Genomic DNA, 144179 nt, shown 5'->3' with positions numbered 1-144179 from the left:
GCTCAACCACTGTTTCCAGAACACAACCCTTATCCCAATGCCAGGTTGCCTGAGTGAGAAGTAAATTCAGGTCTTAAAACAACCATCCACCAAGACCTGACTATTGAGCTCTTATTGACATCCAGATTCCCTGCAGTACACACTGAGACTGCAACACAGATCTCCCTTCAGAGAAAGACAGGTGGCCCAGCTGCAGGGAATATGGTCAGCAGACGGCCTCCAGATCTAAGCACTTTTATGGTCTGCCTCAGCTGCAAAGAGCTGCCTGACTCAAGATTCCCCACTTCTTAGGGCAGCCCACATCTAGTCACTGAGTGAGCCAGAGGCATAAAACCCTAGCCATTTGGTCTGACATGGCATACTCTGATGGGCAATATTCATTCCAGAACTTCCTGCAGGATGGGCTGAGACTTTGCTGGGCTGCTTTGCAGTTTGGCTTTTTCCTCTTCCCAGTACCACATCTTCTCCCTCCTTTTTACAAGTGTTGATCCTTAATGAGAATCTTGCTTCTCAGACTCCATCTTAGTATCTCAGGAGTGATGGTTGTTCTCAGGAGTGGTATGAGAAAGCAGGAAATAAGACCATTTTGAAGCTGGATCACTTATGCCCAGTTGGCAATGAATGCCCCATCACTGGTGGAGGTGAAGCACCAACAGCCCCTAGTACAAAGTGATAGTCCAGTTGTTAAAACTTCCACTGGAGGTGATTTGGTGGGTGTACCAGTGAAAATGAGTGCACTGGGTGCAGTCTATCAGATATTTGAAACATATGGAAAAAATAGTAGCTATAAAGATAATAGGATTCGATGACTGTTTCTAAGTACCATTGATGCTCTACAGAAAGGTATTATACAACAAAAGGTGGGTGACAGCCAGCTGAAATCCAGGTATGAAAGCCAGTGAACCGCTTTGGTTACATACATACAAAGGAGTTCTCATTATTCACAGGAGAGGGCAGAGAAAGTTGAGGACAAAGCCCAGTACCTAATAGTATGAATGACTTTATTTCAAAGAAGCTTAAACACAAAATCAAGGCAGGTATATTATGTGTAGTTCAGAGAAGTGTGCAGGTCTGTTGGAAAAACCCTCCAAATGCTATAAGATGTAGCCAATCTTAACTGTCAGGAGTCAGAGGAATAAGCACGGAAGTGGATTCTGGGGTTATATGATGAGGGGGACAAGAACATTAAACTGGACAGGGAAGAATCTACTGACTTTGGAGCTCTCTATCCAGCCCAGGAGACACTACTATTTACCAAGGGCCCAGGAATGCAGCGGTAACAGGGGCAACAGTATCACCAAAAAGTTTGGTCGTCTCTCTCCTCGTCAAGTCAAGGGTGACAATAGGAAAAGTTGTTACATAAATTCACTTGTTGATAGCAAAAGAGATAATAGGATCCTAAAACCATAGCTAAATAACAGCACTTAACCTAGAAGTCAAGGAGCTGCAATCACTGCAATGACTAAGCAACTCAGAGTTGCAGCCAAGGAATCTGAACTGCAAGGAGTTATAGAGATAGTTAACAGAACACAACATCCTAAGGGTCACAGAGATGTGCAGCCAACAAGGGTGTGTCTCAATTTGTAACAGCAGAAGAAATCAAGCATGAATTACCAGAGGGCTGAGGACTGTTGTCCCAATAAAAAGTCACTACCCATTGTCCATTTTTCAGACCTGAGCTATTTCCCAGACCCATAACACAAAGACTGAAGAGGTGGTTGGATCCTTAGAAGGGAGGACGCTGCATACTACATCAAGTTTACACAGTAATAATTCCTCCATTCCTTCCCCAAAGGGGTCTATGGCCATTTACTCAGACAAGTGCACATTGTAGAAAGGAGGATACCCAGACATTTTAAGGACAGTTGCACACAAGGTCAGGGTTGACATTGATATCTGGATACCTGAAATGTCAAGGTATCCGGGAAGAGTAGGGGTGTGTGTCGGTTTAAGTCCTCTAAAAAGCAGATGCTATATTGGGATTAGAAGTGGAAGAGATTTAACAGGAGAAACTTTTGTGAAAGATAAAGGAAGAGGAAATAAGAGAAGGCAAGGAGAGTCTTCAGTTTTGCCTCAGGACTATATTAATTCTCTGGCCCTCTTTCCTGTGTGCAGGTTCATCTGGACATCATGCAAAATACCACTTGATCTTTTACACTGGTGACCGTTTTTGGTTGGGTCTGATGAGCAAGAGGTGGCTAGCCTGTGGAGGTCTTAGTAAGTCACATGCACTCCAAAGGAAAGGAAATAAACTTTATTAAGATTTAGGGGATTGCCACAGCCATAAATTTTTAGGAGTCCAATGTTCAGGGTATGCCAAGACATCCCCTTCAAAGTAAAGAATGAATTATCACATCTTGCATATCTTACCATGGATAAAGATGCACCATAATGGTGCAGCCTCTTCCATCTCTGGAATCAGTGCATTCCACATCCATATCCAGGATGATAAGACTGTCAGTTTTAGGTGAGTCGCAGAGCAGGAAAGAGCTCTGCTGCAGGTCTTGGCTGCAGTGCAAGCAGCCCTCACACTAGGACCATATGATCTGGCCCACCCTGTGGTGTGGGAGGTATTGGTGGTGGGAAGAGACGCCATATGGCAAGTCCCAATGGTAGAATCATAAAGTGGGTCCCCTGAAGTTTTGGAGGAAGGTCTTGCCATCTGTAGTATAGAATTATACATCTTTTGAAAAATAACTCCTGGCATGCTACTGGGCTGTAGTAAAAATGGAATGCCTGACCATGACTCACCAAGTGAACATATGGCCAGAACTGTCCACCATGAGTTGAGTCCTGTGAGACCCACCAAAGAGTGAGGTACCGTGGACCCTGGAGCAATCCATCATAGGTGAAAATGGTACATTTGCGACTGAGCACAAACAGGATTGAAATCAAACATTGAAATCAACCATACCCCTCCCTCAGCTCATTCTTACAATTGTATGAGGAATCTTGTATGACAAGCTAAAAGAGGAGGAAAATCCTCTTGATGGACAGATTAGGTGCAATGTACTTTGTCATTCAGTTTGGATAAACTTAGTGAGGTTATAATACATTCAGACTTGTGGGCAATGATGAAAGGCCTGATCAACTCTTTAGGAATATGGAAAGGAAAAGATTAGAAGTTTGGGAATAAGGAGGTTGGATTTGACATGTGAAATATTTATGAGATGAACATACGTGAATGGGCATGGTATGAAGATCTGTGTATCATAAGTCAATGCCCGCTAAAGAATATCCACCACAGAAGACTCAGTAATCAACCAAGTAGACAAAATGACTTAGCCCGTTTATGCCAGGCAGCCTCTGTCATCAGCCACCTCAGTGTTGGCTTGAGGAATAGATCAATAAAGTGCTCACAGTGGCAGAAAAGGAGATCATGAATGTGCCAACATCAACTCCCCCTTATCAAGGCCAGTTTAGCTACTGAATTTGCACCCTGCCAACAACAGATACCAGTGTGGAGCTCCTGATATGGCACCATTGTTCAAGGACTCCATCTAGCCACATGAGCCACTTCATCCTGGAAGGACCATTAGTTTATGTTCAGAGGACTAGACATAACATTTATTCCAGGCATGGCTTTGCTTTTTTTTGCCCAAAGGCCTCAGGAAGCACTCTTTCTGAGGGATTATGAAATGCTTGACCCACCAGTACAGAATCCAACATAACACTTCCTCAGACCAACAGACCACTTTACAGCATAGGAAGTGCCACTGTGGGCCCATGACCATGACATTCACTTGTTATATCACAAACCACACTATCCAGACACTGCTGGCCTAGTAGAGCTTTGGAATGTTCTTTTGAATGAACAGCTGAAACCACAGATCAGAGGCAAAACTCTGTGAGGATGAGGGGCTATCCTCCAGGATGGAGGATTCACATTGACTCAAAGAACGTTATAAAGTACTGTGTCTCTCACAGGAAGAATTCAGGGGCCCAGAAACCAAGAGGTAGAAGCAAGAGTTGTCCCATTTACCATTGTAACCAAAGATCCATGGGAAACTTTGGGCTCCCTGTCCCCACAACTCTGTGCTCTGCAGGGTTAAAGGTCCTAATCTACAAAAGGGTGATAGTTGTACCAGAGGTGAAAGTCTATAAGCTATAACTGCTCTCTGGGGACTGGGGGCAAGAAGAAGAGTCATCATCTTGGCAGAAATAGCTGAATTAGATCACCAGGAAGAGTGAGGACTTCTATTACACAATGGAGGCTAGGAGAAATACATACAGGACCCAGCTGACCCACTTGCAGGCCTCGTGGTACTCCCTTGCCCAACTGCAAATGTAAATAGACAATTACAGCAATACAGGCATGAGAAGAGCATGGGGACCAAGAGATTGGACCCCTCAGGGATGATAGTCTGGGTAATGCCAACAGATAAGCCACCAAGGCCAGCAGAGGTGGGGCTGAGGGTGCAAGTAATCTAAAAGGAATACTACAGGGGAAAGAAAGTAGGAACCGTGGCCCTGAGATCAACTGCAGCAGTGGGGATGGAGTTGATTCTGCTAAACTCCCTCTTTTAAATTTTCCCTCCAGAGACCCACCAGAATCATGGAGGAGCTGTTCCCCAAATATACACAGAGAAGTGGATACAAGTGACAAAAAGGGGGAACTATGATAGATATGACGTGTGACCCAGATCCTCTTTTGGGGAGAACTTGCTGCCTTCAGGGTTTGCCATAGCTGAATGAGTTATCTATTGCCACCAACAAACTACCCACCAAATTTAGCAGCTTAAAACAAGAGTTTTATAAACTATTTCTGGGGGTCATCAATCAGCATATGGCTTAGCTGGGTGCCTCTGGCTCAAGGTCACTCATGAGGTTGTAGTCAATCTGTCACCTGGTGCTGCAGTCTCATCTGAAGGGTCTACTGTGTTTGGGGGGTTTTCAAGGTCCATTTCCAAGCTTACTGACATGGTCCCTAAGTCCCTCACCAAGTGAGCCTCTCTGGAGGACAGTCTCACAACATGACAGCTGACTTCTGCAGAGTGAGTGTTCCAAGAGAAAGTGGGAGAAGAACCCTCACCCGAGGTCATATCCTTTCCAGGACAGCCCACATACGCTGACTGAACAATGCACAGATAGAAAGGCCCAGACATTTCACTCTGACATGATCACTCTGACAGGTAACACTCACCTCATGGTTCCCTGCCAGGTGGGCCTGGGCACTGTCAGGCCTGCATCACAGTTCAGCTCTTTCCTCTTGCCAATCCTGCTTCCTCTTCCTTCCTCTCATAAGAGTCGACGCCTAATAAACATCTTGTACTCCAAACCCCATCTTCCTTGCAGGGTCAGGGGAGGTACTTTATTTCCTTTCCTATCACTGCTGAGCGTTTTCCTGCCAGGAGACTCCCAGTCCCCTTTCCTAATTCATACTTTCTCCCCACTGCCCAGATCTACAGGCCAACAGACGGGAAGGGCCAGTCTCCCCTAAGCCATAAATGGTCTTATTATACTTTTCCCAAGCTAGCAGCTACCTCCTAGCCTTATATTTAAGATGGTTTTCGGTTTGGAGATGATAGAGGAGTTGGGGAGAAGTTCTCAGACACTTCTCTTGAATTAAGAGAAAATTACACTTACTAATTTAACCTAAATAGAGACACAACTAACTTTCAAATGGCAGTTTTCTTAAAATTTCACCAAACCTACCTAATGAGAGGTTGTCCCATAGAGGTGCGTGGAAAGTGTAGGAGGCACAGCAAATGAAGCAAAGAACTCATTTTGTTTTTATTTTTGTTAATAATCTAGTGATTTAAAAAAATTTAATTCTGGAATGCACATAATAAAATCCACCTTAAGATATAAATGTTTTGATGAAATAAGAATTCTCCAATTCTCTAGAGAGTACACAAATGATCAAACATAATATATACAACTTAGAAGCAGAGTTATAATGAAAATGAAAATTAATGCAAAGGTCCATCGCGAGATCATTTGGCCATATGGTCACTAATGAAGTTCTTAATTGTTGCAACATCAACACTGCAGTCAGAAGGCAAAATGGAAAAACTCTACTGTATTTTGATTTCCTTAGAATATTTTTAAATTTTAATTGAATTTTAAGAAATAGTTTCCATCTCTGAAACATTTTTTTTTACACCAAGGAGCATTGCAAACCTTGTCACTACAAAGCTTTAAAAAATATATATTTGAATAATAATTTCCCATGTTATATAATGAATAAAAAAATCAAAATACTACATTCATAATTTAGCATACAAAATATATGCCAACAGGGATTCTAGAATGAATAAAATTAATTTATTCATTCATCCAAGACATGTTTATTAGCCTCTATAATGTGTCAGGAATTGTTCTAGGCATTGGAGAGAGATAGCAGTAACTAAACAAACAAGAATCCCTGTCTTCATGGAGTCTGCATTCCACTCAGGGAGACAGAAAACAAAACAATAAATGAGGAAAATATACAGTATATTAAATAGTAGAAAGTTCTAGAAATAAAAATAAAAGCAGAGAAGAGCGATATGAAATGTGGGTGAGGCACGAGGAGTGAGAGTTTAGACTCTGTGTTGAGGAAAAACCTCACTGAGGAAGTGACTTGAGTAAAGACCTGAAGGAAGTGAGGAGATGAGCCAGGCTTCCTCCCAGGGAAGAGCACCCACAAGTGGAGACAGCATTTGCAAAGTCCCTGAGGCAGGATTGGATCTTACAAGTGTAAGAAACAGCAAGGTGGGCAGTGCTGCCATTAAGGAGGGAAGGAGGGCAAAATACCAGAGATGAGGTCTGAGAGGTAAGGGGAAGTGGGGAGATGGCATGTGCCTTGAGGGTCACAAGAGGACTCTGGCTTTACTTTCAGGGAGAAGAGAAGTCTTTGGGAGTTTTGAGTACAGGCGACCTAGCAGGATCTCACTGAGGTTTTAACAGAACCACCCAAGCTGTCCTGATGAGTAGTATAATGCGGCAAAATTAGAAGTAAGGACACAAGTTCAGAGCTAAATCGAGGTGAGAGTGACGGGGACTTGTCCAGGTTGATGGCAGCAGGCCTGGTGAGAAAGGGTCAGATTCTGTAGTACATAGGATTTCCCGAAGGTCCAGATTGAGGAATGTGGCTTCCGCTGGTAAAAACCGAGATTCTAAAATGTCTTTACCTCCATTTTATAAAGCATGTTATGTAAGAATCATGGTGCTAAATCTGTCTACAATCTTTGTCTGTTTGTTTATTTTACTTCTTTTTAAACAAAGAGACATATTTCTGAAGTTTAGCACTTAACATTGACCTGTAGATAATGTTTCATTGAGGAAACTTCTAATGATAACCCAGTTTAGTACTGAATAACAATAGGAAAATGTGCAAGAATCTATAAACTTTCGACGTATTATCATGCTAAAGAGGATCTTTGGAGGAAAGCCCTTTTGTATAAGTTCTTTACTTTAGTCAATTCTAGCTAAGCAAAAGCTAACCATCGGCTGCCTGGAGAGGGAAGAAGTGGAGCAGGGCAGGAGCCTGCCTGTGCTTACAAAGATGTTCACAAACTCCATTACCAGCATAACCACCCCCCAAAAAAGGGGAAGTTCTTGATTCAATGACTCTTCAAACACTCAGAGCAGTTTTACTTTATACTGCAATCTTCGTCAAGCTTAGAGAGCCATAATTTTGTTTTTTCTGATTCAAAAGAACCAATATGTGTAAGAACCTAGGACAATCTTTGCAAAGTAACCTAAGTACGCTTAAATATCCAGCCATTTTCTCCAAGCTGCTTCTGCTAATCTCTTAGTCTGGCATATGCTTACCTTCCTTCTTCCTCTCACTCTATCCTACCCTTCAACTCTGTTTAGGATGGTGAATTTTACGTGCTCACTTGACTGAGTCCCAGGGCACCCAGATATTTGGTTCAGCATTATTTCTGGGGTGTGTGTGTGAGGGTGTTTCTGGAAGAGATTAGCACTTGCATTGGTAGACTGAGTAAAGTAGATTGGCCTCCCCTGTGTAAGTGGTGCCATTCAACCCACTGAGGGTCCACACAGAATTAAAAAAGTGGAGGAAGTTGAATTCTTTCTCTGCCTGACTGCTGAGCTGAGACGTCAGTCTTCTCCTGCTCTTGGACTCAGCCTTGCACTATGGGTGCTCCTGGTTCTCAGCGCTTTGGACTCAAACTGACAGTTATATCACTGGCTTTCCTCCAGCTCCAGCTCACAAACGGCAAATCGTGGGATTTCTCACCCTCAGTAGTTGCATGAGCCAATTCCTTATGATAAATTTCATTATTTATATCTATATCTATATCACCTATTGGTTCCATTTCTCTGTAGAACTCTGAATACTAGACTATTCAACCATAGGCATCAAGATTCAATGTTGAAGCGATACTTGTTATATTAAAGCTTTCCCATTTTTTACAACTAAAAAGGAATTAATTCCTCTCGGTTCCAACTGCAGTGTTTTCTCTTTCTCTCATTTCTCCCTTTGGGCTTGTACCATGGTACAATCCTTACCACAGGCATTAGAATACAATCTTTGTACCCTCCAGTTTCCAGAAAAGTGCTATGAATATTTCTTGAATTTATTTCATATCCAACAGACCTTTGTATATAATTAGATGTAGCCAAAAATGAATACCAGTTCTTCAAATTCTGCCACTTAGTGTGGCAGTTGTTAGGGATATTGGTATCAATTACATTTAGTTCAGTGATTTGTTACTGAAGGAGAGCCTAGTAAAGAAAGTCAAATTATTAGCATCTTAAAATGGCAGGAAAAGATAAAATTAAAGAGAGAAGACTAAAATGATGTAGTCATTGGACACCAATGAGGAAAAAGAGTAGGGCCTCCAGATAAGAGCAGAGAGCAAGATCCTGATTAGACTTAGACACCTGGAAGCAAAAAAAGGGAAAGGGCCTTGTGTATGGGACTTAATATCAGGAAAATCACATCAAATTAAAAAATCAGGGTGGGAAAATGAAAAACATTAAAATGATTCTAAAGATTTAAGAAGATGACACAAGCCTGCAAAAAATAATGGATAAAGTATACAGTCCATTAGGAGCAGTGCATTCTTTGTACAAATAACATCCATGGGTATAATAAACCAAGTACCTGTTAAAAACATTTATAATCAGTTAATTGCAAAATGGCACCTACAGATGTCTTTCCCAAAATAGAAATATAATCCTGGTCATGAATAAATTGAAGTCAAGGCCAAGAATACATCAGTGTGACATATTTTGGAAGTAGGCACAAAATTCCTGGAAAGAGCTCATTGTTCTTAAAACAGAGCAATCTAAGATGAACCTCTCAAATAGAAGTTAAGAAATGAGTTAGCACACAGGATCGATTGTCAAATCAGATTCACATGACTCAGACATTTTACTCAATTTCAAACTTTACTAAATAATTGCAAGAGGCATTCAGGAGGCTTGAAATGAATCAAACAAGGTCTAGGATGTCAACAGTGGCTCCCCAGGTCCTCTCTTTCCACATGGGACGTGCACCTCTAGCCCAGGATAATAGAAAAGGTCTGAAAGGGAGGCTGTTGAGTTCCTCACATAGTGGGGCATGTTTAAATTAGGAAGTATCTCAGTTTTACACCCAACAGAGTTTTGTAGCGTATGTGACATTCTCCAATGAGCCTTGCATTTATCCTGGGTTCCATTTATTATAGGTAATACCTAGTCAGGACATCTTGATAAGGACATTTTAGGGATAAGGTCTCTTCCTTCTAGCAAATAATATAAGTTTCTTTACCCAGAGGTCTATTCAACAAGGAGGTCAAACTGGGTCATCTGCCTTCTTTTCTTTCCCTAGGGGACCTCCCTCTGGTGAAGGCAGAGAATGGACCCCATGGATCCCACCCAGTTGCTTTAATGTCTTCCTCCTAGGAGGTTTAAGACATTGTTTCTTATGACAAAGTACTGCTTTTTTGATAAGAAAATGTAAGGTACTTTAGGAAAGCGGGGGAAAAAAGTTTTAAAAGAACTAAGGTAAAGTTTTTATAAAATCCCTGAGTCTAAAATTTGAAGACAAGGAAGTGAGAATTGATATTTGGAGGAAGGGCAAAATAAATGATAACTCTATTGATAGTTTTGGTAGCCTGGGGGGAAACACAGGCTAACATGTAAAGTGAAAAGAAATTTGAATGTTCTCACACGCTTGGAAGCAACTGATTCCCAAGCTGGTGCTTCCCCATTAGCCATGAACTAGATCACCTCCCTTCACAGACCACTTACATATGCTTAGAAAATATAAACCAAGTGTAATAGAATATTAAAATGAGACCGCTTGCTGCAGCTGACCAAGAAGATAGTAGATGCTTTATGCCTAAGTGAGTTGTAAGATAGCACATCAAGACCTAGACCGTGTTAGAGGATGTGAGCTGTTGGAACCCAAACAGCAGACTTTGAGGAGTGGACTGTCAAAAAGCCGAGGGCTATGGGGGAAGCTGCAGCCTGAGGGAAATGCAGCTCTTTATTCACAGGAAGTTGCAGGGAGATGTTCCTGGTGAGACCATCTGAGGAACCACAAATGTGCTCCCCAGAAAGGGGCAGCTTTAAAATCTGCCTGGCTCACAGAGCACCGAGTGTCCCAGAAAAGAACCAATCAAGCAACAACTTTCCTGGCCGCTGGCCCCCTTCTCTCTCCCCTTCTGCTTTGAAATTTCTCCTATTAGCAACTTGAAGGAAAAGTAGAAACATCACGACAGTGAGGAGAGAGAGAGGAAAGGTCAGTTTTCCTGTATTCATGTTCTGCCTGTTATGAGTCTCAAAAGTTTGATTATTATCTGGGATTGGACCTTTTTAATTACTGAACTGAGATTTTTTTTTTTTTGGCGGGGGGTGATTTCTATTACCTAAGAGTAATCAGAAAAATCTTCATCTGGTTATCAAAGTGGGGACAATACTCACTGATTAAATTTAAAGAGTCTGTGAGAGACAAAATAAAATTGTTTTTGAAATTATACCTTGTGAAAACGGCTTGTTCAATGTATTGGTCATATTTATTTACTAACTTTAATCTTAACATCTCTGCAGAAAACATAATTAGCATAGCTGAAAGTACTCTAATTGGGGAGAAAAAAAAGAAAGAGCTCAAACTGACTCTAAAGGAAAAGCACATGATTTAAACTATTGTTTCTATTCATTAAAATAATGAGCCAATAATTGGCATGTAATCAAAAAGTGTATATTTGTTATTTTACAAACTGAGGAAATGCATACAGGCAAAAGAAAAAGAAAGAAAAATAATTGTGTTCTATCTTGCAGATAATAATCACTTTGGATTGTATCTTCAAGTATTTCATAGATGAGATGCTCTGTAAATTTTTTTCCACTGAAAATGTATCAAATTTCCATTACAATAAATATAAATCTTTTTAATTTTAAGGGTGGTAGTATAGCCTATTGCAGTTAACCATCTGCTAATATTAGATATTCTTTACAATTTTACATTTTTTATAAACACCACCCTTTATACCCATTATATATTTTTCCCCACTTTTCCACTCATTTTTAGGATGAACTCCTAGAACTGGAGGTTCAATATATATAGACTATATTTACGCCAAATTGCTCCAGATAAATACTAGACTAATTTCCACTTCATCCTTAGCAATATATGAAAGTAATTTTAATCATTACCTATATGAGAGTTGAAAATGGTGCCTTTTTTCTGCTGGTATTAGGTTCCTGGGGCTGTCATAAAAAAGTACCACAAACTGAGTGGCTTAAAGAAACAGAAATGTATTGCCTCACAGTTCTGGAAGCTGGAAGTCTATGTGTCCACAGGGTTATGCTCTCTCTGAAATTTGTAAGAGAGAATCCTCCCTTGCCTCTTCCGACCTTCCATCAGTGGTCGGCAATCTTGAGCGATTCCTTGGTGCATAACTGCATCGCTCAAATCTCTGCCTCTGTTGTGACAAGTCTCCTCGGGTGTCTTTGCCTGTGTCCAAATTTCCCTCTAATAAGGACACCAGTCACAATGGATTAGGGCCCACCCTAAATACCTCATCTTAACTTGATTACATCTGTAAAAGCCCTGTTTCCAAATAAAGCCACATTCACAGATACTAGGAGTTAGAACTTCAACATATCTTTCAAGGAAACACAATTCAACCCGTTTACACTGTTTTAATTTACATTTCTTTGATTACTAGTAAAGTTGAGAATCTTCCATATTTTATTTAAAACATCTTCATGCTTGATCCTTTGTCTATTTTTCTAGTAGAGATATGGATTTAAACAAATTTATGGGTAAAGTCTTTTAATATAGTAGACATTTAGTTCTTCTACAGCATATATGTTACAAATGTTTTTTAATTTGCCATTTGCCTTTAATTTTCCTTATTCTGTTTTTTTTTTAACTACATAACAGTTTTAAATGTTTATTTAATCAAATCTAGCAACTTTTTCCTTTGGGGGTTCTGACATTAATGATTTTAAGAAATTGAGATTAAATTTCTAATTTAGGTTAAAAAAATCCATTTGAACAAAATATTACATTGATAATCATGTATATTTTCTTCTTGCTCATTTATGATTTCAGTAATCTGGAATTTATCTTAAAAACGTTTATATATATATAGCAGCTGACCCAGTGGCATAGTAGTTAAGTTTGCACCCTCTACTTCTGTGGCCAGGGATTCACAGGTCCGGATCCCAGGAGTGGACCTAGCACCACTCATCAAGGCATGCTGTGGAGGTGTCCCACATAAAATAGTGCAAGACTGGCATAGATGTTAGCTCAGTGACAATCTTTCTCAGGCAAAAGGAGGAGGACTGGCAACAGATGTTAGCTCAGGGCCAATCTCCCTCATTAAAAAAAAATGTTTACATATATGTATATATACACACACACACATATATATAGATGCAATTTTATATCTGCCATTTTTATAACATTATCTTCATGGGCTTTTTTTGTTGTTTTTTTTTTGAGGAAGATTAGCCCTGAGCTAACTACTGCCAGTCCTCCTCTTTTTGCTGAGGAAGACTGACCCTGAGCTAACATACATGCCCATCTTCCTCTACTTTATATGTGGGACGCCTACCGCATGGCTTGATGAGCAGTGCCATGTCCGCACCCGGGATCCAAACCGGCGAACCCTGGGCTGCCGAATTGAAACATGTGCACTTAACTGCTGTGCCACCGGGCCGGCTCCTCTCTTTCTTATTTTAATGCCTTGATTGATGCTTATTTTCATGTTTTTTTATTTTGAATTACAAGTTTTATATTAATATTGCAAAATGTGCTTATCAGCTGGGAGTAGCTTTAACTATGAGTATGAGAAAGCCCAAATAACTGTTGTCTAGGTATTGTAAAAGGTTAGTGGTCTAGGACAGATAGGGTGCTCCCCTATTTCAGGAAGCAGGCCCCTCCTGTTTCTGTTACTCATTGTGCATAGCCTTCACTTCACGGTCCTGGATAGCAGCAATCATGTTCCTAGCTGCAGGATGGGGAAAGAAATGAAGATTGAGGTAGGGATCAAGATGAAGAAGAAAGCAAAGAGCACATATACACTGTTTCTTAAGGAAGGCTTTGAGAAGCTGCTATATAGGACACTGCTGCTTACATCTCATTGGCCAGAGATGTCACACAGCTATACCTACTTGCATGGGAGGCTTATAGACATAGTCTATATTCTGGGCTACTTTGAGATCAGCTAAAAATTCCCTTACTACAGAAGAGAAGAGCAGACATATGGGAGCAACTAGCAGTGCCTGATGTATCCAGTGTCTCTTCACCAATTCTTTGACAATATTTACTTTTTCCTTTCACTGTTATCAAAGTTATCCTTGTTTATGTTTCTTATAGAAGAATGCATCAACAATAATTCTCTTATGTAAAAAAACTGTCTGAAGAATTCCCCCTACACCCATAGTTTTTCTCCACAGAAGCAACCACTATCAAATCTTTGAGCATTTTATTTTTTAAACCATTTTTCAAAACAGTAAGTTTATATCGCCATTCAAAAAATGTTTCTGTTTACTATGGATGATAAAGACCTAACTTTTGCACCACTTCTCTCCCTCACCCACATATTTCCCATCCATCCAGGATCCAATTTGCTATCATTCTTGGTTAGATCAGCATTCCATTTTTAACATAATTATGACTAAGTAAATGTTAAAATCTGAGCCATGTAGCCTAAAATGATTTCATTTTCTCTCTTTTACAATCTCTCCCAATTAATAATTATCTTTTTTCTTTTGCTTAGTTTTCTAATTCATCCCTATGTCATCTATGATTAGCCACTCTCTCAATTTCATCTTCCTAGACTTCTATATCGCTCAGCTCCAATCTGTGCTGATGCATCATTAATACACACATAGTATTTCCCTCCACTACCATCATGTGGATTCTCTTTGCCTCCTTCCTGTGTAAGATTCTCTGATTCCTGATTCCATGTTCCTCTTCCTTGGTTCAATCCCACTTTTTGATGCAGTTACTATTCCAATAATTAACTGAGATTGTTGTCTGAAAGGGAAGTTTTGCAAAATTTTCCCTTTTGAAAGTATGGTCAAACCATTCTTAATCTTAATTTTATATTTGAAAATATATGCTGAAATTTTTGATGTCTAAAGGATAGAAACAATTTCTGGACTTGTTATACGCTATGGATCGCTTATAAATGTCTTAATTTGATGCAAACATCTCCAAGAATAAATGAAAGGCTTTGCCATATCTAAAGCCTTGAAAGACAGATTTTTAAATATCTTGACCTAAATTTACTTTCTAAACTACATATATAAACACTTCCAGTATTTTTGTGTGATTAAATCTGGCCTCTTTTTGGCACTTTAATGTCTAAAGAAGAGAAGACCCCGTCTCTCTTGAGAGGTCTCCTTTGGGTTCAGGAAAGCACTTACCCGCATTCAGGTGAAACCATCAGTCAAAAAATATTATCTCAGAGAAAAGCTCACCACTGATCGGCTTTCTATTTGGATTAGCCATGAACTTGGTCTTTTGCTGCTGCAACAGCTGAGTCCTAGTGTGGATCCACGGAAGGAGAAGAGGCTACTCTGGAGGGCTCCTGTTCCTCCCATGGGCTGTCTGAGCCTTCCCATGTGCTGGCTTTGCTTAGAATTCTCTCTCTTACACGTAACAACAGCACGCTGCTTTATTTGGAAGAAGAGCTGGAGTTAAGCTGGTTCTACCTGTATTCTACCTAGCAAAATTTACTTACAAAGTTTATGATCTATTAGTATTTTTTGCTTGCTTCAGCAACGTCCTTCAACTAATTTTGTTTACTCCCTCCATCCTTTGATAGTTGTAGGGATTTATTGGATGAAATTTTTAGAAATTTGCTCTCCTTGGACTTCCCCTTATCTTTTCAATATCTCTTTACTGTCCCAGACAGACTAATATCTATAAATAAACTAGGATTTCCTCATTTTGATTTGAAATTTTGGAGAGAAAGCACAGCACTATTTTAGAAATTAACAGAATGGTGATAAGTTTTTTCCTATTTCACCAGAACTGGTTACTAGAATCCAGAGTTCAGGACAAAAATTTCTTAAGTATCTGATATCCTAAAGAGAGCAAAATTAGAGAGGAAGGAAGAAAGCCAGTTCAGAATTTATTACAAGACAGACAAAACGGCTGTGCCACCTTCAGCTGACATTCCAGAGCTTCCCAACCCGTCTACATACATTGAAAACTAAATAGGAAGTAAGGAGACAGATGTGAGGGGTGGGGAAGCATAGGAGTCCTGACACATCGGCTGTGTTCAGGGCAGGAGTCAGTAGAGAGTCAAGGGGGAGGAGGCCCAAAAGAATCGCTGAGGGAGGTTGGGGATGCCAGTGAGGGAGGGAGACGGCATTTCATTCCCCAGCAGAATATTTTTGCAGCAGCAAATTTTCTGATCTTTACCTTGCATTTCTCTGAGCTGGAGAGAAAAGCATCGGAAAGAGACAGCAGGGCAGAGAAGAGTTCAACCACGGAGCAGGCTGCACTTTTCATCATTTGGCATGGCAAGTTTGTGGCTCAAGTAGATACAACAAACGTTAGCCTGACTTGTGCACATCCTATATGACCATCTGCTGGAAAAGTAACCTCAGTAACAAGCAGCTATGCATACCCTGCTGAGGTATATATGAAAAAGGGGAAGTGGAAAAATATTAGCAGTAATGAGGATGTCCCCACAGGGCACCTGAAGTACTCTACCATGACTTTTAAGAAAGTGTTAGCATTCATGTGTCTGCTGGCAAAAGAACACCCACCAATGGCAAATGGTTGTCTAGGGGAGCAGCAATAGCCAAAAGAAGAGCACAACACCAACTAAGAAAGAGACATCTGTCCCTTTACATCTTTCTTATCCCCTTCTCCCAGGATCCATCCCCCAAAGAGATATTGATCGAGAAGCCAGAGAGGGAAGACGAATGGAAAAGAAGACTGTGCTTTGTCCCCACTTCAAGATGAACTCCAGGTATTCCTGGGAAGAGATGGTAATCAGATTGGATATGAGGTAGACGTTTTGAACTAAGCTCAGCTAAAAATAACTTTTTAATAATTGAAAATGATCAAAGAGTTATGGGATCTGTCTGAGATAGCCTTAGGGGACAATAAAGGGAAAGAGTGCATAGCCCAGTTGGGACAGCAACTGGAGGAAAATGTTAAACAAGCATTGTTATGTTCATATCCTATTGGGTTTAGCCTATTAATAGAAATTAATATAGAAAAAATGAATGTGAAATAAGATAACTATAATTAAGTCCTAAGAGAAAAGTATATAGATAAATTTGGTTTTTATTTGGAATAATGCAGAGGAATGAGGATTTCAAAAGAGATACTGAAGGATTTTAAGAATTTAAAGTTGCCCATGAACAATTTTATGTCATGTGATTTTTAGAAATCAGCTTTTTTTGGACACAAAGTGAAAAAAACTCAAACATTTTCATGCTTTCTTTTCTTCAACTGATTGAGCACCTCTATGTGCCAAACACTGAGTGATTCCCTGGGAAACAACAGGCCTGCTCCTGCTCTCCTGAAACATATGTTCTTTTTCTCTAGATGCTCAGAAGAGTGAGCTTTTTAGGACCAATGAGAAAAGTCACAGAAATCCCAATGACCCATGGTCTTACGCATAAGAGAAAGAGACAGCATGGTCTATGCACTTGCTATGTGCTAGGTGTTTTTATAATCATCATATAATTTAATCCTCGGCATAAATATAATTTATCCCTATGTGGATAATGAACAAATTGAGGCTCAGAATCATTAAGTAACTTGCCCAACCTCACTCAGTCACATAAAGGCCAAAGCAGTAATAAGACACCAGTTTTATCTGGTACCAAACCCTGCATTTATTCCACTGCAATATGCAGCCTCTCAGTGAAATGGCCACACAGAAGTAAATTGAACATGTGGAAGAGATACCTATAATTGACAATTTGGAGGTCAGAGCAATATGGGATTATCTTAATTGTGAGCATTATTGAGCAAATTCCATACAATGTGGAGTCACTTTGTATTTTATCCTTAGGGTAAAATTCCTTACTGAAGACCCATATAACACATATAACATAAGACCCATATAACACAAGTGCATGTATAAGGTGACCCAGCTAAAAAGATAGCTTACATGAAAGCATTTGGATTATTTGGGGGAAAAGTACTTGGTTATTCTAATAAGAACTTCCTTTTGTTGTAGAATTCCCTAATATAACTGTTGTGACTCCATGATTTTCAGATATTTACAGAAATTAATTTCCTTCACACTGCCTAGAAAGTTTACAGCTGTTCTCCAAACATGAAAAAAAGAAAGAAGCAACAAGAATCTTCCCTGAGTAGATATTACTGTCACCCCCATCATGGACTAAACTATGCAGTCCTTATGTATCGTCAGAGAAGTATCACAGTGAGAAGCAGTTGGAAAGGCTACATTCTGACCTCTGGTATATACTGATGTTCCCAATTATTAAATGATGCCAAAGGAAAAGATTTATGCAAGTAATTGTTATTCTTATCTATACGAATCCTGGCATTTATCATTTTAATTAGGATATACTCATTTTCAAGCATTCATTTATCTGGCAATCATTTTTATAAGGAAGCAACTCTCACCTGGGTTCTATGAGAGATGAGAAATAAACACAACAGAATCTCTACCATTTGGCAATGATAGCTAAGGAAAGCAGATGGAGTATATACACAATTATTTATAATATAAGATATAGCATGCAAAATTTCATAGCAAGAGATAAGTGATATTTGTGAGTGATATGAGAGTTCAAAGTAGCGATTGCTTTCAGCCAAAGGAATCAAGGAAGGCTTTTTGAAGGCGGCAGCCTTTGAGCTAGGCTTAAAATGGACTTTGAAATTTACCAAACGCTTTTAGTATTTTAATTGAAGTTAAAATAATGCTTTTCCTCTTTTGATCAATTTATGTAATTTATATGAATAATTTCTTAGTAGTAAGTCATCCTTATATTACCATAAGAAAATGCATTTTTAAAAAAATATTATGTTGGACTCAGTCTACTTGTACTGTATTGTGGACACTTGCATACCTATTCGTGTATATTCCAGAAGACTGGAGGGTAGTTTTCTTTCTGTGTACCATCTTTATCAAGTCTTATTATCAGGTTAACGTAAAATGAATCGTGTAGCATTCCATCCTTTTCTATACGTTGGTAGAATTACTAAGGGGATCTTTCAGTCCCTTGGAAAATATGAAAGGATTCCCTGGTGAAACTACCCTGCTTTAGATCCATTTTTTCAGGTAACTGGAAATTCGGACGGCCTTTTCAGATTCCTCCATGGCCTTGAACACCCCAGTAGCTCTGTTCACGCTTATTACTTCCTCCTAAATTAATTGCAGTGATTAAAATTTTCTAGAAAATTGTTCATTTCATTTCACTGAGATTTAAAAACTTATTTGCATAGAGCTTTATATAGTTTTCTCTCCCCTTACAGTCTTTTAATAGACTTTTATCCCTATCTCATTGTTCTTCCTCTAATTTTGTTTATTTATATATTTTTTTATTGGGTAGATCTTTTTAAAATTTCTTGGTTTATTTATTTCTTTATTTTCACCAGGAGGGCTGGCCCTCAAGATGACGGAGACTGGGAGACACAAAGGCAGGCAGGAAAGGATATACTAATTGGCTGGAATAAAGATATTAGAGGTAGAAAAAAAAGGAAGCAGATTTTTCTTGAAAGAAATACCTCTTTAATAGCAGTGAACAGAGAAAGAAAAGCAAGATTGGGTCCTCCGTAAGATAAGAAATACTGTTTGTCTTGATAACATAATAGTGCTTTTGAAAGTACTATTTTATTATCTCTACTTAAATAAGTATTTTATCTTAATAGGCAAGCACATTTATCAAACTAAGTGTCTTCAGATGTAGGTGGTGTGGGCTAAGTCTTATACCTATCCAGGGGAAATACACTGAAAATCAAGAAATGTGTGTGCTAACCATGGTATAAGGCTGGGAAAGCTGGTTTTAACTATTTTAACTTCCTCTTGCTCATCCTGTATCAACTGGGGATGATATTTGTTCCATCTTTATCCAACAAGGGTATTTTGATAATAAAAGAGCAAATACTCAAAGTATTTGGAATCTTTAGAAATGAGTGGTTAATAAGAAAACGGCAAGATTTCTTTAAAAAAAATATTTAAAGACGTATCTTTCCTGACTAATATTAATAAATTTGCATCTTCACCAGAATATTTATCACATGCTTTAATTTCATTGTTTGTGACCAAACTGACTGAAATTAAGGTTATGAAAGAATTGGAGCCTCACTCTGAAACACCGCAAAGCAGCATTCTTATTCCTCTTTCAGGTATGGCAACTGGTAATGTTAAACATCGGACTGTCTCCATATTGAAATAAGTGGAGCCATTTCACCAGGAAGCTTCCGTTATTTATATTGTTGGCTTTCTCCTCTTCTATCAGCAAGCACAAGTACAATGAGATCCTGGAACAAATGAGCTTATTAAGATCATGGTTAGACATATCGTTTTTCAAATCACACTCTACAAGACAGATATGCTGGCAAAGCTGTAATAAATGTCAAGGCTCAAGGCATCCACCATTCTTTTCAGCAGCCTGATGGCTTGGCTAGAAAAGCTTTTCATAAATTTCAGTGCACACCTGTCAAGTGGCAGGTGTGATAGTCTGCTATCGCGGAGCCTGAGCTGTGATTTCTGGGCTGGCAGCACTGTCATCGTCTTCAATGCAATCATGTGCTTTTCTCTGTTTGTGACCAATGAAATCTATGTGATCACACTGAGAATTGGTGCATCTTGGCAGATCTGCCAGTGGAACTCATCACATAGAGATTATTTTAGATTGGCTGCCATGAGGTGTTATTTCCCATTTGTTACAGAATGGGGTTTCATAACTATGACAACTGAAATACATTCATTTGTATATGGGTTTTGTCCTTGTTGTGGATACAATAACCCATTCCATCTTTCCTACACTCCTTTAACCTTTCACAATCAATCCTGTACCTGAAACAACTGTGATGCTAATTATGTCACATTTTCCTTAGAGGGGAAAAAACGTTTTTTTAAAAAGATTTTATTTTTCCTTTTTCTCCCCAAAGCCCCATGATACATAGTTGCATATTTTTACTTGTGGGTCCTTCCTTCCAGTTGTGGCATGTGGGATGCCACCTCAACATGGCCTGATGAGCGGTACCATGTCCACGCCCAGGATTCAAACCAGTGAAACCCTGGGCTGCCGAAGGGAAGCGCGTGAACTAAACCACTCGGCCACGGGGCTGGCCCTGAGAAGGGAAAAAAACTTTTTGTTTTAATAAGCTGAATTTGTGAGTTAGAAACACACTTTTGATCCAGATTGTATGACATAAAATTATATTTCGTATACATACAAACATATAAGCTTAGAAAATTTCTGAAAAGAGATTCAAACTGTTGATAGTGATACCACTAAAGAGAAAGGAAGATTTGGAGATGGATGAGTCAAGGGTCTTCCATTTTCTTCTCCATATATTATGGTAATGCTTGGGTTTCTATGATGATAATATATTCCTATGTTCCTTGTGTAGTAAAAGAAGTAAATTTTAAAATAGGGAAACTTCAATATTGATATCAAGACGAGAACATAACCACAAAAGACCATATTTTGATGAAAAATGCTATATATTTATGGAGTGCTTTCATATATACTTATATATCTCACTAAATCTTCACAGACTCTCAGTGGGGTAATTGAATCAGGTTTTAGCATTCTCACTTACACAGGTAAAATCTGAAACTCAATGAGGTTCAGGGACATGATTAAGTCTCTAAGTTGGGACTGAGGATCTGGGTCTTCTGATGTCTAGTTGAAGCTTCCATCCCCCCAAACCCCTACCTCCACTACCTCATTATTTTCTGTTTTCAAAAGCAACATCAACAACAAATAAATTCTTACTGTCTATTTTCTATAAAACATACTATTTTTTCCATTTTTTAATATTTCTGACATATATATATACAGTATATATAGTTCAAGTTACCAATAGAGTCACAGTTTTATATTAAAAGATCAATTACTTAGCAGAGTTGTGCAGACATAAACAGAAATTTAGATTCTGGAACATAAACAGAAACTTCAATACTAAGCTTTCCACTGAAGAAAAAATAACGTTAACTATGTTCAGCTGAATAACTTTATTTTGCAAAATTATGGCAAATGCAAGGCCTCTGGTTCCTCGACTAAAGGATATCTGCCATAAATACCATTTAAAAAAATAACTGTGAAGTGGAAATAGTTTCTATTGATGGCACAGTCTAGTTTACCAAAATTAATAGCAATTCACCAGTTGAGCACAGGCACATTTTCAAAACTTTTACTCTGCTAACCACTAGTTACTTAGAGCAAAAAGTTAATATGAGAATTTTAGGAACTGCTTACCTTCCCATCTCTTCTTTTTTCCCAAATCTCTGCCCTTTTATGGTAATACAATAGTTTATAATTATTTTCCTTTCCTCAATCCCTTTTGTAAATGGTTTAGAGGAGAGAATAAATACTGGAAAAAGCTTCTTAGTTCATGTTTATTGTTTTAGCACTTAAAACATAAGATATTCCAATCTGTAGGCAGAAAGACTACGCTCATACCAAAGATTCCTTGGTGACCCGGAAACCTCTCTGAAATCCTTGACACTCAGTCTAGTGATCCCCAGTTCCATTTCTGGCACTTTCAGGAATTAGAATTGGGGTGGGGATGGGAGAGAAATGCTTGAAGAGGTTAAAAATCTCCAAACAACATCAGGGAAGTGGGCAATGACAACCAATCATAACTACCAGAGAGCAGGGTCTTATGTGCCTCACAAAAGCACTAGGCTGCCTTTTAGCCCGGTCACCATTTGAATCCGTCTCCTCACAAGGCAAAGTGCACACAAGTCCTTGCCTTCTCTCTGAGGCTGCTAGCTGTGCCTCTGAACTGGAAACAGTGGCTCGCATTTGCAGCCAACTCATAGGGTTTGCTCAGTTCAACATTTACTCTGACAGCCATTGACCAAATCTATTATTGACTGAAGAAAAAACATTATGCTTTGTAATATTGGAAGCGCACCTGTGAAGGGGGGACAGTAAGTGACTGCCACAGAACACAGGATACGAACTACCACTCCCTTCCTTTCCCTAGTAAGCCCATGGCTGCTGCTGGCACAATGACTCTGGGGAGTGGCCAAACATTTTCCAGGAGTGCCTGTTGAACTAGAACATCCATCCCTGGTGATGGCTGTGATTTTCTCATCCTGTACCTTCTTTTAAAGTCCCTAAATCTGCACCAGCAGTTACCCATCTAGGGCCTTCCTGACTCGCTAGATTGAAGAGCTACAAGAGTCTTCTCTGTCCAGGAAGCTAGGGACAAGACAAACTGATAGCATTTAATAAGCAATTGCCATATTGATATTTGTCTTTATTTCCAACATTTATCTCTATCTTCCAATAATTGCTAAGATTTATTTATTTAATATGTGTCAGATATATTTCTAAGAGCTTTACATTAATTAACTAATTGAATTCTAAAAACAACTCTAAGAGAAGAAACTATTATTATCCACATTTTGTAAATGAGGGAAATCAAGGCACCAAGAGGCTAAGGAACTTCTCTAAGAACAGATGTAGAGTGTCATCTTGCTCTTGAGTCTGTGGTCTTAATTGCCATGTGATGCCATTTCATTCACTGATTTGTCTGTCCACTGCTTCTTCCTCTGCCTGCATTTCCATCTGGACCACAGCACTCAAAATTTCTAGGTTCCCCAGACATCTCATATGGCTTCATGTATTGAAAAATAAACTAATTGATCTGTTTATTTTGAATTTAAAAGCTTTGAGATTTCATTGTACTCAAAAATCTTTTAAAAATGACTAAAAGCTGGCCTTAATTATCACAGTATTTTCCCCTAGAATGCTTAGTTGGTATACTCCCAAAGTCAAACACTATGGAAAAGTGATGTGTTTTATAAACCATCTTTTGCGTCCGAGTACCAAGAAAAGGGGAGTGGCACGTCTGACCTGGAAATCCCTACTGACCTTCTTCGCTCCCTGTAAGAAATGCTCTAGCCCTCTGTGAGCATGTGCCTTTCCTTTCAATAGCTATTGAAACTGTCACTTGAAGAGGGATTGAGAAGGATTGTGAATAAAACAAAAAGGACGCTTGTGTTAATTCTATCCCCAGACACTGACATTCTATCTTAGGTGAAATAAACCATCATGTGTGTGTTGATTTTAGAAAAGGTTTAATGGAGGCTCTGGCACTTAAAGGAATCTATAGCTTGTTTCCAGCATGAAATGAATGTTTTAATTAACGACTTATTCTGTTACATTTTGGCTGGCGGTTTCCTCTTCCCTTTCCTCCCCTGGGGCTAGGAGTCAGGCGCTGCTCTAGGTACTGGAAGTACAGAGACAGTGCCTATGGTCTGGTCCCTGCTTTCCAGGATTTCAATTGGTTTCTACAGCAATTTCAGCACCTTGAGACACACGGCTTCCAGGGGACATCTTTATGTTCTTATTTTAGCTTGCCAACTTTCCACGTTCAAATTTTAAGTTGCATTAATTGTTCCATTGTCCTCTCCAGCTGTCATCCCAATGGCCTTGGAAATAAATGCCCACATCTTACCTAAACTGGTGATCAAAAAATGTAAGTAAACAAACAAAGCAATGAAGACTATCAATCGGGAGGAAAAGCTCATTACATGCTGACAGGGAAACTATTAATACTTGAATAGGTTCAGGGAGTGTAATCAAAACCTGATTAATTCAAAACCGTGTTCCGCTGGCAGCCTACACAATCCTGAACAAAATGGGGCTTTTCCTGATCTAGCTAGATCCCTATGAGGTAAGGATTTAAGGGAGACACAGGACCTATAAATAGTTCCTTCACCGCAATGCTCAATAGTTGAGAAATTTAAGCAGATGATAAGTAGCTCAGCTGGCTCATTTCTCTGATGTTCTTGCAATAAAGACTCGGCTGACTGCCTTTTAAGATTTTTTTAGGGGGTTGTTGCGTTCAGTTTGACACGAAACTGTAGTTTTTGCTTAAGGAAGATAAGAGATGATTATTTTTCATTTGTAAAATATAACCGCTGTTTCAGTTGGCGAATTGTAAACATGCCAACGCTCCCCTAGCTAGGTGCACTGCTTAGAATTTTCCTCAGGCGTTAAGCCATCTGCTGGCTGCAGTTCTAAGACCCTTCTCTGAGGGTAAGCAACACTAACAAGGTGAATACTGCTTCACTGTCACCCCAAGGCCTGGTTCAATCGCTATTTGATTGGGCTTGTGTAGAGGAATCGTATGAAAATCTGAGATACCATCATTTCTTCCAGGCAGCTAAGTGAGCAATCTACTATTAAAGAAAGACAAGAGAAAAAAGCAGCTACCACATATTGAGTCCAATTACATAGTAAATGCTCAGTAAGTGTTCAATTTTATCATCAACGCCATCATTGACTCTATGACAGAACTGTGCTGGTAGGCCATATACTTTCTGAAAGTTACCTTTCACAAATATGTGAGGTAGGTACCATTGTTATTTCCATTTTTACACATAAGGAAACTGAGTCTAAGAAAGACAAAATGACTTGTTCAAGTTCACTCAGCTAGGCAGCTATCGAATCAAGATGGGAACTCTGGTCTGTCTGATTCCAAAGCTAAACTCTAGCCTGGACAAGGCTGCTGTTGAGATTGAGATGTTAACTGTGTAAGCTATCAGCTTCTCACCCAGCATGAAAAGAAAGTCAATTTGTACTCACTTTTGGATTAAATAACACATTCAAACTTTACTTGCATATCGTGATAGGTAACAATAAGATAACTGCATATATATATATATATATATATATATACACACACACACACATATGTACATATATACATATATATATGGTTTATTCTTTTCTAAAAATAAGAATGGAGTCACTTTTTATACTTGTAATTTTTCTTTCTTTCTTTCTTTTTTTTGGTGAGGAAGATTGTCCCTGAGCTAACATCTGTGCCAATGTTCCTCTATTTTTTATGTGGGATGCTGCCACAGCACAGCCTGATGAGTGGTGTGTACGTCCATGCCCAGGATCTGAACCCATGAATCCCTGGTTGCTGAAGTGGAACACACAAACTTAACCACTATGCACCAGGCCAGCCCCCAATTTTTCTCTTTTTACTTAATATCTCATGGCATCCTTTCAAGTTAGCACATACGGATCCAACATATTATTCCTCATAACTGTATCCCACTTCATGGTATGGATAAACCATCTGTGACTAACCATTCCTCTATCAGGTTGTTTCCAGATTTTGCTCCAACAAAAGATGCTACTATAAACAGTCTCTATATATGTACATGTACACACACATACACACATATATACTAACAGACATACCTCCACGTGTATGTGTGTCTCTCCCTGCATCAGTGTGTATCTTCCTCTACGTCTATATGTATATGCGTGTGTATATATAGAGAGAGAGACACACACACACATACCCACTGGGGACTTCATTCGCATTGATAGATTCCAAAAGTAGAATGGTTGGCCAAATAGGTAAAGACAAATACAACTTTTAAAAACTGTTTAATTACTTTTCACATCCACCAGCAACACATGAGAGAATCTGTTTCTCCATCTACTCTCTATATCTGACTCATTGCTATTTTTAGCTTTTGACAATCTGAAGGTAAAAATGATCTCAATATTATTTTATTTTATATTTCTTGATGCATCAAGATGTAAAGATATTAAAGTATAGTTATATTTTACTTTCTATTGAATATCACTTATATTAGTTATCTGTTTTTGTATTTGGCTGTGTTACTATTTATCAAATTGTATAAGCTCACGGTCTAATACTGTTAAGGACTGTGAAGATCTAAGACAACCTATTTGCAAGCTAATAATTAGTTAGCTATAGTTTTGTGGATGCTGACAGAAGACACAAGATGCCTGGGTCAGTGACAAAGGGCATCATTCTCGCACCACAGGAAGCATGATGAGCATCAGCATGTTTGTGTCAGTTCTCCCCTCTCAGTCCCACCAAGGGTCCGCATGATGCCAGAACATGCAGTGGGTTGTGCTACAAGAAAGAAACCCAGACTTAAGCATGCCTGCCCTTTGCTCTGCGGGGAGACACCATCTGTATCTTCCAAGGCTGCTTGCTACACATCTTTAAAAAGACAGTCCCCAAAAAAGGGCAGCTAATGCATCCCTCGTAAGATGTGTGTAAATGCAGAAGAGCCACTGAGAATTGTCTCCCAGCTATTAGAGAAATCAGCCTTTTATCAAATATATTGCATATGTTTTCCCCCAATCACTACTTACTAGTGTTTATATTTTCTCCTTGTCTGTCCTTCTTATGGTCCTTGGTCTGATATGTATACTATTCTCACGGTAAATTTAGTATAATAACATGGAAATCATTTCCCTAATTTTGGATACAAATTATTGCTTTGCTCTTGGTCAATATAAAAACAGATATTGTCTATTGCTGTTTTATGAAAATATATGTCCTTCATTATTTCTGTTCTGTTTTTGCCCTGACAAATGAGGAATGGAAGGCATAGAAAGGGAAGTCCATAGAAACTTTCACCCAATCAAAATAAAGACAAGGTTTATAACTCCTTTCTATGAATGTAATTGTTGTAGATTCAGAGGATTAGCAACATCAGGACCTGCACGGAGGAAGGCATGGAGGCTGGGCAGATCTGCGTTCTGTGGGGCTTGAAGCTTCCATAACTCGGAAGGAGGATGTACCCGAAAGAGTAAGAATACAAAATTCCAAACACAGCATCGCTCTGGCCTGGACAAATTTGAGGCCCTGAAATGTCAGCTAAGCTTCCTTAGCTTCACAGTAAGTCTGCTCTATCTGGTAAAGGATGTGAAAGAGGAGGTTGAAGCCAATCACAACATGAAGTTTTCGCTTTTCTAGGCCACAGGGCTGCTTTATTAGCTGAAATAAATATGCAGCATTGGTCCCTCACAGAAAACATCCCATAGCCTCTGCCCTTCCTGACCTTGGATTATGCTGAGCTGCAGTTCAAGATGAATGACGTTTTGTGGCTTATATCCACATCAGATCCAGCAAGATTACCTCAGTTCTGGGAGGGGAGTGGGTGGATACTATAGCATTTCATCTTGTCAGGTGCCTTTCTGTGACCTCTCAAGTATTTATAAGGGTGAAATCTGTGCTAAATGGATTTGGAAGGTGAAGAAGGCAAGAAAAGACCTGTAGAAGTATCAGAATATAAGGAGCGACATTTAGGAATATGCACGAAATGAACTGGGATAAAGTATTTTCAGGCAGACTTAATTCCTCTTTCTGATTGTTTATATGTGTCATATGTTTTAAAAAATAACAGCAATTGGTAGAGATACCTTTTTTCTCTCAGTTGCCCCAGTCACTTGGTTCACGTTTCACAATTAGCTTTAAAAAAATAAATAATATTATCCGAGTGCCTAATATTTGCATGGTATTCTATAAACGACTGACATAAAGATTGTAACACTCCCTACCCTTACAGAGTTTACAGTCTTCTTATAGAAATAAAACCAATACACAAACATCTCCAAGGCTAGATAGAATACGTCTGGTAGCATGAGAGAGCAACAGATGGTTATTTGAGTTTAAAAGAGAAATGTTTCTTAGAGGGAGTAGCATTTAAGATGATACCTGAATGATGAGGTTGTCTATAATGTAGACAAAGAGAAAGTGTTCCAGGAAGATGAGGGGGCAAAGCGCTGTGGGGGTAGGGGAGCAGAAAATTTTTAGGAATGGAAATAGTCTGGTTTTAGTTGGATGATACAGTAAAATGAAAGAGATAAAGCAAGAAACGCAGTGGGACTACATCGCTGAGATCTTTGCACTCCTGGCAAGTGTAAACACTAATGAGGTAGTCAATGGCGAGTCATTTTCTGCAGGGGAATAGACCAAAAGGAAGTAACTGGGGAAAATTAACCTGAAAGGAGTATGTAGAGTAGAGAAAAGAAAGAACTGGGAGGCCAGGTTAAGGGTTAACAGAGTACACAAGGCGTTGTAGTAGGTATGGAGGCTGGAAGGCCATTTGTAGATCTCCTTGCAAAGATTGAATCTCATGATGGGAATGCGAGGCTCAGGGAGAAAGAGGATGACAGCTTTCTGGGAATCTTGCAATTTGGGGATGCTGAGGGCAACTTATTTTATTTATAGTACACTATCACACTGACTTATACATTCTCTTGCTTTTCTTTACCATTTTATGTATCTCGCTGCCTTAATGGCCTTTTTCTCTCACCTCTTCTGTGCCTTCACCTATCAGGAGCATCAGCCATCATATCTTTGTTGAGGCACGGTACATTAAAGCCTCCCTAAGATTTTAGACACTGTGCAATGTTACCAAAGAAAAAGAAAGCTCAATTATTCTTAAGGGGTATGTGACGTTCCTGAGATTTCAAGACAAGCAAGTACAAGTGACAAAAACATGCAAACATAAATACCACCAACTACCTCCACAAGTACAAAAAAGAGTACCAAGAGATAGCTCCCCAGGGAAGAGGGAAAAAACACAGAAACGTGGGGAGAATGATGAGGTGGTTAATATCAGGTGGTGATGCTGTGCAAAATCTTCATGACCAAGGAGAGTCAAAGAATTACTATGTGGTTTGAGAAGGGAGCAGGATATTAAAGATGGAAGCCTTGGTAGGGGGCGTTGTTTAATAGGGAGTTTCACATCAACCATGAATTGTCTGTCCCTCTATTTTACCTCTTTACCTCCGTCTTGTTTTTATCATCACAGCCATACCCATATGCAAGTGATGGATTCAACAGGAAAGATGATCTAAGGTTATAAAATACTATGCAGCCCCACCTTATTCCTATGAAGTACTTCTTTCCATGTATTTTCCTACCTCTTGGTTCTTTAAGGCAGAATCATACAATCTTGATTTTGCCTACAAAATGTTAACAGATTCCTGCCAGTTATGATTAGAGGCGGAATGTGAGTCAAAGGTTCACAGTAATTGATTTCCGTGCCTGGAAAGTGGATCACACTCTATCTGAGAAGTAGGTCTACTTGGTATCATCTGGAAAGGACTTAACGTTTTGCCACTAAAAATGGCAGATTTGCTCAAAATTTCAGTATGCCCTTTGCTGCGTATTGTGGTGGGAATAACCACTTTAGGTTAGGAACCAGGATTCTAGAAGTGCTCCGTACCTTACTGAATTGGTGATATTTTGCAGGGTTGTTTTCAATATCTAGTGAAGCAAAGTAAATATACTATAAAGCCTTATATATGTGAGAGCTCTTACTCAATTATTACGGCAGATTCCACAATTTCCTGTGGCACTCAAATCTCGGTGTTGGTGGAAATTTGGAGAAGGCTGTTAGAAATGCTTGTTTCTAGAAAATTCCTGAGGCATCCAGATCTTCTCTATGACCAGGTCACTATTTACCAACAGCACAACCACCATTCAGGAGCAAGGAGTTTTCACTTCACAAGAAACAAAGTCAGAAAATTGTTAAAAAATATAACCAAAGAACATATCCAGATTTTGTTGGACCTAAAGCTCAGAAACCTCTATTAGAAAAACCTCTTTTAGAAAAAGAACACAAATACATAATTTGGTATAAAATGAACATGTATGTAGAATGAGGAAAAGAATCACAATGAATTACAAATTTAAAAAGGCTGACCAATAGGACAAACATACAAATTCCAGGAAAACAAAAAATTTAATAAATGCTTGACACACAATCTAAAGCCTTTTCTCCTAAAATTTTGGGCTTCCTACTCTTTTTTAGCTTTTCATATGCTCATAATTTTGTGATACCATTCTCCATAGAGAAAGTATAATGACAATTTAATCTTTCCTCTAGCATAGTTAATTGAAATATGTTTTTCATTATTGATCATTGAAATGTATAAAACATGGTTCTTCTCACCTAGATGTATTCTGTTTGCTGCTTTAGGTTTGTGCTCTCATACTAGAAGTTTTAACGAATCCTGTGATCTCTTTAAAATATTATACACATAGTACATTTGTAATTCTGTGCATTCATTATTGAGAATATTCCTGACAGGAGAGAACTTCTGTTTAGACTTGATGTCAGTTGAGAACTGAATTCTCTGCTTACAGTTTTACACATCTGCTGTTTGGAAGAATTTACCACAGACTATTTCTGGCTCTGTACATTTCCAACCTTGTTTCTCCTCACCTGTTCACACAGATCCCGTGATGGGTGCTGTGGGACCTGTTCATATTCAGATATAACCTCTAGCCCTGCACCTCACTGACATGATGCCAGGTGAATTGACACAGTGGGCAACTTCTAGAAGCAAGTCCTACCTTGAGTCACAGATGTGACTACATACCTCATAAATATATCTCCTAATCAACAAGCAACAAAAATATGTCTACCCAATTTACCCAAAGAATTTGAAATCAACAACTCAAAGAGATTTATGCACCCCTATGTTCATTTCAGCATTATTCACAATAGCCAAGACATGGAAGCCACTCAAGTGCCCATCAACTGATGAATGGATAAAGAAGATGTGGTATATGTACACAATGGATTACTACTTAGCCATAAAAAAGGACAACGTTGTCCCATGTGCAACAACATGGATGGAACTCGAGGGTATTATGTTAAACAAAATAAGCCAGACAGAGAAAAACAAACACAATACAATTTCGCTCATAAATGTGGAGGATAAACAAATACACGGACAAAGAGAACAGATTAGTGGTTACCAGAGGTGAAGGGGCTTGGGAGCTGGCATAAGGGGTAAAGGGCACATATGTATGGTAACTGACAAATAATAATGTACAACTGAAATTTCACAATGTTGTAAACTATCATGACCTCAATAACATAAAATAAAAAGCCAGAAAAAAAATACCCAAACTAAACATATCTCTGACTCTACTTCCCTTCACCTACATCCCCCAATTCCCATAGCTGCACAGACATCATCATACAAGAGGGTCTAGCATTAGGATTCCAGTGGAAGGAGACAGCAGTCTTAAAGGGGCGAGGTCAACATAGTTTCCTTTGAAAATATTATAAAGCTGTATGGTCATAGGAATGCACTGCTAAGGCCATCTCTGGTCCTTGGAAGGGGCCCAAGCAAATGAGGGCACTGAAGCATAAGCCTCATGGTAAGTCTACCTCTAAATCAATGATATATGAAACCAAGTGACAAACAATGACTTCATTGGCCTTTTCCACGTGTATCACAGGATAATATCAAGTATAGATTACTGATAGTTATAATTCAAATTTGATCAAGGATAGGGTGTGAAGTCAAGTAGATACAACAAAAAGATGTTTAACCAGGAAAATAGGATGACATAGCTGGAATTCTAACGGAGATGTAGGGAGCATCAGACGCAAGAAATGGGAGTAAGAAGACAACGATCAGAGTCCAGGATCACTGGGTGAAACCACAGAAGTAGCTATCTCTAGACACGCCTTCTCCACTGAACACTGGTTTCCTGATAACACTTGGGTATTATAAACTCACACAATCAAAGACATTCAATATAAGAACCTGTCCATTCCAGGAGTATTAAAGATGTGCTAGTGTTAGTCTAAACTGTTAAACAATGACATAAACCTCTAATTACTTTGGTTTGGTTGACACTCCAATAGATTTACCAGTAATTCTTCCAAATGAGTTATTTCATCAATGTGTAATCCAGCTGAGGAGATGCTGTGTCATTAGTGCTTGAATGGGGCTTCACCTAATGGCACTGACTTAAGTATTTCTAAACAGACTTTTCTGAGCTTGGAAGTTTACAGTCACTTGGGAGGGAAGGAGAATAAGAGACAATATTTTTATTAACAAAAAATGAACAATTTACCTTCCCCCACCCTCGCCCACCCCCCTCCCCCAAAAAACAACACTTCACATTTCCAGAAAACTATTACTGTACCCCTTTTGGTTCCACCTCAACTCTGGGAAAGATGTACCAGTACTAAAGGTTAGATTAGAGGTCCAATACTTAGCATAGGTAATCTAAATGCTATTCTCATTGAAATCTCTCTTTCCTGGGAAAACTACAAAATTCATAGAGCTCGGGTAGGAGTCACATAGCAAACTGAACTACACCTTCCAAAATAACATTGCCCAAAGGGCCATCTGCATTGGAATTCTCAAGGGTGCCTATTTAAAATGCAGAATCATGGGTTCACAAAGAGACTTAAGGAACTGGAATCTCTGTATGGGGTTCCCACAAACATGTGTGGCTGACCAGCAACCCAGGGGATTCTTATGACCATTGTGCTAACTCCTGAAAGTGACAGAAGCTCTTATTAAGGAGCAGGAATGGATTTAAGGCAGGGTTCTTAGGTACCATGAAGACAGCACAAGGAATTGCCTCAAGTCGCAGTCTAGAGTCCCCAGGAATTGCAAATTTTGCAAATTGAGGATGCCTGCACATTTTAATTCTCCCTTTCCTCCTCTCTGAGTTATCCTTCCTGAAGACGAATGCCTTACTTATTAGAACACCACTTCAACTTTGCTGCTTCCTATAACTGCTCCCTCGCCTTCTCTTCTCTAGTTGTTTTGGCTGATGCAAATTCACTTTTGGTGTTTCCATGGCTTTTCTGTTCATTGTGGACTCACAGAACTGAATGAGATCTCAAACTCAACCAACGCTTTAATTTCCTCTGCAATATTCCTGAAGCGTTCCATCTAACTTTAGCTTGATCAACTCCATTGAAAGGGAGCTCTGGGGCTGCCTGTTCCATTTTTAGATACCACTAATCATTAGAACCATCTTCCTTATCACAAATCAAAATATGTCTCTCTATAATTAGCAACATTGGTCATAGTTCTGCCTTCTGGAAATATACTTCTGGCAATTGCATTCCCCTTCCACGTGACAGCTTTGGCTACATTCTTACTGATGAGTATTTAGCTTTGAATGTTTTGTAATGTATCTAGGATGAAGTTATTCTATGAATGTGAAATGGGAATTAACAGTTTCAGTGCCATTCCTAGGATAATACCTTCATAGTCACACACTATTAGATAAAAACTCCCAAATTGTTCTCAGAAAAATAACCCGTATCTAGAATAAATCAGCCAGAAGCCTGTGGAAACTTGTCTTTTTGTTTATGTGTTGGTTTCACTACTGGTTCTCAAATCCTCCCCCATCTCCCACTCCCCTGCCATGACTGCAGGGAACACTTGGCAATGTCTAGAGACACTGAGACTTGTCACACTTGGGAGAGGGGTGCTACTGCCATTTAGGGGATAGATGGCAAAGACACCACTAAACATCCTACAATGCCCAGCACAATCCCCACCCTCACTCCTCCATCCCCACAAGAAAGGATCATCCAGACCAAAAGGTCGGGTATTGATGTTTAGAAACTTTTGTTAGGGAAACTTCAAAGAAGTCAACATAGAAAAATATATGCAATGATTACTTGCTACTCATTCTTTCTTGGGATTCTTTTCAAAAGAGCTGAAATTTTCATAGTCTGTGTCATCTTGCACATGGAAAATTGTTAAATGTGTTTTTTACAAGTTAGGATCATCACCGACAATGTTATCAGTCACTTAGAAATTTATCTTGGTGGAAAAGGGAAAAATGTTGACTATTTGGACATATTTCTTTGAGTGTTTTGCCTACATATAGTCTCTAACTGGCCTGAGAGAATCAATCCCCTCCTCTTCAAAAATAAAACAAATGTCAGCACATGAGAGCTTGGCTTTGAGATGAGATATTCCAAACCAGCCATCTATAAACACTTTATCCTTAATTCCAGTCCAATAAAAAAATTAATGTAAACATGTTCAAATTACATTCATATTAACTAAAGGTGAAGCCAAAGGTATTTTAAAAAATTATTATTCTTTTGCATTTTATAATTGTTACTGAGCCAGGTTCGTTTTTGCCTGCCCCCTGGAAAGCCAAACACCAAGACCATAAGATTGCAGCAGAGAGAGGATTTAATCACAAGGCAGCCATGTGAGGAAACAAGAGCATGAGTCTCAAATCTGCTGCCCTGAAAATAGGGACTTAGGGATATTTATGGGATAGGGGACAAGGTGGACTGAAATATGAAGATGGGTGATTGGAGGTGAGGAGAGGTGAGGTAATTGATGATATGTGCAAGCATAGTCAGACTCCATCCCTCTTCATAGGATGCATGCTCACAAAGTAGCAGTGTGAGCATCATCTGAGGGTGGAGTTTTTAGCCTATTGACAACAAAAGGTCACCTTTGGGACATTTGCATAGGCCCAGATGATGAGTTAGTGGTCTCAACCAGCCTGGAGTGGAGAAAGGGGTTCTAATTCCTGAAATACAGCTCAAAAACCCATTACCATGGTGACCCAGGCTCCAGGGAGATGTTATCTATAGGAAGCTAGTGGGAGTCAGATAGCACATTGCCTAAACAGCACAGTTAACAATGGGTGGGTTAAACATCTAAAAGCTATAATCAGTCATTGCAAAAACGGACAAAACCTTTAGTTCCTAGCTACTTAATCATCAATGGCTAACTCTGCCAGTTTCAATCCCTCCTATTCTCCGGTATTCTTCATTCTTGAGGTATTTGGAGCAATGACCAATCTAGCTACTTCCTGCTAAATTGGGACATAGATCTGGGTTTGAGGAATGAAACTGTTTAGCATTCATTTGGAAATATTCTCTTATTCCCAGCTTCACGTTGACATTTTTGTATTAGAATTCTGTATCTTGTCAACTGTTTGGGAACATCTAAAAGAATATTTTATAATCAAGTGTCCAACCAGAAGGATAAGAAGTACAGACAATCCAAATGTTAACAGTCCCTGAAAAATAGACCTAATCCCAGTGGGGCCTCCATCTGATCTCCAGTTGGGGGCAGACATTTGAGTCTCAGTTCCTGATAGTCTTTTGTTTTACTGGATATGAGGAGAGCAAAGCAATGCCTTATACCCTGATCTTTCAGTTGTCATTAATGATGGCTATCAGCACAGACTCTCTACCTCGGGGTCATCACATTCCTAAGGCACTCAGAAGAACAAAGTTTTCAACTTACACCAGCTGAGAGGGTCCATAAAATCTACAGAGCATGTCTGGTTTAGTTAATCACAGGTCATTCAAACTTACAATATGGTTTCTTTTCTACAATATGGCTTCCTGTATGTCAACCTTGTGTTGAGCCAGTATCACAATCACTGATGAAGTATTTAATGTCTGCTAGGCACTGGGTCAGATGCTGGTGATATGAAGATAGAGAAGACATGATCTCTCACTTTGACAAAAAGTCTGATGAGGAAGACAAAAATACAAACCATTTACTCAGAGCTGATGGCATTCCTTCTGATTCCGCTAAAAAAATGAAAGAATCAGAAGAGTCCTTTTTCATTTTCCTGCCATTGCATCTTCCAACCCACTAGCATCTGTAACTATGTATGTTCTGCCTCCACACTGACTCAGTGAATTACCTGCCCATGTTCTGTATGGGCCAACTTCTCTCACATACTGGGTCCCATCTCTGCCTACTCAAGGACTTTTCTCATGCAATTATCTCTTTTCTCTTCTCCCTTATCACATCGTCATTTCCCCCTCTCTTCTGTATAATTAATATCATCATAAAAGCATATAATATCTCTCCCAGCCTGCCCCCAACCTCATCTCTATCCCTATCCCTTTCCTCTCTCCTTTCACTCTCTTATCTCAAATTCTCAGCATCATTTGATACATTTCATCACTCCTTCCTTTCCTAAATCTTTTTTTTAAGCTTGGAATTTGGTACACCATGATCTGATTTTTTTCTTATCCATAGGGCTGCTACTTCTTAGTCACCTTTGCTGGATCCTCTTCATCTCCCCAACCTTAAAATGCTATAGCATCCCTTTCTCTTAGGTGATTCCATCCATCCCAATGGCCTTCAACACATTCTATATACTGATGATTCCCAAATTTATCTCTCCAGAATGAACCTCTCCTCTGAATCTTCATACTTGTTCTAGGATGTCTAATGAGTATTTCAATCTTAACACATCCAAAACTGAGCCCTTGATTCTCTCCCCTACCCTTTGCCAAACATTCCTCCTACAGAGATCCCTATCACAGCAGTTATTGCCATAAAGCATCCAATTTCTCAGGTAAAAAACTGGGCATCACCCTTGATTCCTTCTTATTCCTCATAATTTTTCTTCCAATCCATCAAACAAATCCTGTTAGAACTACATTCCAATAATATCCATATCTTGCTCCAACCTAATCTCCATCTTTCTCCCAGATTCATCACCTGGTGCCCCAAGAAATCTTCTGCTTCTGCTCTGGTAAATCAACAGTCAGTTCTCCTCATGGTGGCCAGAGTCAATCTTTTGAAAATGGAAATTATGTCATATCACTCAGCTCCTGGACACCCTGCAATAGTTTTCCAATTCAGAATAACATCCTAAATCCTTACTGAAGCCTATTAGAGCCCACCTTATCTGGCTCTGGGTATCTTCTTACTCCCATTTCCTGACATTTTTCTCCTTGCTCATGACACTTTATTGGCCTCTTTGCAAGTTTCAAACACTCTCTTACCTCAGCATCTTCATACTCACTATTAACTACTTCCTGAAACAATTTTCCCCAGGTAATCACATGGCTTATTTCCCTACTTTATTAGACCCTGCTCAAATGTCACTTCCTAAGAGACAATCCTCTCTAATAATAACACCCCTTCTCTAGCCCCATACTCTGCTATAATCTTCCCACCATTTGTCACTACTGATATATTATAACTCACATGTGTATTTCCTGTTTATCCCACTATTATACAAATTCCATAACCACAGGGTTTTTGTTTTGTTCTCAGCTCTATTCCTAGTGTCAAGAATTGTGCTTGGAAGATCATAGGCCCTCAATAAATATTTACTTGACTGAATGAACTAGTCTCCATATTCAGCCTGATATTGCCTAGAACATATAATCTTAACTTTTGCAAACTTTTCTAATTTCATTTACCAACCTTATAATTTTGAAAGCAGTATACCTATGTTGTTTATCATTAACTGAAAGCCTTCATTTATACCTCTTAAATTTGGGCACATCTTACTCTGAACTGGGATCAGACAACATGATGCAGTAAATACAATACCACAGCACAATTAAGTACAAATAATCAATTAAAATAAATATCAATACATTTAAAATAATCTAATTTTTATTATTTTAAATAGTAAGGAAGAACATATTTACAAGAGTTTGCATGCTTTTTGGATAAAATAGAATGACCTCTAGATGTCGTCTTAGAGATGGAAGAAATTTGAGCTCTTCAAAGAGAATTACAGTATATCTAAGGGCTTTGAGCAACATTTGATACAAGAAGCAATACCTGTGTCTTTCCTGAATTAGGTTTTGATGCATTCCCTGACATCTAGGATTTGAAGTTATACAACTTGACAACACTGGAACTTCACTTTGTCAATAGCAAGTGGAAACATATATTTGAGAATCATCCTAATAATTGTGCAACCTAAAAAAATGTCTGAATAATGTTAGTGAGTCATAACATGCAGAGATAAATAGACTGATGTTCCCACTCTTCCTATGTAGACTTAGATTAACCATTAAACTTCCAGAAGCACTAAAAATGAGGAGTAAAGAGCAGCTTGCCTCAATCATGTTGAGAATAAAGATTCTGACTCTTCTTATTTGGCATTAGAAAGGTAACTAAATGTCTGCTAATATGATATTTAAGCACTGGATTGGGAGGGAAGAGGCCTGGCTCCTAGTCTTTGCTCATCCACTGAGTAGTTGTGTGGCCTTGAGCCTCAATTTCTTCATTTTTCTCATTAATTAATAAAAAGGGGGGTGAGATAAAATAATTCTACTTTTTATCTTCTACTTGGGGCCAATTTTCAATATAAGCCACAAAGCCACTTATTGGAAGAGCTGAGATTTGAACTGGTATCAGTCAGGATAGACAAGATTATGCTGGGATAACAAACAACCTCCAAGTCACAATGGGTTAAGACAATAAAGTCTATTTCTAACTCATGCTACATATCAGCAGGCATGCAGTGCTCCTGCTGATCAATCAGGGACCAAGTTAATGGAGTTACCATCTTGACATGTTTTCACAATCACTGAGGCAGGCAGAAGGGAAGATGACACTGGAAGCTTCTGACCAGAAGTAACACATATCACTTCTCCTGACATTTCATTGGTCAAAGTCACACTGAGGTACTTAGCTGCAAATGGACTGAGGAAGAAGAACCAGAGTATTTTTTAGTAGCTCTAATGACTACCACAGAAACCAACTTGGTCAAGAGACCCTACTGTTTACTTGTGTTTTAGAGGTGAGCTTGTTAGTAGTTCATGGTGTGCATCAGATCAGTAAGTGTCTATCCGTTTCTCTAGAAAGTTTACTGGAGAAAAGAGAGGAAAGATAGATATACATAAACAGATTATATTGAATGTAAGGACATTTTTTTGTGCCTTCTACTTGGACACATGATATAAAATATATTCATGGCATAATAATGTATATATTATACATGATCTTATAATGGATTTTTAATTGAGCAGATTTATTGTAACAGGAAATTTAAACTTGTAAATAATCATGTCATGTGAAACATTTTTTAATCTTTCTATCATAGATAATAACCATTAATCAAAACAAAAAGTAAACAGCAAAATGATAATGTAGCATTTTAATTTTTAAAAAGTAGATGATAGTACATTCTGTACTAATAATCAAAAGCACAGAAATATCTACAGTGAAAAGCACATCATTCTCATCTTTTGTCCCCCAGTCATCCAGTTCTTATTCTACAAAACAACCACTGTTTTTAGTATGTGGTCTTCAGAATTTATTGTTTTTTATTTCACAGATTTGTGTGTGGGGGGCTGCATTTACCAATCTTTTATGGGTTCTGTTTTTTGTTGTGTCATTCCTAAACAGGTATTCTGATTACCCAAAATATCCCCCAAAATATTCCATGTTTTTTCTAGTACTTTCATAGTTTTATCTTCATTCTTACATATATAAAGCACATCTAGAATTTATTTATTTATTTATTTTCCAAATAGAGGATTTTTTCTTTTTGGGGGGCGAGGGGGGTGAAGAAGATTGGCCCTGAGCTAACATCTGTTACCAAACTTCCTCTTTCTTTTTTCTCCCAAAGCCCCAGTCCATAGTTGTATACCCTAGTTGTAAGTCCTTCTACTTCCTCTATGTGGGATGCCACCACAGCATGGCTTGATGAACAGTGTGTAGGTCTGCGCGCCCAGGATCCAAACTGGTGAACTCCAGGTTGCTGAAGCAGAACACGTGAACTTAACCACTACGCCACTGGGCTGGCCCCCAGAATTTACTTTTGAGTAAGGATGTGAGATCAGAATACAAACTTGTTTTCTTGGAGTTAGGTACCCAATCGTCCCAGTATTAATTATTGCAAAATTCATTACCCTCCACAGATTAGAAATGACATTTTCATTATATACTAGATTCCTGTGTGTATTTAGGTCTTCTTTTGTTTTCAAATCTGTCTCATGAGCAATATTTTAAATTCAGCATTTATTACATTGTGATACAATTTCAAAGGAACAATATTTTTTACTTAAAAAATCTATGAGGGAAAGCACTTCTCAGAATGGTGGAGAAAGGATCTCCAAAAACCTACTTTTCCATAAAATCAATTAGAACAATAGAGAAAAACCTCAAAATCAATTCTTTCAAAACCATGAAAATTAACCAAGAGTTGGCAACAATCCAGGGAGAATACACTCAAGAAAGTTGGCTGAATCTTGATAAAAACAGTGAGATTTGTGGTATTTTAACATGCCCTATTCTCATCCATTCTTACCACCTCTGTGATATCCTTGAAAAATGAAAAGATTTATAATGTACTACCAGCCGAGTAGCCACTTGGTGGGGCAGAATGGATTTGGAGCTTCCCAAGAAGTCTTGTTTCCAGAGAATTGTTGTTAGTTGACCCGTCTGGCAGCTCCCTGAAAACCACAACTCACAAAAGTTGTGTTTATTTGACCTGATTCAGTGAGAACAGTCCTTTCTTTGGGAGTATTTGTCTAAAATAATTAGGGGCAACTATACAACACTGCAACTATGTGAGGCAGTAAAAAAAGCTGGGGTAAACAAAAGGCTAACCAAAAAACATAAAAGGAAAAACTAGGAATGAGATGTCCATATGGGGCTTTGAAAAGCTCTGATATGTTCCTGGGACTTCAGAAGGCCACACACATGTGCAGGGCTGTGCCCAGGAAAGACTCTACTCAGGGCTGTGTACATGATGAGGAAAGACTCAAAAAGGTCCTAGGATCTCATGCATGGCTCTGCACAATCAGGAAGCAAATGCTAAGGAATACTGCAAACTGCAACAGCATTTAGGTATGCCCCAACATGCACACAAAGCCCCTTTGCAAAGACTGGGAGACTTACTGATTCAATACATTAAAGAAAATCTCTATCTAATCATCCACTGACCACTGAGCTAACTAAACTTTGGACTTCAGTGGCTACACATGACAAAGACTATATAATTAGTTCAGGACAAATAAATAGAAAAACCTCAAACACTAGTGAAGCAGGGAGCGTGGAATCTGATTTCCAGAGTAACTACACATACAATTTAAGATGTCTAGTTTTAAAAAAAAATCCTGAAACATGCAATGAAACAACAAAGTATGTCCTGTACACAGGAGAAGAAGTTAATAGACACTTTCCCTAAGAAAACTCAGATGTTAGACTTAACAGACAAAGAGATTAAATCAGCTATTATAAAATGTTAAAACAACTAAAGGAGACTATGTTTAAAGAATGAAGAAAAATATGAGAAAGACATGTCACCAAATAGAAAAAAACAATAAAGAGATATAAATTTAAAAAAAAAGGGACAGAAGAGATATGGTAGAGTTGAAAGATACAATAATTGAAATGAAAAATGTACTAGAAGGCATCAACAACAGATACGAGCTGGAAGAAGAAAGAATCAGAAAACTTGAAGATAGGTCAATTGAGAATATATAGTCTGAGGTGCAGAAAGAAAAAAGCTAGAAAAAATGAATAGAGGGGCCGGCCGGTGGTGCAGTGGTTAAGTGCGCATGTTCTGCTTCTCAGCGGCCCGGGGTTCATGGGTTTGGATCCCGACTGTGGACACGGCACCACTTTGCATGCCATGCTGTGGTAGGCATCCCATATATAAAGTAGAGGAAGATGGGCACGATGTTAGCTCAGGGCCAGGCTTCCTCGGCAAAAAGAGGAGGATTGGCAGTAGCTAGCTCAGCGCTAATCTTCCTCAAAAAAAAAAAAGAAAAAGAAAAAATGAGTAGAGATTCAGATTCGTGGGGCAACTACGCAAAATGGGAGTCTCAAAGGAGAGGAAATAGAGAAAGGGACAGAAAGAATACTTGAAGAAATAATGACATAAAACTTCTCAAACTTGATGAAAAATATTAATCTACATATTCAAGAAGCTCAGTGAACTCCAACTAGGAAAAACTCAAAGAGATCCACACCTAGACATATCATAAACTTTTGAAAGCTTAGGACAAAGAGAAAATCTTGAAGGCAGCAACAGAGACATGAATAATCATGTACAAGGGACTCTCAGTAAAATTAACAGATGATTTATCATCTTAAATGTTCGCGTCCAGAAAGCAGTGAGATGATATTTTCAAAGTCCTGAAACCAAGAATTCTATATCCAGCAAAACTATCCTTCAAAAATAAAGTTAAGGTATTCACGGGTAAACAAAAACAGAGAATTCATTGCTAGCAGACCTGTCCCACAAGAAATAAATTTGTAATGAACAAAGTTGTAATGTACAAAAAATTATACTGTATAATGATTATAGTAATAGCAAAAAGGAGTAAGAAGATAAAATACACATATTGGAGCAAAGTTTCTGCATATAATTGAAATTAGCAGGTATTAATTTGAACTAGATTATAGTTAACATGTTAATTGTAATCCCCAGGGCAACTACTAAGAAAACAACAAAAAATATGTTAAAGGAAATGAGGGGGAGAGGATCTCGTCAAGATGGTGTTCAGAGCAGATGTTGAACTTGCCTCCTCCCATGAACACAACCAGGTTACAACAATTTTGGGAAGAATCACCCTGGATTGAAAATTGAAAACTGGATAAAAAGAACCCCCACGACAAGGGACAGTCCTGACGAAAGCAGAAGAGGCAGTAACTCCGGCGGGAGAGGAAAAAAACCACCTTTGGGAGCAGTGGAGCTTCTCAGCTGGTCAGGCGGGAGCCAGCGTAAGGTACGAGCCTCCTCTGGAGGACTGAGGTCCAGAGCAGGGACGATACTGCTATAACCATCCTTAGGATTCAGCCCAACTGAGATGGGGGTCTTACTGTCTGGCTTTGCTAGCTATTAACTGCAGTGAGGAAACCCCCAGAAAAGCTATCGGCCTAAAGCCGAAAAGATTCACGTCTTAAAGGGCCCACGCACAAACTCACTCATTGCAGCAACCTAAAATCACCAGAGAGAAGGCTGACTGTCCTTTGGTGAAACAAGACTCACCTGGTGGGCTTGGGGGCATCTTGGTGAGAGGAGGGTCCTCTCCAGAGGCTGAGACATTGGTGGGGGCCATTGTTCTGAGCTGGTCCAGGCGTGCTGATACGGACACAGGTGGGGGCCATTGAGGTGCATCCCTTGGGCTGTTAGCCCAGGGGTCTGCCACACCCACTAGAGCACAGATTTAATCCAGTTCAGCCCCGACAGGCAACCCGCCCTAGGGACTGGCCCCACCTAACAGCAAGCCCTCAGGCTACTTTTCAGCCTGCATTGACTGAGTGCCTTGATCCTCTACAGGCAGACAAGGGTGTCTGCCTCTGTGGGGCAGGGCCTGTGTGAGGACCAGGTGAACTGTGGGGGGCACTGGGGCAGAGGTGGGGGACTCTGCAGTGTGGCATTGGGGTACGTTCCAGGGGGTTGAGAAGTGTGCATGGACCAGGACTGTGTTGACAGTGTATGTGGTCCAGTGGGGGGTGAGGCTTATTAGCAGCAGAAGACTTCTGTTTCACAAATAGCCATAAAAAGGATCAGCCCCACCTTCCAAAGCCTGAAACAACTGAGTGCCCCCATGCCAAGGGCTAGCCCCACTGAGCTGCACTCCTAAGAGGACTGACAACAGCCTTGTTGGCCTCAGGCCCATCACAACCATACACTCCTGAGCCTAGCAGGAAAAAAAGTAAGACAAAAGAAATCAAACATATTACTAAAGATAGCCATCAAACCACAAGGGAAGAGAGCAAGAGAAAAGGAAAGGAACTGAGAGGAACTACTAAAGCACCCCCCAAAAAAGAAAAAGTGACAAAATGGCAATAAATACATATTTATCAATAGCTACTTTAAATGTCAATGGACTAAATGCTCCAATCAAATGCCACAGGGTGGCCAACTGGATAAAAAAACAAGATCCATGTATATGCTACATACAAGAGACACACTTTGAAAGTGAAAGGATGGAAAAAGATATTCCATGCAAATGGCAAAGAAAAGAAAGCGGGGGTAGCAATACTTATATCAGACAAAATAGACTTTAAATCAAAAACTGTAATAAGAGACAAAGACGGGCACTACATAATGATAAAGGGAACAATCCAACAAGAAAATATAACACTTGTAAATATGTACGCACCCAACATAGGAACACCTAAATATATAAATCAATTATTAACAGACATAAGAGGAGAAATAGACAGTAACACAATAATAGTAGGGGACTTTAACACTCCACTTACACCAATGGATAGATCATCCAAACAGAAGATCAATAAGGAAACACTCGCCGTAAAGGACACATTAGACCAGATGGACTTAGTAGATATATACAGAACATTCCATCCAAAAACCATAGAATACACATTCTTTTCAAATGCCCATGGAACATGCACCAAGATTGATCACATATGAGGCCACAAACAAGTCTCAGTAAATTTAAGAAGATCAAAATAATACCATGCATCTTTTCTGACCACAAAGGTATGAAACTGGAAATCAACTACAGAAAGAAAACCAGAAAAGCCACAAAAATGTGGAGATTCAACAAAATGCTACTGAACAATGATTGGGTCAATGAAGAAATCAAAGAAGAAATAAAAAAATTCCTGGAAACAAATGAAAATGAAAACACGACATGCCAAAATCTGTGGGATACAGCAAAAGTGGTTCTACGAGGGAAGTTTATAGCAATTGAGGCCTACCTCAGCAAAGAAGAAAAATCCCAAGTAGACAATCTAAAAGTGCACCTAAAGGTACTGGAAAAAGAACAACAAAGCCCAAAATCAGCAGAAGGAAGGAAATAATAAAAATCAGAGCAGAAATAAACAAAATGGAGACTAAAAAAACAATAGAAAAAATTAATGAAACCAAGAGCTAGTTCTTCGAAAAGATAAACAAAATTGACAAACACTTAGCTAGACTCACCAAGAAAAAAAGAGAGAAGGCTCAAATAAATAAAATCAGAAATGAAAGAGGAGAGATTACAACGGACACCTCAGAAATACAAAAGATAACAAGAGAATACTATGAAAAGCTATACGCCAACAAATTGGATAATCTAGAAGAAATGGATAATTTCTTAGAAACATACAACCTTCCAAAACTGGACCAAGAACATGTAGAAAATTTGAATAGACCGACCACCAGTAAGGAGATCGAAACAGCAATCAAAAACCTTCCAAAAAATAAAAGTCTAGGACCAAATGGTTTCCCTGGTGAATTCTATCAAACATTCAAAGAAGACTTAATACCTATCCTTCTCAAACTCTTCCAAAAATTTGAAGAGGAGGGGAGCCTTCCTAACTCCTTCTACGAAGCAAACATTATCCTGATACCCAAACCAGACAAGGACAATGCAAAAAAAGAAAATTACCGGCCAATATCACTGATGAACATCGATGCAAAAATCCTCAACAAAATACTAGCCAATTGAATACAACAATACATTAAAAAGATCATACATCATGATCAAGTGGGTTTCATTCCAGGGATGCAGGGATGGTTCAACATCCGCAAATCTATCAACGTGATACACCACATTAACAAAATGAAGAATAAAAATCACATGATCATCTCAATAGATGCAGAGAAAGCATTTGACAAGATCCAGCATCCATTTATGATAAAAACTCTAAATAAAGTGGGTATAGAAGGAAAATACCTCAACATAATAAAGGCCATATATGACAAACCCACAGCAAATATCATTGTCAATGGAGAAAAACTGAAAGCTATCCCTCTAAGAACAGGAACCAGACAAGGATGCCCACTGTCACCACTATTATTTACCATAGTATTGGAAGTCCTAGCCAGAGCAATCAGGCAAGAAAAAGAAATAAAAGAGATCTACATTGGAAAAGAAGAAGTGAAACTGTCACTCTTCGCAGATGACATGATTTTATATCTCGAAAACCCTAAAGAGTCCACTAAAAAACTTTTAGAAATAATAAAGGAATACAGTCAAGTTGCAGGATACAAAATCAATGTACAAAAATCGATTGCGTTTCTATACACTAAGAACGAAGTAGCAGAAGGAGAAATTAAGAATACCATCCTATTTACAATTGCAACAAAAAGAATAAAATACTTAGGAATAAACTTAACGAAAGAGGTGAAAGATCTGTACACTGAAAACTATAAAACCTTGTTGAAAGAAATCGAAGAAGACACAAAGAAATGGAAAGATATTCTGTGCTCTTGGATTGGAAGAATTAACATTGTTAAAATGTCCATACTTCCTAAAGCAATCTATAGATTCAACACAATCCCTATCAAAGTCCCAGCAACATTTTTGACAGAAATAGAACAAAGAATCCTAAAATTTATATGGAACAAGAAAAGACCCCAAATAGCCAAAGGATTCCTGAGAAAAAAGAATAAAGCTGGAGGTATCACACTCCCTGATTTCAAATTATACTACAAAGCCATAGTAACCAAAACAGCATGGTACTGGCACAAAAACAGACACACAGATCAATGGAACAAAATTGAGAGCCCAGAAGTAAACCCACACATTTATGGACAGCTAATATTCGACAAAGGAGCCAAGAGCATACGATGGAGAAAGGTGAGTCTCTTCAATAAACGGTGTTGGGAAAACTGGACAGCCATATGCAAAAAATGAAAGTAGACCATTCCCTTACACCATGCACAAAAATCAACTTGAAATGGATTAAAGACTTGAATGTAAGTCCCGAAACTATGAGACTGCTAGAAGAAAACATAGGCAGTACGCTCTATGACATTGGTCTGAGCAGCATATTTTCAAGTCCCATGTCTGACCAGGCAAGGGAAACAAAAGAAAAAATGAACAAATGGGACTACATCAAACTAAAAAGCTTCTGCACAGCAAAGGAAACCATCAACAAAACGAAAAGACAACCTAACAATTGGGAGAAGATATTTGCAAACCACATATCAGATGAGGGGTTAATATCCAAAATATACAAAGAACTCATACAGCTCAACAACAAAAAAACCAACAATCCAATTAGAAAATGGGCAAAAGATCTGAACAGAGATTTCTCCAAAGAAGATATACAGATGGCCAGTAGGCATATGAAAAGATGCTCAACATCATTAGCTATCAGGGAAATGCAAATCAAAACTACAACGAGGTATCACCTCACTCCGGTTAGAATGGCTATAATTAACAAGACAGGAAACGACAAATGGTGGAGAGGGTGTGGAGAGAAGGGAATCCTTGTTCACTGCTGGTGGCAGTGCAAACTGGTGCAGCCACTATGGAAAGCAGTATGGAGTATCCTCAGAAAATTAAGGATAGATCTACCATATGATCCAGCTATTCCAGGGCTGGGTATTTATCCAAAGAACTTGAAAACACAAAGGCATAAAGATACTTGCACCCCTATGTTCATTGAGGCATTAAACACAATAGCCAAGACGTGGAAGCAACCTAGATGCCCATGAAGGGACGAATGGATAAAGAAGATGTGGTATTTGTACACGATGAACTACTACTCAGCCATAAGAAATGACGAAATCCGGCCATTTGTGACAACATGGACGGACCTTGAGGGTATTATGCTGAGTGAAATGAGTGAGAGGGAGAAAGTCAAATACCATATGATCTCACTCATAAGTAGAAGATAAAAATGACAAAAAAAAACATAGCATTGGAGATTGGACTGGTGGTTACCACTAGGGAAGGGGGGAGAGGAGGGCAAAAGGGGTGATTAAGCTCACATGTGAGGGGATGCACTATAATTAGTGTTCGGGTGGTGAACGTGATGTAATGTATACAGAATTCGAAATATGATGTACATCCAAAAAAAATAAAAAGTAAAAAAAAAAGAAAACATGAAATAAAGCTATAAATATAGATATAATGGAATATTATTCAGCCATGAAAAGAAGGAAATCTTGCCATTTGTGACTACATGGATGGATTTTGAGGGCATTAAGCTAAGTGAAATAAGTCAAACAGGGAAAGACAAATACTGTATGATCTCACTTGTATATGGAATCTGAGGAAAAAACCCAAACAAATTCATAGATGCAGAGAACAGATTGGTTGGGTGCAAGAGGCAGGCTGGGGGTGGGAAAAATGGATGAAGGTGGTCAAAGAGTACAAACGTCCAGTTATAAAATAAATGAGTCATGGGCATGAAATGTACAGTATGGTGACTGTAGTTAGTAATGCTACCTTGTATGTTTGCAAGTTGTTAAGAGAGTAGATCTTAAAAGTTCTCATCACAAGAAAGAAAACTGTATCTGTATGGTGACGTGTGCTAACTAGACTTAATACGGTGATCATTTTCCAATGTATGCAAATATAAAATTATTAAATTGTAAAACTCAAACTAATATAATGATATATACCCATTATATCTCATTTTGTTTTAATTCTAAAGAATAAATAGGCTGAGAATGCCAAGTACTAGTAATGACTTGGTGCAGCTGGAAATTTCACACATTATTTCTGAGAATGCAAATATTACAACCATTTTGAAACCGTTGTCTGTCGAACATAAACTTTCCCTTGATCCAACAATTGAGAACCAAGGATTTACCTGCGAAAGAGGAAAACATGTGTCTATGCAAAATATTGTAGATGAATGTTCATAACTATTTTGTTCACAATAATTCAAACCCAGATATATTCAAAATTTCCATCTATTGTTGAATAAAGGAACAAATTATGATATGTCTAAATCATGGGATATTTCTTAGTAATACAAATGAACTACTGATACATGCAATAGTAAAGATAAATATTTAAAAACTTATAAGGGGAAAAAAGAAATGAGGGAATTAAAATGATATATTAGAAAATATTCATTTAACACAAAAGAAGAATGGAAGAATAGAGAAAGAAATAAGATATATGGCATATAGAAATCAAAGATCAAATTAGCAAAGTGGATAAGAAACAATTTCCAACTATATGCTGTTTAAAAGAGACATACTTTAAAAGGCACAAATAGGTTGAAATGAAAAGGATGGAAAAAGACATACCATACAAACAGTAATGAAAAGAGCTAACATAGCTATTTATTATCAGACAAAGTAAACTTTAAGACAGAAATTTTTACTACAGACAAAGAAGGATAAGATGATCAACATATTAGGAAGACACCAAAAAACAGAACCTCAAAAGATATGAAACAAAAATGGATGGAATTGAAGTGAGAAATAGACAATTCAAAAGTAATCGTTGGAGACTTCAATACTCAAATTTCAATGGCTCTTTTATTATATGATTGTAATAAAAGAAACAAGGAATGGAAGACTTGAACAACATTATAAATCAACTAAACCTAACAGACATCTATGGAACACTCCACCCAACAAAAACAAAGTATACATTCTTGTCAAGCACACATGGGCTATTCTCCAGGATAGACCAATTATTAGGCCATAAAAAATACTTCAATAAATGTTAAATGTTTAAAATCATTCAAAATATATTCTCTGACCACAATAGAATGAAATTAGAAATCAATAACCAAAGGAAGTTTAGGGAATTCACAATTATTTGGAAATTAAATAACACACTCCAAAATAAACAATGGGTTAAAGAGGAAATCACAAGAGAAATTAGAAAATATTTAGATATGAATGAAAACAAAAATCCAACATTTGAAACTTATGGGATACAGTGAAAGTAGTGCTTACTGGGAAATTTACAGCTGTAAATGTTTATATGAAAAAGAAGGAAGATGTAAAACAGTCTATACATTGTGTGGTGTTCTTTCTGTAGTTTCATGAAGATTTATATATCACATTCAGTGTTCTGTAGAAATCTGCCTTCATTTTCATTTCTTATCCCCTCTTCATTGGAAAGAGCACCAGCAATCACAGTTAACACTGTTAACTCCTGAACTGGCTACTAAATCAAGAATAGACTCATCAGCTCAACTTTTTATCATTAATGTATGTGATCTTGCAATGCTTCAGCAGTTTAGCAAGTAAGTGCTAGCTTCACTGCTCAAAAATTTACAAAGGAAAATAAAATTTTTAAAGTGATCTTTTAATGGCAAAAGTGACACATCTCTGAAGCTGCTTTTTGCTGTTGTACATTTGTAATCGCTCCTGTGTGAAAGATCACTTTTCACATAGTGCACTATGCTTACAGGTATGCCTCCCTTCAGTTTTGTTAGAATTTAAATCAAGACTATTATTAAGTCAAGACTATTAAATCAAAACTATATGTAGACACACACACACCAGTATTTTTCCATTCTATGTCCTTTGCAAATATTGAGATTTGTCTTTGATGTTAATTGACATTCCATATTTGATTCTCAAATAATTTGATACGGCGAATAACAAACCTGAGAAACTGCACTTCATCTTTTCAATAATACAACCTAAATTCTCCAATCCCAATTTTTAGATTAAAGTAGGACAGTTTCAGTTATTTAAACACTAAAAATTGCTTCAGTATGTACTTTGAGATCATTTAAGGTCATAGCAGATACAATAATCAGTTTTATTCCTGTATCATTCACACTCACTATATATATTGCAATGATGAAAATGTGGGGGAAGAAATATTCAAGTGTTAAACAATTGTACAATTTTTTATACTCTGATTCTGTAACATTTCTGATTCTTATTTTTGTTTTACAGGAAAAAAAGCAGTGATAAAGCAATAAGAACACTAAGAGGTTTACTATCAATGCTGAGGGTCATCTAAACGTTGCTGGCCAATAGACTTACATAACCAAATTAATTTACTAGAGTAATATTTTTAAAAAGTCATTCTTTTCTGTAGTTTTCATATGAAAGTGTCAATACTATGAATAATAAGGGAGAACCATAAAGGAAAAAACAGGTAATTTTCAGTTGTATTTGTGTTACCTAAAGGAACAGTATGGAGGCAGATGCAATCAGCCAATTTTATGACTTGGAGAGGATCGATTTAGAAACATCCAAACTTGCATTTTGCATTACTTGTACATAATCATATTACCAAAGACAAACTATTTCAGAACTTAGTATAAATAGTACTTTCCCCCAGATTTTACCAGGAAATTTCTGTTATACTGTCTTTCAGTTGCAATAAAAATGACTAAGTTTCTCTATTGAAGAAGAGAGCAAGAAGATGAAAATCTCAAATCAGGATCCTAAACTTACATCTTAATAATCTAGAAAATGCTGAACAAACTAAATCAAAAGTAAACAGAATGAAAGAATTAATAAAAATTAGAGAAGAAATAAATAAAATAGAGAATAGAAAAACAAGAAAATCAAAAGCTATTTCTTTAGGAAGTTCAACAAAACTGACAAATATTTAGTTAGACTCACCAAGAAAACAGAGAGAAGACTCACATTACTAAATCAGAAATGAAAGAGGGGTTATTACTACTGACTTTATAGATAAAAAGGACTATAAGGGAATACGATAAACAATTATATGCAAATGCATTAAATAAACTGGATGAAATACAAGTCCTATTAAGGCATAGCTACTGAAACAGATTCAAAAGGAAAGAGAAAATCCCAATAGACCTATAACAAGTAGAGAGATTAAATAAGTAAAAGAAAAAAAATCACACAAAGAAAAGCCCAGGCCCAGATGGCGTTACTGATGAATTCTCTGAAACATTTAAAGAATTAAAACCAATCATTCACAAATTTTTGCAAGAAGTAGAAGAGAAGGGAACACTTCCTGATTCACTTTGAGGCCAGTATTACACTGATAACAAAAACAAAGACATCAGAAAAAAAGAAAACTATAGATCAATAACTGTTATAAATATAGATGCAACAATTCTCAACAAAATACTAGTTAACCAAATCTAGAAACATGTATAAAGGACTATACATGATGACCAAGTGGAATTTATCCCAGGAAGGCAACATTGGACTAACATCCAAAATCAATTAACGTATTACACCATATCAAGAGAATAAAGCACAAAAATATGTCATCATCTCAATAGCAGAAGAAAAAATACTGACAAGTATTAAAGACCTAAATAAATGAACAGATACCCCATTTTCATGGATCAGAAGAATATTGTTAAAAAGGTGATACTCGACAAATTTATCTACAGATTCAACACAATCCACATCAAAATTCCATCTGGTTTATTTGTAAAAATTGACACGCTGGTCCTAAAATTCACACAGAAATTTAAGGGCCAAGGGTAGCCAAAACAATCTTTTAAAAAGAGAACAAATTTGGAGGAATCACATTTCCTGATTTTAAATCTTACTATAGGAAGGCTTGAAGTCTCTGTAAAAAGTCTGAAGTTGCCATTCCACCCTAACAAGTAAAAAGCTGAACAGAACGAAAAATCAAGAACACTCCTAGGATCCATAACAGAGGGCAAGACACAGGGCAAACTACTGCCCTCAAGATTGGGGAGATGGACAGGAAAATACAGGGAGTCATGGCTTACCAGGGCAGAGACTCATGAGTAGAAACCACCACAGGAACCAGTAATGGGGTAGGAAAACCTGAACTGGAACTGATGAATTGCTTGAGGATTAGCGTGAACAAATCTCAGAGTTAGAAACTCCAGTGGGATCCACTGATAGAGGGCATCCATAATATTGTGAGATTTATTTCCAGGAGCTCACCCAGATTCCCTCGCTAAGTATCAGAAAAACAAAAAAAATCCCCTCTTGCTCTGCAAGGGGGAGGGAAAAAGGAAATATTTTGAAATATGCCAGAGCATTCTTTTCTTCTTCACACGGCTTGCCCTCAGGGGAAACTACTTAACTAAAGCCTAACCTGCTGGAGTAATACCAGAGCCTAAATGAGCTAGAGAAGGAAAATACCTAACTCCAGCTCATTCCAGCTATCCTGTTCCACCTCAGCTGGGAGAAGGAATTGAGAAACGTTTATTAAGTTCACAGTCCAGAGGCAAAAGCTCACTAAAAGACTGACCTAATCAATGCCAATAGAATGCTTCCCTATCCCCACATTTCACCATCACATTAACAAAGGCCTATTTACAGTAGGTTATTTTACCCAGTTCATGATGTCCAGCTACCAAGAAAAAATTACAAGGCACACCAAAAGGCAAAAGACATTATTTAAAGAGATAGAACAAGCATCAGAACCAGACATGACAGGGTCGTTGGAATTATCATACTAGGAATTTAAAAGAACTATGATTAATATACTAAGGACTCTAATGGATAAAATAGCATGCAAGAAACGATGTGCAATGTAAGCAGAGAGATGAAAAAACTAAGAACCAAAAAGAAATGCTAGTGATAAAAAAAAAAACTGCACTAGAAAAGAAGAATGCCTTTGATGGACTTATTAGTACTCTGTGTACAGCTAAGGAAAGAATCTCTGAACTAGAGGATATATCTCAAAAATCAAAAAGCAAACAGAACAAAGCCCCCAAAAAACCACAACAGACTATCCAAAGACTATGAAACAACCAAAAATGGTATAATGTAAAGCATAATAGGAATACCAGAAGGAGAAGAAAAAAAAAGAAGAAATATTTAAAACAATAATCACTAAGAATTTCCCCAAATTAATGTCAGACACCAAACCACAGATCCAGAACATTTTAAATAGAACTATATCTATTTAAAAAGTTGAATCAATAATTAATAACCTTCCAAAACAGACAGCATTAGGCCCCAAAGTGTTCAGTGGTGAATTCTATGAAACATTTAAGGAGGAAATTACACCAATTCTCTAAAATCTCTTTCAGAGGATAGAAGCAGAGGGAATACTTTCTAACTCATTTTATGAGGCCAGCATTATCCTAATACCAAAGACAGACAAAGACATTACAAGAAAACTACAGATCAATCTCTCTCATGAACATAGATGCAAAAATCTTCAATAAATTATTAGCAAATCAAACTTAAAAAAGTATAAGAAGAATTATATACCATAATCAAATAGGATTTGACCCAGGTATGGAAGGCTGGTTTAAAATTAGAAAAATCAATTAATGTAACCCAACACATCAACAGACTAAAACTAAAAAAATCACATGATCATATCAATAGACGCAGAAAATGTACTTGACAAAACCCAAAACCCATTCATGTTAAAATCTCCCAGTTAACTAGGAATGGAGGAGAAATTTCTCAACCTGATAAAGACTATCTACAAAAAACCTACAGCTAACATCATATTTAATGGTGAGAGGCCAAAAGACTTCCCATTAAGGTCAGGTACAAGGCAAGGATGTCTCCTCTAACTGTTCCTTTTCAACTCTGTACTGGATGTCCTTGCTAATGCAATAAGGCAAGACAAGGAAATAAAAGGTATATAGATAGGGGAGGAAGACATAAAACTGTCTTTTTTCAGATGGCATGATTATCCATGTAGAAAATACAAAAGAATTGACCAAAAAACTCTTGGAACTAATAAGCGATTATAGTAAGGTTTCAGGATACAAGATTAACATACAAAAGTCAACTTCTATGTACCAACAATGAACAAGAGGAATTTGAGGGGCCAACCCCAGGGCCGAGTGGTTAAGTTTGTGTGCTCTGCTTCGACAGCCCGGGTTTTCACTGATTCAGATCCTGTGCGCAGATGTAGCACTGCTGATCAAGCCATGCTGAGGTGGCATCCCACATAGCTGTACTAGAGGGACCTACAACTGGAATATACAACTATGTTCTGGGGGGCTTTGGGAAGAAAAAGGAAAAAAAGAGAGAATATTGGCAACAGATGTTAGCTCAGGTACCAATATTTAAAAAAAAAAGAACACCCTTCCCCTTAAAAGAAAAAAAGAGGAATTTGGGTTTAAAACCTGACATCATTTGCATTTGTACCCCATAAAACAAAATATTTAGGTATAAATCTAAAAAAATATGTATAAGATCTATATAAGGAAAATTACAAAACTCTGATGAATGAAATCAAAGACCTAAATAAATGGAGAGATATTCCACGTTCATGGATAGGAAGAATCAATATTGTCAAGATGTCAGTTCTTTCCAACTTGATCTATAGAGTCAATGCGATCCCAACCAAAATCCCAGCAATTTTATGAATATTGATGCACTGAATTTAAAGGTTCTATGTAGAAGCAAAAGATCCAGAAACAACAATACAAAGGAGAATAACAAAGTTGGAGGACTGACACTACTCAATTCCAAGACTTACTATAAAGCTACAGTAAAGAAGACAGTTTGGTATTGGTCAAAGAAAAGACACATAGATCAAAGAAACAGGAAAAAGAGTCCAGAAATAGACCTCATTAATATAGTCATCTGATCTTTGACAAAGGAGCAAAGGCAATACAATGAAGGAAAGACAGTCTCTTCAACAAATGGTGCTGGAACAACTAGATATTCACATGCAAAACACGAATGTAGGTACAAATGTTACACCCTTCACAAAAATCAATTCAAAATGGAGCATAGACCTAAATGTAAAATGCTAAACTACAAAATTCCTAGAAGATAACATAGGAGAAAATCAGGATGATCTTGAGTATGGCAATGTCTTTTTACATACAACAAAGACATACTTCATGAAAGAAATAATCTATAAGCTGGACTTGATTAAAATTAAAAACTTCTGCTCTGCAAGAGACACCACCAAGAGAATAAGAAGACAAGGCACAGACTGAAAGAAAGTATTTGCAAAAGACATTTGACAAAGGAGTGCTATCCCAAATATACAAAGAACACTTAAAACTCAATCATAAGAAAACAAACAACCCAGTTAAAAAAAAAGCCAAAGACATTAAAAGACACCTCATCAAAGATGATATAAAGATAGAAAATAAGCATACGAAAAGATGTTCCACATCATGGTCATCAGGGAAATGCAAATTAAAACAACAAGGTATTACTACCTATTAGAATGGTCAAAATCCAGAACACTGACAACACCAAACGCTATTGAAGATTTGGAGCAACAAGAACTCTCATTCATTGCTGGTGGGAATGCAAAATTGTACAGCCACTTTGGAAGACACTTTGGTGGTTTCTTGCAAAACTAAACATCCTCTTACCACATAAATACAGCAATTGCATTCCTTGGTAATTACCCAAAGAAGTTGAGAACTTATGTCCACACAAAAACCTACATATGAATGATTATAGCAGTTTTATTCATAATTGCAAAAACTTGGAATCAACCAAGATGTTCTTCAGTAGGGGAATGGACAAATACACTGTGGTACATTAAGATGATGGAATGTTATTCAGCACTGAAATGAAATGAGCTAATCAGGCCATGAAAAGACATGGAGGAACCTTAAATGAATATTACTAAGTGAAAGAAGCCGAGCTGAAAAGACTATATACTATGTGATCCCAACTATATGACATTCTGGAAATGGTAAAACTATGGAGAAAATAAAAATATCAGTGGTTTTAAGGCGTGGCAGGAGGGAATGAATACACAGTGTACAGATTTTTAGGACAGTGAAAATACTCTGTATGATATCATAATGATGCATATAATGTATAACACCAAGAGTTAGCTTTAAGGTGAATTGTGGACTTTGAGTGATTATGATATGTCAATGTAGGTTTATTCTTGGTAATAAATGTATACCACATTAAGAAAATGAAGGATAAAAATCATATGATCATCTCAATAGATGCAGAAAAAGTACTTGACAAAATTCAACATCCATTCATGATAAAAAAAAAAAAACAACTTCTCAACAAATTGGGTACAGAGGTAATGTACCTTAACATAATGAAGGCCATATATGTCAAACCCACAGCTGACATCACACACAATGGTGAAAAGCTGAAAGCTTTTCTGTGAGGACCAGGAACAAGACAAGGATGTCCACTCTTGCCACTTTAATTTAACATAGTAGTGAAAGTCCTAGCCACAGCAGTTAGGCAAGAAAATAAATAAAAGGCATCCAAGTTGGAAAGGAAGAAATAAAACTATCTCTAGTTGCAGATGACATGATATTATGTATAGAACACCCTAAGGACTCCACCAGTGAACCATTGAAACTAATAAATGAATTCAGTAAAGTTGGATACAAAACTAATATACAAAAGTCAGTAGCATTTCCATACACTGATAACAAACTATCAGAAAGAGAAATTAAGAAAATAGCCCCATTTACAACTGTATCAAAATAAATAAAATATCTAGAAATAAATTTAACCAAGGAGGTAAAAGATCCATACACTGAAAACTATAAAACATTGATTAAAGAAATTGAAGAAGACACATACTAATAGGAAGATATTCTATGTTCTCCTAATGGATTGGAAGAACTAATATCATTAAAATTTCCATACTACCCAAAGCAATCTATAGATTCAATGCAATCCCTATCAAAATTTCAAGGGCATTTTCACGGAAATAGTAAAAGCAATCCTAAAATTTGTGTGGAACTACAAAAGATGCCAAATAGCCAAAGCAATCTTGAGAAACAACCACAAAGCTAGAGGCATCAGGCTTCCTGATTTCAAACTATATTACAAAGCTATTGTAATCAAAACAGTAGGGTATTGGCATAAGAATAGACATATAAGTAAATGTACCAGAATAGAGATCCCAGAAATAAACCCATACATATATGGTCAATTAATTTATGAGAAATGAGCCAAGAATATACAATGGGGAAAAGACAGTCTCTTCAACAAATGGTGCTGAGAAAACTAGACAGTCATCTGCAAAAGAATGAAACTGGACTGCTATCTGACACTGTACACAAAAATCAACTCAAAACAGATTAAACACTTGAACATAAGACCTGAAACCATTAAACTCCTAGAAGAAAACATAGAGGGAAAGCTCCTTGACATTGGTCTTGGTGATATTTTGGATTTGACACCAAAAGCAAAGGCAACACAAGTAAAAATAAACAGTGGACTACATCCTGCTAAAAAGCTGCACAGCAAAGAAAACAAGCAACAAAAAGAAAAGGCAACCTATGGAATGAGAGAAAATATCTGCAAATGATATATCTTATTAATATCAAAAATATCATAAGAACTCATACAACTCAATAGAAAACAAGCCGATTAAAAAATTGGCGGGGAAACTGAATAGAAATTTTTCCCAAAAAGGTCACACGAATGGCCAACATGTAAACGAAAAGGTGCTCAACATCACTATTCATGAGGGAAATGCAAATCAAAACGACAAAGAGCTATTACTTCACACCTGTTAGGATGGCTATTTTAAGACAAGAAATAACAAATGCTGGCAAGGATGTGAAAAAAAGAAAAGCTTTGTGCACTGTTGGTGAGAATGTAAATTGGTACAGCCACTATGGAAAATAGTACGGAGGTTCCTCAAAAATTAAGAATAGAACTGCCATATGACCCAGCAATTGCACTTCTGGGTATTTATCTGAAGGAAACAAAATCATTATCACCAATTCTTGCACTAAGGCCTAGTGGGTTGATATGCTTAATGCAGAGAAGTCCAAAGTAGTTTACCCATTAGGAGAACCTAACTCAATGACCTGTGAAAGTATTTCACAGTCCTTGTCGAGCATTAATGGGTTTTACAGCTGTACCTTCCAGTAGAAGAGGTCCTTGAGAGTATCAGGTTTGTAGAGCACAATCTCCTTCGTGAGAACAAAACAAGGTCAATCTTCCAGCACTAAGTTAAGGATTCTCTACAACAATGCTCTTCCCATTTAAAAGAGGAAAAGGAGGTCAGTTTGAAGATCACAAGCTGCTCCAGGAATAACACCATAACTATTACTTTTTTTCTGGTTTAAACTGCTTAATCATAAGGTTTGAGATTGCAAAAAGAGAGACATATACAGAATTTACCTATCTTAAATCAGCATTTTTGGAATATGTTGAAAACTTAAAGTAGATCAATTTAAAGCCGATGTAGGTCCACCACAAACGTGAGGTTTTTTTTAATTACATGACAGTTTATTTCAATTCTTCAGATATATTGATATTTCAAGTAAAAATAAGCAGAAGAAAATCCCTAACTTACTGAAATCTATACTTGACATTGCCTCAATATGGCCAAGAATATCAAATAAAGCTACATGAATAGATAAGAGGAGGATTTTAAAAATTGGGGATGCTTGTCATGAGGAAACAAGGTTAATTATAGAAAACAGTTAAAAGGAATTGCTTAAGGTTTCTCAAAGTTTAAATTAAGTTTTTTTGTTTTGTTTTGTTTGGTTTTTTATTAATGTTATGATAGATTACAACCTTGTGAGATTTCAGTTGTACATTTTTGTTAGTCATGTTGTGGGTACACCACTTCCCCCTTTGTGCCCTCCCCCACCCCCCCTTTTCCCTGGTAACCACCGATCAGATCTCCTTATCAATATACTAACTTCCACCTATGAGTGGAGTCATATAGAGTTCGTCTTTCTCTGACTGGCTTAATCACTTAACATAATACCCTCGAGGTCCATCCACGTTGCTGTGAATGGGCCAATTTTGTCTTTTTTTATGGATGAGTAGTATTCCATTGTGTATATATACCACATCTTCTTTATCCAATCATCAGTTTCTGGGCATGTAGGTTGGTTCCACGTCTTGGCTATGGTAAATAATGCTGCGATGAACATAGGGGTGCAACGGACTCTTGAGATTTCTGATTTCAGGTTCTTAGGATAGATACCCAGTAATGGGATGGCTGGGTCATAGGGTATTTCTATTTTTAACTTTTTGAGAAATCTCCATACTGTTTTCCATAGTGGCTGTACCAGTTTGCATTCCCACCAACAGTGTATGAGGGTTCCTCTTTCTCCACAACCTCTCCAACATTTGTCGCTCTTGGTTTTGGATGTTTTTGCCAATCTAACGGGTGTAAGGTGATATCTTAGTGTAGTTTTGATTTGCATTTCCCTGATGATTAGCGATGATGAACATCTTTTCATGTGTCTATTGGCCATATTCATATCTTCTTTTGAGAAATGTCTGTTCATGTCCTCTGCCCATTTATTGATCGGGTTGTTTGTTTTTTGTTGTTAAGCAGTGTGAGTTCTTTGTATATTATAGAGATTAACCCTTTGTCGGATAAGTGGCTTGTAAATATTTTTTCCCAATTAGTGAGCTGTTTTTTTGTTTCAATCCTGTTTTCCCTTGCCTTGAAGAAGCTCTTTAGTCTGATGAAGTCCCATTTGTTTATTCTTTCTATTGTTTCCCTCAACTGAGGAGTTATAGTGTCCGAAAAGATTCTTTTGAAACTGATGTCAAAGAGTGCACTGCCTATATTCTCTTCTGAAAGACTTATTGTCTCAGGCCTAATCTTTAGGTCTTTGATCCACTTTGAGTTTATTTTGGTGTGTGGTGAAAAAGAATGGTCAATTTTCAATCTTTTGCATGTGGCTGTCCAGTTTTCCCAGCACCATTTGTTGAAGAGACTTTCTTTTCTCCATTGTAGGCCCTCTGCTCCTTTGTTGAAGATTAGCTGTCCATAGATGTGTGGTTTTATCTCTGGGCTTTCAATTCTGTTCCATTAATCTGTGGACCTGTTTTTGTACCAGTACCATGCTGTTTTGATCACTGTAGCTTTGTAGTATGTTTTGAAATTGGGGATTGTGATTCCACCGGCTTTGTTTTTCTTGCTCAAGATTGCTTTAGCAATTCGCAATCTTTTGTTGCCCCATATGAATTTTAGGATTGTTTGTTCAATTTCTGTGAAGAATGTTCTTGGGATTCTGATTGGGATAGCATTGAATCTGTAGATTGCTTTAGGTAGTATGGACATTTTAACTATGTTTATTCTTCCAATCCATGTGCATGGAATGTCTTTCCATCTCTTTATGTCATCATCAATTTCTTTCAAGAAAGTCTTATAGTTTTCATTGTATAGATCCTTCACTTCCTTGGTTAAGTTTATCCCAAGGTATTTTATTCTTTTCGTTGCGATTGTGAATGGGATTGAGTTCTTGAGTTCTTTTTCTGTTAGTTCATTGTTAGTGTATAGAAATGCTACTGATTTATGCACGTTAATTTTATACCCTGCTACTTTGCTGTAGTTGTTGATTATTTCTAATAGTTTTTCTATGGATTCTTTGGGGTTTTCTATATGTAAGATCATGTCGTCTGCAAACAGCGAGAGTTTTACTTCTTCATTACCTATTTGGATTCCTTTTATTTCTTTTTCCTGCCGAATTGCTCTGGCCAGCACCTCCAGTACTATGTTGAATAGGAGTGGTGAAAGTGGGCACCCTTGTCTTGTTCCTGTCCTCAGAGGGATGGCTTTCAGTTTTTGTCCATTGAGTATGATGTTGGCTGTGGGTCTGTCATATATGGCCTTTATTATGTTGAGGTACTTTCCTTCTATACCCATTTTATTGAGGGTTTTTATCATAAATGGGTGTTGGATCTTGTCGAATGCTTTCTCTGCATCTATTGAGATGATCATGTGGTTTTTGTTTTTCATTTTGTTGATGTAGTGTATCACGTTGATTGACTTGCGGATGTTGAACCATCCCTGTGTCCCTGGTATAAATCCCACTTGATCATGGTGTATAATCTTTTTGATGTATTGCTGTATTCGGTTTGCCAAAATTTTGTTGAGGATTTTTGCATCTATGTTCATCAGTGATATCGGCCTGTAGTTCTCCTTCTTTGTGTTGTCCTTGTCAGGTTTGGGGATCAGAGTGATGTTGGCTTCATAGAATGTGTTAGGGAGTGCTCCATCTTTCTCAATTTTCTGGAACAGTTTGAGAAGAATAGGTATTAAGTCTTCTTTGAATGTTTGGTAGAATTCTCCAGAGAAGCCGTCCGGTCCTGGACTTTTATTTTTGGGGAGGTTTTTGCTTACCGTTTCTATTTCCTTACTTGTGATTGGCCTATTCAGATTCTCCATTTCTTCCTGATTCAGTTTGGGGAGATTGTAGGAGTCTAGGAATTTGTCCATTTCTTCCAGGTTGTTCAATTTGTTGGCACATAGTTTTTCATAGTATTCTCTTATGATCTCTTGTATTTCATTGGTATCTGTTGTGATTTCTCCTCTCTCATTCCTAATTTTATTTATTTGCGATTTCTCTCTTCTTTTCTTGGTGAGTCTGGCTAAAGGTTTGTCAATTTTGTTAATTCTTTTGAAGAACCAACTCTTTGTTTCATTGATCCTTTCTATTGTCTTTTTTGTTTCAATATCGTTTATTTCTGCTCTTATTTTTATTATTTCCCTCCTTCTACTGACTCTGGGCTTTGTTTGTTCTTCTTTTTCTAGTTCTGTTAGGTGTCATTTGAGGTTGCTTATGTGAGCTTTTTCTTGTTTAGTGAGGTGAGCCTGTATTGCGATGAATTTCCCTCTTAGAACTGCTTTTGCTGCATCCCAAATGATTTGGTATGTCGTGTTCTCATTTTCATTTGTCTTCAGATAATATTTGATTTCTTCTTTAATTTCTTCAATGATCCATTGTTTGTTCAGAAGCGTGTTGTTTAGTCTCCACATTTTTGCACTTTTCTCTGCTTTTTTCTTGTAGTTGATTTCTAGTTTCATAGCATTATGATCAGAAAAGATGCTTGATATTATTTCAACTCTCTTGTATTTATTGATGTTTGCTTTGTTTCCCAAAATATGGTCAATCCTTGAGAATGTTCCATGTGCACTTGAGAAGAATGTGTAACCTGCTGTTTTTGGATGAAGTGTTCTATATATATCTATTAAGTCCATCTGGTCTAATTTTTCATTTAATTCTATTATTTCCTTGTTGATTTTCTGTCTGGATGTTCTGTCCATTGGTGTTAATGGTGTGTTGAGGTCCCCTACTATTATTGTATTGTTGTTGATGTCTTCTTTTAGTTCTATTAAGAGTTGCTTTACAAATTTTGGTGCTCCTGTGTTGGGTGCGTATATATTTATAAGTGTTATGTCTTCTTGGTGGAGAGTCCCTTTTATCATTATATACTGTCCCTCTTTGTCTTTCTTTATCTGTTTTGCTTTGAAATCTACCTTGTCTGATATTAGTATAGTGACACCTGCTTTCTTTTGTTCATTATTAGCTTGGAGTATTGTTCTCCATCCCTTCACTCTGAGTCTGTGTTTGTCTTTGGGGCTGAGGTGTGTTTCTTGGAGGCAGCATATTGTTGGGTCTTGTTCTTTGATCCATCCTGCCACTCTGTGTCTTTTGATTGGGGAGTTCAATCCATTTACATTTAGAGTGATTATTGAGATGTGGGGGCCTACCACTACCATTGTGTGTCTTGTTTTCTGGTTTTCTTCAATTTCCTTTGTTTCTCGTCCCATGGTTTAATCTGTTCTGATGAAGAGCTGTTACTCTCTGTTGTTGTCCTTCTACTTATCTCCTCTGCTCTTGGTTTTGTAGCCGCTTTCGTTTTTTGGATTTTTCAGGAATGAGGGTTTTCCTGAGGATTTCCTGAAGAGGAGGTTTTGTGGCAATGAACTCCCTTAATTTTTGTTTATCTGGGAAAGTTTTTATTTCTCCATCATATTTGAAGGATATTTTCGCTGGGTAGAGAATTCTCGGCTGTAGATTTTTGTCCTTCAGATTTTTGAATATATCATTCCACTCTCTTCTAGCCTGTAAAGTTTCTGCTGAGAAATCTGCTGATAGCCTGATGGGGGTTCCTTTGTAGGTTAGTTTCTTTTGCCTGGCTGTCCTTAGTATTTTCTCCTTGTCGTTGACTTTTGCTAGCTTCACTACTATATGCTGTAGGGTTGGTCTTCTTGCATTGATAAAGTTTGGAGATCTATTGGCTTCTGTCACCTGAAGATCCATCTCTCTCACCAGATTTGGGAAGTTCTCAGCCATTATTTCTTTTAATAGGCTTTCTGCCCCTTTATCCTTCTCTTCTCCCTCTGGTATACCTATAATCCTTACGTTGCATCTCCTAATTGTGTCTGATAATTCTCGGAGAGTTTCTTCATTTCTTTTTAGTCTTACTTCTCTCTCCTCCTCTGCCTGCAGCAATTCTATATTGCCATCTTCCAAATTGCTAATTCTTTCCTCCATATTATCGGCCCTACTGTTCAGTGCATCTAGATTTTTCTTAATCTCCTCTATTGTGTTCTTCATTTCCAATATTTCTGTTTGGTTCTTCTTTATCGTATCAAACTCTTTTGTGACATAGCTCCTGAACTCGTTGAGTTGTCGGTCAGAATTCTCTCTTAACTCAGTGAGTATTTTAATGATGGCTGTTTTGACGTCATCATCATTTAGGTTATATATCTCATTTTCTTTGGGATTGTTTTCTGTGTATTTGTTATTTTCCTTCTGTTCTGGAGATTTAATGTATTTTTTCATATTGCTTGATGTTGTTGATTTGTGCCTCCGCATAGAGATAGAGTTTAGTTGCTCCTTTCACTTGTTTCTGCTGCTGTGGTGGGGGAGCAGCTGTTTATACTGCACCAACCAGGAACCCTATCTGCAGTTGCTAACTGGGCCTGGGCCCCTCCTCGTAGTCACAGTGGTCGTTTGGATTCCCTCCTCTGCGGTGGGGGCCGTCACAGGGGGGTTCAGGCTGCTGGTGCCTACTGTTGCAGCCCACCTAGACGTGCTCCCTCCTTGGGGTCTGCAATGGTGTTATGGGCTTTTCCAGCGGCCAGGGGTAGGATCACTTATATTTGTCACTCCGTCACTGTTGGCACCCACAAAATCTCACTTGTCCACTATGGGTCGCAGGAGAGCTATTGGCATCTTCTACAGTCTGTGGTTAGTTCACCTAGCTATGCTACTTTTGTCCCGGGGGTCTTCCAGCCTTGTGGCTGCCGGATGGGTGCTTTCTACTAGTGCTGTGCAGAGGCTTTCCCTGAGGCTGCTGTGAGCCTGTAGGGTTTCCCCCTAGGCTACGGAGCTGGGTCGCTGGAACTCCACCCAGCCCCAGTCCTGTTCCCCAGGAACTCGGGGAGCCCTTTGACCTGTCTTTGGGGATAGCCGGAGATCCTGATTTCAGTGGTAGCTGGTCAGCTGCTGCCCTGCCTGATATTCTCCTCTCCGGGACCCTCCTGGTGTTGTGGATGCTGGGCATGGCCCCTCCGCTAATAGCAGACAGAGAGTTTTGTCTGCTGCCTGGGCAGAACTCTGGAGCTTCCCCTCCAGGCCGCGGAGCTGGCCTCTGGAGCTTCACCCAGCCCCAGTCCTCTCCGAGATCTCCGAGATCTCCAGCAATCCCTAGCCCCACGGGGCGGGCAATGGCAGCTGGGGGTCACCTCGCCCTCTGGGATTCTCTCCGGGACTTTCCCGGAGTTGTGGATGCTGGGCGTGGCCCCTCCGCTAATGGCAGACAGAGAGTTTTGTCTGTGGCCCAGGCAGAACTCTGGAGCTTCACCCAGCCCCAATCCTCTCCGAGATCTCCGGCAATCCCTAGCCCCACGGGGCGGGCAACGGCAGCTGGGGGTCGCCCCATCCTCTGGGATTCTCTCTGAGACTTTGCTGGAGTTGTGAATGCTGGGCGTGGCCCCTCCACTAATGGCAGACAGAGAGTTTTGTCTGCTGCCCAGGCGGAACTCTGGAGCTTCCCCTCCAGGGCGTGGAGCCAGCCTCTGGAGCTTCACCCAGCCCTAGTCCGCTCCGAGATCTCCAGCAATCCCTAGCCCCACCGTGCAGGCAGTGGCAGCCAGGGGACCTCCGTACCCTCAGCGATTCTCTCTGGGACCCTCCGGGCGCCGTGAACACTAGGCGGGATCTCCCCACCAATGGCGGGGAGAGACTCTCCCCGCGGGCTCAGGTGTGTAACTCTAGAGTTTCCCTCTGCGTTTAGGAGTAATTGCGGGGGCTTTAGGTAGGGTTCTGGTCACCTGTTTCCACCATCACTCCTCTGTTGTGTGCTCGCTCCTGCCCTAGATGTGTGTTGATCTTCTGGGGGCATCCGTTGGAAGAAAGCTGCTTGCCGGTACTAGGCTGTTCAGTCGGGGTCGGAGAGTTTTCACCTATTTCCACATCCTCCCGGAGGAAAGTCCGTCCGCCTTCCGATGTATAGTTGCGTGGGTCTCTCAGACGTCCTGAGATGCTGTCTGAATATCCTTTGTTAAGCGATAAGTGTCCAAATAATTGTAGACTCGAAGGGGGAGAGACAAAGCGGACTACTCACGGTGCCATCTTGCATCCTTCCCTAAATTAAGTTTTATTCAGTCTTAAAAATATATTATGATCCTCAACTTCAAGTCATTTCAATTAACAAGTGTTGTAGTGCTTACTATATGCAAGGCACTGTGCTAGCTGCTTAACTTCTCTCTTCCCCTACTCTAAGTATTGTTAGATGTCGTCTTTTTAAAAGTCTATCATTGATTTTTACTTGCCTTTCAGAGAGTATTAAAGATAATGAATCATTGTATTTCCAAAAAAAACAAGTAAAAACTTTCATGCCTCAATGAACATCTTCAAGAAAGTAGGATGGAAAAAAAATTCAAATCATATGTCTAATGAAGAACTCGTATCCATAAAATATAAAGAACTCTTACAACTCAACAATAGAAAGACAACCTAATTAAAAGATAGGCAAAGGATGTGAATAGAAATTTCTCCAAAGATATACAAATGACCAGTAAGGACTGGAACATATGAAAAAAATGTTCAATATCACAATTCATTTGGGAAGTGCAAGAAGAAACACCATGTGCTCCAACTTGACATGCACTAGGATGGCTAACATACAAAAGATAGAGAATATCCAGTGTTGGTGAGGATGTAGAGAAATTGGAACCCTCATACATTGCTTTAAATGTAAACTGGTGCAGCCACTTTGGAAAACAGTTTGGCAGTTATTTAAAATGTTGAACAAAGAGTAACTTTATGACCTAGCAATTCCACCCCTAGGTATATATCCAAGAGAGCAGAAAATGTGTCCACACAAAAATCTGTACCTGAATGTTCATAGCAGCATTATTCATAATATCCAAAAGGTGGAAACAACTCAAATGTCTATCAACTGGCAAATGGATAAACAAAATGATATATTCATAACCATGATATTATTCAGTCATAAAAAGAAATGAAGTACTGACACACGCTATAATGTGGATGAACTTTGAAAACATTATGCTAAATAAAAAAAAGCCAAACAGAAATGGCCATATATTGTATGATTCCATTTACAGAACTTTCAGAATAGGCAAATCTACAGAAATAGGAAACAGTGGTTGCCAGGGCCTGGGGGAGGAGGAATGGGTGACTATTAATGGGTACAGGAGTTCTCTTTCAGGATGATGAAATGTTTTGAAATTAGGTAGTGGCGATGGTTGTACAACTCTGAATATCACTGAGTTTACACTTCAAAAACATGAAATTTATCATATGTAAATTGTATTTCAATAAAGCTGCTATATGAAAAATAGTCTGTGATCTTTAGTTTCAAATCTACCCTACAAAACATGGACAATTTTTCTCATATCCACACATTCACACGCACATCCAAGCCTAAAGTTTCTGGGTATTTGAAAATGTATATATTTGACTTCTCATTAACTGATAAAAAATCAGCTTGCTGGTATTATAAGTCAGCAGTCATTTCTACATAAATGTTTAGATCCATGAACTGTCACAAAACTTATTTGACTATTTCTTGTATTTATCCAAAATAATATCATGCATTTAGATCATTCCTGGAAAGATTCACTGTATTTTCCTAATGAGGAAGACATTAACAAGTTGTATTGATTTTTATCAGGCCAATGCCATTATATTAAAAATTTAACTATTTAAAAATGGTGAGCCAAAGGCATTTCTCTCTATCATTTAACACGTGCCACCGGCTAGACAGCTATGAGAACTAAAGGAAGTTCACACTAAAATATGTGCACCATTATTCTTTCCCCAATAGACCATGTTTATTTTGCTCTTCCACAAATTTCTTATCTGCTTCACACAGGCCTTCTTTGGGAAAGTACTGGTATGAGAGAGCAACAGAGATGTGAATTTTTCAACACCTCTTTTTGGAAATATTTTCCTTTAAATTCTTCCTTCTTCCATTACAATTTTGGAGCTCAAGTCATTTTCTAATCAATAGCTCTTCGTATCTTTTGATTGAACCAAGAAATAAGGAGACTCTCTAAGTAAAATCAAGTTGTGATTGGCCATTACGAAAGATTAATTTTAGTCAGAAATACAACGGTTTGTTTCACTTAATAATTAAACTAGTGCAAGAAAACTAGATTATAAATACTGTGATTGACAGAGTACCCACAAAAGACAACCAATGAAATTGTCAACTTCACATGAGCAAATAGTAAATGACTAATTAACAATTAGGATTTTGTGATGAATATCATTCAACTGGCATTGGATGGGAGAATTATTTGAAAGCTATTTTAATATTAATTCTAAAGAAATATCAACTTTCCCAATGATTTCTTTACAAACCATAATGAATATTAAGACTCCTATTTGTTATATGAGTGGCAAAACCATAAACTTTATTATAATTTAGATCACTTTGGAAAAAAATTTATATATAAAAATTTTATATACGGGAGAATTGTTATAAAAGTAGATGTATTTAGGATAGTATCATTAGCTAAACTTTTATAAAAGAAGATTAAATACTAAAATTATAATATTATTTTCAATATACAATTATCTAAATCTAGTGCTTTAGATATATCCCATCCAAATTGTTGTTTGCAAATGATATCCTGATTTACTCCCTCTCTTAAATTACTAACCAAGACTCCTATCTTATTCCAATAAGTAAGACTGAGCGTTTTTATGTACAAAAAGTAAAATTCTCCATTTGACTTTCTTGAGATGCTTGAAAGACAGAAAGAATTGATGGACTGCCAAAAAAGGGATTTAAGATGACATTACAATTTTAAGGTTGACCAGCTATGCGCTAACATATTTGGAAAGTATACCACAACATTCTTAATTAATATCTTTTTTTCCCCTCATGCTAAGTGCCCTTGGGTTAGTCAAGAGTAAGGAATGGCAAACTGAAACTTTGGCTACAAAAACTACAACAGTGAACTTAGCAGAAAAGTGAAGACTCCAGTGAACAAGGTGAAAATTTAGAACAAAAGTCATAGGTTAATGTTCTGAAGGCGAATATTCTCTACAAAAGTGTTATTTTCACCTTGCAAAGACTTTTTTTACAATTTTAGTTTGTCTATGATTAAAAAGTTTGGATATCTCGCTTTTCTTGAAAAAAAATAACATAATCTGGCAATTCCAGACCCATTTTTCATACATAGCAAAAAACCAGTAGAAACGAGTAAAGCCTGCTTCTTTAGATGGGGGCATGCCAGAAGCATCGTTTTTGGTCTGTTTTTTGGATTTGTGTTTTTAATTTCTCAGCTTTGCTGATTTATACTACCTACCCCTCTAAGCCTCTAAGTTTATGAGCTCCACCAAAATAGATTTAAATGCATCTATTAAAAAAACAAAGTTTAGTTTTAAAAAGGTTAAAATGTCCCAGAGTATGTCTTCAATACTTTTGATATATAAGTAACAACTTTGATCAGCTTTAGAAATATTGGCACACATATCTGGTCAAGTCTAGCTTTCAAAATAGCGTGGAAAGGAAGCGTTAAAACCTTAGGTACATTGTGCTCTCTATGTGCTAAAAGCTCTCCATCCTTCAATCTCTTTAGCATCTACCCTATGGCTGATGAAGACTGAACACATGTGAAAATCAGTAGGTTAGAGAAGACAGAAAGGGAAGGAGTGCTTTCCAATCAGCCATGTATAATATTCGTCCAAAAACCAAAATTGCCTTATTTCAAGATCTAACCTGAAATATAACCTACCTATAGCATTAATATAATATTAAGTATAAATATTGACTAGATGACATACTGGAAGTTTAATAAAATTTTCCCTAGAACTAAGCTGATTCTTTTCCAAAAGGCATGAATACACTTAGTACTTATCTGTCATTCAGAATATTAAATGGTGTAAGCTGAATATTATTAGAAGTCTTGAAAAAAAATATACTCTTGGACCAAGCAATTCCATATCTAGCTTAGAATTTGACATTATGGAAACAATCACTGATACATCCAAAGATTTATATATAAGGAAGTTCATCATAGCCATATTTGTAATAGCAAAAAGGAGGGGGCAACATAGCAATATATTCATCAACTGAGTGTTGGTAGAATTAATTCAGTACACTGGAAATGTAAAGTGTAGGAAATTAGTTAATACCACAAGACAACATTCACAATAGTGAATGAATTAAGCAGGTCCAAAGTAGTATGTGTACCAAGATCCCAATTTTGTAACAGATATGAACAGATAAAAGCGAAATCATGTGTACCAAAATATTAACAGAAATGAGATTTTAGGTATAGAGGGTTGAATAGCGTCCCATCAAAATTCATGTCCACCCGGAACCACAGAATGTCACCCTATTTGGAAATAGGGTCTTTGCGCATGTAATTAGTTAAGATAAAGTCATACTGGATTACAGTGGGCCCTAAACCCAATGAGCACTGTCCTTATAAGAAGAGATAACACACAAAGACACACAGAGAAGGAGTTCATATGAAGAGAGAGGCGGAGACTGGAGTGATGAAGCTATGAGCCCAGGATTGCTGGGAGCTACCAAAAGCTAGGAAGAAGCGAGGAAGGATTCTTCTGTCGAGGCTTCAGAGGGAGCACAACCCTGCTGACACCTTGATTTTGGACTTCTCGTGAGAGAAGTGAGAGGATAAACTTTCGTTGTTTTAAGTCATCAAGTTTGAGGTCATCCTTAGGAAACTAATACAGTGAGTGATCTTTAGTTTCCTCTTCATGTTTATGGTTTTTGCTCTATTTTTTAACTTCAGCATGTTACTTTTGTAATGAGAAACAATATTAAAAACGTACTGTAGCCTAATAATTAAATAGCTAATAACTGATAAGTATACTATTCTTCAGAATTGAAAAGTTCTAATCCACCCATTTTAAAGAGAAAAATCTATTTTCAAACACTCTAAAATATTGATGAGTATGTGAAGCCCCGATACTTTTATTATTTACCTTCTATATTTATGAGATTTGGGGATAAACAAGGAAACTCTCCTCTAAGAATGATCAAACATCACTAAGATTTATTAATAATAAAATCAAAGTAAACCGAGCAGCTTGGTAAAAGGAATAAAGAACTTCAGGAAGAGCTATCATGTTTGGTTCATATGACATCGATTTGGTTTTAGTAAATAGAGCTATTTCTCAGGTGCGCATTGAATTCGCATGGAGCAAATAGGACAGAACATACTTGGATACAAGACAGAAACAATACAAATAACAAAACCTTGGAATTGGAAGTTTCAGACATCATCTAGTACATCTTCCAATAATTCAGGAATCCTTCAAACAACATTCCTGACAGGTGATAATTCATTCAACAGAAAGAAAGTTTCCAAGTGCCCATCACTGGCCAAGGATGCAAGACTGCATCATCTAGCAACCACCTCCAAAGGTAGAAGCTCACTTCTTCAGAAAGCAGCCTATTCTATTCTCCTACAATTCCAGTTCTCAGAAAATTCTTAAAATAAAATCTTCTCCCTAGAATAACTAGCAATTATTTTTATTCCCTCCCATACTTTTTCTTCCTTCTTCCATTCATCCTTTATAACCAACTTGTATCATAACTTGAAGTCACAAATTTAAAGAATTTTGGAAAGGAAATCAAGACAGTAATAACTTCTCACTAATGACAAAATTTCCTTTACAGCATTCTTTACTCAACAGCTATCCCTTCTGTTTTTTGAACACAACCATTGAGAAAGAACCGGTTCCCTCACCTGCGGGCAGGCAGATCTACTTGAGGCATGTTTTATGTGGAGCCAATCCCTGTCTTTCTGTGAATTTCACTGAGTGAGTCTTCCTTCCTGCCAGAGCACAGTGAACTCTTCCAAGTCAGAGCGGCCTAGGCATCTGAAAATCACTGTCAGCTCTCCCCTTAGATCTCTCCTTCACTAGGCAAAACACTACAGGTTATCTTTTCTGGTTTTAAGACCTTTTATTATTTATCTCTCTGGTCACATTTTTTAAAACAAATCTCAATACATCTGTATGTCTTTATCTACAGCCTGGTGCCTGGAACTCAGTACATTACAGGTATGATACGGCCACTCAGAGTGGCAGCATTAATCTGGCCACTGTGGTAAAAATCACATTAATTGTAGTTGGAGGCAACATCACACTTTCTGTTGATTAGTTAGCTAAAATCCTAGAATATTCTTCACTAGAATCTTTTTTTTTTTTTTTGAGGAAGATTTGCCCTGAGCTAACATTTGCCGCCAATCCTCCTCTTTTTGCTGAGGAAGACTGGCCCTGGGCTAACATCCATGCCCATCTTTCTCTACTTTATATGTGGGACACCTGTCACAGCATGGCTTGCCAAGTGGTGCGTACATCTGCACCCAGGATCCGAACTGGAAAACCCTGGGCTGCTGAAGCGGAATGTGCAAACTTAACTGCTGCGCCACCAGGCCGGCTCGACTAGAATACTTTCATTCCTGAGATTTTCCTTCCCTTCCTATAAACAGGTAGCTTTTTATCTTAACTAAAATATAGAACTTCATATTTATATCCCTATTGAATATCATTGTATTGGTTCCTATCTTTCTTGTTAGCTTTTCAACACCTCTCTGAATCCTAATTCTTCCATCTAAATGGCATCCTTTAGAGACTCGCACCATTCACAGATTTAACAAGGTCTTTCTGCCTTCTCTTAAGCAGAGGGCTTTAACATTCTTACAGTCAAGTTCTGGAGTTCCATGGAAGTTCCTCAAGTATTAGTCACAGTGATAATGATGGCTAATATTGAATACCTCTTTCTACCAAACATTTTCCTAAGTGCTTTATATGTATTACCACATCTAATAATCATAAAAACTCTATGAGATAATGACTATTGCTACGCTCATTTTGCAGATAAAGATATTGCTGGTAAGCAGTAGAGCCAGAGCTGGTTATGAGCTGGTTGGCTATATCTGTTGTTTATAGGCTATGCCCATTCTGACTGGTAACGTTACCAGTTGCTAAATGTTTTTAAAATAACTTTTGCATGGAGCCAGGATCTGAATCCCAGCTGACTGACTCCAGATTCCTTTCAGGTTCCCCATGATGGATGAAGGAAAAGCCAAATAATCCAGTCTCCCATTTTGCTTCAACCAGACATGCTCTGCTTTTATCTTATTAGTTATTTTCTGTATAAGAATTTGAAGTGAAATTAAATTATTAAAAACATCTGCTGCCAAAAGTTTTAAAAGCACTAAAGGATAAATGAAAATATAGCAAATAACTGAACTTAAAACATATAGCTCCTTTCATGCCACAATAAATGTATTAATACTGAATATATCATTTTAAACCACCCCCTGAAATCATACACAACATTACGTGTATACATGTGTCTACACGAGAGAAAGCATTCCTCCCCCCGTGAGAAGATGCATAGTTTTTGTCAGATTCTTAAATGGGTTACAGATGTAAGGTCAGCATGACATAGGATCATCTCTCTGATACATTGTCTATCTACATTTGTCCATTTTTTTAAGTACGTGAGGCTATAGATTAAATTCCTTGTTGAAATCAGATCAATTGTGATTGTAATTATCAAACTCAGGAATTTGATCTTGAGCAAACTGTGTATTGCCTCTGAGCCTCAGCTTCACGTTCATGAAATAGGGGTGAAAATAGTACCTACCTTAGATTGTTCCAAGAGCAAAATGAACTAGTATATGTAAAGTGCTTGGAACAATGTCTGGCACACAGTTGGTGCTAAATATATACATATTAATATGATAAGGAAGCTGGTGTGCCAGAATCGTCAATGTTAAAGGATGAACAAGACACATCCTCCTGGATGAATTGTTCCTGATGATTTGGGAAAAATATTTATACATTAAAACATAAATAGTTTATTGAATATAAAAAGTCATCTGCATGAATATTTAAGACACAATGAGTGAATTAGAAATTTTATGAGGCAGATCTGTCCTATTCGAATACCTCAGTAGAAATATTTGAGAAGTAATGGTTTGGGTATTTCCCTACTGAGCAGTTTAATAACACTCTCAAAAAAGGGAGTAACTTCTTCAGTCTAACAAAAAAAGAAACTATTTAAGGAGAATGAATGATAAATTTTACTCTATAATTTTTTAACTTTTCATGGCATATACTGTCAGAAGACAGTTCTCCATGGGTTTTTCATGTTTCTGCTGTCTTGGGAGCAGAGGCACTGACAAGCTTTTATGAATTATCTTTTCAAGGATGTTTATTTAGCAACAGCCTTAGGAAACAGAGATAGGGTGGGTATGTTTGCTGTCCAGCATAATAAAGAATATCTCCCTCTAGGGCAAATACTGGTCAGATTTTCTTGCTGGCTATTATAAAATATTGAGACTTTCTAAGCTTGGAATTACTATCCTGTAATGCAACCCACTGCCTGTGCAAACATCACGTGCCCCTTGTCATGTTGCCCTATGGGAACTGGGGCTAGGAAAACCTGCTTAAGAAAATGCGGGCATTCCAGCTATTTCTAGTTTATTACTGTGAGTAATAAACTATCCATTTTCTCTGATCCAGAAGTATCATGTCTTCTGCCAGCATCCATGAGACATAGCAAGCTAACATATAGGTTTACAGGTAGGGTAAAATCTCAGACCCTTCACAGTTATTGATGCCATAAATAAATTTAAAATGTAAAGAAAAAATATTTGCAAGTATATGAAAGGCAATGAGTTAACAGGCTAAATAAAAAAGAGCTTTTGAGAATCAATAGGAAAAAGACGAACATCTTTAAAAAAATGGGCTAAACATATGAACATATAATTACCCCCAAAATGAACGGAAATGCAAAATGTGAAAATATACAAACATTTTAATAATCAAAAAAATATTCAACAGAAAAATTTAAACTGGGAAGAAATCCTAAATAATGATAACATTGAATTTAATACAGACATTCAGAAAGCGTCTCTATCATTATCAGCTGGGGGGTGTGTCAAACATCTTTTGGAGGGAAGTTTGTAATATATAACCCAGTTCCTAAAAAGGATGGATACCCTTTGATACTATCTTCTCATTTTAGAAATATATCATACTAAAATAGAAAAGATAATATATTTCATCACTATGTACAACAGGAAACAGCATAGATTTCCGATGACAAATGAACTTTTAATTATGATATTTGAATATATTAGAATATTATAATATGCTATTAAAATAATGATTTAAATTCAGATTTACTAATATGAAAGGACAGAGTATTTATAACGTATTTTGAAGTGGAAAAAGAAACAGTACTGAAAAATTGCTATAGTAGAATCCTAATTTTCATAAAGAAAAATTTATATATGTATAATTTCTCATAAGGAATTTGAAAGCCTAAAACCAAAAATGCTAACAGTGATTTTCTCTAAAATACAGAACTCAAAGTAATTTCAGGTTTTTTTCTCTTATGCTTTTGTAACTTTTATGATCTTTTAAAATTCTAAGAGAAAAAATGTTACTTTGTTAAGACATTTATTATATCTATCTTGGCCCTTTGTAATCTCTATCTCTTCAAAGTGGTCAAAATCTAAGATTTCCTATTTCCCCATACATTGTGGTCAGTGTCACTTGTCTGAACAATCTGCAGTTCACATTTTAAAAAATAAACAAGCTTTATAATTTTCTGTTCCTTGGAGTCAGAGAGTACAAGTGTACGCCCTCTGTTGTGTAACAGCCCTTCAGCTATTTAAGGACCTTGCCTATTTCCCTTACCTGTTTCCACTTCATCTTCTCTTCTCTGGTTAAACATACGGTTTTGTCAATTATTCCTTACATGCCTTAATTTCTAGGCCGCTCTCCATCACAGGCTCCTATTCTCAAATTTCCTGGAGCTCTGTGGTCCGTGCCTTTTTAAAACTTCAGAGAAAACTGTCCACCCTATCCCTTTTGACAAAGACAGAGTACAAAAGACTATAATTTTCATCATTTGTACATTTAATTTCTATTAATGCACCCGTTTTTTATATCTTTTTAAAAGTAGTCATATCATTCTACTGATGCATACTGAACTTTCACTTACCAAAACTTTTTCATAAAAATACTGCCAAATTAGATCTCTCTTATCTTGCATTTCCTAATTGATTTTGTATTTATTTGTATTTGCATATTCATATTTAAGTAAATTTAGGACTGCACATTTCCCCATATTATGTTTCATTTTATTAACTTTTTTCCTTTTCCCAATCAGAAACAGTAATATATCTTCTAGGCTTGACAAATATAGATAAATATCGTGTGCCTATAACTGTCCACCTTTGTATATTTCTTATGTAAATATACCCTTACAAAATGTAGTCAAGTAGTTTGTTTTCCCTCAGAGAGTAAGTTGTCATTTTGAGAGGATCCTAAGTGAAAGGCACTAGAAATTTAAAAGGGGGAACAGATCATTTTAAACAAGAAAAAGCCTCAAGCCTTTGAGGGTTCACAAACTCAGAGACAGGTAATATACACGAGTGAAGCCGTTCACGCAGGAGAGCACTTGATCATCCAGAGAGGGCAGCCATTTCTGACTGCTACCATCGGGCAATATGGCAAACGTTCTGATTTGTTGTGAGAATCCAGAAAGCTGGGTTTTCATGTAAAGTCATCTGACTTTCAAATTGCTTCATTCAGTTAAAAAAAGTTTAACAAGCTGTCTTCCAAATTAAATATATCCATGGGCCAAATGTACCCTGTGGTTGGACAATCTGTGACCCCCCCAGTGGACAGAAGCTCAGCAAGGAAACAAGAGTTATATTATCCAACTCCCCACTACCGATGGCACGCCGGGATTGGCAGTTTCATAGTTTTGCATTTATTGAAAGCTCACCAAGATTTCTGGATACTTTACTGAGCGTTGATTACAAAAGTACTTATTGATCTGTTTCTATACTCTGTCATGTTATTAATGGAAAAATATCAACATAAGCAACCTATTAGTGTCTATTCAGGATCCAGAATAATATAAAGAAAGTCAAATTTAGTTTCAAATCTGGGTCCCTCTGAAAGCCTTCATGAAACTCTCTTAGATCAAGGTTTAGCATGGAAAATATTTACTCAGTAGCTCATAATCACCATAAGGAAAATCAGACTCACGATATGAATCTTTCATAATCTAGAGATATTTCAGTGATTTAGGATTCTTAGACTTTCTGGGAACCTCATCTCTGTTAAATATAACCAGTTATAGAACTATTTACATAATGTCAAAATTCCATGAGCAAAAAACACTCTCCTTTGACCTATAGCAACTGTACAATTCTATTCCATGCCTGACAGCTGATTCTCACAAGACCTCTGACATGCCAAACATAATCCACGACAGCTGACTCTAGTGAATAGCAATCACTGCAGACAATTCTTTCTAACTAGTTGTCTGAAAGATAGATGAATGAGCTATATATTTGATCCGATCATGGATAGAGAGAGCTTTTCATTAGATCTAAATCTGGAATTACGAGGAAAACATTTACTTTGTAAATTGACATATTACTTTAGAAAAGGCAGAAGAGCAATTTGGTGATTTATATTCTAATACCATTCTTCAGGTTTTTCTCCATCCCTCTCCAGCAGCCATCCTTTAAGAGAAAGGGAATTCTGTTCAACATACAGTTCACAGGTCAAAAGCCCAAGAGTTTTACTCTTCAACCTAGAAGTGGCCAAGGAATCTGCATTTTATTGGGCACTCTAGGGGATTAGGAAGTAGGACATCTGCAAAGAATATTTTGAGAGACACTGTCTAATCCCTATTGCTTCTCTAAATAATACTCATATCAAAACTGTACCCACTTTCTATTCTCCAACCATTTGATTTGCATATTACATATTATTCATATCACTTTCAGAAAACATAATATAAGGAAGACTGGACAAGACATAGGCTCCAATTTGTTTAGTGGCTGGTAGTCCCTAATAATCTATCTCCAATTCTTTCTACCTTTCACTCCAGAAACAGACTCCAAAGGAAATTGGCCAAACTTTAATTTTTCCAACATAAAGGTGTTTTTATCAATATACAAAGAGAAGGTTGCTACTCTTTCCTGTATAGTGACCTGGTAGTCAGCCCAGGCTTTGGCCACCACCAGTACCTGAAGGTACAAAGAATGAAAGTTTCAGTCAGCCTCTGTGGCCAGAGGGCACATTGGCCAAACCTCCAAAAAAGATGGCTCTGAAATGTACTTGTGTGGATCAGTTTTGGCAGTCTCTGGAAGAGTTTTGGCCTTAATCTACCAGATCAATTAAGCCAACTTCATGAAGGGCTTCTCTGGTAAATAGTTATTGCCAGTTGTGGGCAGTCATTTGAGCGTGGATCTCGGCCCTTTGACTCAATTCCTTCAAAGAAAGTTCAGCACTGAAAATAAACACCTTTAACTGGGTTTGCTGACTTATCTGATAGGAAATAGGAGTCAATTATATGAGTAAGGATGTGTGTGTGTGTGTGTAAGCATTGAGCAAGACAAACTTCTGACAAATTTGACCCAGCTGTGATACTATCCATATTACCTTAGCAAGTACTATAAAAAGAAAAAGATTGCCCACTATTACTACTCTTATTCAACATAGTGCTGGAAGTCCTAGCGAGAACAATCAAGCAAGGAACAGAAATAAAAAGCATCCAAATCAGAAAGGAAGAAGTAAAATTGCCTTTGCTTGTAAATGATATGATCTTACATACAGAAAATCCTCAAGACTCAACCAAATAATTGTTGGAATTAATCAACGAATTCAGTAGAGTTGCAGGATATAAAATCAACCTTGTCCAGTATTTTCGCCATAAGCATCTTGGCCGCAACTGTTTTTGCCGCATAACTAATTGGCAATAAGGGTATTTAAAAGATAAAATAATGAAAAATAAAGTAAAAGAGGGACACTAAGAAGGACATGAAACATGTAGCGCATATCTGGACCACATTTAAATGTTCCACCACATGCCTAGTCCTTATATTTCACCAAGTCATCTAAGCCAGATTTTGTGCCAAATACCAAAATTCTGTCCACATCATGTTCTCCACTATCAACTAATAAAAAATTTTCATGAAACTTACAATCATCAGGAATCATGCAACCATTACTTTTTTGGGGAGGGATGGGAGGAGGACCTTGATTTTTCTTTTGCTTCCAACTTCTAATATTACACAATAAAATTAGCAAAAACGGCATTAGAGAATAAGCTGTTCTATCTAAATTAGCTAAAGAATAGATAATTAATGCTATCTAAGACTGTTGTGAATGACTAGCCATTTCTTTTATATTGCCATCCTTGGTAAATTTTTGATTTTAACAGGTGGGAGGGATGGCTGTCCTCATTGAAGGATTTGCAAAATGATATGTTATCATTTTCTAGTATAGTATGCAATCTGGCTTCACACTTATAGTAAGTTTTATCATTATATTTTCTATCAGGTTGATACAAATAACTGGCTTTATCAATCAGTTATTTTATCTTTTATGGCAAAATTGCCCTACAGCCAATTAGTTACGTGGCAAAGATGCTTGTAGCAAAGCTACCTACAACAAAAATCAACATACAGAAATCAGTTGTTTTTCTATACACTAACAAGGAAATATCTTAAAAATAAAACAATCCTATTCACAATAGCACCAAAACCAATAAAATAGTTAAGAATAAATTTATTCAAGGAAGTGAAAGACCTGTAGAATGAAAACTACAAAACTTTGGGGATAGAAATTGAAGACAACACAAACAAACGGAAAGATATCCCATGTTCATAGATTGGAAAAACTTGGCCTTCCACTCTTTACATACAAAAGGGAATTAGATTCAATGATGGCAAAAAGAGTCTTCCTCTAATACCCTATGTTTCATTCATATACAAATTCTCTTGCAGTATTATTTAAATATCTCATTTGTATATTTCATCAACAAAGCTATAAACTTCATAATGACATTATGTCTTTTACTTTTTTGCTTTATCTAATCGCATCTGAAAGCACACTGTTCTTTTCATCCACAAGTTTTGGCAGACTGGTTGATAATTTCTCCCCTCTTCTGGGGCACACAACTCGATCATATTTTCTGTCCTCCGCTTGAAGTTATATGTTTATATATTATCATGTGACTGCATTCTAAACAATAGAATGCACACAGAAGTGAGGTGTTCTATTCCTAAAACAGGCCCATAAAACCCTCCCACATAAAACTCTCCATTCTTTACCCCCACAATACCAGCTAAACGGAGAAAACTTGAAAGTCTGGAGAACTGAACCACAAGATGGAAGGAACTTGTTTCCCTGAGTTGCCGCCCATGAAGAGCTATCCACACTGCTACTTAATAAGGAACAATCATGTTGAGTTGTAGAATAAGTAAGAAATAAACTCCTTATCATGTAAGCTCCCTGAAATACTGATTTTTTTTTAATATGAGCATTTAGCTACTTAATACATGGCACTTATCTCAATTGTAATTATGTATCATTTATTTATTTACTTACGTATCTCCCTAAACAGTTTAGAACCTCCTTAGAGTCTGGAACTTTGCCTGTTTTTCTCACCAGCAAGTCTCTAGCTCCTGGAACAGTACCTGATATGTAGCAGGTTCTCAGTAAATCCTGCTGAATTTATGAATACAGGAAAACACATACAACTGGTATAAGTTAATAAATGCCTATTATATTGAAGCACAGATGAAGAGAAAGAAATCCAAAAGAAAAGTTTAGAAATTGAGTTTCATTTCTTATTTTGTCTTTTATCCTCTGATCCAAAACATTTCAAAATACTTGGAAGTGAATTTTGGTGAGTTTTATAAGTGCTTGAATAAATTCAGTCCTACCATGGCTACCTAACAAATGCCCTAAGATATTTTCTGTTCTCACACCATGTCTATGTAACTTTTCCTTCCTTTACTGAGTGTGATTGCATTGCTATGTGACATAGTCTAGTAGTCAACCAACATTGCACCTGTATTGGCACCATTCAAGAGTTATGCTAATTTTGCCTACTTCGTTCTGATTTCCAATAACTTTCTCCCAGTCAGATAGCTCCAGATGCCTGCCTAAAACAACCTGCATCTTTATATGAGCCCCTGCGTAGATCAGATTAGATCCACAACCCTAGCACAAAATGCTGAAAGGTAATCTCTCTGTCTTCTCTGACTTAAGCCAAATCAATGCCAACTGGTGCCTTTACATGTTATTGCACTTATTGTCAGTCAGTGCCAAAATAAATTATCTTAACGGGGTTAGGAGAAGCAGTGTGGTGCTTAAAGTATGTATGCTGCCAAGACACCAGGATGTACTGCATCTGTTGCCTGGGATACACATCTACGACATCTGACAAATAAGCTATACAGCTTAGCATTTGAGAAAAGTCCAGGATATTCATATCAAGCAAAAAGTTGATGAGGAAGTGCCTTGGAAGACAAGGACAATTCAAGTAGTCACGCAAAGGATAGAGGCCAAGGCACTAGCTAAATATCAGATCTGTACATCAAATTTTCATAGGGAGAAATCTCTAAAGATCTCTTACTTGAAGTGTTCTTTGACACAATGATAATCAGCTCTAGACAGCACCTGTTCAGGACTGCATGAGGTGAAGAAATAGTTTGACCATAGACAATAACTTTCCATTGACCTATAAAGGTCATATAACTACACATATTAACAATTTTAATTTTTTTCCAAGATTCATTTCTCTAGGATACCCTGTTTTGTGCATGATATGGTACACTAAAGAGGGCCACAAATTCTTGGATAACATTTTTATGGAGGTGAAGTCTATTTACACCTTCCTTCAATCTGGGCTATTTTGACCAAAGGTGTACAGTGAAAGTGATGCTTTCCAGCCCAGACCTAACCTTTAAAAAGACTGACAGCTTCCACTTTGGTCTCTTGGACACCTGAGCCTCAATGTAAGAAGTCTGACAACCCTGCTGGAGAGATAACATGAAGAGGTATCACAACTATCTAGAGAAAGAGAGGGGCCCAGTTGAGGCCAACCTTCCAGCTGTCACCATCAAAACCCAGGCTTGCAGGTTAAGCTTCTTGTTTCTTCCAGACTGGCCAAGACACCAGCTACATACCACCAAGAGACCCCAGATGATACCATATGAAGCAGAAGAATCACCCAGCCACACCCTGATGGAACTCTTGACATGCAAAATTGTTCAATATAAAAGGTACAAAGTCTTGAAGAATGTTTTTATACAGCAATACAATAGATAACGGAAACACATGGACATCAAACACAAAAGTTTGGTGATGTGGCTTTTATATGAATTTAGGATCTATACATTGAAGGTAAAAAAATGAAATGACCCCAGAAGAATTGAGGGGGAAGAATCTAGGTAGACAGTTACCCACTGCAGGGGTAGTCACCTCAGCGCTGGCCTCCAGAATTACAGTCCCTCTAATACTCACAGCAGTCACCATTCCTTAGTTTCTGCCGACTGGCCTAAGGAAATTTCTTCCAAAAGCCATAAAATTAAATTAGAATTCACTGCTTAAGTGTAATGACTTCCCACTGTTTATGTGGGTTATCATTTACAACCAACTGGCATTTAATCAAACCACTATTTTTATTTCAGGACCAGAGGCCACAACATTGTGTTTTTTCTCTACCTCCCTGTTGAGTCAAGCAGCTTCATCCAAGCTGTGAAGGGATAGCAAATTGTTCATGAAAAAATCAGCATGCAGTATTGTTTTCAAACATATTTATGATTTCACACCAACTTAGGAAGGATTTAGTTCATTTTGTTGATTGACACGTAATTTTATATTTACATATATAATAATGTCAAAATCTCCTGGAGAAAAAATAATAATTAAAGGAACTTAATCACATTCTGAGACCAATTTATCTATGAGACTAGTCTTGTCTCCAAATTCTGACTCTGCCCTGAATTGTAAGCATATAGAATGTGCACACTATCGCCCAGCCCAAGTGAACAATATCTGCTCTCACCTGAAGCCCCCCATGTCCACACTCTTGCTCCTGCCATTGCCTCTTTCCAGAATTCCCTCCCTCCCTCTTTCTTTCTGCCTCTGGAAATCAAGACTCAGCTAAAGCCATGTCTATAATTGCCACCCGTGTGTTTGTCTGCCCTGAACACCTCCTTCTAATTCTGAGAACTATTGCTCTTTCCATGCAAGTCCCTTCACCTTCCCCATCCTGACCCCAAATATCCAAATGGCTGCAGGAAAACAAACAAAACATATTTCTTTTGTTTGTTTGTTTTTTAAAGATTGGCCCTGAGCTAACATCTGTTGCCCATCTTTTTTTCTTTCCTTCTTCTTCTCCTCAAAGCCCCCCAGTACATAGTTGTGATATTCTAGTTATAGGTCTTTCTGGTTGTACTATGTGGGACGCCACCCCAGCAAGGCTGGATGAGTGGTGCCATCTCTGCACCCAGGATCCGAACTGGGGAAAACCTGGGCCACCGAAGCAGAGTGCGTGAACATAACCACTCGGCCACGAGGCAGGCCCCAACACATTTCTTGCCAAAACTAACGGGGGTCAATTTCTGTCATCACTTGAAACCACGTTAGTCCTAACTTCTTCCTTTTGAAGTTTTTCCTGTCTCATCAAACTGCAAATTATCACTTCTATATTCCTATAGTTATATGTTTATTCCAGTCTTAAAGTTCTTATTTCAAATTAACTTGTAATAAAGTGCATGTTCCTTGCCACAGGTACCTGATTCATTTACTCTAGGACCAAGCGCCAGGTTGTTAAATAATGTAACATCTGTCAAAATATTAAAATGAGAACTGCAGAGGATCTTCTCTTCCCTTTGATAAACTGTAATGACAGTGCAAATGCAAAACTGGTAATACATATACTAGTTGGTTACTATGAAAATCACATATGCAATCCCTCCCCTTCTATAGTCCCTAGATGGCAGTAATGCTGGGAAAAGGGCAAATTTCTGCTATTGAATAACTGTTTAGTTAGGTTTACGGTATCTGTAATTTGAGCCATGGCATAATCAGTTTCATCTGATATGCCGTATTATGACAAGGCCTATTAATTGATTAAAAGAATCATTGGTTTCAAAATTTATTAAGAGTTGATAAGACAAAACTTTTGAAAATATACAAATCTTGATGGTGTTTCAGGTAAATCACTAATTTAAAAAAGCAGGTACAGTAAGTAGAGTATTTACATATATGGGCAATCTCAGCTCAGGGAAATATACATTTATTTTATATGTGCTCATAGCTGTCATGGTCGTGCCACAGCTGTTAGAAATTACAGGTTTTCAGTAGCAAGCATCAGCCATCACTGTAATTATTACTATTTTATCAAACACAATCGCAGGGAGTATTTTAGGCTGACAAAAGCCTTCTAGGTCTTTGTTTATTCACTGCACCGTATATTCTGCCCTCCACGCCAGCTGAGTTAAAGTTCTCTTACTCCTGATTTAAAACCTATTATTAGAGAAAGCAAAGGTTGCCATCTTTAAGACAAAGTAAGATTGGTGCTTGCATGGAGAGAACACTAGCCTGGGAATATAAATAAAAGAAAGCCCAACCTGAGAAGCCTTATTCAGTGGGCTTTCGGCAACATTCCCAGATAGGAACTGCAGATCACGATGCGGCGTCAAGGCATAAGAACTAAGGCAACAAGCAAACATCAGGCTAAATGAATTTACAATCTGAGGTACAACCATAGCAGCTCAAGGAGGCCAAGCTTTCTATCTAAGCAGCAGGCACAGCAAAAGCCCCACCTCTGTGCCCAGATATGTCACCTCTGTGAGTGAAAGATTACTGTCATGAAAAGTCACCATGGCATGGAGGGACCTTTTTTCTCCTTTGAATTCTTCACTGAGCATGTAAAAGGAGAAGTGTGGGCAAAGGCAGAGAACTCAGTGATCTAGTGCCCGGGAGAAATGAGACTGAGGGCAAAACTGCTTGCTGCAGAAAACAGTTGCTGGGCAAAGTACCGGTCATGTTGGAGGGGGCATTTCTAACAGTCTAGGGCATAGCCACTATCATCAGCAAACATTTTAACCTGTGTATTACACATTAATATTACAGGTACTTTTAGTACCCAATTATGCCAAGGGCAGTGTGGGAAAATGATGGAGGCTTCATTTCTTAGAATATTATTCAGAAAGAGATGCTCACTGCTGCTTATTGAGTAAAACAGAAAAAAAAGCCCTGAGTCTATGTTTTGCAAAGAAACTTCAAGTATTTCCATTAATGATGTTAAGTCTTTCAGGAGCTGATGCTATAGGATAAGAATGACGTCATCCCTGAAAAGTTGTAGAACAGAATACTCTTATAACATGAAGTCAGATGTCATTATTTGGCTCGCTCTTAAAATCCCAGACTCACGAATAACAAGACAAGGTACAGTCCTGATGTGATCTTTTGAAATGTGAAGCATCTTTTCAAAGTGCTTTTCCATATAAATTAGGTACATTTTTCTGGTAGAAGTCAAGAGAGTTTTAGTATTAAAGTTAAGGAAAGTTGAAAAGATGAGATTTTATTTGTGTATCTAACACAGCACTAGAGAATAAACAATCCGTTCATATGCTGAAATGCCATGATAATACATTTGCCAAGATTTAAATATCATTAGCTTCATTAAAATATTATATTAAAATATAATGTACATCACAACATTTCCGGCTTGTATTTGCTATTGTTGTTTGCTCCTTTTAAGAGCTTCCCACTTAATACTATTACCCTACTCAAAATAGAAACTCTATTTGAGGCTCAGCTGCTACTTGAGGCAAAGCTGGGCCTGCTTAGAAATCACATACTTGCCCTGAAATTGGAAAGTGGTTCACAGGAAAATCACAGTTTAACTCCATTAGTCCTAAGAATATAGAAAAAAAGAAGAGTCCAATTTGGGTCACTGGTCTGTCTTTTCAGTGCCACATTGAAGGCTATTCTATAAGGTCATACTTAAATATTTAACCCAGTCAAATTTTCTCTGTTTATTTTCACAGTCCAGTAGCCTCACCATTAATTTCCCCTGCAAATTAACCTGTTGACATTTCTCCAAATGATCCTGCTCTCGAATTAGCAATTACTCTCCTTCTTTGTTTTTTGACTTAAAAATCTGTTAAAAGGCTTTGAAAAGTAAAATTCATACATCATAAATGTAGACATCAGTAGCAGTCTCTTGGTTTCAGAAATATGTTCTAGCAACTAAGAAATGCATCAAAATTTCTAAAAAGTATCGAGAAAAAAAGGAATAGGGGACACTGACACTTTCAAAAGTAAAAACCGAAAAAAAAGATTCAAAGAAAAAAGTAGCATAAGCTTTACAGACCCTGCAGTCAGCAATGAGAAGTTAAGCCATATATTACTCAATTTATATAAAGAAAGATGCAGCAAATATCCAAAGTGCCTCAAGATATAAAATGGTTATTGTTGGCAGTTTGATGAGATTCAAACTCTGTGGAGAGGAATTGCAAAACCAATTTGTTATATCAAGGTAAATCTGAAATAAGTGCTCAAATTTTCCCAGAGCACTAGGAAAAAAATCAGATTTTTTCTCCTTTTCTGCAGAGGACAGGCACTGTGCATCATTTCTTTGGGCCTCCCTACAGAGAGTAGTTAACACACACAGATATTCCTACACAAAAGGGGACAAGCCCACATCAAGGATGTCTTATAGTCACCTAGTCATAACTCTGTACAAACAAGAGATGAAAACTCCACCATTTAAGAGAGCCAAGGAGAGGAATCCCATTCAGACAACTTAAGAAGGCGTCACTAAGATGAAGGTGTTCTCCCCCCCGGCCCCGTATTATTTCTCTGAAGAATAGTGTTTGAGAAAGGAAAAAATATTTTGGGAGCAATTGGAAAATTGGGGTTGCACTGAATATTAAATGACATTATGGAAGTATCAGTAATTTTCTTAGATTTGATAAAATACTGTAATTATGTACTAGAATGTCCTTGAACATAGAAAATGTATGCTGAAGTACTCAGTGATAAGTTATAAGAAAAAAATAAAAAGCAAGTAAGAAAAAGGTATAAAGTAAATGTAGCAAAATGTTCCCTTTTCTGAAGATGTGACAATTTTCAAAATAAAAATGTAAAGAAATAAATATTGCATAAATAGAAAAAGATAACAGATTGTGTATCTGAATTCTTATGATATAATTTCTAATTATGTTAACTCCTGATTATTTCTTCTTAAAGAGTATATGAGGTAAACTCAGCATAAAGCCTGGTTTCTGGCATATATCTTTCGAATGACCATTTTAGCTTTCAATCCAGTACACACCTTTCAAATCTAGCACTTTAGCCTTTGGGTGGTATGTGTGGTGAGAGCTGACTGGGAACAGTTCTGAACTCTGTGCAGTGGAATTGTAAAACCAATTTGTTATATCAAGGTAAATCTAAAATGTCACAGAGGGGTAGAGGTGCTGAAGGGCTGAGAGGCTCAGGGGAGGAGGGTCGTACTGTGGATTGAAGGGAGTAACTGAACTCTTAGTCAAGCTCTAAATGAGTAATGGAATACATACATCTGCTGCTGGACAGGATGTGGTGGAAAGGGGCCAAGTCAGAGGAAGAGCACTAGCTCTCTAAAACATTTTTTCCTTTAGTCATATTATACATACTGCTCATTTATAAATGCTAATTGCATATGCATGTGAAAATCAATGCATCAAAATTTTAAGATTTAGCCTCACCAAACTTTTAGGAGCAACAGCTTAAAGGATGAGCAAAAGATCTATAAATGCTCTAAGAGTAGATTTTATAACGATAGGTATGCTTGACGTTGTGCACCTAGAGAAGAGATGTGAAAGAAATGGGTATTTCATTTTATTCATTCATCCTTTCATCCAACAAAAATTTGCATTTTAGGCACACTGTGTGCACACCCTTCTACCCCTTTCTCTCTTCTCTTCCTAGACATTGTTTATACAGGCCTCCACCATCTTACATTTCCTTACTTGCAGATAGGGCCATCTATTATAACTGTAATTCTAGGAACTTTTTCAGGATATACGGAACTTCAAGGTACCTCTGGTTGCAAGATGTTGGAATTTTCCAGGATCACCTAGGAAATTTTCCAGGGCTAATAAGCAAGTGTTAAATGTTACAAGATGCCAAGAGCTTACGGAAAGATAAAGTTATTCTGTGAGACCTCCTAGGACAAACATCTGAACTGAACCTTTGTCTCATTTCCTTCAGTTAATTCTTTCTGTATGCCCATAAGGGAAGGAAGGTTTTTATGATGATAATTGCCAGGGGTTGCTGACTGGAGAAGAGACTGTGAAGGATTCCACAATGTGGGAAGTCAGCATGACTTATGAAACCTTATACAAATGTCTTGCTTTGAGAGGGGTTAAATGTTATGTTGCTTCCATCCATGATGCAGTGATATCCCAAGGTTAATAATTTTCTAAGATTTTGCGGACCACATAAGTCCCTATCTTCTCTACATTCTTCCAGGATCCCAAGGAAGCCATATTTGCTGAGGACAGAGAGGAACTATGTAGCAGCAATGCATTTGACTTCAAAGGGAAAGGTAAACCGTATGTGTAATTCTCAATTGCTGACAATCCCTGGTAAAGCACACCTCATGGGAGGAGGCTTAGTATGTTTACAACCCAGCTTCAGAAGTTACATAGTAATTATGTTCATTCCATGAAATGATGACAGTGGAGGTTACTATGCAGTATCATCATAAGCTCTCCTAGATTCAAGGAGGAAACAGAGACCCCGCTTATTAATGGTGGAGGGGAGGTATTTAAGTCACACAGTAAGAAGAGAATGTGGGATAGGAGATGTCCTGGCCATTTTGATAAAATACAACCTGCCACACTCACAAAACAGGATTTCAGAGGTGGAACAGTATGCCAGATTATCTATTTTCAATATCATCCCTGCTCCTAACTGCCTTCTCTTCTGCATCTACAGTTGTCAGAATCCCTTTCCCCATGGCTTCCGGCTTAGATTTTCCCATGAGATGTACTTGAAGGAAGCTTGGAAAGAAAAGAGAAAGAAGGCATTCTCTAGCAGCAGCCGCCGGCCCCCTGAGATCAGCAGCAGCAGCTTCCCTTGTCTTGTGAGAGTTTTCCTGAGAAACATCCACTTGGGATCATTAGTGGGGGGCCCTTGACCAAAGGCGAATGGTCGTTATTATTGTTTCAGATGAAATTTATCATCATTAGATATTAGATTTTCCTTTAAAAAACTGAGGTCTTGAATAGAATGTACTTACATGTGTAGATTAATTTGGGGATGATTTAAGTATTTGAAATATTGAGACTTTTCATCAAGGAATGTTTTCTATTGCGCTTCCTCAACAAAGTTCTACAATCATTTATACACAGGCCCTGGCCATTTTTGTTAAGCTTGGTCTTAAATAGTGTGCTAATTATTGTTAATGATGATATTATTGTGAATGGACTAATTTTTCCCATTATATTTTTAATTGGTTATCTTGTACAGTAAATTGTTGGAGATTAAACTCAACAAGAGGAGAAAGAGAAATCCAGAGATGACTGCCAATTTCCCCTCTGCCCCATAGGAAACCACAACATACCTTACTCCTCAACTTTGGAGAGTTGTGTTTCCCAGGAATATACTAAACAAAAAATAAATACCAAAAAGAAATAATGTGATTATCTTCTAAATGCAGAGGTAATGTTGTGTGTTACTAGCAAACAGTATGATTAACCATGTGAAAGAAATCACAAGAAAAGATTAAGTACCGAGAAAATATTAGTAGCATTTTCACATCTGAACTTAGTTCATCTCAACATCATTTCCTTAATTTACCAAATATAGTCAAAAGCCCTGTATTTGCTCATTCTGACCCTATCAGTTTTTTATTATATGTTCATTGTACAATGAACATCTCTTGGAATTGACTGCTGACTCTGGAAGTATTTTATTTGAACATCACTGGCCTCTTTGCAGGCTAATCCCAGGTTTGCCATAGTTCCATGCCCTCATCAGCGAAGCTTTTTAAAAATGCACATGACAAAACCCCACGACAAGATCTCTGAGGTTATAACATCTTTAAGGATAATCCAGATATACAGCTAGAGTTGAAAACCCCCACTCTCAATCCTCAGAGAAATGATAAATGCTCCCTTAATCACAATAATACGCATGATTTATTAAAAATAATAGCCAACATTGATTGAGTAGTTGCTAGGATCCAGGCGTTGTGTTAAGTACCTAACAGGTTTTATTATATTTAATTATATAACAAATGTCCACCCAATTAAAAAATATTATTACATGATTTCAATGATGGCATTTCCCCCAGAAATTTAGTGGAAAAGCATATCTTCCCCAAACTATAAAACCCTTCCTTAAGGAATATTCTTGGTCTTTACTCAATAGAAATGGAAGACAAACTCCTCTATTAAATATGGTCCACTGGACATTTGGATAAATTGACTATACTGATTCATAAGCCACTAACAAAAGACTTTTTCAAGGACCTCTGAAATCAAAGGACTCCATGCCTGTGACTTTCCTTAAAAGAATACAGTTGCTTAAAATGCTATTCTGGGGCACTACGTAATTTTAAGATTTTAATAGGTGAAAACAGGATTTCTTTGTCAATAAAATTTTGGAAATGACAAGTTAAGATTTCCTACAGCCTCTAATATGACAGTGTGTTTCATGAGTTTCTAAGAGAGATACACGCAGCATCTCCAAAATGTTTTCAAACATGTAACTCTTAATGAGAGAGCATTCCTGAAGACCAGAGTTTTGAGAGACATCAATTAGAAAATCCTGCAATAAGAAATAAAAACGGCAATGATAAGGACATACACTGGGACAAGGATTTAACTTTACAAAGCCTTCCTTCAGGGAAAGTTAAGTTCAAAGCTCCAGCATTACAAATGTTGTTCACTTGGTTTCTTCCCCAAAAAGTAGAACCTAAGACAAAGATCTTCACATAGATAGTTAATTCTGGGAACTGTTCTCAGGCAACCAGAGTGGGGGAACTTGAACAAAGAAAGAGGAAAAGAGGGACCAACCCAAAGATGGCATTCAACGGGTTAAAACTGTGGGCAATTGGGGTTCAATTGCCAGTCACAAGGGACCTGCCTATGCTTCAATTAATGGGCTGTGACTAAGAGAACTCAGTTATGTCTGGAAACTGGTGAGAGAGAAGAATGTCCCATTATAATGCCTGACATCAGCTGTGTTTGGCAGCTCTTAATTTTTCTTCTTCTTCTTCTTCTTCTTCTTTGGTTATATAGGTCAAGCAAAACCCTAGTCAGCTGCCCCTCCATTTCATCCCTAGGAACACAATGCTCTGTTAGTCATTGACATAGGTTCCTGCAAGTCAAGTCATCCTGGTTGCCACTCTGACTTTACTGCCTGTATCATTACCTTGCTGCTGTCAGGTAAATTCAGCCATTTGATCCTCTCCTATTTTAGAACCCTATCCATCCAACTAATTCTAAAAAGCTTAGATAAATGCTATTGTCATTTGCCAATATTGTCAATGCTGGCCTGACAGTAGGGGATGACAACCTCCAGTGAGCTTTTTAAAAATGCAAGTACTCACCAGTATCTTTATTTCTTGATGCCTTAATAAAGGATGTTTCCTCCAGGTCCTGGTGAGAAATCTAATCAGCCGGTAGGTACTCTGTTCTCACATAGTAAACCCAATCTAAGAATTTCCCTCCCCAAGCCTTCCAAACCCTTTCTCACTACTCTGCCAATGCAGTTCTAGCAACTCTACCTGATTAACTACACATCATCGTGTCCAAGTTTCGAGGACCCATCCCAGCAACATAACAGGGCCAACTCCAAGTGTTCTTGGCAGGACATTAACCTATGAGTCACAGGAGAGTGCTGCCAATACATTCCTCCCTACCCAGCATTATATTCTCCCCTCTCTGGTCCAATTCCCTCAAGATCCTCTCCCACGTGTGTTCCCCCAGTTCCAGCTGGTACATATTAGCCAGACTTTACAGTCCTTTGGGTGAGTACATTATTTCATCCTGGGCTGTGCTATTATCTGATCCTAATTAATGATCTATTAGCCCTGGTGGTCTAGTGGTTAAGATTCAGCACTCTCACCACCATGCCCCGGGTCTGTTTCTTGGTCAGTGAACCACACCACCCTGTCAGTTGTCATACTGTGGTAGCTGCATGTTGCTGTCATGCTGAAAGCTATGCCACTGGTATTTCAAATACCAGCACGGTCACCCATGGTGGACAGATTTCAGTGGAGCTTCCAGACTAAGACAGACTAAGAAGTACCTGGCCACCCAATTCCAAAAACTTGGCCATGAAAACCCTATGAATACCAGCAGCGCATTGCCTGATATAGCACTGGAAGGTGAGAAGATAGCACAGAAAAAGACCAGGCAGGGTTTCACTCTGTTGTACACAGGGTCTCTATGAGTTGGAATTGACTTGATAGCTCTAACAACAACAAATTAACGATCTTGAGTCAATGAGGAAGTTTGGGGAGGGAGGGCAATGTTGAGAGAATAAGCATCATTTGTGAGGCAGCCACTATAGCTAGGGTAGTTATAGGTCTCCAGGCAAATGGAGGCAGCTCACTTCTAGAAAGGCAAAGGAAGTTGTTCCTAACCTGGAGGGCTTGGGAAAATTTGGGGACTGTCAGACTATATTTGTGTGCAGCCACTTGCTGCAGTAATAGTCATAGCAAAAAGGTAGACTGAGAAGTTGTAAGGCAGAGTATAGTAAGTATCTGACAAACTGATGAAGCATTTAAGGCAGGTTTTGGTTGTGAGGTAAGCTGTCAAGTCTATTACGAAGGATTTAATGAAAGCAAGCAGCCCACAGTAAGCGGCAATAAACACAACCAAGTGTGAAAGAACAGGCAGGCCCTACTGGTGAATTGGCTGCTTACTAAAGTGAAAGGACAGAGCAAATAGCAGACAACGCAAAAAAGCAATCCTGTTCAAAACAGTAATGGGCTCTTCTCTATTTAGGATTTATTAAATCATCAGAGAGCAAATTTAAATTAATAAAGAATTAGCAAAAGTATCATCATGGAGCGATTCTTCTGATAAACTTGATATTAAAAGATTAGGAAATTGCACAAAAAAATATGCATTTAGGTGCCTTGATGCAGCTCTGGCTTGCCCAACAATTTCAAATCCAGGTTAAAACAGAGAGAGAAAAAAATAGGCCATTTTAGAAAAATAAATAGATTTACAACCTGCATATCTAGATTTCTACTGACGTATCCCTAATTAAAATAGTCAATTGTAGAAATAGTGCCTATCACTTATTTTTAAAAATAGTAATAAAAAGAAGAGGAAGGAGTTTGGTGCTGGTTGGGTGGCACAGCACACTAGGGCCCATCCCTCCTTCTGATTAAAACTGAAAATTCTGGACAAAACACAAAAACTGACAACCACCTGGCTGAAAATTCTTCAAATAAACAGAAGCAGGAAGTTTGTGTAGAGGAGTGAAAAACAGAGAAATGACCAATACGTCATTTTTTTCTCTCCCAACTTTGCCCTGAGGGAAGGTCCCAGTTGCAGAGGAACATGTCATTGTGGGCTTTAAAAACCTGATAGAAAGCTCATCTTTTTGGCCAGAAGAATCAGGAAAAGAGCCTCTGCCAGACAGATAGTTTAGGGGCAGGAGGTCTGAAGAAAAGAAAGCTCCAGAAAAAGATTGCCTAATTCTGTATATGAATCCATGCAAGGCTCAGCCTAACCCCTGAATAATGCATTCACAAGACAGACTCAAACCGACATAGCAAAGACCTAGAGAATGTAACTGAAATTTGAATGACAGTCCACAGTAGACACAAACAGGTCTAATGAAGTGAGCCTAGTCAGGTTGATTGCCTGCTGACATGAAAACAATATTTTCTAGAGGACCATAACAGAACTCGAAGTCTCCACAATATAACATCCATAATATCCAGTATGCAATCCAAAATCTCTCAACGTACAAAGAAGCAGAAAACATCAAGGGAAATCTCAAGGGAAAAGATAATCAAGAGATAACAACCCTGAGATGGCTCAGAGGTTAGAACTATCAAAGTCTTTAAAGTAGCTTTTATAACTGAACTCCATGAGATAAAGGAAAAATGCTTGAAATTAATGAAAACAGAGGCCTTCTAAGCAGAATAATAGACATTACAAAGAGAACATATGAAGTTCCAGTTCAAGGTGGTGACATAGGAAGCTCCTGAAGTCACCTCTTCCCATAGAAATGCCAAATCTACAGCTACATATGGAGCAATTCCCTCTGAAAGAAATCTAGAAACCAGCTGAGAGACTCCTACACATCAGGCAAATGAAAAAATATCCACATCAATATGAGTAGGAAAGGCTGAGACAAACTCTCACATAAATCCCACCCCCAGAACAGTGACATACAATTAGGAGGGAACACACAGCTCCCAGCTTCTTCCTGAGGAATGAAGCATTTGGACCCAACATACAGTGCACCAACTTTTAAAACTTCCATCTGAGGGATAGGCCCCCAAAACACCTAGATCTGAAAGCCAATGGGACTTGTATCAGTCATGAGACCCACAAGACTATAGCAATCAAAGAAACAGTTCATAATAGGCTCATGAGGACTCTCTGTTGCCATGCCCCAGGGCTCAGCATAGAGGAAGTAGACAGAACTGCCCACCTCCCAGTTTTTCTCTGAAAGAGGCCTATTTGCATACTTCAAAAGCTGTTGTCTAAGGGTGAGGCTTCTAATTGAGCATAAATTCCCTTAGACTTGGGAGGCTAGTAAGTGCCATCTCCACATTCTCCTTCTGGCCCACTCCAAGTCACTAGTGTCTCCCTGTGAGGAGCTTTTGCACACATTTGGGCCCTGACTTTTGCAGCCACTGCCCAGGGGATGCATCCCTTGATCACCAGGCTCTGGTAGCCAGCAGAACTTGTATTCACTGGTTCCACAGGACTGTAACAAAGAAACGGTTCTTAACTGGCTACCCCCTAGGGCTCAGTGTAGAGGAAACAGACAGAAATGCCCATCTTTGGTCTTCCCCTGAAAGAGGTATATTTGTACACTTTAAATCTGCTGTCTGAGGATCTGACTTCCAAATCTGCCTGCATCTAAGTGCTGACTGATAGCCCCCTGTAGGGGAGGAAGACATTTCCTCTACCCACTGTGGGTTCTTCTGGCTGGAGAATGAATTAAATTCACAACAGACAGAACAACAGGATAAAGGAAACAAAGCTTTATAACATGTATACATGGGAGAGGCCCAGGCAAGCTGAGCAACTTGCCAAAATGGCTGAAGCACCACCTTAAATATCATCTTCAGCTAAAGGCAAAGGAGGATGTTCAGGGTGGGAGGAGTCAGTTACAGGAGGTTACCAGACAAGCACAGTAAACAGGAATAAGATTATTATGCAGATTTAAGTTCTTGCCTTCTGCATTGATAAGAGTTTCTAGAGATAAGGTCGTCCCCCTTCTTCCTGGTACAGAGAGGGAGACACCTTTGCAGATGGAGATTTCCTTTACAACATAAATGTCTCTTAACAAAGGATAAGTAAACTCTGCTTTTCAGAGTTGCCTTCCTGTCTGCAGTTTATTAAAAGTAACCAGCCCCAGATAATCCTCATTCCAAAGAGACATATCTTGGGGTGGCCAATTCCACTCCCCCCCACCCCCATTGAGAACACTGTTATATCTTGACACACCCTCAACTACTGGGAGCCACCAAAACAAAGAAGCTAGCTTGGATAATCAAAAGGTTTGAGAGACAACCAAGAGCTCAGATTGGACTGAATGATAAGGTTCACCTCCTACATAAGATCCCTCTATCAAGACTGGGAGAGGTGGCTGTTTTATCTAATGCCAGAAACCAACAAAGAGAGTCAAGGAAAATGAAGAAACAAAGTAATATGTTCTAAACTAAAGAACAAGATAAAACTCCAGAAACAGACCTTAATGAAATGGAGATAAGTGATTTACCTAATAAAGAGTTCAAAACAATGGGCATAAATATATGCTCACCAAGGTCAGGAGAAGAATGCATGAACAAAGTGAGAATTTCAACAAAGAGACAGAAAGTATAAGAAAGTACCAAACAGAAATCACAGAGCTGAAGAATACAATAAGTGAACTGAAAAATTCAATAGAGGACTTCCAACTGCAGACTAGATGAAGTGGAAGAAAAAAAATAGCAAACTCAAAGACAGGGCAGTGGAATTCATCCAATCAGAGGAGCAAAAAGAAAAAAGAATGGAAAAGGGTGAATATAGCATAAAGGACTCATGGGAGACAAACAAGTGGACCACTATTTGCATTGCAGAGGTCCCACAGAAGGAGAGAGAAAGAAAAGGGCAGAAAGTTTATTCAAATAAATAATGGCTGAAAACTTCCCTAACCTGGGAAGAAAACAGACTTCCAGACCTAGGGAGCTGAGAGAATTTTAAATAAGATGAACCTAAAGAGACTGACACCAAGACATGTTATAATTAAATTGTCAAAAGTTAAACACAAGGAGAGAATCTTAAAAGCAGCAAGAGAAAAACAACTTCTTACATACAAGGGAACCTTCGTAAGATTATCAGCAGCTTTTTCAGCAGAAACTTTGAAGAACGGAAGGGAGTGGCATGATACATTCAAAGTACTGAAAGAAAAAAACTGCCAACCAAGAAGATCTCAAAGAGATATCTGTACTCCCATGTTCACTGCAGCATTATTCACAACAGCCAAGATATGGAAACAACCTAAGTGTCCATCAGTGGATGAATGGATAAAGAAGATATGGTATTTATATACAATGGAATATCATTTGGTCACAGGAGAAAAGGAAATCCTACCATTTGTGACAACATGGATGGACCTTGAAAGCATTATGCTAAGTAAAATAAGCCAGACAGAGAAAGACAATACTGCATGGTATCACTTATATGTGGAATCTAAAAAAAATCAAACTCAAACTCAGAAACAGAGTAGAAAAGTGGTTGTGAGGGACTAGGGTTGAGGGAAATAGGAAGTGGTTGGTAAAAGATTGCAAACTTTCAGCTTTAAGATGAATATGTTCTAAGGATCTAATGTAAAACATAGTGATTATAGTCGATAACACTGTCTCATATAATTGAAATTTGCTAAGAGTGTAGAATTTCACACACAAAAAAGAGATAAATACGTAGGGTGATGGCTGTGTTAATTAACTCGATGGAGGGAATCCTTTCACAACTTATATGTATATCAAACCAACACAATGTATGTACACTTCAAATATCTTCAAATTTTATACATCAATTATATATTAATAAAGTTGAAATTTTAAAAAAATGGAAATTTGAAACTGAAAAATACAATTGCTGAAATTTTTGAAAAGCTTCTAGAGCAAACAAAACAATTCTAAAATATAAGAATTTTAGAATACAACAAAGTTGGAGGATTTATCCTACCTAATTTCAAGACATTATAAAGCTACCATAATCAAGACAATTTGAAATTTTGGAAAATCTGTTCCACGTACCTGTTCCATAAGTCAATGGAACAGAATAGAGAGTCAAGAGATGGACCCATACATGTGTGATCAACTAATTTCTGACAAAAGAACCAAGGCAATTCAACAGAGAAAGGAAAATGTTTTGAAAAAATGATACTGAATAAACTAAATATTCAAATGGAGAAAAAAGAACACACCTCACATAACACCAAAATTTAACTCAAAATGGATAAAAGGCCTAGATGTAAAATCTAAAACTAGAAAACTTTTAGAAGAAGAAATGGGAAAATATTGTTGCTTTCTGGAAGTACACAAAGGTTTCTCAGAATTCTGAAATCATAAAATACACAAAAATTGACAAATCTGACTTTATCCAAATGAAAACATTTTATTCTTCAAAAGATGCTACTGCTAAGTAACATTGGCATACCCACTTGGTTGAATCTCAAAGACATGCTAAGTGAAAGAAACCTGTCTCAAGGATTACATACTTCATGATTCCACTTATATGACATTCTAGAAAGACTAATCTATAGTAATGGAAAACACATCAACAGTTGCCTAGTTAGTTATGAGTGGGAGAAGGATAACTGGAAAGTGATAGCATAAAGGAGTTTTGGGGGATGATAGAACTGATTTTTTTTCCTGAATATGGTGAAATTTTCATGAATTTATATACGTTAAAATTCATACAACTCTACACACAAAAATGTCAAATTTACCATATGATAATTTTAGAAATTAAAAAAAAATACTATCCCCCAGAGCAGTTGCCTAAATAAATACCTCTCTGCATTCCCATTAACTGTGTGTGATATGAGAGTGTCTCCTTTCCCCATGCTCTGGACTGCACAAGAAAATGGAAAATTTTTATTATTTTCCAATCTGAGAAATCAAAATGGAATCTTAACGTTTTGATTGTATCTCTTTAATAATAACAGTACTGTCTTTTCATATGTTGAATGGAAATTTAGTGTGCTGCCTTGTTTTGTTTAGAGGAAGTGTGTGTGTGTGTTGAGGTAGGGTGGGGGAGTTCTCTTGTTAACTTCCTGTTTATATCCCTTGCTCATTTTTCCTACCTTTTTAAAATATTGCTTTGTATAGCCTCTTTATAAAATAAAGACGTGAAAAAAAGTTGAGTAATTTAGGCAGGATCGTAGAAAACGTTAATGAGAGTAATTGGAGCTGAGATTAGAAACATTTTGCTTTTTTTTCGAAGATCATAAATGGCCTTGTATGTCATGCTAGAAAATTCAGATATTTAAAAATCAGGAGCTGAGTTGGCAATGATCTACATTCTAAGGCTGTGACATCAGAACTGTTGGCATGACTACTGTGCAAGATCTGGGGACTGAAATAAATTTGACAGATATTTATTAAGTCTAAAAAGTCTAACAGGAATCGTGTCTAGGGTAACATATGGGCCTACCACTATTTTTAAAGGCTATGGGTAGGCAACATAAGAGGAAAAATTGGACTTCAATTAATGGCATACCCTTAATTAAATTTCTGTCCTTGACTACCAAGAAGTGTTTCTCGATTTGGTACTGTCATTAGACCATAAATTCCAAGCAGGAAGAGACTTATTGCTATTAACCTCCACTGCTAATGTGAACATGAGTTAGACCCTTAACCAGATTAGGGCTCCTTTTTCATATTCTCCTATCATCCTCTATACTCCACCCAAATGGCTATCTAGCATAATGCCTGGAACTTTGTATCTAAAGCTTTTTTTTTTTGAGGAAAAAAAAAAAGAACAATACCACCTGCCTCTTTCATCAGTCAGTACTTCAAGCACCACTTTTTGTTGTTCTCTAGATGAATTGGCCTGTTTTAAACTATTCTTTTTTTCTTTTTCCATTTAGATAAGGTTTTAGCATCCCCAAGATCTGTTGAACTAGCTTATTGACTGATCTAACTTAGTCATTCCTTCTTACTAGTTTGACTTTTGTATGAGCAGGCGTGGACCAGGAAGAAGATGGTAGGAGAAACACTGCAGGCACCCATGGCAACTTCAGAATGAACACTGTCCCTATTGCCACCTGTGACTATTAAGTGGATGGGAGATTAATCAAAACCAAATTCTATAACAAAATAAAATTAATTAATTGCTGGCAACCAATATAGTCATATTTAACCACAGAACTAACAAAATTAAATAATCTATATTTTTTCAACTAAAATAATAAAACACCAACAAAACATGTTTTCTTCTTTAAAATTCTGTATAATTATATGATTAAATATACTCTCTCCCTGTACCCCATGTAAATTAGAATAACTGAATGTTTGGGGAATACTTCAACCTAAATATTTATGCAGGAAGTGAGTTACTTATAGTTTGTATAAACAACTTATTTAGGCATAATGTTTATTTCTAAGCAGTAAAGCAGTGATATAAAACTCTTTGGAGCTGAATTCTGCAACCCTCTGTAATGTTTGCCGTTTTAGAGTATATTACTTTTCCCCTCCTGTAAACATTTTTAATGAAGAATTTAAATGCGTACAACCATATGTCTCTTTTCCAAGCAACAACTACTCAGAGGAAACAAAGTCCCCAGTGATCAGTTAGCTTATGTGTTAAGTAAAGTAATATCCTAAGGAAGACATACATTAGAACACGATGTATATTGTAGCCTTTACCATATCTCATGTAAATATGAACCCTAGACTATTTCCACAGCTATTTTATTCAAAAAAGAATAATTACATATTTTTACCAGAAAATTGACTTCAGAGATTAGATCTATGCCCAGGCACTAAGTTCATGGGATGACTCATAAAGGAAACTGCATAAAGCATTAAAACTTGAAAAGAAGGATCTAAGAGACCACCTCATTCAAGTTTCTGTTATTACAAACAGACCCCTAATAGCCCGCCACTCTGCCAAGGGCATGTTTTTCCCCCCAGGTGAAAACTACATACATACCTGGCACATAGTGGTCCCTTTGCTCCTCAGAGTTTCCATCACAAAGCAGGACTGCTGTTGAAACTTATTACAGACATTTTCTGTTATAAAAATCTTGGCAGCCATAAAACAACTCTAGTGTGGACCTTCTTATTTTACAGATGGTCCAAATATCAATGGCAAGTGGCAGGAAGTCTTCTACTGGGGTCAAGAATATTTGAGCAGCATGTTGCCTTGTGTTGACAATTCTCAGTTTAATAGTTACGATTCCTTTCCGAAAGCATTTGACCTTCTGTATGTGTTAATGTTTTTCTAAGTGGCATAGAAATAATTTTGATGCTATATACAAGAGTCAAATTTTATCTTAATTATTTGAGTCCATATTTGTACCCTGGATGTATCTAACAAAAAAAGGCTCAAAATCTGCTTCTTTCTTGATCTGTTGGATGCAACACCTCATAATTTCATATATTATCACAATTTAAATTCTTCAGTCCTTGAAATTGTACTTTTAGTGCTCTAGTGGAAGCATGGCATATCTTTGATTTGATAATGTTTCTCAAATATTGTTTATTTATTATGGAAATTTATTGTTTGTGCAATATTATTGATCTGCCCTGAACTTGTCTGTATAGTCTTCCAATTCCTGTGTCATTACAGAATTGGCTAATGTTCTGATTTTCAAGTCAGACTCCTGTTGTCACAGTCGTATGCATTGTATTTCAAGTAATCTCTTTTTAAACACAATAATATTGACCTGCCTTCACCAAACTCTGCACTCAAATTTGTCTTTGACATTTTACACCTAGGCATTGAATAGCATAAATCCCTTTAAACTGAGATTGGTAACAATCTTTCTGACTGCTGAGTATCTGGAAGATTGATTAAAAAGAGGCTTGTAAACAGAATAAGACAAGATCAGTAGAGTTTGCCAGTAATTCAAATAGACCATTAGGCTATTTGGAGAAATCAATACCATAACTTGTATCAATAGAGGGGTTAAAAGAAAGCTCATCACTTATGAATAAATGGTAAATTAAATACTAGTGTCTATATAACAAAAAATATATGATAAATAATAGAAATTTTCACAAGTGGACATGAGTAATTTTTTCTGGGTTGTATCATTATCACCAACTGTTTTTCTTTCAGATTAAATGCTATAATTTACACGTGGCACTGTAATAATGACAGAATAATGACACCTTTTTTTGTTTCCTAGCAGCATCACTACCTTCCTATTTACTTTCAACATTGACCAACAGTAAATTTCATTTGTATTATCTAAGAATATACTAATTAATAATCAATCAGCTGACAAGATTTTTACTGCACACATTCTTTTGATTTAGATTAAAAAAGTGAGGGATACAAACTAAGTATAAATTTTAGAAGTACTTACAATGCATAAGACAAAAAACGAAAGGAGATATATTGATACAGCAGTAAAGAACTATGTAAAATACTATGCAGCTGGAATTGAATTGCATGATTCAGACTACAGGGATGTAGAATCAGTGAGTGAGAAATCTACAGGAGTGGGAGGCAGCACTCTGGGCTTGATGGAGGAAAGAATTAATTTGAAACTTGAAAATGGGAAGATTTTGATGCAATGGAAATAACCCAAGAGAGGTGGAAAGAAAGTAGAAGGATACTGGGCAGAAGGACCTCAAATAAACATGATTTATAAGGAAAAAACCATCTAAGATTAAACTCTTGCTAAAGATGATATATCAGGTAGACGGGTACTGGATAAATGTATGCACAAATTATATATATCTTTTAAGAGAAATACACAAAAATCCTAACGAAATTCACAGTTATGTTATTCAATTGCCATTTTAACTGCATGAGTCAAAACTATTGTTGAAAGACAATGTTGAACAAGGAAGTCGATTAAGGCAAAAATTAATTTCATGGTTTCAGTTTTGTTACTCCAAATATTTGATTCCATTGAAATCCACTGGTATAATTTAAACTCCTTTAGTCAAGCTCCTGAGAGTTTAGAATAAAAAAGGACACTGATCTATTAGTTCCAGTGCCTATAGCTGAGATTATAAATATGGATACTATGAGTCCAATCATATTAGTACTTTCCAATGCTATCTTTTCTTTATTTACAGAGTAAAGAATGCAAACGTGCCTAGGTGGATATTATATGGATTCAACTCAACAAATAGTTATTAAATATTTAATACATTTGGGTTTTTAGTAAGTGCCAGTATGGTGAGAAATGTGAATAAAGCACTAAGATATTTTTCCTCCCTAAAGTCCAAGATTGGAGATATATGATATTTAGTAGGTGAGAAGGATGTGGGAATTTAGTTGTAAGTGAATTGTAGGAATGGAATAATCAGGGAAGAGAATTCCAGACAACAGGAAAGGAAGAGCAAGGTAACAAGGTGAAAATGAATAGATGGCATTAGAAGATAAATGAGGGGCAATGCTCAGGAGAGTGAGGGTTTCTGTGGCTGAGATAGCTAGAGATCACCTTGCACAAAGAAAGTGGAAGCAGTTGTCGGGAGTTTTGGAAAACAAACCAATTGAGAAGCAATAACGTACAATGTAAAAAGCAGACTTTGATTCAAGGTTTGAACTCTGGTATTGGTAGCGACATTGAAGAGGGCTAAAAGGTGAGTAGACGTATTTCTTTCCCCCAGAGGCTTACTCTAGCAGTGATGAAATGACTTGAGAGGATACAATTAAGAACAACCTAAGGAAGTTTGTTAAGCATCAATAAAAATTCACTGCAAAGAGTACACTAGGCATTCTAAGTCTTCTGGATGTGAAAAATTATAGTTTTAATGAAAATGGAGAGACAGTTTGAAAGATGATACTGAAATCTCTGATCTCAAGCATCTAGTTTTCTAAAATAATTCTTTCCTCCCATATCCAAGTCAGTCATAATTCAAATTGAACCCTGTTCAACAGGAAGTCTGTTTTCTCTCTAAAGCCATCCTCAATAGATTTCTTGCTCCAGATCAATGCTCTGGGGAGCCCCCAACCCCCATCACCTCTGGCCGTCCTGTAATGCTTCTCAAAGAAGCTCTTCTCTCTTTAGTGCATCTTGGTTCCAATGCCTGCACATAGGTCACTTGCTTTTATCTCCCAAGCATATGTAGATAGACAATAAGATGTGGGAATGAAAAAAAAGTGGAAAAGGAAATTTTAAAACTAAATATGACATACCTCTGCCAAAAAATTCACTGCCCTAAATGTGTCTTTATTATACCTTACATGGAAAATTCCATCAAAACCATCTCTCTTCTGTACTCCAACCTGCCATCCTAGCCTTTGGGCCTGCGCTCTCCAGAGACTAATCTGAGTCTCCCTGTTTCTGTGGTTTTTCTCAAGATCAAGCATCCCAGCCAGTATCTAAGCCTTACCAAAGAAAGCAAAAATAAGTTAATATTACAATATTTGCCAACTTTAAAAATGAATAATATTTCATATAACTGTATGAATGGTTTAACACTCCATACTAAAGCATCTTCTTTTGGAATCACTGATTTTAGATTTCCAAAGCCAGAGGCAGGACTACATGACTAAAAATCTCACCAAAGATTCTCCCTCAAAGATAGACTTTAGCTTTCACTCAAAAACTCAGAAACTGCTGTGGTTTTAGAAATATAATTCTTCCTTATTTCAAAAACAGAAACAGTAGGAGTAGTGCTCTAAGAAATTCATTATTTGAGACTTCAGTTGGGTTCTCAGCATTCCTTATCTGTTATGCTACTGGTTTGGGATCAGTTCTCTCTGCTTCCTTTTGGCCCCCTCAGTTTCTCAAAGTTGCTTTTGCTTCACTTGCATACCAATGAATGCACCCATTCTAACTCTCTCATAATTTTGATCCCACCCTGCCTCACAACATTTCCACGTTATTCTGACAATTATCCTCTCTCTCTCTCAATCTTGCCTTATCTATTATAGTTTACTATCTTCTTTCTTTCATTCATTCTATCAACATTATCAAGTTTCTCCAAACTTAACGCTTATTCTCAGACCCTATTATCCCCTTTTCTTCTTATCCAGACTCTGTCTTTGTCAAACTTTTTAAAAGTTTGGTTTCTGTTAGTTTGATAATGTCATTTTACCCTCCATCTTGAATGATAGTTTAGTTTGGTATAGAATTATAGATTGGCATTTGTTTTACCCCTAACCTTTGAATATAGTATTATATTCTGGCTTCTATTGCTACAGAAATGAATACTATCGGCCTAATTTTCTTTCTATTGTAGGTAATATCACTTTGTCTCCAAATACTTATAAGACATTCTCTTTTCAATTGTTCCACATTTTTATTGTGATATATTTAGGTAAAGACTTGACTTTATTTATCATGTTTGGCATTTAATGTGCTTGTTGAATCTGAAAATTCATGTTTTTAATAATCCTAGCAAATTTTCAGCCATTATTTCTTTAAATGGTCTCTCACTCACCTTCACTCTGTTCTCATCTTTTAGAACTCCAATCAGATAGATGTTCAGACTCCACGTCATATCCCACATGGCTCTGAACTTCCTGTCCGTGTTTCCCGTCTCTTCATCTCTGTGTGCCGCACTTTGAGTAATTTCCTCAAGTCTATCTTCTAGTTCTCTTACACCTTCTTCAACTGTCTAATCTAACGTTTAACTCACGCACTGACTAGTTTTCAAGTTAATAACTTTATTTTCCATTTCTAGAAGTTCTGTATTTATTCTAACTTCTCTTTTTGATACCATGATGTTCTTTCCTTATGCTGCAGTTATTGGTAACATACTTATTTTATGGTCTCAATTCAATAGTTCCATTATGTGAAGGTTATAATGGTTTCCTCTTGTTGTTCGTCATATTTGCTGACTCCTAGTCCTGGTGGATTGTTTCCACATGTATTTTTAAAATTTGGATTTTGAGCATATATTAGCTGAAACTTTATTGATGGTATTCTATAAGTCTTAGATTGAACATATATCATCCAGTAGAATTTTGTGCATGATACGGCTTAATGCCAAGAGGTTTTACAAGGTTGTGACTACTTTTTTATATTAATGTCAAGGTTTGGCATTCTTCACCAATGTAGAAAGTACAAATTAGAACTCCAAATTTATATGAAGATGGGTCTGTGGTTATAAAGTCTTAGGGAAGGATGTTTTTCCATAAATGTCTAGACAAAGGCACAACATTTCTTTGTGCTAATGGGTAGCATTTTTTCCAGAAGGTTCTTTGACTGTTAGTCCTTCAAGGGTTCAGCTTTCTGTGGGAGTTCTCAATGTCAGATAGCATCTTGTTGGGCCCAAGTCCTTATCACCTGTCCCTTTAGGAGCATTAAATGCCAAGCCCCTTAGTCAACAAGATTAACAAAAATCTCATAGCATCTGCTGCACCATCTTACCACTTTAATTTTTAATTACCTTCTTGTTTTTGGCCCTGGGGGTTACCTTTACTTTTTTAAGTGCCCAATTATACATTTAGGATAATAATTACTATTTTTTTAATCTAAACTTCCCAAAAGGTTTGGGGACATGAGTTTCCAATTTATTTAATGTGCTATATTACTGGAAATGGACATTTAGTCTACATTTTCTCAACTTCATTTTATTCTTTTATTTATTTATTTATTTATTTATTTATTTATTTATTTATTTATTTGAGGAAGATTAGCCCTGAGCTAACATCTGCTGCCAATCCTCCTCTTTTTTCTGAGGAAGACTGGCCCTGAGCTAACATCCGTGCCCATCTTCCTCCACTTTACATGTGGGACACCTACCACAGCATGGCTTGCCAAGCGGTGCCATGTCCGCACCTGGGATCTGAACCGGTGAACCCCGTGCACACTTAACCGCTGTGCCACTGGGCCAGCCCCTCTTTTTATTCTTTAACACACACTGTAATCAGACTTCTCCTTTTACTTTACCAAACTGTTCTTATCCAATTGCCAAATCCAGTGAACACTTGGTTATGCTTGATTTCTAATCTTTTAAGCAATTCTTCCTTTTAAAAATGTTTTTTTAAAAATTATATTTCACCACTCTCTCTTTGGTGTTCCATAAGATTCTGTAGTGGCTTTCCGCCTGCTTTCGTCCTCCACTAGTGTATTAACTCCAACCTATGTATCAGTGCCCTCCACTCCCAAGTGCTTCAGTCGTGAATCCATCTGCCTGGAGTGTATTTAAATCTGGATTGTCCCACAAATACCTTAACCTCAAGATAGTCGAAACTAAGTCACTTCCTCTTCTCTTCACCTCTTCTCCAACTTGGTTAGTGGCCACCATCCACTTAATCTCATAAGGAAAATATGACATTCATCCTAGAATCTGATCTCTCATTCCTTATATCTAGTTTAACTTGAAAGCCTGTCCATTTGGCTTTCTATTCAAATTATCATCATTCTTCCAGATTGTTGCAATAGGTTCTTTACCTAGTCTCTCTCCATCCAGTCTTAATCTCTCCATCCACCTTTCATGCTATTATCAGAGTGTTTTTTCTAAAACACATATAAAATCACCATAATTCCTTACTTACAGTCTCTCAAAGGCTTTCCATTGTCCACAAAATGAAGTTCAAACTCTTTCAGATTCATCAAGGTTTGGTCCCTGTTTACTTCCCTAGCTTAATCTCCTGCTCTTTCCTCTTCCTTCACCTCAAACATGATGTTCTCTTAACTACGTCCAGTTAGGGAGTGGTGGGAGAGGTGAACAGCTAAAGCAGCTGGGTTCATATAAAAAGGGGCCAGACTACCAGGCCCCAGCAAACCATTGCTGTGAAGAAACCTGGTAATCTCAAACCTTCAGATTTGCTGAAATAAGCCTCAAATCTAGATTGTTGTGTGCAATATCCCAATTTTTAAACATTGCATCTAACTCAAAAAAGTTTATAAAGTACTCTGCAAACCAAACCATACATATTTTATGGATCAGATTCCATCTATGGACTGAGATCTTGTGAATTCTGAGGTAACACTTGTTCTGATGTAAGGGCAAATACCAAGGTCTAAAAAAGTATCTGACGCACAGTGGCCCTCAATAAAAGATTTTTACATGTGTACAGAATAAGAAATAATGTTATTAATACCTGGGTTTAAAAGGTAGTTGAAAAAAAATTAAAATATTTGAGGATTTTAAAAGTAAGAAAGGTGTTATATTAATTCATTATATTCACTCAGAGCAAATTAAAAAAATGTTTCCTAATTTCTCTTCCTTTTGCCCCCCTCCCCAACAGCTTTATTTCATACAATTGGCAGAAAATTGAGGTTGACATGTTACATTTTTCCCCCTTAGTTAGCCCCTCTTCCTTCACACCCCAATTTCACAGCTTGAGTAAACAGAAAATTAAATCAATAAAATCCATTTCAGTATAACTGACCCCCAATAAATTATTTCTGACTCCATGAATGTGAACACATGGCAAGCTTCAAGGTTGTTAAATAGGCATGCAAAATATTTACATAAATGATCTTGTGATTTGGTTATAAATTATATGAATTACTCAAAGGAAAGGTGTTGTGTAAATGTGAAATAATAATGATGATGGAATATCCATTATTAACCATATAAAAAGAAAATGAAATATTTTGTGTATACTTACATAAGCAAATTCTTTTACTAGAAACAATTAAACAGCAAATAAAATATGCTTATGTGCTGCAAATGGACAGCTGGATTTATGCCACTCTTGCAATATCTCCATCTCAAGCCATATGGTTCTTGCTCATTAATGCAATTTTTAAAGAAAGTCTCACTTGAGAGTTAATCTGAAGTATGATAAATAAACAAAAACTTATTATATCATTGTCCCTCTTTTGCATGTGAAGTGTTTTTTTTTTTAATTTATATCAGCAGTGGGTTTATCCTCAGCAACACCTCCATATACAATTTGATAAGTACACATCCTCTTTAACCTAGCAGATCTACTGATTAGGTTTCTCTTTAGTAACAAAGGATGATTTAGAACAATGAGACTAACCCTAGATGACGAAGGCAGCAGTAGCAGAGCATATTTTCAGACATTCCAGGGTTGATATTTAATTTAGTTCAGATATCGGCATTGTTTCAGTCCATATAGTGATTAAATTAAAAATCTTGCTGTCCAAGAAATACTTTGAATTTAAGGTTCATATATTTATGTTTTCAATTCTGGGACAACACATTTTAAAATAAAGACTACTTTGTAGGGTTTGTTCAAAGACAACCAGCTCTTCTCTTAAAAGGGATTTATTCAGAGGAGCATGTTCTTAAGAAGCTCTTCAGAAGTAAGGAAAGCATATCTCTGTGAAAATTGCTATGCCAAATTCTACATAAATAGAGCTTTTCTCACTTCTGATAGCTTTCTATTTGAAGGAACATGTATCTTTTCTTCCTAGTGTACTGTACCAAGTGCATTTTAATAAATAGATGGTAATATGATAATAAAAATGATAAGCTGAAACACGTGAAAAATATGTTTGACTATACTGAATATTATAGAAGAGAAATATCTATGTTTAAGTTCATCTTAAAATTTATGGGCTGTATAATTTTGACTTCTACGATTGCAAAACAAGTACAAATTTTAAGGATCAGTGATCACCATTCTGCTTATTTGCCAAATAGCCATAAAATTGTCAAAACCCCCCACAAACCTTCAAAGACATAGAAAGAAATCTATCATATTCTATATTCTGGAAGGCATTTTAACATTATTTAAGAAAGGATGTAACAATATTCAGCCTAGAGGGTCTCCAGGCTTGATCTTGGGCAGGATATTCAGCCAAAAGTCACAGAGTGGGAATCAGTCAGAATAGACCTCGATTTCCTGATTAATAGTCACAACACCTAACACAAAGGTTGATTTTGGGAGGAGCTGCCTTCTCAAAAATCCACTGCATGGATGAAAGAGTAAAAGTGCTAAGTGTATAGTCCTTCAGCCCAATTCTTGGGAAGCATTACAAGTTAGGGATAAGCAGTCTTTACTCCCCAACTGGCTATAACCTCAACCGAAGCTGGAGTAATACAAAGAGAGAAATTAAGGCAATACCTCAAGCTGTTGTTCTTCCCAACTCACAAAATTTAAAAGTGATTTCCCTGGGATATCTTTCTCAGACTGAACAATCAATGTGGGCTTGGAACCTGCCCCCTGACCTCAGCCTTCCTCTCTAACAATGGTTTGTTCTTTCACCAAAATGGCTGCCAGCACTTCCCACTGGGCATGGACTCTGAGTGACTAAAAAAGCACTTCAGAGCAGCTTCTCATGAGACCCTTCTCTAAGAACTAGCAAAATGATTACAGGAAAAAATAATAACAACTAGTGCGGAGAGGGGAGGAATGGAATCATTTCAATGGTTTGACTCCCATGAGAAAAATTCTTTATTAATAATGAAAGTTTCCTTAAGCATTCTTATTGTTGCAATGTTTTGCTTTTTCAGAAGTGCAAGCTAGATCTATATTTGCTTTATTTTTTCCCTCTTCATTTATTTACATGGGATCTTTTCAAATGCGTCACAATCAGGGTAAAGCATTGAGCGAGTACCATAGCCTGTGTGCCAGACTTTCTCAAACTGCAGAGTGTGAACAGATGCTGAGGGCTCTGTGAAGCACGATAGATAAATTTCAGTTTGGGGTGGGAAGAGCTATGGGAAATTGAGTCAACACAGTGTACACAGGAGTATAAGATGCTGGACTATATAATGCAATCAGTACTCTACTCACATTTCAACCAGAAATGTCATGTCAGCAAAGCAACATCACTTATCTTATTATATTTTTTGTTTAAATTTTATTATGTTCATGTTTTTTTAATATATTGAATCAGTACATTTATGTGGATTTTATGTTTGTATAAGAGGTATTAGCATTTGGGATTTGATCTATTTTATGTTTGAACATGTTTAACTAACATTACGTTAAAACCAAGTTAAGTCAACATAGAAAGTTCTTGTAAGAATTTTGAGGAGAGCTTCAAAAGGGGTACAAATAATAAGCTTTAAAACTCAACCATATCAAATAATAGAATTACATTTTATGACTACAAAAATCAACTCACACGCCCAAGAACTAAATCAGAGTGATCCATTAATCATGTGATCCTGTGTATTCATGGATCTCAATTAAGAAAAATATCAGAAAATCTGTAAGGACTTCCCACTATACAACTCTCGATTACTTTTAAACTCTTGGAATTCATGCAGTTGAAGCCCTAAGAAACAATCTTGTATTTACTCTGTAGATAATAAAAGCAGCCCACGAGTTTTGAATTCTCAGATACTGGTCACAACAAATGAGGCAAGTATTTCACCTTCCTTCAATGTATCAATCAGAATTGTGATTCTAATAAACACAGTTTTCAGTCTCACACACCTCCTCAAATCCAAGAATTGTGTTTAGTCTCCCAGAAGATAGCACAAAATATTCTGTTCCTACTGGCCTTAGAACTGACCCAGTTTGGCTACTTGTAACCATTTTCTTCTCTACACCTTATTTTACTTGATATTAGCTGCTTTTCTTCCTATAGATAGAAATGTGTGCTGCTATCTGCCGAATCAGGAAGCCAGTCATATTCTCCATCTTTCTACAGCATGTTGAACAACAACACTTGTTAGATAAAACGTGTCCTCTTGGGCCAATGTTTTCCAAAGAACAAGAAGAGAGAAAAGATTTACCTTTGCTTCACTCAACTTTCCTCTTAACCATCTAACTTAGCCCAGCAGGGGGGAACTTGTTGCCTAGTCCATAGATCCGACGTGAGCCAGATAAGCCTCCTTTAGATGATGAACTTTGTTCCGATTTGAAGAGTTCTACCTGAGTAGGGTTTTGATAATTTATTAAATCCAGGAGAGATTTGGGGGCACTGCTGTACTCTGAGCTGCAAAGATGTCTAGAGAGATCTTAGGATTTAGACTCAATTTCTAGCTGGTAAGTAAATATGTCACATAAGGGTTGGCTGTGTAACATAGTAAGACACATAGATTCAAGTTATAAAACTGACCATTTTGGTTACCTTACTGGGAAAATGTCATTGTTGGGGGCATGATGCGGAAGGGGGACCTAAAACATACAGGTTTATTTAATTTGGCTGAAACAATTACTAAAACAATTTATATTTGAAAATCTTTACACAGGGCACTCAAACCTCATCACTTCCTATTGCCTTATAGCAGGCCAGCTTCACTCCTTGATGTTACCTACCTAACACCTGAAGGCATTATTTTGCTTCATAATCCCTGGACAGCCTTTAAAAATTCTCTCTGTGACACTTTATGGATCCTGCCAGTATCTGAAATACTTTCTATGCCTAACAATCCTCTTTACTATTTCACGTTGGTGTACTATTCAACGTGCGTTAAGTCCTGAGGGGATTTTCTGGGAAAGGTCAGCTGTAAGAGCCAATTACTGCTCATTATTATTAAGGCTCCTTTGTTCCACACAATCCTTTCATACAGTTGGGGAACACCTCTCAAGGGATGAGTTTCTCTCTGTGTACTTTTGCAATAAAAGCAGTCTTCATTTGCAGTCTTTGCCTTCTTTTAATTCCTTCCTAGTCAAAGAAAGACTGTTTTTCTGGTTAATGCTTCTAAATTTTTACTTTAAAATCTATCCCTTGTGAGGTGTATTAGATTTATCTTTACCTGTTACCTCCGAACTTACAGTGACTCTGCCCCAAACCTGGCTTACATTTTTCCTAAATTTGGCTTTCTCTACTGAACACCAACTCCTAGTCTAAACAACAAAATTAATAATTTTAAAAAATGCTTTTAAAAATCATATAATCACGACCAATCTTTTTCTAAAAAAAATCCTTAAAATTGCTATATTCCACTATTAAGCACCACTTTTCCCTTACTGAGAATCATATCTGTCATCCTTTAATGTATATGTTTTTTTTTTCTTTTAACAGAATATTTTGCTCTGTTAAACCTGTGATGACATGATTATGAAAAACCACTGACTTTGAACAGCTGAATAATGAATCAGCGAAGGGAGTCTGAAGAAGAAAGAAACACATTACAACTGTCTAACCACTGCGTTGTCTCTCTTCTGCCAGCTGCAAGCTGAAGGCATCCTTCAAATGGGAAACTACAATCTTGTGTGGTGACCAGTGAGCCCTATCTCTTTAGAATAGGAGCATTCTCAGCTGTGAAAGTAGCTGACGTGGTACACGTAAGACCTAGAAAAAGCCTCTGAGGAAAAGAAGCCAGCACCATGAACGAGGAGGAGTGATTTCATGACGGTAGAACCAACCTTCAAACTGGCTGGGTTTCCCTCCTTCTGCTTAGCATGCAGAAAGCTGGAAAAGGTGTTGCTAAATCCTTAACAATGTTAAAAAGCTAGAAACTACAAAATCATAGCTTTAGGTAAATAATGAAAGAATTGATAGGTGAGGCAACCAAGTCAGCTGAATTCCAAAAGGGACAAGCTTCTCCTTAGAGAAAGAGAGCATGTGGACTGCTTCACTTGTGGCAGACCCTGGGAGTGAGGGGTGGTCACCAAACAAGTGGGTTAGAGGAAATCAGCTACAATTTTCACAAATTGTTGAACCATATAAGCTAACATGTCTGCCTAGAAGAATTGAGGCCTCTAGACACTGTTGGTTTCCTGTTTTACTCACTAGAAGACTTTTTTTTCCCATGAACTTCCACAAGGTGCTCATGAGAAAAAATGGAGCAGAGCAGTTCAGAGAGAGAACCTCTCAGCATAACAGACCTGGAGATGTTTAGCAGCTGCCTGGCCCCTTCTCTCACTGGAAGCCAAAGTCTTGAAGCCACTAAGGAAGAGGGAACAAAACCCATTGTCATTAAGGAGCAGAATAGGACTCATTGTGGCTGAGGCTAAAGTAGAAAAAAATCTCTCTATGGTTGGAGGAGGGGCAGAAAAGCATATAGCCACAAGGATCCTATTCCAGTATCAAGCTCAGGTGATCTGTTAACACTTAGGAAAGGGCAGAAAACTTTGCCCAAGACTAGCCACAGAAATATGGCAGACTTTAACTGCCATGGGGAGAAGAGGCAGGAATACTGAGAAAACCCAAACCCAAGGCCCAGGTGCACAAGGCCAAGCTAAGACCAGGACGACAGAAATCAATTGCCATCCCCAGTGACAAACAACAGCAGTCTACTCTGGGTGAGGGGCCACAATGTGGAGAAAAACTCCATGTAAGTGTGCAGGAATGGTGTCAGCTAAGAGTGGAGTACAAGCCTTTAGAATGCCCTCTGGCATCACAGCTCTCACTCTGAGTACAAAGAATGGTAGCCCACCACTAGAAGAATTTGAAGCCTATAATGCACTGAAAAAAAAACCCAGGGCTGGCCCATTGGCATAGTGGTCAAGTTTGCGCACTTTCCTTTAGCGGCCCAGGGTTCATGGGTTCAGATCCTGGGTGCAGAACCTATATACCGCTCATCAAGCCACGCTGTGAGGGCATCCCACATACAAAATAGAGGAAGACTGGCACAGATGTTAGCTCAGGGACAATCTCCCTCACCAAAATAAGAGAAAAACAAAACATCTATGGACTGAATGTTTGTTTCCTCTCAAAATTCCTACATTGAAATCCTAATCCCCAAAGTGATGGTGTTGGAGGTGGAGCCTTTGGGAGGTGATTTGGTCATGAGGGCAGAGCCCTCCTGAATGGGATTAGTACCCTTATAAAAGAGACCCCAGAGAGTTCCATTGCCATGTCAGCCATGTGAGGACACAGTGAAAAAAGATTGACTACGAATTAGGAAGTGGGCTCTCACCTACATCAAATCTGCTCATACTTTGATCTTGAACTTCTCAGCCTCCAGAATTATGATAAATAAATTTCTGTCATTTATAAGTCACCCAGTTTTATGGCGTTTCTGTTATAGCAACCTGAACAGATTAAGACCACTAAGTTCAGAACAACTTCTAACTAGATTGACTCAATTCCCCCATCCTTGACCTGACACACAAGAAGAGCACAGGTGCCCAGGTGATATTTACCTCAGTTTCAACTGTTTTACACCTGATGTTTTACATTCAATAAAAATTATAAGAAATACCAACAAGGAAGGAAAAACCCAACTATTGTCAAGAGATGAAATCTATAAATAGAACCAGTGTCAGAGATGACCCAGATGTTTGAACCATCACATTAGGACTGTAAAATAACTGATTAGTAGGTTAAAAGTTAAAATGGGAAAGGAAAATATCATGCATAAACAGATGAGGATTTTTAGAGAAAAAGATGGGAACTGTCAGCAAAATCAAGTGGAAATGCTAGAAATGGAGAGCGTTGTGTCAGGACATTACTCTGACAGGCTTAGCAATAGACTTGACATGACTTAAGAAAGAACCATTGAACCTAAAGATAGATTAATATAAATTGTCCTCAGTGAAGCAAAAAAGAAGGAAAAAGAGTGAAAAAATATAAAACAGAGCATCAAAGCGTTGGACAATACCAAGTGGTCTAATATATGTGTACCTGCAGTCACAGAGTGAATGAGAGAGAACAGAATAGAAGAAATATTTGAAGGGACAAAAGCAAAGAATTTTTCAAACATTATGAATTACATCCAACCACAAACCCAAGAAACTTAGAGAACTGCAAGAAGGATCAAATTCAAAACAAAACAAAATAAAAATAAAACAAAACACACAGACACAGCACACATGATATTCAAACTGCAGTGCAGTATAGACAAAGAGAAAATCTTGAAGACAGCTAAGGAAAAAAGAAGGACATATTACAAACAAAATATCAAAGATAAGAATGAGAGCAGACTTCTTGTCAGCAAAAATGCAAAGGCAAAGACAAAAACAACGGAGTGACATCTTCAAATTGCTGAAAGAAAAAACCCTGTCAACCCAGAATCCTAAACCCACTAAAAATCTTTCCAGAAATGAGCATTTCAGAAAAACAAAATCTTAGAGATATTGCATTGCTAACAGACTTGCACTAAAAGAGATATTAAAGGATGTTCTTCTGGCCAAAAGAGTGCAATATCAGATTGAAACTTGGATCTACACAAAGAAATGAAGATCCCTGAAAATAGAACAACAAAAGTAAATAAAAGATTTTTTTCTTATTTTTAATTGCCACAAAAATAATTAACTCTCTAAAGCAATAACTTTTATATTCTTTCATGGGTTTATAAAACAAGTAAAAGGAAAACGTATGACAACAACAGTGAAAAGGATCAAAGAGAGAGTTTGGAAGTATATCATCATAAGATTCTTATACTGCATGTGAAATGGTGGCATAATAATATCTGAATATAGACAACAACAAGTAAAGATGAATATTGTAAACTGTAGGACAACTATCCCCAAAATATTTTAAACAGCAGAACTGATTTAGATTATCTGAAGTGGCCAGACATTTGAGTTGTGAACAGTCAACAAGAAACTTGGAGTGAGAGATATTGCCAAGAGCACGGTAGCTGGAATTTTAGCTCTTAAGATCTATGGCTTAAGAAACTGAAGATAACTTAAAGTGAAAAGCCGGGAGTTGGAGATTATGTAGAGCCACATTAGGATTTTTCAGCTGAGCTGAGAGATCTCAACCATCAACAGGCAGGAGAGTTGCTCTTAGGCCATGCACAGAGAGTGACTGCCATCAGGAAACCTGGTATTCAGTAGAGTGGAACTGCCACAAGAACTAGAAGCTACTACCCATGCTTTATTCATTTTTGGCTACCCCAGGTGTCTAGCAAAGTATATTGAACGCACAGTAGTGAACAAGCTAGACAGTTCTGCATTCATGGAGCTTACACCATGAATAAAGCAGGGGAGATAGACAGTGAACATGTAAACACAGGCAGAAATACTATAATTTGACATAAAGATAAGTACGATGAAGTCAAAGAGATGAGGATATGAGAGAGAGTACCTAGTCGCTGGGCAACATGAGCTGGTGCAATCAGAGAAGGCCTTGCTGAAGATGAGATATTTGGGCCGACCTGAATGATCAGAAGAAGTTAGTCCTACACTCAAGGCAGAAGAAATACTAAATGAAAGTCCCTGAGGTGAGGAGGTCCAGAGTAGTGGGAGCACAGAGCACTGATAGTGGCTATAGAGACAGACAGAGGCCAGATTCTGTAGGGCCTTGTAAACAATACTCCATGTTCAAATATTATTTTAATTGTGATGGGGAAAATTATTAGAGTCTCTTAAGCAACGACATAACATATGAACAATACTTTTAATGAATGAAGCCAGAAGCCATAAGAATGCTACATACAGACCCCTGAATCAGGCAAGTACAAGACTGATCTCAAAATTTTGGTGATACTGGGCTTAAATACAGGGTCTAACTAACAGTAAAAGTGTTTAACACTCTCACTATTCCCTCTGTTACTGCTACTAACACTTATTAAGTGTTTATTATGTTAAAGGCACTTTGTAGAGGGTTTTCCCATGCATTACATCCAAACTTTGAAGCAAGTCTGATAGGAAACTGTGCCTTAGAAAAGTTAATTGCTACATAGTCATACAGTGTGTGAATTTCTTACTACTGTTGTAAACAATTACCACAAGCTGAGTGGATTAACACACTTTATCATCTTATACCTCCGGAAGTCAAAGTCTAAGATATGACCACAGGGATGCCTTCCTCCTGGAGGAGAAGGAGAATACATTTCCTTGCCTTTTCCAGCGTCTGGAGGCTGCCTACCTTCCTTGGCTCACAGCTCCTTCTTCCATCTTCAATGCATGTCACTCTAATTTTTGAGCTCTGCTTGCATACATACATCGTCTTTTGGACTTTAACTTTACTGCCTTTCTCTTTTAAGGGCCCTTGTGATTACATTGGACTCACTCAGATAATCCACAATAATCTCTCAATCTCAAGATCCTAAATTTAATCACATGCAAAGTCTCTTTTGTCATATAAGGTAATATTTTCATAGGTTCTGAAGAATATGATGTGAACATCTTTTGGGGGGGTCATTATTCAGCCTATACATAGTGAGAATTTGGGTCCCCCATCTTTTGGGAACAAGATGAAAGAAAGGTCATTATAAAGAGAAGGAATTTCTCAGCAAAAGATAAAGTAATGCATTCATCTTCCAGGAAAGACATTGAACTAGAAAGGATGATGGGTAGACGTAGAGTAGAAATGCAACCTGGCCAGGAGCCCACATGTATGGACAAGGTTGGCATCATCAAAGGAAAAGAGGAAAGAATCAGCATTTATAGTGCTGCCTACCCTGTGTCAGATCCAATAATGATGCCCCAAATATACATTATCCCATTTAATCCCCACAGCCAATATGTAAAATACATATTATAGCCCCAGCTTTACAACTGAGGAAACCTGAGTTCTGTCAATACAAGTTCATGAACTACTGGGCAGCATCTCTATCTAGCTTACATTATATGATATTTTTAATTCAAAAATATCAGAAAGAGAACTTCAGAGAAATTTTTTCAAGCCAAAATAATAGACTAGGGAGCAAATTGGGGAAATACGTCATTTTGAACAAGAGTTGAAAGAAATGGAGATGATTAACTTGAAAGAAAGAAGAGTTTGGGAAGATACAACAATGCTGTCACGTGGAGAAATGCCGGACCTGGGACATAAAGCTTAAAGAAGAAAAAGTCAAATCCAAGTGATATGAATTTGAAGTGTTTGATTTGTATTGAATTGTATTAAATTACATTGTTGAAAGAAATGCAGAAGGCTTTAGACTAGACTAGAGTTTTCCCACAATAGTGGTTAAGTACTTGGGCTCTGGAGCCAGAGGCCCTCTGTTTGAATCTTGGTCCCACAATTTACTAGCTACATCCTCGGGCAAGATATTTATCTTCCATGTGCCCAGATTCCTTAACTGTAAATGAGGATAAAAATAATACCCTACTTCACAGGGTTTTTATTGAGTGTACTAATAAAGCATTTTTTAAAAGTTTCTAGCAGTAATAAGTGCTCCATAAACGTTAGTCATTGTCATTATACCTACAGAAAGCTGGAGTAAAGTAGTGGGTACTAGTTATAAGGAAAGATCTGGACATACGGAGTTGGAAGATCTCCATTACTAGAAGTATTCAAACCAAAGTTAACAGTCACACATAAAGGATGCTTACAAGAAGATTCCTGCATTGCATAGAAAGTTAACATTAGGTCACCTTTTTCCAAATTATGTTCCATGAAATGCTAGTGAAATGAGATATTAAAACCTGTTTCATGGGTTGGGAGTGAGGATAGGATAATTGGTTAAATAAGTTTGAGAAATGCTATAAATTATATTCTTGACTTGGGAATTGATGACGTGTATTAACATATTAAAGCTCTGAGAAGTCCTACAGGAAAATAAAGGCACAAAACTTATTTTAAAACCCTGCTTTTCAGCTGTGTGTGTGTGTGTGTGTGTGTGTGTGTGTAATGCTTCTTAATATCCAGTGAAATCTTCTTTGGAGTATAGTTTATGAAATGTGAAATTAATAGACTAGATAATCTCTAAAGTACCTTCTGCCTCTAAGCTATTACGATTCTAGGTTTATATAACGTGACTCCAAATGTGTTAAAATAACATACTCTACAATGATATGAACTCTCGGGATATAATTCTGTTTTACTATAGACTTGGGATACATTGCAATTCTTCAAATATTTACGCATATATCATTTTAAATTTTCCAGGAAGAATATTCCTAAATGGCAACTTCCTTTGACAAGGGTACTTTCAGAATCTGAGCAGCTGCCTTTGATTTTACAACCAGTCTCAACAATAATTACCTTATAAGTCAGGATCAGCCATAAAGAGATAAAGGCACATTCACTGGCAAACGACCAGTCACATAAAATTCTGACCAGAAATGCTGTACACTGCTTCAAAAATCTAAGAAATATATTGTACAAAACCCATGAAAAAATATTGCAAACTGTTCATCTATTCAAGAGTAAAATTGCATATAATTATAAAAATTGTATACTGGAGATGAGTCAGGTCTTTTTCATGCACTGAACAAGAGCCTGTATTTGTAGTTCACAGCACAGGCATTGGCACACAGTAGGTATGCTCCCGTTCTCTTAACAACTCTGCAAGAGCAGTGTTAGAATCTCTATTTTACAGCTCAACTAACTAAGTTTCAGAGGGCTATGGTCCCCACTGGCTCATTATACTCTAGCCATCTTGACCTTCTCTCACTCCCCAAACACACCAAGCTTATGCCATCCTCAGATCTTTGTGCTTGCTCTATCCTCTGCTTGAAAGTCTTGAACGCTGAACTTGCTCTAGCTCACTTCTTTTCACTCAGCTTTCAGTTCACAGTCACTTCCTCAGAGAATCTTTCTCTGATGGCTCTTATCTAAAAGTGCCAACACTCCTATTTAGTGACTAGCTGTTCTTTGCACTTAGCACTATTTAAGACTATGTTATTAATTTCTTTATTTTCACAAATTACATGAACCACACTATCATGTATACTTTATGAGAGCTGGGACCTTGTCTTAAATGGTTCACTCCTATATTCTCTGTCCTAGAACAATGTTTGGTCCTTAATTGATTCTCAATAAATATTTTTTTAGTCAATGAATGAAGTACATCTGCCATTTTGATTAAAAGAAGTAAAAAATAAAAAGAAACTCTTTACATGGAAAGCTTATTTTAATTTCAGTATATCTGAGATCCACTAACGAAGGAAAACTATTATTTTTAAAATATTCTTCTTATAAATATTCTTAATTAAATACGGACTTCTTACATAATGCCCAGGAATAGCTTATTCAGAGGATATTAACTAAGATTAGGGCTGTTTCCACAAGGTCAATGGCAAAATGGCTCTAAGAATTTTGCAACTGTAACTTATAAAGTGAGCTGGGTAGTATAAGACCCCACTCTCCAGTTTCCACCATGTAGATGGAGCAGGCTCATCAATTTGACCCAAAGACACGGTTAAAATGATCCTCTATTTTTTTTCTAGCCTCATATGCAGGAAAAGCCTAAAATTTTTAAAAAGTCCACACACTGGAGAAATAGACGTGTTCCTTTATCCCCAATGACATTAGATCTGATCTATATTCCCAAGAAGTCGAAAAATGAGCCATTGGGTCAGATTTAGAGTGTCTTTAGGCCTCATTTACTACAACCTCTTGTGGATGTGGAAACTAGATGTCAGAAGAGTTATGCAACATTCTTAGGGCCACATAGTGGTAGAAGACAAATGAGAGCATGCAAATCCGGTGGCCCTAACTCTTCAGCTCACCTTCCTCTCCACTAGTTCACACTACCCTCGTCTACATTTCTAGGATTCTTCATGTCATGTCCAACTGCTTTACCTTCTCTTATTTCCCTCCTTTCTCTCTCTTTGGAAAGAAAGGTCCTTAATACCAACTGAAATATTATTCTTTCAATCTAAATTTATATTCACTTGTTAAATTCACCGTATGATCCACACCCAACTATATTCAGCTCTAAGTGCTTGATCATCGCCTAAAACACTTGATCTGAAATTATTCGCTTACCAATCCGCAGAACTATTAATCACTTCTTTTTGGCTTAAAGCTCAAACCAACTTACATTGCATTTATTTGCGTGAGTCTATTTTTCAAGGTCAGCTCAGGCGCTTGTAATTTAAGTCCCTGCCCCCCCAGAAAACACTTAAATGGCCTAGCCATAATCTTTGAAAACATGTGCTTCAATGCTGAGAAAGGCATTTTGACTAACAGGTGCAGTTGAAATAAACGCCTTTATGAATTAATCCTACTACATGCTAGTGAGGGACTTCCTGCATCTCAAGAGCTTCATTTGCCATTTCCAGAATCATCATGCTGCTAGTGTCATAGGAAATTAGCGTGTGCTCACCTTGCTATCTGTCCTTCATGATTATTATATTATTGGTATAATAAACTAATAATTAAATTGACAGAACAAGACTACAACTAAATGGTTTGCATAGAGAAACTTTAATTTCATAGGAGCCAAAATTAGTCATTTTTATAAAACTAAAGAGACTATGAGGAATAAAATTGGTTTATTGCCTTTTCCTCATAAAAAATTATTTGGTTAAGAGGGACTCACTGTGGGTGTGATGACGATGCCTGAAGATGTCATCATCGAGATTGATTTAGGTGCAGATAGCCTGACTTGAAGATATATAAAAGCTATCACAAGACTAGCATCAATATATCACAATCTTTGAACCACTAAAAATAACTGCTTTGTGAACAAGTGTATAACTTTTTTATTGACTTAACCCCATTGCTGAAACACGAATTTCGAATTATGATGTATTCTGTATTTAAACGTACTAACTCGGTAATCAAAAACCATAATGACAGGATCAGCTAATAAGCAGGAATGTTCAACTAACACATACAAATCAGCTATTCCTCTTCTTCCAGCAGCACCTGCCAGTAATTCTGGTTTGATAAAGAAATCTCAGCCTCTGAAGCCAGAACAATTTGAATTCAAATTCCAGAAACACTGTTTATTAACTGTGTGATTTAGGACAACTCACTAAACAGATGTCAGTCTCAGTTATTTCACAGGCTAGCGGGGACAATATTTTCTACTTCTTACAATTGCTATTGAGATAAAACATCTTTAACATTAACAGTACCTAATAAGTGATCAGCAAAGGTTAGTCCATAGTACTAATAAAATATTAATTTTATTAATTAACTCAGATTATATTAGAGTTACCATGATGGTATGCACAAGTTATCATTTAAAAACCTTTCTGTGGAGATTAGTCAGTTCAAAATATGTAATAATTTTGGTCATATTTGTGTACAATATAAATGATGATTGTAATGGAGACACACAGAAATGTCCTATGAGTAGATATTTAAGATTAAATGGTTCTAAATGGCATAACTTACTACCAACTAGTAATTTCAATAAAAAGTTTTCCTGCACCTTTTCTTGATTCTTCCAGAAAAACATTATTATAAATGGCTGACTACAAGAATATTTATAATAACTTTATTCACAAAATCTCAAACTGGAAACAATCCAAATAACCTTCAACAGGAGAATGGATAAAAAAGGTATGACATATACATATACTAGAATAGCACATAGCAATAAAAAAATGAATGAATTACTGATACATACAACAACACAGATGAATCTCAAAACCATTATGGGTGAAAGATGCCATGCACAAAAAGGTACATAAAATACAATTCCATTCATAGAAAGTTTAAACACAGTATAAGTAATTATGGTGGTAGAAGTTAGAATAGTGCTACTTATGGAGGGCAGAAACGGCGGGTTCTAAACAGAAAGGGGTGTGAAGAAACCTCCTAGGGTAATAAAAATGTTCTATATCTTGATCTGGGTGATGTTTTGTTATGTTTATGCATTGTAAAATTCATCAAACTGTATGTTAAGATTTGTGTAATTCATAGTATACAAATTATATCTCAAAAAGTAAGTAAATAAAAAAATATAATGACTGAGACCTGACAACTTGGACTGCTTATGCATAGTGTTTTTATCTCTTAAAATTATGCTGCCTAGGACTTCCACTTCTGACTGAGATAGAGCAACAAAGACTGGATTTACCCTCCCACCTGAAACAACTAAAAATCCAGACAAAATATGGACATGATTTAGTACAGAATAGTGTTTCCCAAAAGTTTGGAAATAAAAGAAGTGAGCCTTACAATTGTCCACGTTAATGACGAGAGCGAGAGAGGTTTTAGGCTGCAGCATAGGGAAGGATAAGCTAGGTAGAGCTTGGTAGGTTCTTTGAGTAGAGGACATGAAGATTAAAGTCTGAGAAGATCAAGACAGCTAGAGTTTGCAAAGCATAGTACCAGAGAGCATGTCATAGAGTAGGAATTCCAGAGATCTGTGCAGTATCTTCTTGGATCTTCAGCTGAGTAGTAGTCAGTGCATGCGTGTGAGAAAACTACCCAAGGCCAGGGTAAGATTTGCCTGAAAGTATTCGAAGGAACAACAATCACATTAACTGTAAATAATCTAAAGATACAAAATAAAAGGCACAAATTCTCAGATCAGTTTAAAAAACAAAACAGGATCCAACTGTATGCTGTCTACAAAAATCCCACTTTAAATATAAAGACACAGATCAGTTAAACATAAAAGGATGGAAAGAGATACATCATGCTAACAGCAATTAAAAGAAGCTGGAATGACTGTTAATATACGACAAAGTAGATTTCAGAGCAAAGAATACTACCAGGGATAAAAATCATTTCACAACAATAAAAGAATTAATTCATCAAGAGGACATAACAATCCTAATTTCTGTGAAGGTAATAAGAGAGCTTCAAAATATATGAAGCAAAAACAGACCTCAGAAATTGTGGAATCCAAAAGATATAAGAAATACATATTCAAAGTACTAAAGGGAAAAAAAGTCAACTTAGAATAGAATATCTATCAAAGTAATCATTCTAAAAAGAAAGAGAACAAGATTGTTTTGGGGGGTTAAAAAAAAATGAAAGAAGTTTTTGCCAGCCAACATGAACTACAGGAAATGCTAAAGTAAGTTCTTTAGTCTGAAGGAAAATGTTGGAACCACAGGAAGGAATGGAGAGCACCAGAAATTATAAAGATTTGATTAAAAAGAAGGTACTATATATTTTTTCTTTTTCTTAATTTCCGTAAGAGATATATCTATAGAGCCAAATATATAAGATTATATTAATGAATCATAATGTCTGTATACGAGCCCAGTAACACTAAAGAGGAGGATTTACTAAAGTATACTGTTTCAAGTTCCTGTAACTTACCTAAAGTATTTAAGTATTAACTTTAAATAGATTGCGATGAATTTAAGAGGCGTATTGTAATCCTTAGAGCAACTACTGAAAAAGAAAGCAAAGGAGGCCAGCCTGGTGGCGTAGTGGTTAAGTTTGCATGCTCCACTTCGGCAGCCTAGAGTTCGGGAGTTCGGATTCCAGGTGCAGACTTACACATCACTCATCAAGCCATGCTGGGGCAGTGTCCCACATACAAAATAGAAGACTGGAACAGATGTTAGCTCAGCAACAACCTTCCTCAGGCAAAAAGAGGAAGATTGACAACAGATTTTAGCTCAGAACCAATCTTCCTCACCAAATAAATAAACAAACAAACAAATAAACAAACACTATCACATTTTAAAAAAAAGAAATCGAGCTAAAAATTCCAACTAAGGAATTAAAATGGAAATATCTGATGAAAACAAAAGAAGGTAGAAAAGGAGAAACAAAGAGGGAAAGAAAAGAGAAATGAGACAAATAAAAACCAAAAAGCAATATGACAGAGCTGAGTAACCAATATCAAAAATTGCTTTAGGGGCTGGCCTGGTGGTGTAGTGGTTAAGTTTACGTGCTCCACTTCAGCGACCTGGAGTTGTGAGTTCAGATCCTGGGCATGGACATATATACTGCTTGTCAAGCCATGCTGTGGCAGCATCCCACATACAAAATAGAGGGAGACTGGCACAGATGTTAGGTTGGAGACAATCTTCTTCAAGTAAAAAGAGGAAGATTGGCAACAGATGTTAGCTCAGGGACAATCTTCCTTACAAAAAAAAATCTTTAAATATAAATGGAATAAAAACTCCAATAAAAAATCAGAGTTTATCAGACTCAATAAAATAGCAAGAATAATCTTATCTATATGCTATCTATAAGGGACAAATACAAAGTCTCAAATAATAAGCATAAAATGCTGGAAAAATGTATGGTATGTAAAATAGTAAGATTAAGAAAGCTAGAGTGGCTATATTAACATCAAAATATAGACTTCAGGACCACACATTACTACAGACAAGGAGAACCTTTTCATAATAATAAGAGTCAATACATCAGGAAGATATAAGAATTATACGTGTATATGCACCTCATAAAAGGCTTAGAAATATATGAAAGTAAAACTTACAGAACTAAAAGGAGAAATAGACAAATACACAATCATGGTCGTAATCTTTAACATATCAGTTTCAGCGACTGATACAACAACTAGAGAAATAAAATCAGTAAAGCTAGAGAATCTCTGAATGAAAATATCAACCACTCTAACTGACGTTTATAGAACACTACACTTAACAACCACAGAATACATATCATTTTAAAATGCACGTGGACCAAGTTAGACCATAGCAGGGCTATAGAACAAGTCTCAATAGATTTCCAGAGACTAAAACCTTACATAGTATGTTCTCTGACTCCAACAAATTAAATTAGAAATCAACAACAAAAAAGGCACCAAACAAATGGAAATTAAATAAATCACCTCTCTGAACCCATGAATCAGAGAAATCATGAATAAAATTAGAAAATATTTTTGAACTGAATTATTTAAAGCATCACATATCAAAATCTGTGGGATGCAGCTAAAGTAGCACATAGAGAGATATTTAAAGTGTTAATTGATTATATAAGAAAACAAGAATGGTCTCAAATCCAATATCTAAGTTTTCACCTTAGCAAATTAGAAAAGGAATGGCAAATTAAACTCAAAATAGGTGGAAAAAAGAGAACAAAAATATGCGCATAAATAAGTGAAATATAAAACAGAAAGACAATACAGAAAATCAATGAAACCAAAAATTCATCCTTTGAAAAGACCAATAAATGTAATCAACCTCTAGCCAGACTGAAGAAAGAGAGAGAGAGAGGAGACACAAGTTACCATTATCAGGAATGAAAGAGGGAACGTGACCATTTACCTTACAGACATTAAAGGGATAATAAGGGGTTGGCCTCGTGGCCGAGCGGTTAAGTTTGCACGCTCTCTTTGGTGGCCCAGGGTTTTGCTGGTTGGGATCCTGGGTGTGGACATGGCACCGCTCATCAGGCCATGGTGAGGCGGCATCTCACATAGCACAACCAAAGGCACTCACAACTAGAATATACAACTATGTACTGGGGGTCTTGGGGGAGAAGCAGAAGAAAAAAAAGAGAAGATTGGCAACAGACGTTAGCTCAAGTGCCAATCTTTAAAAAAAAAAAAAAAAAGGATAATAAGGGGACAGCTAATCTTCGACAAAGGAGCCAAGAACATACAATGGAGAAAGGAAAGTCTTTTCAATAAATGGTGTTGGGAAAACTGGACAGCCACATGCAAAAGAATGAAAATAGACCATTCTGTTTTGCCATACACAAAAATGAACTCGAAAGGGATCAAAGACTTGAAGGTAAGACCTGAAACCATAAAATTTCTAGAAGAAAATATAGGCAGTACACTCTTTGACATCAGTCTTAAAAGGATCTTCTTGAGGGGGGCTGGCCCTGTGGCCGAGTGGTTAAGTTTGCTCGCTCCGCTGCAGGCGGCCCAGTGTTTCATTGGTTTGAATCCTGGGCATGGACATGGCACTGCTCATCACACCACGCTGAGGCAGCATCCCACATGCCACAACTAGAAGGACCCACAACAAAGAATATACAACTATGTACTGGGGGGCATTGGGGAGAAAAAGGAAAAAAAAATAAAATTAAAAAAAAAAAAAAGGATGTTCTTGAATACCATGTCTACTTGGACAAGGAAACAAAAGAAAAAATAAACAAGTGGGACTTCATCAGACTAAAGAGCTTCTGCAAGGCAAAAGAAACCAGGATCAAAACGAAAAGACAACCCACCAACTGAGAGAAAACATTTGCCAGTCATATATCTAACAAGGGGTTAATCTCCATAATATACAAAGAACTCACACAACTCAACAACAAAAAATCAAACAACTTGATCAAAAAATGGGCAGAGGATATGAACAGACATTTGTCCAAAGAAGATATACAGATGGTCAATAGGCACATGAAAAGATGTTCAACATCACTAATCATCAGGGAAATGCAAATCAAAACTTCAGTTAGATACTATGTTACACCCATTAGAATGGCTATAAGCACTAAGATAAAAAATAACATATGTTGGAGAGGTTATGGAGAAAAGGGAACCCTAATATACTGCTGGTGGGAATGCAAACTGGTACAACCACTACAGAAAACAGTATGGAGATTTCTCAAAAAATTAAAAATAGAAACACTGTATGACCCAGTTATCCCACTACTGGGTATTTATCCAAAGAACTTGAAATCAACAATTCAAAGAGACTTATGCACCCCTACGTTCATTGCAGCATTATTCACAATAGCTAAGGCGTTAAAAGCAACCCAAGTGCCCATCGACAGATGATTGGATAAAGAAGATGTGGTATATATATATATATATATATATATATATACAATGGAACACTACTCAGCCATAAAAAAGATGAAATCATCCCATTTGCAACAACATGGATGGATCTTGAGGGTACTATGTTAAATGAAATAAGCCAGACATAGAAAGACAAACACCCTATGATTTCACTCACATGTGGAAGATGAACAAACACATGGACAAAGAGAACAGTTTAGTGGTTACTAGGGGATTGGGGGGGTGAGTACAAGGTGCAAAGGGGAGCACTTATATGGTGAGTGACAAATGTACATAATGTACAATTGAAATTTCACAATGCTATAAGGTATAATGACCTCAATTAAAAAAAGAATTATATCTATACAATATAATTCAAATAGTATACACACACACAGAGACATATATCTTTGATCCAGTATATAGATAAAGAATTGAAACAGAACTTACATGAAATGACATTTACCTTTATTATGTATGATTCACTCTGATCTTTTCTATTCTGCTTAATTAGAATAATATTGATCATGACCCTATGACCCACTAAGTTGATTTTGCAATCTACCAGTAAGTTTGAAAACAATGAGCTAAGGAATCACCCAACTTAATAAATGTTAGTTTTGCCTGCCGCAGAAAAAAAATAAGGAACTATTATGAACAACTTTGTGTCAATAACCTGTAAAATTTCGATAAAATGTACAAATTCCTTAAAAGAAAAAACTATTAAAGCCTACTGAATTATAAATAGATAACCTGAGGTAACCCCGTATCTATTGAGAATTGAACCTGTATGTAGTTTAAAAATGTTCCCTTTCAGCCTTTTTGGCCTTTTAAGCTTCTCTCATGGGAGGCAGACTCTGCCAGCAAGGAAGTAAGGAGCAGAAGATGTTCCCTATTCCGGGGGCAACAAAGAGTGTGTGCCGTATCTCCTCCACAATCCAGGCAACACCAAATCTCTCTTAAATCTTTCGTCCACCTCTCAAAGGCCCCTCTTGCCTGTATTATGATATATACACTTAGTAAAATCAAAGAGAAAGGAAAGCAGAAAATGATTGCTGTCTTCTCAAGCCCAAAATGGAATATTATAATCTACCATTTCTATTTATATTAGGGTTCTCTCTTTTATCTCTGCTTAATTTGTTTGATATTTTGGTAGCACTGGCTTGCCTTTGGACTGTATATCTACAATTTCCTACATGCTCTTCCATGTAATGGCTAGTGCCGTCATCATGGCCTTACCACTTAAGAGTTGTTACTCAAACACTCTTTGTTCCAGATTTCTCACATATAAAGCAAGTATGATAATAATATTATCAACATCATAGAGTTGTGAGGATTAAATGACTTGATATATATGAAGCATTTTGAGTAGTAAATACTCAATACACATTAGCTGTCAGTACTATTATTATTATTTAGTATTATTATTCCTGATTGAGGGGCAAAATATTCTTGGTGATTTTGTGAGACCAAGGGAAGGGCTATGCAAGTTAAATCAGTTTTGGAGCCAATTAGTTGTCTAGTTGGCTAATTAACAAACAACCTTTATTCCTATCATTCTTTTTAATTTTCAAAGACATTTTGCACAACTTTTCTATTAAGTATCATTACAAAAATACAACATTCCTTTTTCAGCTGCTGGTAATGAGTTTCTGATACACTAATGTCCTAGCCAGTGGCTGACAGTATTCTTAGCTGAGGAGGGTATTTTATGACTTCTTTACGGTGTTCTCTGAAAGTTAACAAGGTGACTACATTAAAAAGTTTCTTAGTGTGTTTATGCTTTGGCACTCCTATTAGACTTTTATTTAATTTCCAAGAGGGATAATTATTGGGAGAAGGTTCCACATAAACAGATAATGTGAGTAGCAAAGGAAACTGATAAGCATGCTGACAGAATGCAGATGCCCTGAGCACTGTGAAAATGCTGCCTCTGACATGACCATAAAATGTTAGCGTCCAGAGATTTCCGGATTACAACATTTTGGAGTTGGATCATACCTATGAGGTTATTTTGGCTTATTCTTCACTTTATAGGTATGGAAAGAAACCGAGACCAAGAGAGGTTCAGTAACTTATTCAAAGTCAGATCTCAAAACAAGTTCTTGGGCCTCTTGACTCACAGTCCAATCTTCTTTCCACTCTGCCAGTTTTCCTCTCTTGTTGATTTTCCTTCCCTGAATGACAGTTCCGAAGCTTGCAGTTGAATTTACTTTTCCATGGCTCAAACAGATTTTCACTCAGGAGTGTTTCCATTAATCATTAAAATAGTTGATCGAGATTAATCCAAATATAACTCTGTTTAAATTATTTTGCATCTACCTAACAAATCTTCCTTCCCCTCAAAAGTTAGAATTATAAGTTACTTATAAAATTTATAACAGACTGTCTCCAAAATTTATTAGTGCATAACTAAGGCATCATAAGTAACCAAAAAAAGTATGTGTGAGATTTCTGTCAACAATTATCTTCTTAAGGAGAACCAGAAACATTATTTCTCAAAGAGCTTGAGTATAATTGCTCTAATTTCAACTGACAGAGTGGCCAGGATGGGTCATTTGTACCACTTAATCTATTTAACTCCATAAAAGTATTTGATATATGGTCAACACTGAGGGAGTCATTAACTCTGGAAAACCTTCGCTAGAGATTTTCAGAAACTACACCTCTTCACAGGGTAAAACTACTAGCAATTGAAGACTTCTCAAGAATATATAGAATACGCATACTCAGAAAACAAATCTGGTAAACTTAATTAAGTAATGGGGAAAAAAATAAACTAATATACTCAATGTTCTCACCTAAAAATTATTTATTCACACGTGGAACACACTATGGTTCAAGGGCTAAAATTAGTGTCCAATATTATCTGCTGCCTTGATAGCTGGTGAAACTGGGAGGGGCTGAAGTGGCTGATATTCAGGTTCCCCTCCCTACTTTGCTCCCAAGGATAAATTCCCCTAGCCAACCAACCCTCCTTATCAAATAGACCAGGTGCAGTTCTTGCTTATCCCTGAGCAGCAGTTTCAGTTCCATGCCAGCCTGCAGAATTCTTCAAACAAGCTAATCAAATCCTCTGGTGGGAACCAGGGGCACCCACCCCATGGTTATTACAAACCCTGCCTACCACAACTCTTGGTTGTTCACTCTGTTCCCAAGGGCAACTCTTGTGTGGCCCTGCGTGTTGTGCAGTGTCCTCCTCCCCAAGGCTGAGTAAATGGGACTAATAAGCTGCTGTCAATCTCATCTGTCCAGTGTTGAGTGTCCTATGTTCAGCCTTCCCCATAACTCTAGGGTGGGGATCCCTCCACCAATGGGGGGAATAGGAGGTGTATGAAACTCACAAATGATTCTGATTTGCAGCAAGCGAACACAGTAGAGGAAAGAGGAGACCCCAGTGGGCTGGTCCTGTTCCACATGTCTGCATTACATATTCAAACACCCTTGGCCCACGCACCCCCTTTAAGGTGTATAACTACTAAAATTACAGAATAAACCTTTTATAATTCTCATCCTTGTTCCTATGGGGGGCCAGCTGTTTTCCATTTCAGACAACAGAATGAACCAAGGAAATGAATGAAATGCTGAATGAGATTGCATAAAAGAAAGTGACAGGTGTTAAACATTCTACTGGATGTGCTTCATTATCATCTAGAAAAGGACAGATTATCATTTTTAATTTAATGCAAGGAAAAGAATAGTAAATGGTTTCACATGGATTTTTAATACTATGATTATATCAGAATCACAAAATAATTTTTACGAAACACTTATAGGAGATTTACAGGTTAAGATGGTAGACTTAAAACAGATTTATATTCCTTGCCTCCTGAGGACTCATTGAAACGATTGTAAAGGAATAAATATAGTATAAACGGACAACAGCAAAAAGATTGAGAAATGGGGCCATGAGAACAGAAGTGATTTTAATGAATTTCTCAAGTGAATGATTGCATACTGACTATCAAGGCAGAGCCAAAATTACAGTATGGAAAATGAGCTGAAGTCTGGAAAACGACCCAGAGAAAGTGGGGATTCATAATCCACTAGTCTGAGAGAGAGAGAGCAGAAGTGAAAAGGAGGGCAAAAAATGAGGGGATTATTTATGGGTCTGAAAACAGGATAATATGACCCCACACTCACTCTCAATCTAGATGGCATCATATAACTGGCAACCAAGCAAAATAATTATATCTCTGATGTGGTTGTGTCTATGTCTTTTAATCCTTTCCGGGATGTGGCAAGCACAGTCAATCTAAAACCTCAAATTTCTTTTCATCTCAAAGAAGTGCTATCATTTTTTGGAAGATTGTACCTTCCAGTGAATATTGGCCACTTGTAGTTGCTTAACATCTTGAAATACTATGCCTAAATACTGGTAATTTTCCAGTGTGACTTCCACCCTCCAACTTAGAAGGTAAAATACTAAGAACTGGGAATCTATCATCTGGCAGGTGTGGTGGCAGAGATGCCACATTCTTGGGGCATAGTAGGGTAGGAAATCTTTTGCCTTCTGTCTTAAGTAGTGGCGCTGATGCCATTTGTACTACAGAAGCCCATTTGTGCTTAAGCATCATTCTTAGCTGTCTAGCTTCAGAATCCGGTCCTTAGTCCTGAATGGCAAAGTTACCAAGTGGTTAGGGCAGTCACATTTTTGCTAGAGATGCCTCCAAGTTTTTCTTGGGCATTATGTCTATCTCATAGCTTCACAGGTTAGCTCTCCAGCCATTGCAGAGATTCTGCAATTTAAAGTTGCAATTTTAAGATACATTTTAATAAATTCATTTAATTCTTCAAGTAGCCAGAGTGCATTCTGTTGTTTGTAGGAAGAATCTTGATCAACATGTTTCCATCTGTTCCATTTTGTCCTTATGGAAATCTTACCATTGGATTATACGGTCTTCTAGATCATTCATGTCTTTTATCAATATAATCACAATTTTATTTCTTTGTACTTATGTACTATGTTAAGATTTTATATTTCTGCAAATCTTCCAGAAAACGAACTTCTTTATCATTTTAATTTTGTTGATTCATCTGTTACTATTCTAAATTCTGAAATCATGTTTTGGTTTTTTCCAAAAGCCTTTTATAACATCTAATCGTGGTTCCTTAAAAGTGCATGATACACTTAAATTAAAATGTGTCAATCTGTCTCTTCTCTTAGTTCTGTGTCCTACAGAGGCATTCACCCTTGCCATGTAGTTTATTTTCCCTGCTGCAGATTCACGTGTCCCTTCCATGGCATGTCACTGTTTTTTGCTAAGTCCTGGCCGTGGATGGGGGATACTTCAATCTCAGGACCCATCATCTATTACATTCTCTGAGAGACAGAAGTTGATAAAATGGGAGGTTTTCTCCAATGGGCCAGTAGCAAAAGCACTGACAAGCTAGGCCTTCACCTCTGAAGCATATTGTGGAGCGTTTTTCAGATACATGTGGCAAGGAAGCCTAACAGTATTGTTATTCTTGATTGTTGCAACGTCCTTGGGGACAGGCAGTATCTTGCATCATTTGCATGCCACAAGAACATAACAGCAGCCCTCTTAACTGGATGAAATCTTCCATCCAGGTCATCAGGTTCTCCCAAACTGTCATCTTTTTTATTAGAACTTTAGGGCTAAGATATATCCAGTGAGAATTAAAACTAACATAATTCACTTTTTCTGTGTTAAATTATATGGAGACCAGGCACATTTCTTATCCTTGGAAAATTCATAACACATCATTTTTCAGTGTCATTAATCTATTTTTTCAGTGATTGCAAAATTCTTTTACATGTTATACAGTCTTCTGAGCTACAAAGCCAATTGATTATGGATGTCATTTTACTTTGTCAGATACATTATTTAATTGCTTGATTAAAACATTGACTAGGTTTTTATCTTCACCTAGAAGAAAAAGGATGAAAAGTGGTCACCTATAGTATAATTTGAAACATTTCATTCATTCAAAACAGAAGTTCAGTTTTTCTTAGCCTTACCCATGGTTAACCTTAGGTCTGATAAAAAGACAGACCTGCTCAGTCAATTTTGTTAAATGTTCCTTTTCTTCATATTAATACATTCAGTATCCACTTTCTGGTGTACTTAGAAACACAAACATGAAATATACAGCTACACATTTAGGTATCTCAGATTAAAATCATGTCTGTCTATCTATTGGTTAGATAATTAAAAGGTAAGTACCAAGTGATTCGAATAATAAAGTGACAGAAACTAACTTGTGGAGAATTTATTTTCTTTTAAGTTAAAAATCTAAATAACTTCTAAATAGCACGTAGGTCAAAGAAGTCTCAAGGAAATTCTAAAATATTTTGAACTAAATGAAAATAAAATACAATTCATCAAATTTGTAGGATGCAATGAATGCAGGGCACAGAGGGAAACGTACAGCATTAAATGCATATTTTAGAAAAGAAGAAAGATCTGAAATCAATAATCTAACCTCCCACCTTAGGAAACTACAGAAAGAAGAGCAGTTTATGCCTAATAAGCGAAGAAAATAAATAATAAAAATTAGAACAGAAATTAATAAAATTTAAACAGGAAACTATAGAGAAAATCAAAGAGAACAAAAGCTCATTCTTTGAAAAGACCAATAAATTGATAAGCCTGTGCTCAGACTAACTATAAATAAAAAGGAGAAGACACAAGTTTCTAATTTAGGAAATGAAGTAGGAGTCATCTTACTGATCCTATGAACATTAAAAGAAAAATAAAGGAATACTGTAAAAAATTATATGTCCACAAATTAGATCATTTAGATTAAAAAGCTAAATTCCATGAAAGACTAACACTAACAAAATTCACACAAAGAAAAATAGATAATCTGAATAGGCTTATATATTTTTAAAAAATTGAATCAATAATAAATCCTTTATAAAATATAAAGCACTAGGTATTATAGTGCTTAACTAGATGGTTTTGGTAGTAAACTCTACTAGACATTTAAAGAAGAATGGTATATCAATTATGCACAAACTCTCCTGGAAAATAGTACCAGAGGAAACATTTCCTAACTCATTCTATAAGGCCAACATTACCCTAATACCAAAGCCAGACAAACACATTCCAAGAAAAGAAAGTTACAGATCAGTATCTCTCAAAAACATAGAAGTAAAAATTCTCAACAAAATCAATAGCAAATCTAATCCAACAATTATGCACCAAGACCAAAGTGGGACTTATTCCAGTTATCAAAGGCTGGTTCAACATTTGAAAATCAATTGACGTAATTTATCACATCAACAGAAAAACCACATGATCATATCAATTAATGGAGGGAAAGCATTTGACAAAATTCAATATCCATTCATTAGAAATACTCTCAGCAAGTTAGGAATAAAGAGGAACTTCCTCAACTTAATAAACAACATCTACAAAAATTACAGCCCAAAGCAAACTTAATGTTGAGAAATTGGTGCTTTCCCCTAAGATCAAGAACAAGGAAAAGGTGTCACCTCTCAGTATTCCTATTCAACATCATACTAGAAGTCCTAGCTAGTGCATTAAAAAACAAAAGGAAATAAAAGGTACACAGATTGGAAAAAAAAGAATAAAACTGTCTTTATTTGAAGATGACATGAATGACTTTATAGAAAATCCTATAGAATCGACAAAAACAAAACAAAACAAAACCTTCGAACAAATAAGTGATTATAACAAGGTTGTAGGAAACAAGGTTAATACACAAAAAAGTCAATGACTTTCCTATATTCAAGCAATGAACAATTAGAATTTTAAATTAAAAACACAATATAATTTACAACTGCAAAAACAGAAATAGGTATAATTCTAACAAAATATCAATAGGATCTATATGAAGAAAATTATAAAACTCAATGAAAGAATGAAAAACATAAATAAATGGAGAAGTATTCTATGTTCACCTATTGGAAAACTCAATATTGTGGAGATGCCAATTCATCCCAACTTGATCTATAGATTCAACATAATTCTAATCAAAATTATAGCAAGCTATTTTTGTGGATATTGAAAAACTGATTCTAAAATTTATATAGAAAGGCAAAACCCCAGATTAGCCTACACAACTGACAAAGAACAAAGCCGGAGAATGACAACACCTAACTTCAAGAGTTATTATAAAGTCACAGAATTCATGACTATCTGGTGTTGGCAAAAGAACAGGTATATATATCATTGCAACAAAATATAGAGCCCAGAAACAGACCCAAACAAATATAGTCAACTGAACTTTGACAAAGGAACAAAGGCAATTCAATGGAGAAAGGATATTCTCTCCAGTAAACATTGCTGGAACAATTGAACAAGGAAATGAATCTAGACACAGACCTTTCACAAAAATTAACTCAAAATGAATCATAGATTTAAATATAAAGCACAATACTATAAAACTTCTATAAGATAACATAGACGAAATTCTAGACTTGGGTTTTGTGATGAGATTTTAGATACAAGATTAAAAACACAACTTAATTAGAATTAAAAAGTCTGCTCTGCAAAAGACACTGTTAAGAGAATCCAAAGACAAGCCACAGATGGAAAATATTTGCAAAACATGTACCTGATAAAAGACTGGTATCCAAAATATGCCAAGTACTCTTGAAATTCAACAATAAAAAAAGAAACAACCCAATTAAAAATTGGACAAAAGATCTGAACAGACACCTCACCAAAGAAGATATACAGATGGGGAGAAAAAAAAAGCATATGAAAAGATACTCATCATCATTTGTCATTAGGGAATTGCAAATTAAAGTAACAATGAAATAAACACTTATTAGAATGGTTAAAACCCAAGTTCTGACAACATCAAATGCTCGTGAGGATGGAGAGCAAGAGAAACTTGTGTTCACTGCTGATAGGAAAACAAAATTCTATGGGCACTTCAGAAGATTGTTTGGTAGTCTATTATACAGCTGAACATAGTCTTACTGTGTGATCCAGCAAACAGGCTTCTAAGTATTTAACCAAATGATTTGAAAACCTATGTTCAACAAAAACCTGCATGTGAATATTTATAGTAGCTTTATTCATAATAGTCAAAAATCTGGAGGCAACCAAGATGTCTTTCATTGAGTGAATGGATAAACAAACTGATACATTTATACAATGGAATATTATTTAGAGATAAAAAGACATGAGCCATCAAGTCATGAAAAGACTTACATGAAGTTTGCATATTGCTACATCTGAAAATGCTACATACTCTATGATTCCAATTATGTCACAGTCTGGAGAAAGCAAAATTATAGTGATGATAAAAGATCAGTGGTTGCCAAGGGTTCAGGAGAGTTGGGGAGAGCTGAATAGGTGAAGCTTAAGGGATTTTTTTTTTAGGGTAGTGAAACTATTCTGCATGATACTGTAATTGTGGGTACATGACACTACATGTTTCTGAAAACTCATAGATCTCACAGTACAAAGAGAGAGTCTTAATATATGAAGATTTTTTTAAAAAATCATTTAGGGGCTGGCCCAGTGGCATAGTGGTTATGCTTGTGCACTCCACTTCTGTGGCCTGGGGTTTGCTGGCTCAGATCCCAGGCATGGACCTACACACTGCTCATCAGGCCATGCTGTGGAGGTGTCCCACATACAAAATAGAGGGAGATTGGCACAGATGTTATCCCAGAGACCATCTTCCTCAAGCAAAAAGAGGAAGATTGGCTCAGGGCCAATCCTCCTTACCAAAAGAAAAAAATCATTTAGACATTTGGGGGCTCCTAGGATGGAATGCAGAATGTGACAAAACAATCTAATTATATGATAAATATATGAAACTATCTCACAGAAGAGGGTAGTGGAAAAGATACTGACCTAAGTAACTGTGGAAATGAGTGGAATCTGTAAGATGAAAGGCAGAAGAAACTGTACATAAGCACTGCACTCTAGTTGACAAATTTGTTTCTCATGGGGGCACAGGTTAAGAATTCTGATACCACAGGATAGGTACACTAGAACTGAACAATTAAGTAAATGGGTGGCTGATCGTGGGAGTCAGGTTTCTCACTGTTGGAGTGGGAGGTTTTAGATAAGCAAAAAGGCTACAATGATCCATGAGGTAATGGATTATGAGTTGGAGACATCAATATGAACTCACATTTAGCTTAATATAGATACAGATGGTTTCATATAGAAATATATAGAGATATACATGTATATACATATGTATTGTATAACATATATATATGTGGGTATACATACATATATTTCTTTGCTCTGTCCATTGAGAGGGCCTAGAAGCAAAGATACTTCAGCAGCAACGAGCAGATCTAGTGCCCAGATCTTGGTTTCTAATATTCTTTTTCACAAAAAGGAATTAAGAGTTCCTGGAAGAAATGGCTGTTTCTAGGACTGTGACATGAAATATATAAGTAGAGGCTAGAGTATTTGTAATGCCAAAAACTAAGGAAGTACTAAAAACAATAACAATAAAAAAAAAAAACCACAATAGTGGTGGTATGTCAAAGGGACACAGGAGTCAACTGAAAGAGTTTTCAACGGTTAAGGCTGGAACAATTTGAGCAATGAAACAAAGTATCTTTGCTTATAACCCAAAGCATAAAATAAATAGCCATGAGTCTGTACTTATATAGATAAATTAATGGAGGAGAGGAGACAAATCTCCCATGCAGGAGAGTTCCAAAGAATTATGTAGACACTCTACTTTCAAGCAGACAGAGCATAATTCCCCACTCTTCAATGTGGGCTATGCATTGTGACTTCCTTCCATCCAATATGAAAATGGGGGTAAAAGAGTAACTTTACAGTAGAGAATCCTAACAAACACTACCTCAGCCAGGTGATCAAGGTCAATTTCAACAGTGATAAGTCATGTCGATAGTATGTATCATTGATGTGATGTGATGAAAATGGCACTTCATCTTTGTGGACTTCCTCCCAAAGACCCATAACCCAGTCTAGTCACAAGAAGAACACCAGGCAATTTCCAATTGAGGGACATTCGACAAAATATTTGATGAGTACTCTTCAAAGTCATCAAAACCAAGAAAAATCTGAGAAACTGCCCCTCTCAAATAGGAGTGTTAAGGATACAGAACAGCTAAATGTAAACGTGGTGTCTCGGATGGATCCTGGAACAGAAAAAGACCAGTAGGTAAAAATTAAGTAAAACTGAATAAAGTATGGACTTTAGTTCAAAATAATGTACTAATATTAGTTCACTAACGATAACTAGTGTACTATGCTTATGTAAAATATTAACAAGAAGGGAAATTGAGTAAAGGGTATATGTGAATTTTCTGTACCATCTTCACAAATTTTCTATAAATCTAAAATTGTTCTGAAAAATGAAGTTTATTAAAAATTAAAAGAAAAAAAGACAAATTCACCTACGCATTGCCAGGTTTGTATAGAGCAACTTAAAAGGACACATCTAAAATCGGAAAAACATTGTATCAGCGAAAAGGAACCTAAAATTCGGCTTTTCGTTTCTGCTAAAAGATTATCCCCTTCTTTCTCATTACACCTGTAAAGTTGTGTAAGAAGATTAGAAATGACTGTCAAGTTTTCATAAGGCATTTTTTCCTATATAATTTTAAAAAGTTTCATCCATAATAAAGTAAAAAAGTTTATTAACTGAATTGCTAAATTTGAGGTTAACGATTGCCAGTCTACAGGTGGCTCTTATTTATTCTTGGAAATAGATTACTATGCATATTGTAAAAAATGGCATTAACTCTGAAAGTCAGTCCCCAGAATACTGAGGGAAATTGTCCTCATGCCAACATCTCCAAACCTCTTGGATTAATTTTCCATTAACAGTGTCTGTGAGGTGAATAGATATAAGATTATTTTTGTTAATTTTGGTCTTACGTAGATATTGTTTAATGTAGGTACTGATTAAAACAGACACTCAAGGAGGAATGGTGCTGAGAGGGAACAAGACACAGGAAGAGGAAAGAATTATCAAGTATCTGTCACTCAGTTAGTGTTCAATCCCAGACAACGGAAGACACTGGCTATTGTAAACCAAAGGGATTTAATATCGAGAATGACGTGCTGACAAAATTGCTGGACTGTCTAGAGGACTGCTCTGGGCTGGGCCTCCAGGAACGATTGGGATCATCACTGCGTAACTAGTCTCCAAAGACACTGCTACTTCCGCTGGTCAGGAAGCCGGGAATGGGGAAGAAAGCGCCTCAGCTCCGCTCCGAGGATCAGGAAGCTGCTCCTGGAAGTGCTCACTCCTTTGTCAGCCCCTGCATCAAGAAAACTCATGACCCCTTCAGGCCCTCCCTTTCTCCACTTTACTCTGCTATGCATTCAGGCCTCTCATGAGTGCATCTGATTGATCGAACTTAAATTACATCTGGAGCTTCTGCTCCAAAGGAAGTCTGAGAAATGTACTTTTAAGCTTTCCAGTCTCCGCCATACAGAAACCACATCAAGGAAGGTAGAATAAACGTTGAGTCAGTCAATCTAGCTTATCTACCACATGTGACACTAGATGATTATAATGTGAGTGATGCATATGAGGAGCTATTATCAACTAGCCTCTTACTGGAGGCATATTTTTCCTGTAGAGTTTAACAATGGTCTATTCATATAGACTCTGTGGCCAACATATCACTCAGAAACACAAATGAACCAAAAGTACAGTGCCCTCTCAAATTTTTACAACACTGCTGATCATTTGCTTTTGTTCTTTTAAAGCATTTCATGCCATAAGTTCTGCAGCCAAGAATCCTATTTAAAATTTTTCCTAAATTTCATATAATCTCTCTTTGGATTCCTTGAAATGTGCATGCATTCACACACATACATACCCACACAATCTCACAGTCACACTCTATTCAGCTTTAATCAATATGAGAAAAGCCCCTGTGGATACAGACATACCTATTGATTATCGAGATGACTTTGTCTAAGCTCACAACTTTAGTATTTGTCCTTCCAAATCAAAACATCTTCCCCATCAAATGAAACATTAGTTTAGCACTGGCTATTTCTCCCATTATCAAATATTCCCATAGGCTAACCCCTACCTGAGCTCTTGCTTCCCAGCATAGACTTATTCATCACCAATATAGCTTGGTTTTCTATAGACAAGAACAAATTGTTAAATTTCTATTCCATTAAATGATAAACTAAAATTCTCCTAGGACAATACAAAAGGGATATAAAAATTAGTGTGACTGCACTTTGTATGGAGTGGTATCTTGTGACTGATTAAGGAAAAGAAAACTCTATAAAAATATACAAACAGAAATTATTAGAGAAAAACTAATAGAATTGGTTGCTAAGATGGATTAGGAAAGATGATTATTGTAGTCAGAGGAATTATTGTTGAATGAGGTATGAACGATCTCTTAAAGAACAACAACAAAAAAAGTCCTTGAGGAACTCTGTGAGCCACGTGTCACTCCACTCTCATCGCACTCGTGTGTAAAGACAGATGAAATGCAAGAAACTGCCAGAGGTTTCTGAACTGCTACAAAACATTTCAAAGTGCCTCTCAATTACAGACAGTACCAATGAAAATGCACAATTTGAAATAAGATCTCCCCCTTACTATATTTTTCATTCATTCTTTAAATTCTTTCTAAATAACACATTCTATAATAGAAACCATTGTACAAAAAAATTCTTTAAAATGACGAGAAATAACAATAAAGAAGAGATCTGAGCACAATATAAAAAAACGAACATAACTCTCTCTTCCTGGTCTATAAAGTTACTCAGACACATTTTTGAAATGAAGCATTCATCATTCAGAAACAGTGCCTAGAAATGGTGGTTTAAGAGGACTCTAAATTTAACATGCTTACCCTTGAATTGCTACTATATCAAGGGAAGAATGTTCCACACTGAATTTCCTAGCACACATCAATTTATACATGAAACAGCTATTCTCCCGTTAAATATACTTTATTTTATCTTCACTTTTGTCCACCATACTTGAAGACAGGAGTTCTTCACGGAGGTTTTCAAGGAAAAAAGGAAGAAACAAAAATTTGCACCATCAGGTTTTCACTAAAATCCAATTTTACACTAAATTTTTATGAACCAAAATCAGCAAAGGATAAGAAAATAGATTTCTATCAAAGAAAGCTACTTTTTAAGTCAGAAGTAAACAATATATTGTTTTCCTTTACACATTAACTTTAAAAGAATTGTTTTACAATAAGATTAAAGAAAGATTTTTTTCCTTGCTTTGCCTCTAAGTAGTGCAGGTGGGGCTATATTGAACATGTGTGTATCGTTTTCATAGCAGGCATCCAAACATGACAGTCACAGTTGAGCGAGAATATTCCTCATAATTCATTTTCTATCAAACCCTTCTATGACTTATTGTACTAGCAAAATATAACCCTATCTTATTTTGTTCCATATTTTCATTATCAATTAACTGACAATAATTTTTAAATAGGTGAATAGCAGAAATTTGCCAAATAACAAAATTCTTTTGACCACACATAGGGCAAAGAAACCAGAATCTATTAAGTGTCTACTATGTATCTGGTCAGATGATTGAAGCACTCACATTCATTATTTTAATCCTCTCGACAGCTCCCTGAAGTAGGTATCAATAACCACCGTTATACAGAAGGAAAAACAGACAATAAAAACTTTAAATATTGTATGAAAAGTTACATTTTTGATAAGTGAGAAAATTGTTATTCCAACCCAATTCTATTATTCTCCAAAGACATGCTCCTTCCAGAGCCTTACATACTTGCTGCTACGTGATTTACTGTTATAAACACTGAACAGCACAGGCATTCTTTTCTACTCCTGCAGCAGGCTCAGAAAAATCCATGTTTTGAGTACAAAGCTGCCTTGTAGGGTGTCTCTGAACAGCTCTTCAAACAGACCATACTGTTGTCTCATTTCCTCTGTTGCCAAAGATATGCAATGACAATGCACTGGAGAAGGTAGCCCATCTTAGTGTAATAAGAAGATTGTCTTAAAATGGCATTTCTTTTTGGAAGCGACCTGTTTTTCATAAATTTTCCATGATATAATTTGAATTATTAAGTTGGGTCACTAAAATATAGCACAAACAGGGACATCAATACCCGTAAACACACAGTCTCTCAACGTTCCTCCCAAATGATTGCATACCCACCATTTCGACGTGCACATCATTTTGATGAAATGTTTTCATAAGTACTAAACAAGCACAATAAGAAATTCTGCTTATGTTAGTTATAAAGGACAAAGTTTCACTGGAAAATGAATCTCCAAGGAAGATTGTCTTCAAGTTAGGGGCACATCTGTCCTCACTGGCCTTTGTAAAGCAAACGAATAAAAGGAAGATGAGGCTGAAGGAGTCTGTAGCTTAATGAGGAATTGAGCTATTTCTCCCTTTCTCCAGCAAGAACACTCACTTGATGCCAAAAATAAATGATATAGAACCATTTTTCGGTTTCACGTTAGCCTGAGTGACCCCTTTGAAGATAATAGAAGAAAGGGTAACTAACTCTCCCCAAAGATGTTCTTAATTATGTTCGAAGGCTTACTCTGCAGTTTTCTTAACTGGACATTATGCTACAATGAAATCGTCACCAGTTAAGTGTACCACAAGCAACACAACATCATCTTCTCTGTCCCAGGAGAATCCGTCACATGATAGCTCATTACAACACATATTGTTATAACTTGGGCCAGAAAGATTCCTGCAAACTGTCAATCATGTTTCAAGAATCAGAAACAATTCTGGGTGTTTGTTGATGTTCATCCTATATTCCCCAACAAGGGCATTATTAGAATATTCTTCAGTAATATTCTTACTTCTCCTATTAAGAATATTCCAGATTGAAGTGAAGAAAGGATCAGTGGAAGAAGGTTAAATGAGTTGGTCTGTGAAAGGATCTATAAGCACTTCACATTCAATCAGGACAGTTACGACAATAGCTTCTAATATTAGAAAGGGCATAGAATGAAGTATATTCCAAACCTGATACAGCTGTTCCTTAGATAAGGGCTACTCATTCTCTTGGCAGAGCTGGTTTATCCAGCTAAATTCTCTCTACTTGAAGAAGAGAATATATTATTTAAAAGCCTAGGAGGCTTGAGGACTCTAACAGACAAAAATCTAAAGGGATCCCACACAGTGTTGGGTGTGATAATCCTTTGATTTTTCCCTAATCCTGCCTCTCACTTTGGTGAACATGGAAATAATGGAGTATACTTGTCAGGCTTAGAGTTTAGGAAGCTGATGTCCTGGAAGAAGAAAAAAGTTCAATTTGTATGCCAGTTGTTGGCACAGGGATACAGGAATATTTGGATTTTGAGAGAAAGAAATAACACATTTCAAAGATTTCTTAGAAATGCATTTCTAAGAAATGCAAAGAGAAATAAGTAATTCTTATCAGAATTTTTTAAAATCATAGTAAGGCAAATAACTAGGGGTTGCTCTGTAATTAGATCATACCCTAGATTTAATATTCAAAACAATAAAGTTAATTATTCTTTCATTTTTTTAAGTAACAGGCTCCTCCATGAGGCGATAATGGTTAGTTAGCTGTGTTCTATTTACACAGCCAAACTTGTCACAGATATTTTAATTAAAATATTGAATGATATAAAGTCATAGCAGCAGCGGGAACCAAAGTTGCCTATAAAAAAATTTGCTAAACCCTGGGAGGAAATTCCCCTTATAAAATTGCACAGTTAAACTGATCAAGAAATGATCAATGTCCAGAGCTGTGCTGTGTGATAAAACAGCTACTAGTCACAGGGGACCAGCGAGCACTTGACACGTGGCTAGTCCAAACAGAGATGTACTGGAAGTGTAAAATATGCATCAGACGTCAAAGATTTGAACAAAAATATGAATGTAAAATATCTCATAAATAATTTTTGCATTGGTTACATGTTTAAAAGATAATATTTTAAACCATTGGGCTGAATATATTATTAAAATTAATTACACTTGTTTTCATTTGTATTTTAAAAGTGGCTACTAGAAAATTTAAAATTACATTATGTGGCTGGCATATTTCTAAGGATGCTGGTCTAGACCTTTGAACCAGCAACACAGCCAGTGATAAATTACATAAGAGGAAATTTCCACTCTTTTTCCAGGGATCCCTAATGTCAGAGAAATGGGGCCAGAACCACTGATCTGCCTCGTGTATACGATATATTCTCTGAGAAAACCAGAATTGCTTCCTCCTCCATGCCTCCGCCATCTTTCAATAACTTTTTTCCTACATCCATTAATGAACCCACACCTCCTAGCAGTGCAACATGGCCAAGAGTAAAGAGCACAGGCTGTGACAAAGTGCAACCTAGGATCTTGTCAGTAATACCAACAGAAGTAACAGAAACAGGAAAAGCCCTGG

This window comes from Equus quagga, chromosome 4 (assembly GCF_021613505.1).
Source record: "Equus quagga isolate Etosha38 chromosome 4, UCLA_HA_Equagga_1.0, whole genome shotgun sequence".
NCBI classification, from domain to species: Eukaryota; Metazoa; Chordata; class Mammalia; order Perissodactyla; family Equidae; genus Equus; species Equus quagga.
Note: the sequence above shows the minus strand (reverse complement) of the source record.